We start from the raw sequence: 109,491 nt of genomic DNA, 5'->3' as shown, positions 1-109,491 counted from the left end.
CGATTAATTTTTGTTGTTGTCGTTTATGGGGTTTAACGTCCGAAAACTGTTCAGGCTATGAGGGATGTCGTAGTGGACGGCTGTGAAAATTTCGGTCACCTAGGGTTCTTTAATGTGCCCTGCCATCCCACAGCACACGGGCCTCTTGAATTTCGGCTCCATCGAATTTCGACCGAAGCAGCCGGGATCGAACCCGCGTCTTTTGGGTCAGCAGTGGAGCGCCATAACCACTGAGCCACCGCGGTGGACTCAGTTGATTTTGAGGAATTACGCACAATTGGCTTCCTTGCTGAGTGAGCAAAAACTCAATTGCTCTTTGAGGTACGTGGTGGTGGTGGTGCCCACTAACAAAAGAGAAACTGTTCTTTCGCACTATATTTCTTTCTTAGGTATGCGAAACGATCAGCCATTTTTAATGTCTGCACAAAAAGTTATCAGCAGGACGCCAGAAATATTCTAAAGGTGCTCTCGGCTTTTTAAGTAGCTCCTAAAACAGTTTTTAATCCTACTAAAATGAAATGCATGAGCGCTCCAGGTTCTTAAGGTAATCTTTGAGAAACTCTGCACTACAACGCTAGGCGAAACGCATTGGAACAGTGCAGTGGCTAGCGAGATTCTCTTGTGGAGCTCACGCGTAAAGGCCGCAAAAATTACAAACATGAAGAGTTGAGAAAGACGAGGTTAGGGCAGCTGTTTCCAATCCATCATCTTACCGTCATAATTTTCGAACTTCTGGGTGATATCGCTTACTAGCACTGCTTGTAAATTACAAGGTCAAAATCTTCCAAAATTGCAATTTCCGGAACGAAGTAACTTTTTATTACTACAGCAGCATAAATGTTCTAGTTGTGTATGAGTGACTTTGTTCGAAATTGTTTGCAATGAAGGTGTACGTATCAATATCACTCAATTTTTTAAACTATTTAGCTGCTCGTGATCTTCCTAGCTAATAGCAAAATTTCCATTCGTGCTTAGGTTTCTTGCAGGAGCCTTCAAGACCTTTTATATATAATGGCAAGTCACCAAGATCGATCAGAACAACTCTTGGAATTTTACAAGCCTCTTTGCCTTAGCCTATATTTTGACCGGTTGTTCGTGATATTACCATCGATAATAGTTGCTACTATCACTTGTTTGCCAATAAGAGTGCACTTGATAGTACAATGCGCTACTTGATGGTTGAGTACAAAAACTTTCTGGTTTTTGCTCTATCTGACGGAAGATGCTTCACACATAAACACTGCAAAAATTCTCATCGCAAAAGTGCAGTAATGAGATAACAAATACAAAAAGGCTGACAATACAGAGACCTTCACTAACTAACACACTAACCTTGATCGCATGGTATAATACAATATGCAACAGGCTGTCACATCGATAGGATTGCTTCAGCTGCACAAAAACTCCAACCTTGTGTTTGGCGCATCATAGCCTGAGTTGCTTTTCCGGCATTAAAGTTAATATAACTAACTAACTAACTAGCTTCAGCTGGCTTGTATGTACTCTTTTTTGCCTTCAAATATATTCCGCCTCCCAACAAACTATATTGCATTAAAGCAAAGTAATATCTAGCTTTAAAAATGTATGTTATACGCGTTCTCAAATATGCTATCAAGCTTTTCAACTGTAAACGTGGACCACCTGCATGGATTCTGTGATAACGCTGAATAATTTTCAACGCTTGAACAAAAGTAGCCGCAAGGATAAATATAGAAAATACTCTGTAATTAAATCTTTTAAGCATTTCGAAGTGTCTTGCTGTTGTGTGGTCACTTGTATTTTCGAACTCCCGTACGTTGCCTGAAGTTCTTGTTTTTTTTGCGAAATTGAGCACCCACAAAAGTGCAGTGACACACTAAGTAGAGTGCCCTTTTTGTGAGTTTTATCCGAAGCTGGAACCTGTTAAATGTTCGTCGCATTGTTTTTGAAAGAAAATGTCAAAATATGAATATTATTACGCCCATTTCTGGTGAAATATTCTGATGCTCTTGTTGAACTTAATAGGGCAAATGACACAATGCAGTTATATGACTTTTGAGTGGAGATTAAAGATCTGTACTTTGCCTTGCCGCACGGTGAACTAGTGCCAAGTGTGGAGGTGTGCATCGATCATTTTGGTGCCGTCGCCTTAAAGAAGGCTTCATGTGCAAGCTCCGGTGCTTTTTGAGGATGATTGAATGTGTACTTACATTCTGATATCTTCTGGCAGGGTTATTTAAATGCCAAAGCAGGGCACTTAAATTGACTCCTGTGTAGCTCCTGTGTTATGCGACTTGCTTTCAGCTCACAATAAAAGATCGGTATTACCACGTTTACATAGAACTGGGAGTTATAAAGGTCTCCCATTTTAGTGGTTTAAACGCACTGGTTTTCGGCGCACTGATACTGATACACTGATACAACAGCGTTAAGTTTTTGGATGTTAGAATTGTTTATAAGCCAAATTACTTTTGCTTGGTATATAAACCCCGAGGAAACAAGCCTCTGTGCCAGTTTCATCTGCGTCTGCCCCGCCACGGTGGCTCAGTGGTTATGGCACGCAGCTGCTGAGCTCAAAGACGCGAGTTCGATCCTGACCACGGCGGTCGAATTTCGATGGAGGGGATATTCTAGAGGCCTGTGTACTATGCGATATCAGTGCGCGTCAAAGAGCCCGAGGTGGTCGAATTTTCCAGGGGCCCTTCAATGCGGCGTCCCTTATAGCATAAGTCGCTTTGGTACTTTAAGCCCCCATAAACCCATAAGCCCATTTTCATCTGCGCATGCAATACTTGCAAAATAAGTATAGCGCTTTGTGTAGTTTATGTATTTCGTAATGCGTCCCCCCTCCCCCCCGCCTACTCTTAGGTTTTGGTGCTCTGGGTCTTTGATAAATAAATAACTAAATAATTCTGTTTCTTGGAAAATCCAAGCCAAAATTTATTCCATGGAAGCTTTCACATCTAGTTGTCGCGTTTATAAACTGCAGGCTTCCTAGAACAGGTTGTTGTAGCTGTCATTGAAAGCATATCTCGTAAAATAAGACTAAAGGCAAAAGATTAGTAATGAACAAGCTGCAGAAATTGGAAGAAGAGCCGAAGCCATAAAGAGGCAAAAAATGGCTTTCATAACATATGCCAGAATGTGTCCCATCAGCTCAAAAAGATAGAATCTTCCTCCAATTAATGGGTGCCATATTCTCAGAACCCACAAAACTGGCAAGTCTATGCAGGAAAAGGTGCTCATTGAAACATGATACTCCCAGATGCGCGGAAAGCATTACAAGAAGTTTGTGGACTCCAAAGAATGCGTACTGTATCTGTTGCCGTTATCATACTCGAAATCCTATACTGACCGAACCGACAGATGCGTAAATGAGCGCCTGAGTTAGCGCTATCTCAAGGTAGATCAAGGCAGTAATGGGCACACGTCAGAAAAATATATTGCAGGGACATCGTGCTGCGCCATATTTAATGCTTGCCAGATTCTGTACGACACCAGAATCATCTGGGCCGTGAGATTATCCAGGCGAAGGAAATTACTATGTATGGCCCCGGTTTTGTGAGTGCTGCTTGACTAGTTTACTGGATAAGGGAGTGAAATTCTAGGCTGATATGACAGGGTCGAATTTTGTTTTCAGCACGTGTGGTATTGAACCTTTATATTTGTCATGTATGAATGATTCCCTGAGTGTAAAATCATATATTTCTTGCAATTAGAATAAAATTCATCCCAGATTTCCGCCTGTCTGTGCTGCTTTTCATGCATGTCTTCTTTGTCCGCAATTATTTCGAAAACTATTAAAGGGCAATTCGCCCAAAATGCAACATTCATGTTTTCCGTTTCATGAACTTTGGTCCATTAGCGTTTTGTAACTTTTCGCACACACCTGAGAAAGCATAATGGAGAATTCTGTTTCTAAATGTTTAAATATTATCTCCGCACCACTCAGTCTTGTTTCAAATTTACTGTTGCTTTATATAGCATTTCAGAGCTGCTTGATGACTTCTACGTAAGTACGTTAGTTTTCATGCAGTTTTGTGCTCATTTTCTGCTAATATCTCGAAGCTGGCGGTAAAATTTTAAAAGTACAATAAACACGCTATTACAATGCCTGAACTAGCAGGCATCGGCAGCATTTACATTTTTTTGTTTGGTTTATGTGGGTTTCCTTGGAGTCTCTTGTCTGATCGAAACCCGTCTGGTCGGGATGGTACATGACGAAAAAAGACTGCGCCGACCAAAAGAAAAGATGGAATGATGTTTCGGCTCCCCCACGGGAGCCTCGTTCATAACGAGTTATAACGTAGCTGCGTCGTTCATATCATACACGGCGCATGGGCGAACCCAGGCACCTGGCGTAGATTGGGGGAAAGTTTCCGTCATTCCCATAAAGCGTATGGGCTGCTGTCTGAATAACCAGCGACTCCAGATAGAGCCGTGATTTCATGTCCCTTTCTTTTGCGGTCACACGTGCTTCTGCCCCGTTTATGTTGTGTGCGGCGAACACCGAGTGCTCGGCAAGCGCATTTTGATCTAAGCGCCGGATTCTGGTGTCACTCTGTTGATCACGTATTCTTCGCTCAAAGTCATCCGACTCGCCGATGTACACAGACGGCCAGTCCGCACGTGGCATCAAATACACAACACCTGGCAACTTTTAATCCTTCAGCTTGCCATTGATTTGCACAAGCTGACTCCTCAGCTTTCGAGCTGGCACATGCGCGATCTTTACATCGAATGACCGTAATATGCGCGCCAAACGTTCGCTGATGCGAGAAACATAGGGAATCGTGGCTTGTTTCTGGGCAGTTGGATTAGCTTGCAGCCTTGGACGCTCCATTTGGCGCTGTACAGAGTACATTACGCGAACAGGATAGCCACAGGTGGTCCAGTGACGCCGCACGCGCACATCTTCAGCAATGCGGCCTACCCCTCTGGAACGTATCTCTTTCCGTCGGAGGAGCGATGACACCACAGAACGTTTCTGGCAATCACGGTGGACGGACTTGAAATGAATTCAACGGCCGGTGCACGTGGACTTCCTGTAAACGGTGACATTTAGACGTGAGGACCGTCTGGAAAGAAAGTGTGTCTAAAAACGGGAGGCGGCCGTCGATTCTCTCTTAAACTGTGAGCTGTACGGTAAGATCCAAACTGTTAAAGTAAATAGTAAACTCATGTCAGAAAACGGCGCGCAGATCAAAATGCGCTTGCTGAGCAGTCGGTCTCCACCGCACACAACATAAACTGGGCAGAAGCACATCTGATCGCAAAAGAAAGGGACAATAAATCACGGCTCTATCTGGAATCGCTGATTATTCAGACTACAGCGCATACGCTTAATCGGAATGACGGAAACTTGCCCCATATCTACGCCAAGTGCCCGTGTTCGCTCGTGCGCCATGTGTAAATAAACGACGCAGCTACGTAATGTCTCATTGTGAACATTGCTCCCGTGGGGGATCCGAAATTTCATCCAGTCTTTTCTTTTGGTCGGTGCCTTTATTTTTCGTTATGCGGGCTCCTAAGGCGGCTCAGGCTATGAGCGACGCCGTTGAGAAGGGCTTCGAAAATATTGACTGCCTGCGGTTCTTTAAATGAATGTTCATTCTTTGCGGTGCAATACTGGAAATAGGCTTCGGACGGAAACCTAAGCTTGAGGGGTGCCGGAGGCCCAGTAGGGCGTTAAAAAAATGAAGTTAAAAGCACAGCAACAAAGCATGTGAAAACTCACAAGCAAACATATACGTGAGGCAGTTCTTGATATAGTATGGGACGGCGAAATTTAAGCTCATCAAAAAAAAAGAGCAAGAACAAGAAAAGTAGTAAGCCACCAAAGTCAGTCAAAATAAAGCCGTCAGATTAATACTGTCATCCTACTCACGTCATCAAAGCGTATCAGCAATGAAGCAAGCCATGAATCTAAAACCTCTTGCTACACGTAGAAAGTTTGCCCGGTTGTCATTATTTCACACCTTATACTATAGCGAAACGCCGTTCTCCCGAAGTCATATCTTTCCTGCACCTCATTGTTCAGCTCGCCTGGATCATGCGTATAAGGTACGTCCGATTTTCGCTCGCACACTAAAATATCAGAAGTCACCGCTGGTTTTGTCAATTAATGAATGGAACTCATTGCCATCCAGCATTGTCGGCCATACTGAATTATCATCGTTTCAAACAGCTTTACTAACATTTTTGAACACAGAAAATGCGTCATAGAGTGCTAGATGATTTACCGCGTCCGTGACTTTTTGGCGGTCCTTTTTTTGCTTTGCCATTTCTTGTGGGCTCAACAGCTCCGGAGCCTCTTTTGTGTGCCATTGTATTTTTAGTTACTTATTTTGCCCTAATTATTACTCACTTGTTTGAACGTGTTGAATTTTGCGGTTTCAATGTGTTATACTGCACTTAACCAAATGTTACCCAAACTCTGCCTTCTGTATATTTACCATCATTTGTTATGAGTTGATTTGTTATGTGTGCTTTCTTTTAATCATTCCCCCCCCCCCTATGTAATGCCCTCTTCTGGATCTTTAGGGTAAATAAATAAATAAATAAATAAATAAACAGTATGCAAGGCTTCGTAACCGAAACCTAATAAATAGAAGTTCTCAATGTAATATTCAAATAGCGAAGGAAAAGAAAGATAGACATGTGTGAAAGGAAGACAATTTCAAGTCATTCTATGCTGCTTTAAGAATTCCTCGGTCATTATTCAATGATTACGAGTATTTAGAGTGCCTGACAGTGTGATTCGAAGGTTCTTGGACACACAACACAGAGTAAATCGTTTGATAGCTTTGTCTTCCATGGAAAACACAAGTTGTAAATATCTTGGAACACGTTTAAAAAGAGCTCGTAAAAGTCATCAAGGACCGGTAGGAATGCGGCTCCACTCCGCAACACCTACCCAGTCACGAAAGCGGGTAACAGTCACGCTAATTATGCATTGGTAAGCAAACCATTATTTTATGTACAACGCTGAGTAATGCATAAATATGGTACGGGTACAAAAATGGCACAGTGGTCATTAGAGTCTCGGTTAATAGTACCAGCAGAAATTAATGCGGAAAAATAAACAATATTATAAAAGTGTCAAAGGCACTGCAAGTGAGTAGGCGTTATCTTTGTGAGTGTAGCAATAGCAGTGAAGTCATTGGAAGCAACTGTGTAATTTAAGTAACCATTGGTATTGGAACATTGAAGTATGTGTATGTTCAAGTCACCGCCAGTGACGGTAGAGAAGTGATTTTGCGAACTGACATCAAGAAATTAATCGAGAAATATTAAAAATTTTTCAGCATCACATGAAGGCGCCCTATAGCAATAGAAACAAGCCTGTCAGAAAAGCATTTCACACTCATAGGTCAGCGCTCATAGATCTTATAAACATAACTATTTATGGTGCCTATTGCGTAGATGGCAATGTCTCATCTCTGAGAATTGCTAAACAGAAAACAAAGATTATATGAAGGCAGATTCACAGAGCAGTATGGCATACATCAATGTTTAAGTCAACACAACTGCATCAAAATTTTACAAAAAATTATCCATAAAGTATGAAAAGGCGTCGAATATGTTGCGTGCAGATCGGACAGTGAGATGTAAGGCGGAAAAGCTATTTAGTACAGTCAGCGACCTACTTAGTGTGGAAGTACTAATCCCTGATGCCGCATCGTACTGCACAAATTACTATGCCAATGCAGCAAGGTCACTCTCGGGTTTAATGACAAAAGAAAGGTCCCCTTCCTTCTTTCTAAAGAATATTTTCGTTAAGGCGCTCGTTGTCGTTTTGAGTGAAAAATCTCTGTAAAATCAATATATTTGGTCTACATAACCAACGTCACCTTGTGGCGTCATCACATCCAGCACTTCGGATTGCGAGCAAACGGACCACAGTGGCAGCTCGTAATAATTGATTGGTGATAAGTGGTTGCTCAAGAAGAACGCCCTGGGTCCCACGAGCCCCACTGGGGGGGCACCTGCCATCGCAGAGCAGTAGCGTATCACTTAACTGCTGCACATCTGCACCAGAAGTATAATGCAGGCTCCCAGGGATATATAACTATAAAGGCGAGAAAGTCCGATTCTGCAGGTATGAGCATTGACTCGCTAACACTGTCCCATAATACATTTATGGTGGAGCTTAAGTTCCTCTTTAAACTTTGCTATTAACATGGCAAGCAAACTTGAATCCGGACCACCTTCCCTGGCCCTTCGCTGTCCTGGGCAGGCTCCGTGAATACTTGGTAATGATTTCTAGACAGAGACAGAGCTCTATTTATTATGCAGGGCGCTCTTTGCTGCGAGTCATTTGAACCTCAGGTCCTGACTAGAAAAACACATACAAAAGAACAACTGGAGTTATGTCCTGCTCCTTTGTTATTCAATGTATGGCCGTCACATACACCCGTGCTAATGATTCTTCGTTACCTACGTGGATAATCGTAGCCAGTAAGTCTCATGGCAGTTTGAATGATATTATGAAATTCCAAGTTCGAACGGAGACTACACTACGCCAAGTCATCGATACTAGTATTAACTGAGCTCAGTTCCGCTGTAGCAGAGTTTCTTTCCTGTTCCGCATCTGGAAATGTTAGCTGTTGTGTTTCCTTTTTTAGAGTCACCGAAGCACTAACTGAACACGTCAAACTGGCTAGAATGCATCTATATTTTCTTTTCGATGACGTCCACTTTTTCATTGAACGGAGGAGTAGAGTTTTCTGCTCATTTCCAGCAAAACTGCCGTAATATTGATTTCTGTCTGCTCAGTTGTCGCGGCAGTAGCATCCTTGCTTGTACTGGGTCTGCAGGACCCGTGCCTTCATGTATTCCTAAACTTTTCTCGCTTGCTGTACAAGGTTTCACCGTTGACACCTGAGCAGGCACCCGCCTGCAAGCAGGAATCGCACAGCAACATATCAATTGTAAGCGCTCTTCAGAAAGCACTCATCTAAACGCGCAGAAAAGGGGCAATGCCGTAAGCTAGAACGAAAAACCTAGAAATGCGTAACCAAGTCTGGCAGGAGCCGCAGTGCCAGGCTGTAGAGAAATTAAAGTGAACAACGTAGAGAAGTACAGAAGGTGTGCTTCGGACATGGTGCGTCACACGAGCTGCCGATGCTCCCAAATGCAAGCGAGAAACGCCCACAGCACATGCAGCCGATACGGCGCCGATGTGTCGGCCTTGTCCCCGGGATTGGCACGAATGGTAGCACACATTCAGCGCTGTGTGAAGCAGGTCTAGAAGTTTAAAGCCGCAGTCCCAGAATCGCAGCGAGGAGCGCGGCACTACAGACGTACAGCGGCCACAGAGCGCGCCATGAAGAAACAGCAGAGGACAAAACAGCAGATGTCAAAGCAGAGCACACAAAGCAACACAGCGACAAAACAGCACAGGGAAAAAACAGCACGACGACAAAAGAGCACAGAGGACTACAGAGCAGTGCTGCTGGAGGGGTGAGCTATTATAGCCATAATCAGAAACGGTAAATCAGTGTGCGTTCCACAGACTCATTAAGCAACAGGGTAGAGTAATACCCGCAAACTGAAGTATTAATATTTTTCTGGCAGGTAATGGAATGACTAAAGCAGAAGTTGTTCTCGAAACATCGATTCTTTTGGTTGACCATCATGGTGCTGAATTCTGAAAAATACGCCCGGCGTATACGGCTCTGGGTGTACCACTGGTTGTTATTCTTCAGAACTCTCGTTCTGGGCAATTGCCTCTTTAGCAGTTGGGTTTGGAGAGACCTACAAGGTATTCATACACTGAAGTTATCCAGTATGGGATGCTTACTTTTAACGATGTATGATTGCCCGAGCAAACATTATCAGTTTGTTTGATGCTTAACAAGCAGGCTGTACAGTGGTGGTCTAGGGCAGACCGGTGGTTACTTTTTGCGAAAGAGGCTACACAGATGACCTGAAAATTCATGCATCATCATTCATTTGTTCACTGCAACTTTATAATGAAGCTCTTTTTTCACTTCGGGGAGAATTACCTCGAAACATCAGTTTCCGCAACCTTTCATCAAGGCTACTTCTTTCTCTTAGAAGCCAATTTCATAACATAAATTTTCGACAAATTTGACCCTTTTGCTCAGGAACGAGAAACACCCAACAGGCACCCACATAACCTAACAAATATGGGTGGGAGCTACTGAACCAGAGTTTTACAGTGAATGCAGGGAACTTAGTTTCACGGGAAGTTTATTGCCAATTCGGTCATGAAGATTGAGAGGCTCCAGCAAAAAATCAAGAACAGTAACTAATCGGTAATATACCATGTTTTGCTTTTTGTGCGCTCTTTTGACGTATGCTGTTTCGACATGTGCTGTTCTTTCGTGTCGCCGCCACAGAGACGCATACGCCGAGCGCCCAAGAAACAGCGGCAACTGTAACTGAAAGAAAAGAATACTGTATCGCTTAAGACAGGGGGTATCACGCGTGCTGCCGCTGCTGCGGCCAAGTAAAAAAAGTCATGTACTTTGCAACGTTCAAAAATTTACGCGATACTGCTAATTTCTTTTTTTTTATATAGGAAGGCAGCACGTTCAACAAGCAAATGAACAGCTTTTTTTAGATTATCATAAGCAATCTATCCAGTTTACCGCTAAAGAACATGCGGCCTCCTGACCCCACATGTATCAAATCCAAATTCTAGGCCGCGCGAGCATGCGCCTTTGCCGCATCCTGAATGCGCCGTAGCTGCAGCAACCCACGGCAATGTCAGAAACAAGGCTTGAACTGTGGTCGTAAGGCTCTCCGCCTGTGGTCACGAAAGTCTGAACAGGGGCAGGGCACAAGGGAACTTTGCAGTGTTAAGCTGTGCCGTTTTCATCAGTACCTACCATGCATGCGGCCAGTTGTTCACTGTGCGTTGGTCAGAAATCTGAGGCCACGCACTCTGTGCTTCTTGTGAGGGATGAATAAAAGTGCCCGAATCTTATCATGCCCCTTGCTTACGATGTTCGTGCGAAAGCACTGCTTAACAGGGCCCGAACCAAGAATCTTGTGCGAAGCCACGGAGTATAGTGGGTAAGGTCATGCGAATTCTGAAGAGAGTCACCAAAACTGCAGCCAATGGGTGACCTTTGGGGCAATCTTTACCAGACCATGGATAGCAACAGCACGTGCATAAATAAAACAAATATTGCCGCGACTGGGTTTCAAACCCGCTTAGGGGCGAACAGTTCAGCTTCGCTGGCCATAATAGCATTATGCTGCGGTAATAGCATTATGCTATCACCGCAGCCGATCAGGCCTTGTATTAAACTGCAACACACACTCGCACTGTGCACTGCACATCGTTCTCTTCATCAACTTTCTTCTCTGGCGCGAACAGACCAGATCAGCTTAACCTCTATCGGAGCTTAAACTGAGTCTAATATCGTCGCCAGACATGGCGACGACCTAAGAAAGCGAAACCATGAGCCAACCAGGATAAACGCGTGCATTCGCCCCTCTACTCGGTTTGACTACGATAAAACCCTGCCGCGTTTTTGGCGCGGACCTGCTCACAACAACCGAATAAAGCGATTAAGCCTTGGGTCTCTGCAAAGCCGAATGAAGGAAGGCAGCAGTGCATTCTCTGAGAATGAGGGATTAAAAATGTGATGAAACGAACTTAAAAGCCCGGATAGCGGTGGGGAGGCAGCACCAAAAGACGACGATGATCACAAAAGATCAGACACGGCTAGCACTGAACTGCTAGTGCTGGCTTTTCCGCCCTGTCTTCCTCGGATGCTCTTCGAACCACAACGACGAAACGAAAATCTCAGTTAATGCATAGGCGTTTTCTCGTAATCTGCTTCTATGGTGTGGACAGAAGTACATCTATTTCAAAGACAAATTAATTATTGTGTGGGACGGGAACCTGAGACATGGAAAAACATCCTGACCATTTCGGCATCTCACCTCCAGCATCTGGTGGAGTCGCTGACTAACCCCCTCGAAGGAATGTTCGAAGGCAACGGCTGAAGGGTAAACGCCACAAGACATCATACATCTTAAAGTGGATAGCTTCCTTCTAGCATGCTGCCAGCTGGCGGATATCGCAAGGCGCTGCAGATTATAATTTCGCGTGGACTTCCTTAAAGATAATGCTATATCATAATATCTATCTCGATAACTTCCACTAGAGGTCAACTTATTAAACACATCCTATAAGACTACATCGGCTCGTACCTTCCGTTCCGTTCCCATTCCAACACGGGTTCGGAAGATGCTTATCAAGCACCACCAAGCTCGGAACAACTATCCATGAAATTTCTTCACCTCTAGATAAAGGCGGTCGGGTAGATGCACCTTTCGTCGATTTCAGTAAGGGCATCAGTCACGTTTTTAGGAGCAAACTCCTACCTAAGCTACAAACCATTGGTCTTCATGACACTGGATGCCAACTGGATACGTTCATATATTTCGAGAGAAACAAGAGTTTGTTAGGGATGCTCCTGTGGTGTTTTGTGGTCCTCGGTGGTGTGCCAACGTAGCGTCCTTGACACTGTTCTCATCCTCATCCACATCGCTGACATTGTCGCTGCCTTTGATGCTACCGCCAGAAATATTAGGTTATTTTTATTTATTTATTTAGTCAAACTGTAGGTCAGTACAGGCCCATGAGTGGTTTGACGAAGTGCAAGGACAAAAAGTGAGCAACCGAAAATACAAAATTTTAAGGGAATTAAAAAAACATTCACAGAGATTCAGAAGAAATAACAATCGGTGTACAATGCGAGAGAAAAGCAAGAAAGGCATCAGGAACGGTTTATATCTGAAATAACTGCTCAGTTCTGTTGGGGAATACAGCCACGGATATTGCATTTGCAATGTCACGGGGAAGTGAATTCCAATTTTCAAAGGATAGCGGAAAGAAAGAATATTTCAATGTATTCCCGTTTGCAGCAACGGGCCCAGTGCACAATGCGTGAGTTATTGTGCTGGAGCGCTGGAAGGGTGGTTTCAGGTATTCATTTCTATCTATGTTTACAAGGCTGTGGTAAAGTATAAACAAAAATTTCACTGATGCAATGCGTCGGCTGCTTTCTAGGGTAGTCATGCGTGCTTGGCTCCGCAGAGCAGTCGCTCTTGCACGACGTGAATAACGGGCGTACATGAATTGGAGAGATGAAACCTGAATTCATTCACGTTTCTCCCTAATATATATCTGGTAAGGATTCCACACTAAGTTGCTATACTTGAGTATTGACAAAAAAAGGATTTGTATGCTTACGCTTTTACATCAGGGGTGCCGCGGCCTTTTGTCTGCGTAGAAACCATAATTCTCTCCGTGCTTTCGTACGAGTGTTGTTTTTACGTATACATCCAATTTGAATGTGTCAGTAAGTGTTAATCCCGAATATTTCACTGCGCTGTCCTGTTTCCTTTTTCATACCGTTTATGGGGTACGAACATTTCAGAAAATTTTGTTTTTGGGTATAGCTGAAAAATGAAGTTTTGTTATAGCTATTTGTATCCCCCATTCAAGGCAGCAGCCAGCAATGCTGTCTAGGGGTGTGTTCGCTTTTGTTTCGTCATCCACCTTTCGCGCAGGAGAATAAAAGACGAAATTGTTGACATCTATATACATAAGGAAAAGTATTGGCTCTAAGACTGATTCCTGCGGTACTCTAGATGGGATATCAAGAGTATAAGATTGCTGTTTGTTAATCTAGCTGAAAAATGAAGTTTTGTTATAGCTATTTGTATCCCCCATTCAAGGCAGCAGCCAGCAATGCTGTCTAGGGGTGTGTTCGCTTTTGTTTCGTCATCCACCTTTCGCGCAGGAGAATAAAAGACGAAATTGTTGACATCTATATACATAAGGAAAAGTATTGGCTCTAAGACTGATTCCTGCGGTACTCTAGATGGGATATCAAGAGTATAAGATTGCTGTTTGTTAATCTAAACGAACTATGTGCGACTCAAAAAATATGCTGATACCAAGGCCACGGCCGCTTGATGCTGCGCTTTGTATCTAGCGGCCGTGCCAAGGCTATTGTTTTTTAAAGTTTAAGCTTCCAAATTGATTTGCATTGCGGGACGCGAGCGAAAGTTTTAGTAAAGTAAAAAAAGATTGCATCGGCCTGTGGTTGACCGATAATTATCTCTTCAAAGTTATGTGTGATTTCAATACGCTGGCATACTGTGCCAGCGGAATACATGCTGCATTCAGGAAAATAATTTGTTATTTATTTATTTATTTATTTATTTATTTATTTATTTATTTATTTATTTATTTATTTATTACAATACCCTCAGGGCCCGCAGGGCGTTATAGAGGGGGTGGATGAAAAAAGAAAATATACATAGTAAAAAGTACAGGCAAAAGGCAAATTCATGATGCAGACGCATGTTCGATGATATGCTTGGTGATGAGTGGCTTGAAAAATGACGCGGCTTAAATGCAGGCGACATGGGGTGGAAGGTGGTTCCACTCAGTGCTAGTCTTCGGTATGAAAGAATTAAAAAGTACATTGGTTTTACAAGCTGGGATGGAAACTTTATGCGGATGGTCAGCACGTGATGGCAGGTATGATGGCATAGAACAGAAAAATTCCTGTTTTAGTCTCTCGTTATGAAAGAAGATGATGTGAAAAAATCTGAGGCGTGAAATATTTCTGTAAACTGCAAGATTAGTCAGACCAAGTTTAGTGTTCATTAAAGAAGCACTAGCCGCGCGAGCATAATTGGAAAGGATGAAGCGGGCCGATTGGTTCTGAACAGATTCTACAGCATCGATTAAAGTGAGGTGTGCGGGGTCCCATATTGATGATGCGTATTCTAGCTTTGGCCGTATTAGTGTCTGATATAAAAGTAACTTCAAATGGGATGGAGTCTGAGAGAAGTTTCTGCGTATGTAACCAAGAGCACGGTTTGCATTGTTAATGGCATATTCTATGTGCATGCGCCAGGATAAGTTGTTAGTGATTTGAACACCTATATATTTATAAGATGAAACGTTCTCTAATGAAACTCCATTAATCTTGTAATCGAATGGTTTAGACGGGTTAAATTGGTTTGAGATGGACATAATTAAGCACTTTGATGGATTGAGAACCATAGACCATCTCTGACACCAAATTAAGACTTTATCAAGATCGGACTGAAGGAGGGAACTGTCGTTAATGTTATGTATTGCACGAAAAAGAACACAGTCATCAGCAAAAAGCTTAAGCAAAGAGTTAATACCAACCGGAAGGTCATTAATATATATAAAAAAGTAGAGGACCCAAAACAGAGCCTTGGGGAACACCAGATGTCACGGCACATGAGGATGATACAGAGTCGTTAGCTGATACAGACTGGGTGCGGTTAGTCGAGAAACATTCAATCCACTTAAGAAGATTACGGTCAATATTCATGAAGCTCATTTTAAGAAGGAGTAAGTGATGAGATACCTTATCAAAAGCCTTAGCGAAGTCAAGAAAGATGCAGTCGGTTAGGAAACCAGTATCTAAAGACGACGCTAAGATATTAGTGAAAGACAAGAGTTGAGTCACACAAGAAAAATTTTTTTCGGAACCCGTGCTGACAGGAGCTTAAGAAAGAGTTACTTTACAAAAAGGAAGCGACGTTAGAATATATAATGTGCTCTAGAAGTTTGCAAGGAATGCTTGTTAATGAGATTGGTCTGTAGTTAAGGGGAGAATTCGGATTACCTTGCTTGAAGAGTGGAACCACCCTCCCTACCTTCCAGTCAGCCGGAATTGTGGAGTGTTCGACAGACTGGGTAAAAAGGTGCGCTAAATATAAGCTGGAATAAACAGAAGTGTTCTTCAAAAACTTCGAATTGATCTTGCCGACACCGCAACTGGACGATAACTTGAGGCTCTGGATTAACGTCACAGTGCCATAAAAATCGATGACAATGAGGTCCATCGGAAAAAAATCGTACTTAAGCACTTCTGGAGCATCATCGAAGGAACAATCAGAAAACGATTTTGCAAAGGCAAGGTTTAAGGCAGTACAACATTCTTCAGTTGTCATTTCATTCCCAGCACTATCAGAAAGTTGAATGATTGTTCGTTCTTTCGGCCTCATAATGTTCCACAACTTAGATGGATTAGTAGAAAGGAGGGATGGCAGTGTGTTATTTAGGAACGCGCGCTTGGCTTCTTTGATAGCTAGTCGATAATTTTGGACAACATCATCGTGTGCTGACCAACGTTCCGCAGTGTTTGCACGTTTTGCAAGGCGAAAGAAGCGCTTCTTATTCAAAAGTAGTTTCATGGTGACGGTGAACCACGGTGATCGGGATTTTTTTTTTGAAATTTGGCGGATTGGGACGTACTTATCGACTAGTGACGAGACTGTATTCTTAAAGCCCAATTTTGGTCAATGGTTCTCTCGAAGATGGCAGGCATGCAGTTATTTATGAAGAGTGCTAGTTCGTTATTAATTGATGTGTAGTCACTTCTGGAATAGTCTCTAATTGTCTTGATGCTACTAACTTATTTAGTAGTAAGCGCCGTTATTTTGAAGTGAATAAGACAATGATCACTCAAACCGGGCATGTAGATTGCACAATGTCGAAGATCAGGAGCAGTGGTAAGAATTAAGTCTAACAGGTGAGATGTACCAGAGGCAAACCTTGTAGGCTCTGAAACAAGCTGTGTAAGGTTAAACTGCATGCATATGTTCAGAAAGGATTGGCTGACTGCGGAAGTACCTCTGACAGTTGGAAAGAGACCGGACCAATCTATTTGGGGATAATTAAAATCACCTAACAGATATAAAGGCAGTGAAGGGAATTCTGTAACCAAAATATTCAATACATTGTGTAAGTCATCACAAAAAGATGGTGCCGCGTTCGGCGGCCTGTAGCACACACAGAATAAAGCACTTTGGTAGTGAAGGTTAATGTGGACACAAAGCATTTCTAAGGCAGTAGGAACAATGACGATGTCTGATACGAGGTAATCGGCAATGGCAATGAGTACACCACCTCCGTGTTTTGCAGTCCTATCTTGGCGGTAGATGGGGTAGTTTTTGTTTCACAGTCAAGCAATTCTGTATCGCTTATCACGTTTGAAAGCCAAGCTTCCGTTAACACCACCACATCGGCAGCGCATGCATAAATTACAGACGACAGATCATGGCATTTGTTTACAATACTCCGGATGTTTGTGAAGAGAAACGATATATTTCTACAGAGGAGATTAGCGGCACGTTTTTGGGTTACAATAAGGATGTATCTGCGTCGGTGCGGGTAGTGCCAGACGAAGACCCGGATGGACTGCTGTCGCTAAAAGGCCGTATTTCGCACACGCATTCAGTGTCCGCTGAGTAAACATAACATTTATTGCCAATGTGGAGCTTGTAATACCGTACTGGAAACGTTTTGCCGCTTTGAATACCAAAATCGAAAAGCTTTTTTCTCCCATTTCTTGTCGCTTTGCAAAAATCTTCACTCACGGTTACTTTGGAAGCTTTTAACTTGTTTTTTGAGACAAGAATCGTTTCCTTAAGTTTACATGAGATAAAGTTAACAATTATGGGCCGACATTTGTCGGGGACAAAGCGGCCTAGTCTATGGGCTCGGGATATGCGTTCGTCGCTCTCATCCAAACCAAAGTTAAACGTGGTATTTAGGACCGAGGAAATTTTTTGTTCGGATTCGGCCCACGTCTCCTGACAGCTATCGTCGATAGCGCGGAATATCAAGTTCTCTTGGCGTGAACGATCTTCAAATTCGTTCAGTCTCCGATCAAGTGCTACGACATGAGCAACACTTTCAGCCTGAGGGGCCTCAGATTTGAGAATACTGTTTTCCACTGCAGTGAGACGACCATCAATATCTGCAATCTGCAGCTCCATTGAATTTTTGGCCACCTTAAGTTCATTAAATGTGGTCATAACTTCGCCGTGCCTAGAATCCTGTAAAGATTTTATTAGCGAGACTAATTCATTCAACTCAACGTCACCGGACATTATTAACAACTTCACGACGTAAACGCAATCCCAAGTCAAAGACAGCAACACTTATGGCCATGGAAGTACCAGCAAAAAAATATCGTCAGATTTTTTGCTAAAGAGTTCAGGAGCTGTACCTACCTGCACCAAGAAACGAAATGGCGTTTGATGCATGTTCGCTGTTGCCGTACTTCCATGACCACTAAGAGGATTCCAGGGGCGCCGACTTCTTAAGTAGTGTGCCGGAGATGATGCATCAGTCGATGCCGATGTCTTGTCAGAGGAGGGCTGCGGTAAGTAGTCTTGAAAGAAGGGGGCCGTTCCCTCGCAGCGAAGCGGTCCGGCTGGCGATGAATCGAGAAGCTGGAGGCTGTTATCCGGCGTCAGCAGCAATGGACGCAACTGCGCAGTCGTGGCGCCGAGACAACGATTCCACGGGGCGAGCACGATCATGATCTTCACCACAAAAAACGAAATGGCGTTTGATGCGTGTTCGCTGTTGCCGTACTTCCATGCCCACTTCCATATCCTGCAGGTAAGAAATGATTTACTTACTGATAATATGTTCCATCATTTCACAACTGGTTAATGACATAGGGTGGTTTGTGTCAACAAGTAGGCTGTTGACATACTTGTGAAAAGGAATAATGCTTGCGCCGATCCAGTCTCCAGGAAAGGGGGTAGTCCCATGTTTCATTAGGAATGGAGATCACTTTTCAGTGTCGGGTTTAAGAAACAGTTGGAAATATTGCTACGTGCCGGCCAGCCGAAGAATGAGGCGTGATGAGCGACGGACAAGAGATGATATAATGGCAACTGGCCTAGCGCGAGTGGTCCGTCTGGCGCCACTGCCGGCTTCGTATTTTTCGTTACAATATTATCAAGACCGGTGGACTTTTTCGTATCGATTTGCAGAAGATTATGTACAACAGGTTCCGTAATCACTATCTCTGGCATCAGCGATGTAGGCCGCAGTCTGCTTTTACTTAGCGGTGAGCTTATTGAAAAAAAAAAAAGATTGAAAATATAAGTTCAACGAATCAGCAATACTAGAAGCGTCCTTAGTAACGCAATCATCAAGTTCCATTCGGTCTGTTGGCTCTTCTGGTTTTTATAAAAACCCTCGAAATTTCTAGCGGTCATTTTTCCTGAGATCTCGAATGGTAACTGAAAAGGAATTGGGCCTCGCTTTTTTCATTTACTTCTTCAATTTTTTGAAGAGTTCGCTGACAGCCATTGATTTCTTTTTTATTCTTCTCATTCTCTGCAGTTTTCCTTCTAGATGGATAATAGAACGCGTTATCCGAGAAGTATTTCTCTGATTTATTTCACGCCTTCTTGGGATAAATTGAGCTTGACATTGTGCTATCGCATTTTTTCCTATTTTCGAAAGAAGTCATCGACGTTAACTGTACAAGTGGCAAAGCACATCTACCACTGTGTCCAACCAGTCATTTACTCCGACATCAAGTGCACGGCTGTAATCATTGATTGAAATGTGTGAAGGATTGCCGTTTCTGATACCATTCAATGATTAATGGGCAACTGTTATTAGAGCTTTTTTTTTGCTCTGACATTCCTTCCTCAACAAGAGCCACCATGTTCACAGGGCTAGAAAAAATTCGAGGTCAAGCACAGAACTATTGTCCTTGAACTCGGGTGGGTTTCTCGATTAGTTGGCAAGAGGAAAAGCTGAGCATAATGCCGAATAGCGTTTCCAAACTATTGATTTCCGCATGTTCAGAAGCCAAAGTAGTCTAATTTATGCCTCCCAAATTGAAGTCGGCTGTAATAATTGTTGTAGTTGGTTCATTTACTTTGTCATTAAAAAAATCATGGATATGCGTAGTATAATGGTCAGGTCAGTTTGGTCGTCTGTAGATTCCTCCCAGCAATACTGATGTGCCGAAAATATCGATATTGCTGCAAATGCTTCCGTGGTTTACCAAAAGCCTTGCCACTATATTTCTGAAACGGGACGCCTTGTTTGACGGCCACAGCTACATCTTCTTCACGACCATCGCGATCACAATGGTCCAGACTCTTCTTTTTCCAGACAAACTGGAAGCCCTCACTGATAAGTACTTCCCAATTCGTAGAATAACGTGCACTAAACGTTCACCATGGTTCAGTGTTTCCTTGAGGCGACTGCTAAAGAAAAAAAAAATGCATCTTTCGACGCTGCACACCATCTAACTCTACTGAGCGATGGAATGCTTATGGTACTGTGGCACCACAATACAAAACGGCTCTGTTCAGCGCGAAACGCAACGTTTTTCAAAATACCTTGTCTAGTCTACTGATTACTAACCCACGCAAGTTCTGGACCATCCTTAACGTGAAAGCAAAAAAAGATATGATACTGAAAGATAACCAAGGCGCCCTGGTCCCACTAAACGAATGTTGCACATTATTAAATCGTACTTTTTCTCTATGTTTCATAACAACTAGGCCCGTTACTCTTCCCAACATACCTACTTTTAACTCCCAATTGAAGGATGCCATCACCATTGACTGCGAGAGAATTCATAAACTTATTGATAGTGCTAGAATATCATCCTCTGCAGGTGCTGATGTTATCAGCAACAAGATGTAGAAAAGCACTATTACTTATTCTTCGCTTGTGTTGTCCGAAATTATGCTATTGCAGGCCGGCATGCTCCCTGACGATTGGAAGGTGGGCAAGGTGGTTCCAGTACGCAAGTCTGGTGATGTTCACAGCCGTATAAACTAAAGACCCATGTCATTAACTTCTATTCCATGCAAATTACTATTCTGTCTTCATGACTCACCTTGAGTCCAATTCTTATTTACACCCCATCCGCATGGTTTTCGAAGAAATCATTTATGTGAAACACAGTTAATCGCATTTACTAATGACCTTTTTGCAGCTTTCGATCGTTCTTCGATTGTCGATTGCATATTCATTGACTTTGCTAAAGCCTTCGATACCGTGTCTCATCCTCTTGTACTTCTCAATCTCAGCAAACTAAACATAGATTGTGATCTATTAAATGAATTGAATGTTTTTCGTCCGCTCGTACTCAGTATGTAACAGTTAATGACCATGATTCTAATCTTTCTTCAGTAACATGGGACGTTCCTCAGGGATCTGCTCCAGGACCTCTCCTTTTCCTAATCTATATTAATGATCTTCCTGATCTGATAACTTCATCTATCAGGCTGTTAGCTGACGAGTGTGTAATAGAAAAATTTCCAACCCATCCGATACCTTCGTTCTTCGGTCTGTCATTAATAACATCTCTGCTTGGTGCGACACTTGGCTAATGAAGCTGAATATATCTAAATATAAAGCAATGAAAGTGACACGAATACCTTACAAAGCTAACCCGCATCTATATATTCTAAATGTCTCCCCCTTAGCTTTTGTTTCCGCATACAAGAATCTTGGTGTATACATTACCAAAGACCTCGATTGGAAAACGCATATCGAACACATAACTAACAATGCTAATCGCATGCTTGATTTCCTTCGCCGTAACTTTTAACTTGCTCCGGTCAGTTTAAAACTACTTCTGTACAAAACGGTCGTCCAATTTATAATAGAATATGCCTCTTCCTTATGGGGCCTTAACATTAAGCCACTGATCAATACTTTCGAATCACTTCAGAATCGTTCAGCTCGTTTTGTTATGTCTAACTACTCGCGTTCGTCTAGCGTCACACTCATGAAGACAACTTTAGACCTTCCATATCTTTCACTGCGGCGTCATCTTTCTAGACTTTTCACTTTCCAAAAAATATATTACACAACTCAATCGCTAAAACAAAGTCTTTTCACTGTTCCAAGTTATGTATCATCTCGTATTGATCATCGACTCAAAGTGAGTGTTCCAAGTTGGAGAACTCACCAGTACTTTTATTCATTCCGGCCCAAGACCAGCTCAGACTTGAACTGCCCGCCAGCATCGTCTCCATCTCTGAACAGGAAGTTTTTAAATCTGCTCTTCATCATCATCGATGTTAACAACTCTCCTTATTGTATTTGATTTTGTAAAGTATATTTACCCCTCCTATCTGTAACGCCTCAGTGGCCCTGATAGTAACGAAATAAATAAATAAATTGGAAAAACTCTGGTTCTGCATGTCTGTAAAAAGCCAGATTTGGTTTGGTTTGGTTTATTGGGGTTTAACGTCCCAAAGCAACTCAGGCTATGAGAGACGCCGTAGTGAAGGGCTCCTGACATATCCACCACCTGGGGTTCTTTAAAGTGCACTGACATCGCACAGTACACGGGCCTCTACAATTTCGCCTTCATCGAAATTCAGCCGGCACGGCCGGGATTGAACCCGCGTCTTTCGGGACAGCAGCCGAGCGCCGTAACCACTTAGCCACCGCGGCGGGGCTCCAGATTTATATTTTGACCACAATTTCGGGTCAGTACAGCAGAAGCAAGTCTTCAAATTCTGCAGTTTTATCGACAATGCTTCTCGCGTTATAGGGCAATACGGTTAAGGGCGCTGTGTTATGTGGTCATGAAGTAAACTCACCGGAATCATACTGCACATAGCTTTTGCCTCCCCTGAGAAGCACCCTTTTGTCGTCGGCTTCATTCCACACCTAAAAATCATCATTTATTTTCAGTTTTAATTCAATCTTATTGATATGTTCTTAGCATTTTTTTCGATGCAGATGAATGCGTTTGCTTCAAGTATATAAATAGTAACCATGATCAAGAATGCATGCAGAGAATCCTTAATGCAGTTGCAGATTCGTCCGTGAATGTTTGATGGAAATCAATATAGATAAAACGTTTCTTTTACGGGCGCGAACAAGACAAAACGGCTACAGTTCTCGAATACACTTAACCGTGAGAAAATATTACAGGCAGGTAATTACAACTACCTAGACGTAGCCTTAAATTTCACTGAAACAATTTTCGCTGCCATGCGACTTAATGAAATTTGGCTTTCAGGGCACAAATTGAAGTATGCCCCCAAGCGCATAAATCTATTACCTTATAGCACATAAATCCGAAGTGTCTGCTTTCACAAGAAACCAGACATTTTTCAGTCTTCGTAGGTGAGGGATGCGCAGCGAGTAATCCAGGGTAAGGAGCCTTGGCTTGACCTTCTTGGCTTGCGCAACTTTAGCGGCGCGAACCCTTACTCAATCCAGCTGAAGACAGATTCGGTCTGATGAAATGGTCTGTGGTTGAACGCAGTGTAGCATACCTGACACTATCATGCGTGCTCATGCATGCGTGGTACACCTGAACAGTTTTATATAACTTTCTTGCAAGGCAATTTAATTTCCCACGTATTATGCCTTTGTCAACCAACCGCTGTACAGAAATTCGTAAAGATGGAAAAAATGAAGCTCTGATGGCAGACATTAGCTGATTAATTTTATGCTTAAATGAAGCTGCTCTGTCTTACGCGACAAAAAAACGTCATGTGAAGCCAATCAGCTGCGAGTAGTCCGAGCGGGTATTTTACATGGAAGCTGTTGCGTGGCGGAATGTTTTTGATATGTTTGGGACGTTTTCGCGTCGGCGGAACATTTATCGTGATAGTTTTGTTATACCGCTAGCTCGTGTAACGACACCTAAAAGTGACGAACTAAAGTAAGAGTGGCCACTGAGAAGCATCGGAAATATTGGTTGTGTTAGCGAGGTATAAAATCTAGCTCCGCGGAACAGACCATGCGTTCTACAGCTGCACCCTGACTAACTGCACAAAAACGGCGAACAGAAGAATGGTTTTAACGGGCCGGAGAAGATCCCAAACGCCAATATGCAAATATCCCACGCTAACGTAAACGTCCCAAACGCCCAGTGCCAAATGCTAACCATATTGTATAAGCTTTCTACAGTAGGGGTAGAATATATGATGCTCCCAACAGCGCAGGTGAGAGGAAGGCCACTGCTCTAGATCAACACATGCTTACAATTCGATCCATGAACGCTACGGCGAAGTAACGAAACTACAGCACATGACAAACCAGCTTTCGTCAAAACAGGACACAAAGAACACCACAGCGCCAAAACAGCGCAGAGAAAAAACGGCACAGTCATAGAACATCACAAGAAGAAAAGAGCACTGTGATAACATGTCACAGGGAAAAATTAGGCAGTGGCTTAGCTCTGGTTAATCCTGGATAAAAATGCGAAAAGCTGCAGTGATGATGATGATGATAAAAACTTTATTTTCCGCCAGATAAGGAAGCCCCTTACTCCCCGTCCCCGGCACGCTGGCCTTGGTGACGGGGGTCGGGACCTCCGCGATTGGAAGCAGGCGAAGAGGTTTAGCGCCCGGCGACGCTATAAAGCGCCGGCGCTGAGATCGGCGTTAGAGCGCGCGCTAGAAGAAAATAAAGATGGACAGCGCGTGCTCGGGGCGCACACTCGGCACGGGCAGTTCGGAACTAGAAGCCTGCCACGCTGGTCGTCTCTCTCTGGTGCTCCGTTGCGACCCCGCAAATCCTCAACAGTGGTGACCCGGCGAACCGTGCCTTCTACCCAGCGGCGTCCTAGCATGGCGTACTGGCAGCACCCAAGTTTCGACCCGCCGCTCCCGGCGTTCCGGCCTGCAGGCTTCGGCGGGTGGTTCGCCCAACTGGAGGCTACGATGTACAGGTGCGGCCAGAATAATACGGAGCACAGGAAGGGTCGCGGAGCAGCGGAAACGTGCTTATGCGCGCTGCCTAGCAGTGGCGACAGGAACTATCATAATTTGGACGCGGCGAGATGGCGCCGGTAGCACGGACCCACTTTTTCCGCAGGCCTATCAAGATCACAGCATATAGCATGCAATCCCTTGCTCTCTGATCGACTGATACTCTGCTGACAGCGCCGTGCGCTTCGTTGCCCCGTTTCTCGCATCGAGGAGCGGCGCGCGCTGTAAACGGGCGCAAGACGGCCGTTTTCGCAATCTCGGCCCTTCAGTCCGCGCAGCCACCGCTTTGCAGTTTAGTCGACGGCGCGCGACACCGAGGCTGAAGCCAGCACGCCTTGATGAAGGCAGCACCTGGCGGTGTTGCCCGAACCAGCTCAGCATCTTTCCAACAGTGATAACGGCAGGGTTGCAGCAAAGAGGGGGGCTCGGCGGCAGGCACTCTCGCTGCGCGCGGATAGCCAGGGGTGTCTTTGTTGTGCTGATATGTGGCGCTTAGATGCAGTTTCTGCTAGCTTGGCCGCCTTTCGCGTGCTCCGTATTATTCTGGCCGCACCTGTACCTGAACGGCATCACCATCCAGCCGTTTAAACACGCGGTCCTTTGCGACATCCTCCCGCCCGACCTCCTGCGTCGGCTCACCTACTCTGCCTTCGGCTGCCGGCCATACGATGAGCTGCGTGCGGCCGTCTTGGCGGACTTCGGCGCCTACTACGTTCCGCCGCCGCTCTACGACGCAGCGGACCTGTTTTCGCCGCCGCCAGCCTCTGGCCCTGCACCGGCCTCGCTCGCGCCCACGCAGCCTTCATCAGAACCCGGCCCGCCTCAGCTGCCCGTCGCCGCATCGCCACCACTCCCGTCCAGCGTCTCCAGCCCGGCTGTCTCTCTCGACGCCACACCAGGTGGGATCCGCACGAGCTCCGCCTCGCGTCCTGCTCCCACTACTATCCCACCCGCGTCTCTGGCTCTGCCTCCTTGCGCTTCAGTGGCGTTGTCGCCAGAGCCTCCTGCAGCCAAAGACGACTCTGCGGCAGCAGCCGTACCGAGGCTTCCGGCATCTCCATCTACCTCGTCACTACCGCGAACAGCTCTGCAGGCCTCTGCTGTGAGGTTGAAGCCACCACCGCAGCATATGCCACATACCAGCCCCACTACCCTGGCGACCACACCGCCTGCCCAAGAAGCCCCACCCCAAGCCCTCAGTACGGTCAACCGCTTCTCGGATTCTGACCCTGGCAGCTCGACACCGCCGCAGCAAGCGTCTGCTTTGGTGCCTGACTTGAGCCACCTTCGGCACCGAATGGTCGAGCTACCCACACCGAGTAGTGCGGCAGTTGTCCATCCAAAAGCTGTCTTTTGCTGCCAGCCAGCCATCTGATGTAGCAGTCTCAGCTGCACGGCCTGTCACTGCAACAACCTTTTTGCAGCCACCTACAGCCGCCCATGCTCACACGCGCATCATCCCTGGCCAACCGCTCCGGAATGTCGATCCTCCTTCACCCAAGCGCCTGACATTGAGCCCTGCAACTTCCTCCGCCATCGTCACGGCTCTCACCGATGTGTCGATGGTCACACCTGTGCCAAATCTGTTACAGCTGCTGCTGTCGCAGCATAGCTGCATTCAGTCCGCGGAGCTGTTTCGCCCGCTCCAGTGCTTGTGACGACGTACTCGGCGCCAGATTCCCACCGACACCGGCTCCAACGTTCCAACACCGACGACCCGTGTCCGCGGGCAGCACTACAGTCGGTGACGGCCCGACCATGGCCTTCCTTGCCCCCATGTCCTTTGTCAACTCGGCGCCCAGCATCATTCGCCCGTTGCGAAGCAGCCAGGCTCGTCCACCTGAGCCCGCGCACTACACCCGACGGCTCTTCCCGGCACCTGACATGAACTTACCGGACTCTCCATCTCTGGCTACTCCATCTTGGCCCCGCCGGCGCGCAAATTTCGCCGTTCCGTCTAGGCGGGGGGCCCTATAGCGCCCGGCGACGCTATAAAGCGCCGGCGCTAAGATCGGCGTTACAGCGCGCGCTAGAAGAAAATAAAGATGGACAGCGCGTGCTCGGGGCGCACACCCGGCACGGGCAGTTCGGAACTAGAAGCCTGCCACGCTGGTCGTCTCTCTCTGGTGCTCCGCTGCGACCCCGCAAATCCTCAACAAGGTCTTGATTCCTCGCGGCTTTTTCCGCCAGGCGGATGGCTTGTTGCTGTGAAGCAGGGGCCTCACTCCGCAGCAGGGCTTCCCAGGCTTCTCTACAATTTATGTTTTCGTTAGCACCTGGGGAGCTAGCGCATGCCCAGATTATGTGGTCGCGGGTCCCACTCACCCCACAGTGCTTGCACTTATCGTTTTCTTTATCTCTATGAACATGATAGGCACAGACCGGGTATAGGAAGTTCCCTGCTTGGAGCCGTCGCCATGCGAATGCCTCCCTATTATATAGACTTTTATCCGGTGGTGGAACCAGTCTCCTCTGTATCCTATAATTTTCAACAATTTCCGTACAATTTTGCAGACGCTCGTCCATGTTCTGGCAGTCGGGCGGCTCCACAGCTACCCGGAAGTAGAGAGCTCAGGCTAACTCGTGGGCCGCGTCGTTGCCAGGAATGGACGCGTGTGCAGGAGTCCAAATTAGGCTTCATATATTCACGGACGGTTCTTATATGTCCCACTCTGCAGGTGCTGCTTACGTCGCATTTTAGACTTCTGGCTCGCGGCGGAATGTGTGCCGATTTTGTCTTGAGACAGCGTATAGTGCCTTCTGTGCAGAGGCTGTTGCGTTTCACGAGGCTTGTTGTTACGTCCGGCGCATCCTCTCTCCTTTACTCTTGCATGTCTACTCCGAATGCCTTTCTCTCCTTCACTCTATTCACTCCGTTTCAACAAAGGACTTACGCGTCCCAGACATCAAGCTCACCCTTGCCGCCATTTCTCTCCACCGTCCTCTCTTCCTCTATCATGTCCCCGCCCATTGCGGTGTCTGGGGCAACGAGGTCGCTGACTGGGCCTCCTCACTGGCGTCGGCGCGCGGCCTCCTGCGGCCGTCGTGGCTGTAACCCTTATCAGTGCGCACCCGCATGTGTATCACCGTACTAATGCTTTGGTCGGACACCTGGGCCGCGGAACACTCTGGCATCCTCCTGGCTGTTTTTGTCCCCTCTATTAACCGTCTCCGCTCTCTTTCCCTCATCTCTGATCTCTGGTCCATGTCCTAACTGGCCACGGTCATTTTCCATCGTACTTCCACCGTTTTGCCCTCCTTCCTTCGCCTTCTTGTCCATACGGACCAGCTGTGCGGGATGTTGTTCATTACCTGTGTGCCTGCGCTCTCGCCATGGACATAGCAGCACAGCTTCCCGGCTATAAGTACTTTGTTTCCCCTCATGGCTTCCCCGCTTTGTCAGGTTCCCCTCGGTCTCGTGCTTTGCTTATTCGTGTTGGTGGCCGCGTTTCTTTCCTTCTTCCTCCTTTCTCTCGTGTTTATTCTCGCCAAGATGGCTCCTAGATCTCCCTGCCACTTCTGCGGCTCCCCATGTCTCATGTGGTGGCGGGCACCTAATGGCCTATTTTGTTGGGCCGTCGCCCTGCCCCTGCCTCACGAGCAGGTGGATGGCATATGGGATCTTGATATTTGCTGCCTTACGTGCACACGCAGTCTGCTTTGTTTTGTTTGATTTTTGTTTTTATGCCTCTTTAATTCTTTTTGTTTGTTTTCAATTAGTTTTCTTCTTTTCTTTATCTAGCTGTTATATTTGTCATGTTTTATTGTTCGGTTATTTTGAATTTCGCTCGTTCTTTTTCTTTCCTTCTTTACCTGCCTTTTTGCCATTTACTAGATTCTCTTGTCTATTTCCCCTTCAAAATAAGTCAGTATTTGAGACAGGAGCATGTAACGGCGCTGATGACCCCACGTCCAGAAGCTGAACTGGCATTGGGTGAAATAAAATAGACCGCTTGTGGAAAATTCAGAGTCCAGATGTACTTTGACTAGGCTTTGTAAAGAACAGAGATGGGAATGGGTGTGGAAGATATTTACTCAAATGTTTAGTGGCATCTCTAGTGCTCTCAAGATGAGGATGTTGCTAAAGCCTCTAATCAAGTGTTCAAATTGTATTTTCAATGCCACTTTATTCAGAGAAAAGAATCTCGGCTCCCTTGCAGTGAGGTTCTCGAATGCACTTCCCACGGCAGCACCATCCGAGTCGATGTGGTTCAGCCGGATCGAGGAGCTGTGGGACCAACGCCAAATAAAAGTTACGTAATGTTCTCATGTTTCCCGAAATAGTAAAAGTCATTATTTATTTCTGGTGTTACTCGATTGCTGAACGAGAGCAGTGATTATAATCTGCTAGTTGTCAGCAGGAAATGTACGTATTTTGTAAAAGCAGGCATTTTTTATTGACATGGATACAAAAGTAGATGGTGTGATTGCTGTTCCGGCTACTCCTTTTCGCAGAATGATAGTAACGAACTTGAACTGGTGACACAACGTTCAACACAGTAAAGCTGCAACACACACATTTCCTAATGCAAATAATACAAACGATACGCCAGATATGCAACATAAAATATAAAAACTAACTATACGTACTGATAATCCCTTATAATATAAAATGCGGATATACCGTAAGCAATGACAACTTCTAAACGGAGTAAACGATATAAAAGCGTGGTTTATGGTTTGGTGTTTGGTTTATGAGGCTTGACGTCCCAAAGAGACCCAGGCCATGAGGGACGCCGTGGTGAAGGGCTCCGAACATTTCGACCACCTGGGGTTTTTTAGCGTGTACTGACATCGCACACAGTACACGGGCCTCTAGAATTTCGCCTCCATCGATATAAAAGCCTCAAATCCAAGAAACGAAATAGAAACAATGAGCAGTAACAATAACGATATCACATTTATCACAGATACGATAGAAGCACACAAAATCACTGCCAGGACACTGGCGAGCATGAGCCGAGACGCACAGTCACAGAATTTACAAAAACAATACCTAGTACCTCACCATGATGCCACTGTCCTCGACAGGATTTCAGCGCTATGACCACCCGTTTCTTTCGCACATGTGCCGGCTATGAATCACGCTTGTTGAGATAAAATTATTCCTGCGGGATTGCAACGACAGCATCGCCAGAAGGAAGAAAATATGTCAATGAAGTTTGTTACTGGGGTAATACTACTACTACCTACTATCTGCTATGTTACTACTATCTCACTATCATCTGTTAATAACACATACATATCAGCCATAATGAGCGGACACTCGGCGAAATGTGGCCCCAGGAAATATGTAACCGTTTAGCTTATGTCCCCTCTGTTTAATGGCGCCGCCAGCGTTAGCTCACGTAGGCATGCGCGCGCGGGTGGCGCGGGTGCGTGGCCGCGGACTCGGTTAGCGACGGAGCAGACGGATTACTGGTAGGCGAGGCAGAACGAAACCAGGAAACGGTCCGCTGCGCCTGTGAGTGCGCAACGTCTTTGTCAGCTCGCAGGCTCCATTTTTTTGCGTCTGTCTTGGTCTGCCACGCGGAACTCTAGCGGTTTCTGGCGACGGCAAGGTGAGAATTTTTTTTTTTGCCCAACAACTATGAATTTCAAGCAGTTCACGCTGAGCATGCTGGCTGGTGCTTTGAATTACGCAGTTATTGAAGAGGCGCGCACGATTCATGGCCTGCCGACTGTTCTGGCGCGGTTCGCTGCACTCCTGCTCTTTCCGACAGTAGCATTATGAGGAACTTTACGTTTTGCCAAACTACGCTGCATTTCGAGCAATTTCGCTGGGCACGCCGGCCGGCGCAGTACGGCGAAGATGTAAAAGACACGCCTACCTGCTCGCTCCTTGGCACGAACCATGGCACTGGTCCGTGCGGAGTTAGCGAAGAATGCGCATAAGGCTTGTGCGCTTTGCCTTGCGGTTAATTTCGCATTGTTGCGCGCATGGGGACACGAAGTTTTCATGCCACCAACAATGCACAACTTCTTTCGAGTGATATTTGTTGGCGGTCGTGTAAAATATGAGGTTAACTTAAAAAGAAATGGGCAAACATGTCGAAAACTAGTTTTCTCACGTTGTTACTACGGGCGCGCAATTTTCAAGACTGCTGTGAAAAAAAGGTAAGGCATGAAAATCTCAGAAACTAGAAACTTATGCATGGAAGAGACTCCGTCGTGTGCTGTAGTGAAAATGCGCATTGAGCCCGCGTAGAGACAATGGAGTGTGCTTTTCAAAACGACCAAGAAAAAAAGTGAACTGGTAGGATGTTCTAAAAGCTCGAATATCTGGAGATCTGCAGAAAAGATCGAATATCTCGGCTGTGAAGACTTGCGAATTGCACCCTCGCATATTCGTTCTCAGTGCTCCTACACAATGTGAGCGAAGGGTTGCGAGCCCGTGTTGTAGCCGGCAGGGTACCAAACATTTTTCGAACAGTTAGCCATGGAATGGGGCTTGTAGATTTTAGGGCGCAGAGAAGAATGCCGGGCAATCGAAGAATGCTCGTAAATCATTGGGAGGTGTCCTCTTGTATGTGATGCATCAATATTCCACATGCGAGGTTCATAAAAACATGTTTCCTTGTTCGTAATTTCACCGCTTTCGCGCATTTCGACCCTTGGTACAGTTTTTGTGTTAGCTTTATGCGAATGACACCTTCTCGTAGTTTATTTTTCAGCTTAGGGTGTCCGGTGGTAGGTACAACCACTGCTGTGCGCCCTGTTGCAGTAGGAATTGACAACAAGAAGCGCGGAACAAGACTAGCGATGTGCTAAATGGTGACGGCTACTATATCCGTTTCGGGGTTATATACATCAAAGTAAATGTTAATGTCATAATGCATCTGGTGTCTTTTCTGGACTGATAAAGTTTGACGAAGGCTGTGGCGCATCTGCGTTTATATCCTGTCAAGAGCGCCCGGAATGTAATGTTCATCTTTCAGGACCAAAAGTAAATAGAGCCTGAGTTGCTTCGGGACGTTAAACCCCGATAAACCAAAGCAAAAGTAAATAGATATCAATAGGAGACCATACAGAAAAGGAATAATGCGCCACGTAGGCGCGGCAGGCTGTAGCGCATGCTAGCATTCAAACAGCGCGCGCCTGAAACCGAAATCAAGTCTCTCGCCCACCCGCTTGGTACCCTTAAGTGAATTGGTCCGCTGGGACCAATGGGAGCGTCCGCTGTACATGAATCCCTTTCTCTATGCTTCAGCTGCCAGGCACTTCCTGGCAAACGAATTTTAGCAGTCCCACGCGGTAGCCAAAAACGATTATTAGATGAACAAAACTTTAATGCCCTTGGCGGTACCAGGCCAGGAATTTCGGGCAGCATAGACGCATCGAAATTGCATGCGTGTGCTGTGGTGCTCTCATATTCACGCCCAAGAGGTTATGCTGCTCGGAGCGAACGCCTCACGCACCTTTTGCTCTCTCCCCCTGGCTCGAGCTGCCGGATGTGGCACCCGTCCTAGCAGGCGGGGTAGGCTTGAGAGTGGTTACGCTTGCTTTTCGGCTAGCGCGCGTCCCTTCGATGGGTCTAGGCAGCCTAAATTCTGCGCTCCCTAGCACGCAGGGCAATATGTTTCTGCTCCTCTAATGCTTAATATGTAATGCACTGACTGCCAGCCAGAATTGTACAATTGTAACCAAGCGCCTGAGTAGAAAGCTTTTAAGGGTATTAGCGAAATTTGCTTATTTGAAAAATTTACTTATTTGAAAAATGATCACGTTACTTAACAAATTGCATGATAACTGCGAACACCGCCGCTATGAGCAGGAAAGAATCATTTAATCTCAAAAGGCATATTTTTGAGATGTACTTGAAGTCGTCGCACGAACACGATGTGTACCTGCAATATCATTCAGTTGAACTTGTCATTATGTGCCCGAAGAGCGATATGTAATTCAATTATCCATTTGCTCGCCTTCTGCGCTCGCTTCTGTACAAAGAGGCTCATATATCCTAAATCTCATATATCTCATATATATGAGTAAATCTCATATATCTATTTCTCCTTCGCAGCGGTGGCTCAGCGGTTATGGCACTCGGCTGGTGACTCGGCTGGTGGCGTTGGAATTTCGATGGAGGCGAACTTCTAGAGGCCCGTGTACTGTGCGATGTCAGTGCACATTAAAGAACCCCAGGTAGTCGAAATTTCCGGAGCCCTTCTCTACGGCACGCCTTATAGCCTGAGTCGCTGTGGGACGTTAAACCCCAATAAATAAAAGCTGGAGCATTTCTCCACCCTAAATTACATTACGTGAACTGAGTTTGCGAGACTCCTTCTCACCCGTAATGGCGGGGAAATTTTGATGCGAAATTGGTTTAGGAAGTTGTGGTCAGCCGCATTCTACATTGTTAGATCGTAAGCTATCAATCGCGGTTTGCTTGAAGTATTTGAACAGAACGTTGATCCAATGGGGACCTGAAAGAAAGAAGCGGCGCGCCTGAAAAAGACCGTTCTTCTTGCAACAAGCGAGGCAGCGCAACGGCATGAGGCCAAGAGGAGAGAAAGGGGAAACCACGGCGCTTTGCCCCATTTTGGCCTCGTGCCGTTGCGCTGTATCACTTGTTACTATGTCTGACCGACTCGGCCACGAGTTCCCGTCCTACAGCTTGATTTCTACTTGCTTCGTTCTGGCCGATGAGATGTTTTTGCGTCAAATATTGGCGCATTTAAAGTGGACATTACGTGTGGCGCAAGCATATCAAGTGTCGCGTATTCCACGGTGCATAAGTGCATAAGTGCCCATAGCTGGTCAGCACCTCGAGAATAGTGTGAAAGCTATACTGGGCAGAATTGCAGCTTCACACTGGCCAGGAACCGAACATATGTCAGATGAATTTTTCAGAATTCGCTTCAAGGTTATTTCGGGGCCATCCGTTCAATGACGTAATTCGATACATTCGGTTGGCGACCTTTTCAATGACCCCTTTTTATGCTTGTTTACGTGACCACAGGGTCGAAAATACCGAAGAAATTTCAGAGGGAACGAAGAGCCAGAGGAGAAGACGCCGAGGCTCAAATCCATAGGGACGCATTTCATTTCAGGTCTATAGCGACAGATGGAAAGTTGATGCAAATCTTGCTGTTTTGAAGCGGAGAAGAAATGTGCGTTCCAAATTCTTAGCTAAACTAATTTATTATCAATAAATAGTTTGGAGGTGTACGGAAACTAAGAGTTTTAAACTTTGTCTTTGAAGTCACACGCAGGTGGCCCTCTGGACACAAGGGATTGTCGCTGGCGTCTGGCAGTGCGTTGAAGATTGAGACGACTTTAACGTTTTTCAGAATTAAATGACGTGAACTCGCACGTTGATATTCAGATGGACTGCTGTGCATGGCTGCAGATTAAATGGCTGCAGATTAATTTCCACCAGACCTGAGTTCCTTTGCGCCCCTATTGTCATACAGAAAACTGCATTTCGTAATGTCTGCCTATGTTGACATGCGACTTCGGCATGCTGGTGTCAGTCCCACGATCTTGGGTTCACTTGCCGAACGCCGAATTCATTTTTGATACCGCAGTGGGTAGAAGCAGGGGGGAGGGGGGGTTACTATCGCGCTGAAGCTCGCTGTACAGCTGTACTCTGCGTTTGAGATAGGATATCAAAAGCGCTCAAAGCACAACGGCTGAGAGAGAAGGACACACGGTGTACAGTGCGAGTCCGAACAGCATTTATCGCTTCATCTCGGAACGCAGCACATAAGTAAGAGCACATTCCGTTCTAAAAGTTCCGCGCTTTCTCACTCCTCCTCCTATATAAAAAATGAGGCAATCACACCGTCGGCAATACAGGAAGATTAATGAGGCATGAGGCAATACAGGAAGATTAAGCCACAAAATCCTAAAACAGCGAAAATACTTACAAAGCAGGAGTTGTCGGCGCCGCTGCCGTAGTGACCGAAGAACAACCCTCCATCTTTTTTGCAGTAGTAACGACAATCGGAAAGCACAATTTTCTGCGGAAATAAAAACAAAAATATTTATCATTGTCATATATCTTTTCCTGCTAGGGCTTTTGGAGTCTGGTGACGTGCTCAGCTTTCCTTTTGTTGAATCTTTCCGCGTTAAATTTTAATTCTGACAATGGGGATTTTGCATGCTTCAGATTTACTTCAAGTACGCTTTGTCACGAAAAATATTTTGCGGTAGTCAGAGTAATATTATAGCTTCAGCTGATATTATCTGCCTCTACGACTAAATGCAATTTCGACAGCTCTACAGCGCATGGTGTGCTGCGTGAAGTTTGTGAGGAGGCACGGGTGGCCAATTTTTGCAGACTCGACATGCGCGTTTTAAGTGCATGTGTGCGGAATAATGACAATTTTAGAAGTTGAGAGTAGGCGTTCGTCGCTTAAGCCATTCGTTTATCTATGTCTTGGTGTTTTGTTACCCATCAGGCATACTTTCCACCACTCTAAACACTCCTGGAAGTATCTTTTTCTAGTATTATTTAAATAGAGTTGACTTTTAAACTTATAAATTCTCCTATGCGTAAAGAATTGGGGTGCTTAATTTATCAATTTTTCTTATATCCATAACAAAACGGGTTTCTGAAATTCTTTAATTCCGCAATATCTGAAATTTTAAAGTGATTTTAACTTAGTATAATATGGCTTCTACTGAATACGAGCCGCTGTTATGCTCAGTGTTAATCCAAACTATCCGCAATTACACTAATATCTCTGTTCTCAAGACAAATATGTGACATCATATGCAGTGTAAAATCCTAATGATATCAGCTGAATCTCAGAAGTCATGACAAAATTAATCATGCAAGTGTTCTAAGAAAATGAAGTTACATATCACTTACTGCGGAGTTTTCCTTGTCTTTACATCTGTGGTACTTTCCAGAAAATATGCGCCGCGCAACTGTCGCACGTTCTGGTTCCCCTGCGAAATCAAAGGGTTGTTAAAACGCTGATCCCTTCTGATTGTAAATAGTAGAATGAACGAAACTCACACTCGAGCTCTAAAGTAAAACTGAGGGAGGGGAAGAGAGAGGTTAAGTATTATTCATTCGCAATAGTATATTGCCACTTCACCGCAGTATTTATTATCGTTTGCTGTCCTGGCAAATAGTGTCATATTACTTGAAATTTATTAATATATTGTCTCGTATGTCAGACTTTAAATTGTTTTGTATGTCTCCAAATAGTTCAGAACCCACCATTCTCAGAGCCTAGAACTCTGTAGTACACGAGAATGCGTAAATGCGAAGCTCGAAGCAGAAAAGAGAGGGAGTAACTTTCTACAGCACCACTCAAGCTCTGATCATAATGTGTTTGCCCTGGGGAAGCAGTCACAAATACTCGTCCACCCAAGATGAGAAACATCAGAGACGACTATTAAGCTCCAACTTAAGGGCATGAAAAGAGAGGGTTAATGGCCCACTTGCAGAACTGGTCATTCTAGACTTTACGTTCATAGATCGCTGGGAGTCCACATAAGACTCCAGGAGCAGTGATGCAGCAGCTAAGCGATGTGTCACTGCGCTGCGATGGCTCATGCAACGACTAGTGAGACCCAAGTTGCTGTTTTCGAGCAACCACTGATCACTAATCATTAAGTTGACTGCCATCTTCCACGGTGGTCACTTTGCTGCCGCTACAAGGTCACGTGACCAAAGTGACCCACCTGTGTTGTCTCTCCGGAAATGTTTTGCTAACAACACCGATGAGAATGACGACGACACCGCCGGATCTTTTAACGAACGGCAGCCTTAACGCCGTCGCATTAATAGACCGCAGGCGGCACATATAATTGGAGCCGAATGCAAAACCCTTTTGGCATCGCAGAATGACCCTAATAAACTGCTCGGATGCCTACGACGTAGTTTGTTTTCCGCCCCCATATCAAAATATTGCTTGTATGCAAATCATTAGTCCTGACTAATTTTCAGCCAAGCCTGCCTAAGTATCCTGCTCGAGTTTATTGGGAATAATTCCACACCTATAACCATAATTCTTTAACCCTTCACTACGGCGTCCCTGATAGCCTTAGTCGCTTTGGGATGTTAAACCCCATTAACCTAGCCTAACCTAACCTAACCTTTCTTTCGGTATATTTTGGTTCGCACTGCGTGGATGTAAAGCACACCAGAAGTAGTTGGTACAAGTGGCAGAAAATAAATTGCAGCTCAGTGCGAAAAGTCAACGTGTCCATAAAAGTGGCTACAAGCACTCCGATGTTTCAGAAAATAGACAGCTAATAATGCATGAATGAAATGGACCTTGAATGCTGTAAGCGCAGAACATAGTCTGGTCAGTGTTTTATTTTGTGGTATGGTTCGTAGGTACTTTTAATTTTGCATCATCAATGTATAGTTGATTTAGCTCTTACATCGTTTCGTCTCCTTTGTCATCAATTATCTTTCAGCGATAAAATTTTTGCATACAATTTACCAGTTATCAACATCACAATTAAAACATTTTTTTTAAATTCTTTCTTATCTTTGGTTTCAGCGATGGCTTTTCTTAAAGAATATTTCAAGCGAGTAGTTTCGAAGAAAAGGCTCGGATTTTTACAAACCTAAGTCGTCGTGTCTGATGCATTTGCCAGCTTTGCAGATTCCCGGGCTTCCAAAGGGCCTTCCGTTTTCATTTGTTAGCTAAAAAAAGCAGAAGACAAACGGTAAACAATGACGTCTCCAGTATACTCGATGTGTAGTCCGTGTAAAGGCGAGGCCTTCTTAAAGGGATTCATTCTGCCCCAGAAAAAGGGGAATCTGTTCATAGCACGTTTGTCGTGCATTCTGGTTGGTAATGTGTAGTGAAGTGTGAACAAAATGTGCTTAGCTACCATGAGAAACGCGTCCGAAGCTGTCCTTGGGATGTGCCGCAGATTTTGCCCTGTGTGCGCAATGTTCTAGCACTGACCGATGTAGAGTAATGAAAGCTACGCATAAACTAAACCGGTGGCGTCACATGCATTTAAAACTGTCCCTTCCGCTCGGTTATATTCAAGAGTCTCAACAAAGGATGCATAAAAAAAACGGTATATTAGACAAAAAAACATGAAAGCACGTCATCACCCCTCAGAAACGCCCTTCATTCCGCTAATATTTGAGGGCGATGAAGTCCCTACCGTACCTGATACAGGAAAATTAGACACGGACGTTCAACAAGACAGAGGCTGTGCGAGAGTCATACAAAGCCTCAAAATACAGTTCCGAAAATTCGGCGCATTTTCAGTCCCATTACGACACAGTACTATTACACAAAGCAGTAAGACTCCATCAGCTTAGATCAAACCATGGCTGGTCGACAATGCACCATACTTCCTGATAAATCCCAGAGAAGTAAAAAATCTTGAGTTACCAGTCACGCTGCGCGCAGCATACAAACGAGCTCTATGCCTACTACCAAACTAATAGAATGGTTGGACTATTAAAAAGAAATAACAGAAAAAGTTTCCCGGTCCATACAGTTAGACGCGCTCACTGGACGCACTGTTAGTGCAACACGGCCGGAGAGAGATTTAAACCAATTCAACCAGACAGCTCAAGAATTAAACTCAAAGCACCATAGGAGGTCATGGTCTGCGCAGGCGGGTTATTCAGGGTACAACGGCGAACGCTGTCAAACAGTCACAGTGGAGTCCGTCCTCAGTACAAGAATCAGTGTCAAGCCGATCGCACGTAACGTCCACGCCGAGCGCCATACAAAGATACGGATCGCAGCAGCAGAATTTCTTGAGGCAAAATACGGAAGCCTCACCACTGACAAATACACAGACGCGGTGCAATGTGATTCCCAATCTGCAATGGTCGCCTGTGTCGACGACCACACACTGGAGATGGTCTCAGCCGCCACCATACGAACCTACAGAAGCGCAGAAGTAGACGAGATGGCCATAGCTCTTGCAATAGTCTCTATTTGTGTGGAAGACAAAACGCTAGTCATATTTCATTATACTTGTAAAGCATCATATCAAAATTGCGCAGTTAGCTACATATCAATAAATGAACACCGTGTCTTGACATCGAGAGAACGTCTTCTGAAACGGTACTGACCTGGGCACCAGTCCACAAATCTAAGCGTTAGTGGTCGGTACACGCCGTATCCCGAGGTCTTACTAACCAGGCCCTGACAGAAGGCTCTGCGGACCCGAAGCCGGTTCCTCGACTGTACTGTGAGATCCTTACTTACCACAAACTAAATCAGGTAATTCACCCACAGGACATCAGCAACTAACACGGGAAACAGCTATAGACAAAGTCATACCCACACCTAAGCCTCTTGCACCACATACACCCTACATAATGCCTAAAAAAAACTGTCACTTAGCGGGAAGCACACACCACTCTGTCACACTTCCTGGGCTTGCCAAAGCATGCAGGCGGCCCAGAAATCCCAAACCCAATTCCTGGGCAGTGAGAGGCCTTCTTCTCCAGCTGAATCAAGATGAGCAAAGAGAGCTCGTTAAAAGGGCGCGGCAAACAGCTAAGGCAGCAGGAGCCCTGGAGTAAGGGTCCCTCCCACTTTGGGGAGCGCAATGGCGCATTTCCATTTCCGTCAACGATACAGCGCACCAACTGGTAGTCTTGTCACCTGTCTGGTGTGACATCTTTTTAAATGGCAATTTTTTCTCTAAAGCCCCTCATAATGAAACCTGTATATAATGTAGCGCGGATTGCGACGGGAAATAGTAAATTATTTGCTGGCTGCGGCAAGTGCTTCTTCAAATAAAAAACAAAGACGAGAAAAATTGCTTTTTATTGAGTGGCTAAAACAGTGATTTTCGAGCGGATCTCAGAATGCCATCTGAAAGGCAACACAGCTTCAGGGGTCAATAAGAAACGGTTTCCGTACTGTGAATACTAAAAAAACAAAACGTCAAAGTTGTTAAAGTAAAATAGGACTCCAACTACAATATTCCGCGTTCTAAAGATGTGCCATATAATCCCTTGCGCCACAGCTTTTTTGTTTTCTTAGTTGCATGGAAAAAAATGCCGACGTTGAAAATCTGAATGCGCTCATGCCCCAAAACACTAGGCAGCATAATACGAGCCCGTCATACTACCACAAAGTCCCCACCTTCCCAAGCATCGCATTAACACTGCAGATCACCTTTGTTTCTTTGGCGCAATTTTATGTTAATTAATTGTGCACTTACCTGCTCTCAAAAATATTCTATATTCCACTAGTTGGTGCAGCTGAGCGGTGTGCTGTACCGTTGACGGTTCAAAAACGCGCAACGCAATGCGTTATTACTGCGTTATCATTAGAGGGATGTGCGCTAGCGCGTTTGTTTACGCCGTCACACGTTGCGGCGGCCACGCGTGACTCGCGGCGCGAAGCCAACTTGGTGACGTCATTAGAACCTGCCCACCGGATTGTCAGCAAACTGACCACCGAGGTGGGCGGCAGTTAAATCGATCACCGGCCGCGAGAGGATGCTCTGAGAGAGCAAACTAGGTCTAGCAAGCCCCACCGGCTGCCGTGTTTGAAACAGCCACCTGCCGTGGCAGTGGAGCATCGTTTAATCGCTGAATCAGTGGGACACTGCCGCAAGAGTGGTAAGAGTGCTTTGAGCGAATATAGCAATGTGAAGTAGAAAAGATCAATTCCGCATAAGTGGGTTACGTGCAGCATAGACAGCAGCCGAGCAAAATGCAAACACTCTCAGTTGATACAACGAAGATCGCCGACGCTCGAAGCATTCTTAGAAAGTTGCAATGATTGTGCTGTGCGGCCGATTTGTTTAGCCGGGTTGTTTAATGCGATTTAATAGGGAAATGGGACTCGTAGGAAAATAAATTGAAGCTTCCATGAATGCTCGGAGCGTGTAGATCGCGTTCCAGCGGTAAAAATACGAGCTCAGCATCCTCAGAAACGCAGAAAGAAACGTTCGCAGATTCGAATCTGCGGCAGCTTCGACAGACCACCTCTGATTTCCTGTGCTATAGACAACTGTGCGAATTCCTAGTTTTTTTTCTCCATTGCCAAATCGGGCACAGGTTATTTCTCCTTGTATTTATTACATACGTTTATGTTCATGAAAGGGCTATTATGTAAACAATGCATAACGCGGTGAGCTAGTAGATGCGCTTCAGTAACTTTACAGTACAAAATGCTTGCGCAAATAGAAAGGTAGGGAGGAAAGGCAAGTTATCAACAATGGAAACTACTCGGTTGTTAACTAACATCAATCTCAAATGCCATCCAGGTAGAGCACCATTTGAGGAAAATTGGTTATAAAAGAAGCGACAGTTTTTGCGTCACGGTCCTGTATGGGAGTTTTCATAGGGTGACGAGTTTAATTGGAAACATCGTACCATAGCGATTGCAGTTATGTCGAGTAAGTAGCGATAAGCCGCCGCGGTGGCTCAGCGGTTATGGTGCTCGGCTGCTGACCCGAAAGACGCGGGTTCGATCCCGGCCACGGCGGCTGGAATTTCTTTGGAGGAGAAATTCTAGAGGCCCGTGTACTGTGCGATGTCAGTGCACGTTAAAGAACCTCAGGTGGTCGAAATTTCCGGAGCCCTCCACTACGGCGTCTCTCATAGCCTCAGTCGCTTTGGGACGTTAAACCCCGTAAACCAAACCAAACCAACCCTAAGTAGCGATAAGGAATCGCACAATGCTGAAATTTGTTGCAAATATTTACATTCGTATCTTTTTCAGGACGTTCCAAAACAGGCTTGGATCTTTAAGGTTAATAAAACAATCTTGCATGCTCTCCCTTACGGAGGTCAGAGTTACCACGAGAAAATTGCTGGCGCTTTAGGTTTCCTAATCAAAACATATCGTGCGAAATCATGTTTGCGCAAGTGAGGACCAAAGCCAGGGTCCAGAAAGTGCGATTGAAAGCGCGTTTCCTTCCCTTTCAAGTGTTGTTGCACAGATAAAGAAGACGACAGCGCGAGAGCTTGTTATAGGTTAACACGAAGTGTGATCGGCCGGCGATACTATAGTGGTCTCGAGCAGTGTCAAGCGAAGCTGATCTTTTCGCGCAGATGCGGTTTCGAAACCCAGTCATCATCATCATCATCATTTATTTGACCCTTAAAAGCCCCTGGGGGGGTATTACATAAGGGGGAGGGGGAGTAGTACATTCAACATAACTCACATTGGTGGGGGGAAAAAAAGTTTTTTTTTTATTTCGACAGGTTGGCCAAGGTCAGCGTCAATAAAAGAACCGAATATTTCCGGTCATTTCCCGCATCACGTAGCTAACAAGAGAGGCTTTACGACACACCCGCATTTTACAGGTCATGAGGCCACTAGTGCTTCCGAACTATAAAACAAAATACTTTTTTTCCGGATCTACGTTTTACCAAGTAGAGCCATGTTAGGTAAATTAAAGTTAATCCTTTTGGCGCGAACATAAATCATTTGTTACGTTCTCGCATCGACGTATTTAGGCACAGGCGTCAATACACCATGTCCATAATGCTAAATCTGGTACAGCGATAAAGCATAAAAACTTATTATAAAACCAGTCAAAAAAACACGCCTACTATAAACTTCCTGCATAAATAATAGCAAATGTGGGTGGTTGCTAAAATCAAAACAGACACTAAGTTGAGAAGTACATGGAATATACCTGTAAACTGATAAAATAATGGGATGCGACCAATAAAGTAACAAGAAGAAACAAGCCACCAACTGCTCAGATTTCTACTATATGCCCAGGGTTAGAAGTACTTCTTACAGGTCGAGTTTGCTCAAGGTTTTCAGTGTGTGTTTGTGACTGTGTGTTTTTGTGTGCCGCCTGTGCATGCGCGCGCGTGTGTACGTGCGTCCGTGCGTGTGTGTGTGTGTGTGTGTGTGTGTGTGTGCGTGTGCGTGTGTGCGTGCGTGCGTGTGTGTGCCTGCGTGTGCGTGCGTGTGTGTGCGTGCGCGCGCGCGTGTGTGTGTGTGTGTGCGTGTGTGCGTGTCCGTGTGCGTGTATGTTGTTTTTGGCGCCTTTATATTACAATGAACTACCGACTAGCCCAGCAAGAAGTTCTCTTAAAACCAGCGGTTATGTCCTTCGTATGGCATCCCCTGCCCAAGCCCACTTCTTCCTCTCAATTTTGACTATAATGCTATTAAGCCGCATTTGTTTGCTCACACACTCTGCCCACATCTCGTTTCTTAACGGTACACCTAACATTTTTCTTTCTCCATGCATTGTTCTTAACTTAATCGGAACCCTTTTCGTTAGCGTCCACTTTTCTGCGCCATAGGTGAAGAACGGTAATTTTCAGCTGCTGTATACTTTTTCTTGACGGATATTGGTAAACTGCCATTCATGATCTGAGATAACCTGCCATATGCGCTCCACCCTATTCTTATTCTTCTAGTTTCTTCCCTCGCATGATCCGGATCAGCTGTCACTACCCGCCCTGAGTAGAAGTATTCCCTCACTACTTCCGCCACCTCGCTGCCAATTGTGAACTGCTCCTTCCTTGCGGGACTGTTGAGCATTACTTTTGTTTTCTGCAGGTTGATTTTTAGACCCATCGTCCTGCTCTGCCTATCTCATTGATTATACTTTGCAGTTCATCTACAGAGTGGCTTAGCAAGGCAATGTAATCAGCGAATTGCAGATTACTAAGGTATTCTGCATTGATTCGTACCTCGAACTGTTCCCAATGTAGCCCTCAGACAATTCCTCTAAATAGGCGGTGAATAGCATTGATGAGATTGTGTCTTCCTGCCTGACACCCTTTCGTATTCGAATTTTACTGCTGACTTTATACAGGGCTTTATGAAGTGGTTATAGATGTCTTCTAGTATTTTCGAATAAGGCGCATCTACCCTTATTCCGCACTGGCTTCACGACTGCTGAGGTTTCCACTCAGTGAAATGCGTTCTCGTAATCAATGAACTCTAGATATAAGAGTTGGCTGTATTCTGTGCATTTCTCTATCACCTGATTGATAGTGTTAATATGGACTATTGTCGAATATAGCGAAGCCAAATAAAACCCTTATATTTATCGTATTCTAGCACCTCTTCATTGTGGATGATGGGCAGCGCCGGCAGATTTCTGTCCATGTAATGCTAAATAAGTGCAGGGAGCCTATTAACTGACGAGGTCGAAAGGCTCGGCTAAGTCTCCAAGAGAATATTCATGTAGCTGAATACGTAGCAGAGAAGTGGGCAATGCGGAGAAAGGCTTCGATACGAGAAATGTGGAGGGGTCCAGCACTAAGTGAAACAGCTCAAGCAGCGGAAGCTCATCGCTTTGGGCGGAAGCGGCTTAACGCGGCGGCTCGTGAAGCACCAAATGCTGAAATGCGGCTGACAGTGGAAGGTACTCAAGGTGCGAAAGCAGCCCGTTAGACGATGCGCGTTTCCAGCTTGGAGAATTGATGCGAGCGAAAACAAGGACACTTTCTGTCGCCAGTGGTTACGGCGTACACCATTGCGCGGCTACCGCCATCTAAGAGCGGTCGTGTAATAGGGTGAGCATATTACTTGCTTCGCATTGTATGCTCACTTCTCTCACTCAAAAACGAGATAGGGTGCAAATCTCTTTATGCAGCTTCTCTTCCTTGGGTGGAAGTTTCACATGCCAGGGAAGCAGAAGCACAGTAAGATATTAGAGATCGTGACAATTTGTCATGGCTTACGTTCATACGCTCTTGTGCAAGGTTTCTCAATCATAATTATTCAAAGATTAAGATTACGCCGAAGTTACGTAGGTAGAGACACCTTCAACCACGTTATTTATCACTCTACATATTTTCTCAGGCATTCTGGGAATGGGCTAATATATTAAAAATAATTTCAGCCATTTAGTTTTTCTCAACATTTCGGTGTAAAATTAGAGAGGGCGAAAAAAACCGTCTAATTCATCACATTTTATTTTTAATTATGACGGAGCGAAAAGAATGATTTGGCGCTGACGGAAAAATTTAAAAGCAACGCCTGCGACCGGGGCGCGTATTCGCCAACTGCAGCCTGTACAGCCACATGGCTTGAAACCACGGTGAATTGATCACGGTGACTGAAGATTGTCACTACGGCTTACCTAAAAGGGATAATAAATACTATTAAACGGCGTTATATGGCACTAAGCATCACGATTTGCGACCTAAAAGGGAAAAAATGGAAAAAAAATGAAAATAAAAAAACAATAAAATTACAATACAGAGAGCGGAGTCGAACGGCCGACCTTCCATACGCAACACGTGGCTCTAATCCCCTGCGCCATAGCGGCTTTTTTTTTTTTTCTTTCATGGTATTTATTTACATGGTTTTGTATACAAAGCATATATATACATATGTGTGTGTGCATATACACACACAAAAACAACTATTTACAGAGCACCTAGGTAGGCGCTAGGTGGCAGAAACATAATAGTAACATATTATAACTAAAAGGCCGGTAAAGATATACAGCGCATCAGGAGAGGAAACCAATTCGGTACAAAGTCCGATTTTTTGTAAATGTCCGTTACCTGCAGCAACATTCGGCTAAAGTGAATTCTGGGCGAAACAACAGGTTCAACGTTGCGATCTTGCATGCGTGTTTTCCAAAGACTATGAAGTCCAATCAGAAGAATGGCGCGATGTCAAGCCGTCGTTCTGAATGAATATTTATAACCAGCCTTAATGCGGCTGCTACCTGCCGGTGGGCGGCGCTGTCATCGCTGGTTGCACCGGCTGCATTTGGCGAACACGCGACCGGGGCGCGTTCGGTGTAGAAAACAACGCGCGTGCCCCTTCCCGATAGCTATTCAGAGTCAAACAGTACCCCGAAGGGCTACGAAGAGCTCACCATGTTTTGGAGGTTAGGACGCCGTAAATACCCGCTTCCCCAATGGCACTAAGAAGACATCAGGCAACTAGATGGGGACGGCTACAAACAAACTCATACCCAAGTCGCTACATATACAGTAAGATTTGGCCACGCAAAACACTCCCTCTACCACTCCACATGGGGCTGTCGGGCGAGCCCGATAGAGCCCAAAATTACAAACCCGTCAGTCGAGGAGTGGGAGGAGCTTCTGTCCAGCTCGGACCCGTAAGATCAGCTTGCCCTGGTTGAGCAGGACCCTTGGAGCGGGATCCCAATGGGATCCTGTACCTAGGAACACCACCTGCAGCTCAAGACCTCAACCCCTAAACCCAGTCCCATTTTGGGGAATAAAGTTTTATACAACTACTACTACTACATAAAACACATAAAAACAAAATGTTAAGAATTATACGATGTTTGGCAGTCTCTAGAGCTTGGCTCCGAAAGTTTTATCAGAAATGCAATAGCTAAAATGTAACTTTTTCAAATGTGTTTGTTTAATAAGTTCAAAAATTACAACAACGCTTTGAGAAGATACATTGGATTCTCAACCGCATATTAAGAAAAACTGTACCTATTTTGCAAAGTAGAGTTTATTCTGCAGCTTCAAAAAACTTCAACGCATGATAAGCTCCTGGCAGTATTTCCATAAATATGCAAAACATACTATGTTAATTTTCACGCAGAAAGAAGTTTATCATTTCCTAGAAGATAGAATCAATAAAGCTAGCTTTGTTGCACAGCGCATCCGAAGTTAGCTCTGGTGCCGGTGTGTACGAGATATATTCCGTAGACCTGCCGGAGGGTTAAGTCATCTGTTGCTGTGAAAGCCATTCGACTGTCTTGTGTGGACAATTATACTGCGAAGCGCGTGTTTTGTTTCTTCGGACGTCTCCATACTCCTCCCATACCTCCCATACTCCGCCTGAAGTGGACATTTTTCGTGCCATTGGCCTACATTTTTTCGAAAAGCTTCAATCTGTCTATGCATTTTTGTTTATTATAGGAAAGGATAATAGCGGTCTGAGACTGTGTAACTCAGAGGAAATTCTGTTGATAGAAAAACGTTACTTCATGGTGCTGTGCCTGCTGTTTGCGGCATATTTTACACTGAAATCACTTTTGTTATTAATATGTAAGGCGCGTGGCTCAATGATACTAGCGTTTGTCGCTGCTGTATTTTGATATGTGTCAGATTAAGCACATGGTGCAATGCATACGAACGAAGAATTCAACAGAACAACAATTTGTTTGGACATAGTGTTTATGGGCGCAGCGAAAACTGACATCGCGCCCAAAAAAAGTGTTATGAGTCATTTCCGAGCCAGCCAGAACCAGCTGACGCTGAACATTTGGGACATTGATGCGCAACTATGCCGTCAGATGTTTTCTAGAAGATTTCACAGTTCCAAACTTTTCTTTTTGCGCTGTGACAATGTGTCATTCTGGGGACGTATAAAACAAACAAAGATGCAAACTCAAGCCTTACTATGCACGCCGTTCCTGAAACATAATGAACAAGGCGAGTTCCCAAGGGGCCTTGATTGCAGGTGTAGCTGCAGTTTGATGCGTATCCTTCCTGAAATATTGCAGTTTCATATGAATAATATTAGAGCTTGTAAGCAAAACATTTCATTGCAGCGAATTGTCTTCCCTTACTGAGTGGCGCCCGACTGCCATTATTCCATGTCGTTTTTTATGGTTAGGCGTTGATAAGGAGAAAACCGCTAAAATTTGTTTCGAAAATGCATTCACAATCCTTGATTTAGGTTTCAAGATGATAAAAGCGCGGTGAATACGCCTTAAGAATTCGGCATCAACATGCAAGGTTTGGTGGCTGATGTATCGACGTAGAAATAGCTGTGATAGAATGAAATTCGTTTTTCTACAGATAGCTTGCCTCGAAAGCGTTTTCCGTAAACATTCAGATGTGTTGCTTTGTTATGAATTATTTGAGCGACAGACTCATTTTTCACGATATTTACGGATCAATGAAATCATAAACGCAAACTTTCAAAACAATTTTAAGTAGTTTATGCTCATAGAGCAATGTATAACAAAAATGCCGGGCGACTATTCCGTGTTAGGGCACAAATTTGCCGCAGCAGGAACTCGACCGTTTGATCTTCGCTGGTGCTTTCTGTTTTCTACGCATTGCTACTGATACCGCTGGCGCTTTGGCTGTTCGCGTCTTTCGTGCTTCGCTGCCGCTTCCGACGCTCACAGCGCTGAGCCCTAGCGGCTTCTTCTTCCCTCTGTGGCCTTAGCCGCCAGAATTCGAGATTTTGGTCATGCCTGGTTGTCGCAACCTTTGCGCACGTCTAGCGTTCAACAGATTCCATCGCAAAACCCAAAGTCGAACACGACAGAGTGCAACGCGGGGCGGGAGACACTGAGCCAGCGCGTAACGTCGCTGACGTCTTGCGAGGGATCAAATCGGTTCGCTTTGGCCTACGCGCCTGCTGTTACCACTGCGCCGACGGAATTCCGGCGCGCAACCGCTAGGGGCCATGAGGTGGTTTAGGGACAAGGCACAACGTTGACTTATGAGAAGAAGGGCCATAATGCTCAGGCATTTAAAGTGATAAGCAGGGGAGTTTTCATGTCACTGTACTTACGTCTCTGTACATGTTGTCACAAGGCTTAGGGCGAGGACCTGAAAAGGACAAGCACATGAAACCATGAGCCCATAGATGATACTGTAGCAAAACGGTGCAACGGTGTATTGAAAAGTCATGCCGTGAACCATTCGCTACAAAAGAACAATTGGGAAATTCGAACTCGAAAACCGAATACGGAGACCATCATAGACTCCAGCTTAGATGCTTCACATATAACTCGAATTCAAAAAACAAAAAACTGAAGAAAATAGTGTTGTTTTTTTTTTGTGGCGGTGGGCGGCATTTAACATCGCAAAGCGTCTCAGGTCATGATGGATGCCTGTGAAGATAAGTCATCTTCGCTGAGCTAAGGCATCTGATGTAAAGTTAGTTCCTTCTAGATACGAAACTTAAAATTTTGTCACGCGGTATTTATTGAAATAAAAAAAACGCATGCCGTTCTTCAACTTTCTTTTTTCAAAATTGCAAGTGTGATAAGGGGGCTTCATTATTAGGGCCATGAGTAAAAACACAATGTGAGCAGAAAGGAAGAATTTTAAATGTTTTCGAGCAAGCATGAATGGAAGCTGCCGCTACCACTTCTGTGACGCCGAGTGTTCTATGGAAACGCTAAAAGACGTCCCATTGATTTCACACATAGATTAGTTTTTCTGGAGGGAAAAAGAGCCCAGGAACAGGGACACAAGAAAAGAAGACGACGGGACAGGCGCTGTCCCGTTTTCTCAAGATGTACAGAGGGCAAAACACATGCCTAGAACAACCAAACTCTGCGTTCCGGAGCTCCCAAAGCCGCTGCAACCAAGAAAGCAAAAAATTACGATGAAATTCTATGAGTTTAATAGCCCATGTTAACATCCAGACCATTTTTAACCAAATCTAGTCGCTAGTTATCGCGTGTTACGCCAGAAACACGCTCAGAGAGTGTTCTAGACATGCGTTTTGCCCTCTGTACCAACTCGCTCAACTCGCCGTTTTACTGTAGTTTTTCTGGGATGAGGTGGTTGTTATTAGGACACTCATATTAGAAAACATGAGAAGAAAAGCATTAATAAAAGCTTAAAACATCCTCTTTTACGTTAATGGCTCTCGTTACCACCCACGTTTGAGAAAAAGGTAAAAATGAACTATACAAAAAGACACATTTTTTTTGTCCGGCCGTACAATAGGTTTCAGCCCTACAACATGCCATACTAAAGGACAAACAAAAGTTTAAGTGGCGTTTCAAGCAAAGCTGCCGCATACGTGCAGATGCAGGGGTCAGCAGGTATCAAGGTAACTTAGTTGGCAGAGTAACAGACGTCTTGGCGGACTTCAAAGAACCGGTGCATCAGGCTACCGTAATCTGGTTAACTAGTTTCCTAGAAGTAATAATGAAAACAGAGTAACGAATGAGCATAACAGTAGAACACAAATGACAGGACCAGCGCTCTCTAGAGGTTTTCGCTTCGACGTAGGCGCTGGCCCTGTTTTCCTTTTCGTGTGTTTTTCCGTGTGTTTTTTTTTTTGTTCATTGATCTCATCATCAGTAAGCTCTTTGTATGACTGACTATCTCTTAAGCGTTTGATTGGTTTTGTCTGTTCCTTGGTTTGTTATGCAGCGTAGATATGGACTTTGTTTTGTTATGAATTTGTTGCTCCCTGTTGGCTTGGTAAATAATTAACTCCATGAATTGCTTTGTATGCTTCGTGTGTGATATATTGACTGATGATTTGATATACTACGGCAGCAATGATTCCTTGGGTTGGCGGTATGTTGCTGTATTTTACTTCGTATCCATTTGCGAATCAGCTTGATTGTCGTACTAAACTCACTGGTCCTTTCGTATGTGTTCTACTTCTGTCCTCGTTCGTTACGCCGTTTTCATTACATCTTCAAGTATGAACCAACTAGCCCAAGCAATAATTTTGCTTAATTGCTCAGAGTTACCTTTGTAACGATCACAAGTACCGGATTGCAATTGGTCATCCGTAGCTATCGTTCGCAATAGCCAGATCAGTATTCAGAATTTCGGAAACAACTTTGGCCCTGAGGATCACCTAACTTACCCGTCTAGCGTGCCAAACAAAACACTTGGTCTTGAAAAGAGAGCAGTAATAGGGCGCGCTAGGCAATGCTCGTAGGTCCACGGGAGTTAGTGGCGCACGTGTGGCGTGACCTCAGTTCCGTCCGCACTGTGGTAGTTGCCGCTGCTCTTAGCTACAATCGCTGGTCCAGCCCACGCTTAGGGGCGGTGACGTGACGCATGCGTCGTGGAGTCATGTGCGCCGAGGCGCGTTTCTTGGCGCACGCCAAAGACCCATGCTTTATTCATAAGCACATCTTTTCGCGCAAGGGAGCCGAAATTTTAGAGACTTAGCGCAGTGACAAATTACTTTTCTGAAATTATAAGTGGTATGTGGCTGTTCTTGACGGCGGCCACAAATCACAGACGCAGCGAAGCGTTTAACTTTAATAGGTAAACAGTTGCCTCTCAGGTTAACCAGCTGAGTAGGTATTATGATTCACCTCATTTTTCATCGCTTCTAAGTATTACATTAATACTGCGCACTAGCCGCCTTGGGACCTGAGAAGGCTAGTTTTCTAAAAACTAGCGGAGAGGTTATCTCACACACGGTAGAGTAAAGAGAAAAATAAAATTGAAACAATATTTACAAAACGGCTACCAAAAAAAAATTCTGTGAAAATTGCACGAAGATATACCTCCAAATATTTCATGTTTCTGGCAAGGACACCTGCCATGTTGTAAAGTACTCAAAATAGCGTAGATGAGAAGAAGTAGACTTTGCTTAAGAAAATGCTATTTCCCTGCCTTTTGTAACACCCACTGCGGTAGGCAATGATAAGGAAACGCACTGATGTTTTCTAATACTGGTACTGGCACTGATACTGGCTCATCAGATTGGCACAGAGCGGTTAAAACTGATCGCAGGCGATATAACGAGCTTCGTCTTTGTATTTTAAAACCTGTCAGAGTTTTTTTAACCTTCATCTCTACAACATTAGCGTAGGAGAAGAGAGCATCTGTATGATATATTGCCAACACAGACTGCCAGCGAAACTGCTTCAACAATGGTTAGAATTCACCGGAAACATTACGCAGTGAAACTATGCGTGCTATGCTCTGCAAAAGACGTCTCGTCACTTTGAGTGGAGGGCTGAAGGCAGCCATTCAGCACAGGTGACGACACAGAAATCATGATAAAAATATGGCCATCGACCACTGCCGCCTGACTTATTGCCGTAGTTTTTCTTTCAATTGCGTCGTCCGTGGATTATAGTCTCCCTTGGTTATATTAACAGTGCCACTTTAGCCTCATCATAACGAACATTTAAGGGGACAGGACAGAGGAAAACATTGTCATACCAAAAGCGGATGAAACAGCTTCGCATGCGTTGTCGTATTGCGCAAGACTATAAATAAATATTTGTGGACGTTCTTACGATTTATTTATGCAGGGAGCAATGAAACGATCTTTGATTTGGTTTCGCAGTTTTACCGGCTGAAATTTTCTGGAATCGCTTAAAATTTCAGCGTGCAGTTTAAATTTAAACTAACTACTTAATAATCTCATTCATTCGTTCTCCAAAAACATCGAAATCTAGCTAAACCGAACGGAGTAATCAAAAAGCAATGCTTAAAACACATATTGGTACATATAAATGCGTATTGAACTCTGTTGTTATGCCGAAGTTGTATTCAAGAGAACTGAAAAAAGCATATTGTTGAGATACCGAGGTTCAGCCTTTATTTTGGTTCAGGAAAGGCCTAATCAACCACTAAGCTTAGCTCGTTTAAGGCTACCAGCCAAACCTCTATAGTGCACCATCGTCACTTCCAGTAACATACTTACGAGGCAGGGCAGTGCAGACGCCTTTGGAGCATTGGCCTATATTCCACCATCCCCAATTATTGAACTGGAACCAGATGCGAAGTACATTTTAATGCCCGGGCGTTGAGAGGCCCCTTCAGGACACAAGCTGAAGTTTTAGCTGTTGGCTTTGGCTTTGCGTCAAGAAAATGTTGATTGGTCAGGAGGGTCCTGACGTCATAACCACACAGCCATGTGAGGGTAATTTAACACTTCACAATGAGCACAAAAAAAAATAATGATAACATGATTACGCAATTCTCCATCGGTGTACAAGGCCGAGACGTAATGCCACCACAAACGCTGTGCCTCTGAAAAATTGTATTACTTTCTAAAATTAAAGCCGTCGACCCGGTACTCCAGCCAACGCTCCTTGGGTCCTGAGCGCGGCGCGCTACCCCTCGGCCACTGAAGACCGTTCGATGGATTTTTCTGAAAGGAGGCCTGGTGTGTTTTGTGCTAAAAGGGGAAGAAAAATTTGAATAACAAAATGCACAGAGGTGTCTGTGCTAGCGAAGTTATGTTCAAAGTGGACACCAGAACGCTTAGCAGACCCATAAAGGCTATCCCGTCATAATATTAAGGCGGAGCTTGAGAGACCCATGAACTTAAGTTCAAAGGTTCCCACTTCAGCGGCTAATGCACAGCTGGCAGTTAGTTTTCAGCGGAAATACTTTGTGCTGTGCCTAAAAACTATACACTGTTAGTTTTCTGAAATCTACACCCTGCTGTACTTGCTTAGTGGCGAGCGCGTTAGCGGCAAGTTCCTGTTTTAATATGTGTCCCCGCATTTGCCAGAATTCACGTGATGTATAATTACTAATTTAATAACGAGTTCATCAGTTTGAACAGACTAACTACACAGGTGGTCATTGCAGCACTCAACAGGAACTCTGTGTAAAATCCTTGCAGCTTCAAAAGAATCCTAATTACCACGCACATTACTAGCTCAAAAACCTGAAAGAGAATCGCATATATATTTGAATTCTTATGAACATCCTAAATGTACCGTTTTTGTTTGTTTCAGCTGGGTGAAATGCGCTTTTGCAGCTATTACAAAGTAGCTAAACAATGCAAATAGCGATGATGAGATTCCATTTCATTTCAAAGTTTATGGTAGCATAAGATACGTAGTTTGAATGTATTTTTTTTAATGACAAGCGCATGAAATTTCTCCCGTTCGCTGAAGGATCATTGTTAACATAAGTTAGAACAGGCAGCCATGAAAGACGTTCTTATAGCAATAAATTAATCAACTGTTACCAAACTTCCGTCCTTTAGGGTATTGCCGCGAATCTTTGTAGCGTTTGTATGTTGTATTTTTTTTGTTCATGCTTATGCTTCAAGGCTGCCGGCACGCCGCTTTATTGCTTCGTTTGTGGCGCAAGACGCACCTAGAATTATCTCGATTGATCATATCCAGGCGGAGCGGATTCTACCTTGTGCCAGAAGGTTCTAGTAACTTCCCAAGCTTTATCTCGAATGTTCGCTGTCAGCTTTAAAAAGAACGGCCGACAGCGGCGGGAATTGTTCGACGACCGCCGAGCACGCTTGTTGCTACGCCGCCGCCGAGTGATTCAGTTGTTTGCGGGCGCAAGTCAGCCCAAATAAAGAGTTTCGTTACGAAGACATTCTCGCTGTGTTCCTGTTCGCCGGACTGCAGTCACCACTACGTGACATCTGGTGGAGGTGCTAACGGATGTCCCTGTCGCCCTCACCCCCTGGGAGCCGTCAGAGCAGCCCGAGCCGTCTCGAAGAAGATCGCGCGAAAGCCGCAAAAGCCGTCCCCCCCCCCCCCCCCCCCGCAGGCGAAGGGCGAAACAGCCGTCGTCTCCAGAGGTGTCCACCAGAATTCGGGTTGCTACCGGGCCCCACGCGAGCAAAGAAGGACCACCCAATTTCGACTTCAGCCATGGCTACGACACCAGCATTCATTATTTTACATCAGCCTCGACTGCCGCCCACGTTCAACGCTTCACCGGGCGAGGATGCCGAGGAATGGCTGGAACAGTTTGAGCGTGTCGCCATGTTCAACAGTTGGGACGACCAGACTAAAATGAGCCACGTTTTCTCTGCCTTCGAAGGACCAGCGAGAATTTGGTTCGAGAACAACGAAGATTCTCTAGCGACGTGGGAATTATTCAAACGGGAGTTCCTGAAGGTCTTCACGATCATCATCAGGAAAGAAAGAGCCCAACTGCATCGACACTCACGCATCGAACACCCAAAAGAGTCAGTAACCGCATATGTGGAAGATATGAGGCGCATTTTTCGACGAGTCGATCCTGACATGACGGAGGAAAAGAAGGTGGAGCTATTGATGCTTGGCGCAAAAGAGGCACTTTTCGGAGGTCTGACTCGCAACCCACCGAAGACGGTCGCGGAATTCACCAGTGAAGCAGCCGCCATAGAGAGAACCTTGGAAGCGCGAGCCCGTCATTTTCCTCGACAGCCCCAAGTGACCTCGACTGCCCTCTCGGATGGCACAGCATTCGGAGGCAGCCTGCGGGATATTATCCGCGAAATTGTACGGGAAGAGCTGCGTCGCCTGCTGCTATCTTCCAACCAGCCTCAAGTAGCGACCCTTGAGGAAATCGTACGCGAAATCGTACGCTTGGCTCCCCGTCATCTGCGCCTCCAGTTGAAGCTCCAACCTCAACCTACGCTGCTGCACTACGCAGTCCTCAGCCCAAACGCGAGAGCCGAAGTCCGCCTGTTCGGCGTGAACCAGCTGTTCCCGAACGCCGTCCCGCGGCCCCTCCGAAAACACACACGTTGGTAACCGTAACGCAAGGGAACTGTAGAGGCTTCAAGGTTCGCCAGAAACGCGCGAACCTGCGCCTCTACCTAGAAACTTTCGAGGCTTTACCCGCCGTGGTCGCCCTCCAGGAGCCAGGAGCGGCGGCCAAATTCACTAACTACGTGACGTTCCAGCGAGACCCCTCGTCGTGTCTCCTCGTACACAAGTCGTACACAGCCACCGAAATCGACCTCGATCTCAACATACCGTACTCGTACGCCATAGTAAGGATCCTTCCTCTTCGCCGATCGGATCCTCCCTTGCACGTACTTAATGTATACTGCTCCCCGAAACTGAAGCGAGTGATCTTCGCGGACCTCTTTAGCTGTGCACTTCAAGAGGCGGGTCGCGACCCCCTGCTGATTGTGGGCGAATTCAACGCCCCTAGCCAGCTATGGGGCTATCGTAAGGAGGAAGAGCGCGGGCGCATGCTGGCGGAGTTAGCGTCCACACTGGGCCTCACCCTCCTCACCGACCCGGCATTTCCTACTCGCGTAGGCAACTCGGTGACCCGAGACACATGCCCGGACCTCACCTTCACTCGCAACATAAGACACGCAGACTGGATCAACACCGAGGATACTCTCGGCAGCGACCACTGCATCATCAACACCACTGCTTATACACGCCCCCTAAGCGCCCTACCACACTAGCACGCATCCCCAATTGGACCACCTTTCGCCAAAATTTCCCGTCCGACACCAACAACACGAACATCAAAGAGCAGGGATACGCAAACTGGTCCCGGTCAGTAATATCGCACATTCGCTCCCATGCGAAGCAGATACAGCTCACCGAGGTGGTCACGGACGTGGACAACCACCTCCTCCACCTCTGGGAAGCGCGCCGCGGCCTCACGCGCCGCTGGAAGCGCCAGAAACACAACAAGAAGCTCAAAGCGCGCATTGCGGACCTCACCCGGCAGGCAGCAGAGTACGCGGCCCAACTCGCTGACTCAAACTGGGTAGACCGCTGCAACACGGTGGCGAGGCAGATGTCGAGCCGCAACACGTGGCGGCTCTTCCGAGCCCTCATCAACCCAACACATACCCGCACAGAAACGCAGAAGCAACTACACAAAGCCATGCACTCATTCCAAGGAAATACAACGCAGTTGGCACAGGCGCTCCGGGATCTCTACCTGTGCACAAGTCAGGACGCCCGCAGATCGGCCTACTCCTACGGTGGCAGAGAAAACTCGGAGTTGGATAAGCCTTTCCAGCTTCACGATCTGCGGGCGGGTCTGGCCAAAATGAAGAGGGGCACCACGCCGGGCCGGGACAAGGTCACCGTCAAACTTTTGGCGAACCTTCCTGATTCAGCGTACCAGTGCCTTTTAGAATACATCAATGCGATATGGACGGGGGAAACCAGCCCCTTTGACTGGAAAACGGCCCTTGTCACCTTCATCCCGAAGGCCGGAAAACCGATCGACACGGACAACCTCCGCCCCATCTCTCTCACCTCGTGTGTGGGCAAATTGATGGAGACGATGGTGCGGGATCGGCTGTCCAAGTACCTCGAATAGCATAACTACTTCGCGGACACAATGTTCGGATTTCGCCCACATAGATCCGCACAGGATGTCCTGCTCCAACTCGACCGCGAAATCTTGAACCCCATTACACACCCCCAAAACGACAAAATAGTCCTTGCGCTCGACCTGAAAGGAGCGTTCGATAACGTAACTCACGAGATTATACTCACACATTTGAGTCAAACTCACTGCGGCACCAATACCTTCAATTACGTTAAACAATTTCTCACGGACAGACTATCCTACATCAGAATACAGGACGAAGAGCACGGACCTTTCCTGCTCGGCACGAGGGGGACTCCAGAAGGCGCGGTGCTGTCCCCTCTGCTATTCAACATTGCCATGATGCGCCTACGCGCCCCACTGGGTGCGGTCGAAGGGGTCCAGCACGCGCTGTAGGCCGACGACATCACCATCTGGGCTATGCAAGGGCGCCTGGGGGATATGGAGACCAGCCTGCAAACGGCCGCCAGCATAGTGGACCGCTATGCTCGAGACTGTGGTCTGAAATGCTCAACGCAGAAATCGGAATTCGTGCATTTGCTTCCCTCGCGCACATGCTCGACCCAAATCAATCTCTCGTTGCAAAGCGGTCCCATTCGCGAATCCAAGGAAATCAGAGTCCTCGGACTTTTCATACACAACCAGCGACGCTGCGACACAACACTCGCGAAGCTCCGGCAGGTGGGGGACCAGGTGGGCCGCCTGGTCCGCCGGGTTTCCAACAAGCGCGGTGGGTTACGATGCAAAGACGCCTTGCGGCTGGCGAACGCATTCGTGACCAGTCGAATCTTGCATTCGACTCCCTATCTCCACATGCGGAAACAGGAGGAAGATGCCCTCGAGGTCATCCTCCGCAAAATTATGAAACGAGCGCTGGACCTCCCGGTCTCTACCTCTACTAGCCGCCTTTTGGCACTGGGGATGGTTAACACTTTTAGGGAGCTTCGGGAGGCCCACCTCAACAACCAATACACTCGTCTCACAAAGACAGGGTCGGGTCGCCGCCTTTTAGCCCGACTTCACATCCAGCACACTCAATTCACAGAGGAGAGATGCCGCCTTCCCGTACACTGGAGACGCGCCCTTCACGTGCAGCCTCTCCCCACCAATATGTCCAAAGAAGACCATAATGGCAGGCGCCTGGCGCGGGCGGAAGCCGTGGACCGCCATTTTCGGAGCAAACCAGGAGTCTTCTACGTGGACGCGTCCTGCCCGGACCCCAGGGGATGGTACACGGCCGCGGTCGTCCACGAGGGTAAAACAGTAGACGCCCTTACTTTCAAGGCCCAGTCAGCAATTCACGCAGAAGAGGTTGCCATCGCTTTGGCAGCCTCTCACACCTCCTCCAAATACATAATCACCGACTCGCGAGGGGCTTGCCGTAACGGCGCGCAAGGGTGGGTTACTCCCCTAGCTTATAGAATTCACGAAAATTGTAGCCGAGACTCGCATCCCGCGCACCGATCTCTCGTTTGGGCTCCAGGTCACCAAGGCGTCCACGGAAATGAGGCAGCCGACGCCGCCGCCCGCGCGCTCTCTCTCCGGGCATTTCCCACGGGACCCGACGCCGACCAGGACACTGATTTCAATCCGATTTATACATGATTTTAGTTTCGATACCTGGGCGCCACCATGTTTGTTTTACTCGAGCGCCGCCTACCGCCGACGCCATCTTGGGCTGATAATTTGCAGCCGGTGGGCTGCAGACGAAGCAGCGTGCGATCTCTGAAAGTGTCATTCGCCCGTTTCATTCCTGCCAAGCCTAGAAATTTTGGGTTGGGGTTCGCCTCGTGTCCATCCTCGTGTGTGCTATGCCATTAGCTCCTGCAATAACCATTTGGGAGCAAGCGACCATTCCTCGACGCAGCGTACGATCAGCATCGGTGAGTGCCATACTCGCAGTTCACGCGTGCTTTTTTGTCGCCGGTTGCCTGTAGGGCAAATGCGGCACGGTGTTGCATGTTAGAAAAACGAAAGAAAAATGTGTTGAAACACAAGATCGCGGAGAGCAATGAATATCTAGTTTTTCGTGGAGCGCAGTTTTTCTTGAACGTTTTCGCTGCCTGCTTGGACATGGAGAGTGGGACAGTTTAGGTGCTGAGCTTGCGACAGAATACCCCGTTTACAAACTAAACATTTGGAAACAGCGGGTACATGACCGAAATGAATCCACTTCTGATGATTAGAATGTTTGTTTGCGGAGATACGCGCGATGAAATTGAAATTCGGCCCCTCCTGCCGCTTGCGTAGGGCTGTTCGTACTACGAGCGATACAAGCCAGTTGACTGAAAGTAATTCGCGTTCTAGCCTTCTCCGCTCCCGTCAGTATTCACTGGTGCACAAATACCAGAAAATGTGCAATTACACGATGTAATAGGTTGGTACGCCAATGGAACCCTATTACCACTTACTGACAGGCAGAATCGCCGCACCTGTGTTGAGAATTCTAATCTTAATCGGGTCAAGGCACTGCTCAAGGCGCTGCGTTTGTTGTGTCTCCAGCACGGTTGTGCATAGTGTGGATTTTTTTAGTGCATTCGATGCGATTGCAGTAGAATAATTTATTACAATGCATGGCAGAGTTTACCGTCCTGTGCATGCCGTGTATTTTTTCATCTTACGTTGCCATGGCGGCATTTTTCCTCACTTTGCAGTTGGGTAAAAGTTCATGTCGCCGCTTCTATTCATGCCATGCTGTGCTAATTAAATTAGTATTTTTGCACTAACAACATGTTTATTTTTTTTCAGATGGCGGTCCCCACACCCTCCCGATATTGACGATCATGTGGGGCAGCGAAACGAAGTTGTGGCCAAATTTGTGAAGTCCTCACATAGTGTACTGCTGAATTAAAAGGGCTGTGCCAAGGCCGTCCAAATTCTGATCTCTTAAAATTATGCACAGATTATAGCTTGGTAATCCAGGCGCTGCGCTTCGTTCCGCGCCCGATATTAGGCACAGGCAGTGGGTTTGTTTCTGTCTGCATTTCGTTCACTAAGTGCGCTAGCGTTTAAGCTTTTTGTTGGCGCAAGTATTTTTTGTTCTACAACTACGCCCACTGCCAATGCAACTCGGGACCGGCGGAAAAGCGGTGAAGAAATGGACACCGCAGACGTGCTGAGACCTTCGCATAACATGGTGCGCGTACATACTGGCGGCGTTTGTTTTTTTCTACTTTCGTCAACTATTTCCGCAACCGACAATAAAAGTGTGATGTCTAGAAGACGTTGGTGTTCCGTACAACATTGCTGCTTTTGTTGTACAGACGCAAACACGCGCTTGACCGGTAGCTAAGCAGCCGCGGACGTTGCTCGGCGCGCCGGATTATCAGCCCAGGGGAGGACGGCAACAGTGGGGTGTCGCGCAGCGCACGTGTTCGAGAGTATTTCTCCCTCTCCTGCCCGCTCCTCGTAAAATGGTGTATACTTTCAAAGAAATATGCGAGTATTACAAATCCACGCACCAAACTCTTCCCACCCCGTGCAAAGGGCTGGGGAAGGTCAACAAAAGGGTACTCCTGCGCCTGCTCACCAACACGATGTTGTGCCCGGCAACTCTGCAACATTTCGATCCTCAATTCGACGGGCGGTGCTCACACTGTGGGGAGGTGTCTGACACTTACCACATAGTGTGGGCCTGCCAGCAGAACCCATCCCTACCCCCTATCCCAAACCCCACCCGAGAGGATTGGGAGGCGACCCTGTCCGGTTGCTGCACCCTCGAGGCCCAAAGGGCCTTAACGCAGCGCGCCCGGGCTGCGGCAAACGCCAATGGGGTACCTGACTAGGCATCCCACCTAGTGGTTGTAAGGGCGTGACCCTTCAAATCTCGAACCCCAACACCTCTCCCTATGATTTAATAAATGTTTTCACCAGCACCCGCTGCCCCCGCCCGCCCAGCCTACGAACGACGCCCAAACCCCAGGAAGTGCGACGCTGCAGGACTTCCAACAACCGCCCTCTGTGCTTCCATTGCGGCGAAGCCGGTCATGTACTTCGCCACTACAAGTACAGACGCATCGGTCGGCGTGGTTTCGCCATCGACGCCCCACGACCATTCCCTGGCCAGCGACCACGGGAAATCGACGACTACCTGCACAGAGGGGAGTACGTGTCGTCAAGCCGTCTTTCCCGCTCCCCGTCACCGTCCACCGCACGCTTTGCATCACCGGGCCGCAGCTACGCCGCGGCTGTCAGAGGAAGGTCCCCTAGCCCCCGTAAGGGAAACTAAACAAAGCAACCTGTGGAGGTCAGGTCGCTTGCCGTGGAAACGACGAAGATCCTCAAGCGACCACGCCGTATGAAGACGCCGTACCTACTACGCCAACGACGCAAACAACAACCTCGACCACCACGCGAACCGTCTTCAAAACTACGCCGCCATCAAGAAAAGCTTCGACCACAAGCCCCACCGACGATTTACATATCGGGCGAAGCCGTGACCCGACGCCGAAGACGACGTGCAACGCCAGATCCAGGACATCCGACTTAGAAGTCGTTATCGACTTCCGGAAAGTTACCACTCTAGTCGACACAGGAGCGGATTATTCGATGATGAATGGACAATTCGCTGCGCAGCTGAGGAAAGTAACGACCGCTTGGGACGGCCCACAAATTCGCAAAGCAGGGGGCCATCTCATTACGCCATCAGGACGATGCACAGCACGAGTGACTCTCAAGGGACATACCTATCCCGCGACCTTTGTAGTGCTACAGCAATGTTCCCTCGAAGTGATCTTGGGCATGGATTTCCTTAATGAGCATCAGGCGGTCATCGACCTGCGATGCCAGATGATCACGCTTTCCACGGACGAGGCCATCCCATCGAAGAGGAATCCGGAACATCACGTTTCACTTAGTGTCCTGGAGGAAGAAGTGAGTGTCCCACCCCGCTCAAGCGTCATCATCATTGTAGGCGCCACGGAAGCGAGTTACACTGAAGCCATTATCGAGGGAAACATGCAGTTGCTTCTCGACCGAGGAATCGTCATCGCAAGAGGCATCGCATATTTCCGCAAAGGACAAGCCAAAGTACTGCTGACTAACTTCAGCGAAGAATACCGGCACATTAACAAAGGAACGAAGAATGCTTTCCTCGATGAAATATCCGACGTACGAGACTTCTTAGCCCTCTCCGACCCATCCGCAGAAGATTCGCCTGACCAAGAGAACTCGCCCACTTTCGACATAAACTCAGCCCTGCCCCGGAACCGACAAGACCAGATCCGCAATCTCCTTCGAAGCTACAGCGAGTGCTTTTCGTCGTCGCTGAATGTGCGAGAAACGCCGATTGCCAAGCATCGCATTATAACCCACCAGCACGCCCGACCACTCCGCCAAAGCCCCTACCGAGTGTCGCCGCGAGAACAAGCCATCCGGGACCAAGTGGAAGAAATGGTTCGCGACGACGTCATCCAAGCGTCAAAGAGCCCCTGGGCCGCACCGGTTGTTCTAGTGAGAAAGAAAGGCGGCACACTTCGATTCTGCGTTGATTACCGCCGCTTGTACAACATCACAAAGAAGGACGTCTAACCACTCCCCCGCATCGACGACACATTGGACCGGCTCTTCGCTGCTAAGTATTTCTCATCGATGGACCTCAAGAGCGGCTACTGGCAAATTCAGGTCGATGAAAGAGATCGCGAGAAGACCGCATTCATCACTCCAGATGGCCTCTTCGAGTTCAAGGTGATGCCATTTGGTCTCTGTTCCGCACCAGCCACATTTCAGCGAGTAATAGACACAGTGCTGGCAGGCCTTAAGTGGCAGATTTGTCTGGTATATTTAGATGACGTCGTTGTCTTCGCCTCGAACTTTGAGGAACACCTAGAAAGGCTTCAAACAGTACTAGACGCAATCATCGTCCGGCCTAACTTTGAAAGCAGAGAAGTGCCCCTTTGCCTATGAACAGCTGGTGTTTCTAGGCCACATCGTTAGCAAGGAGGGAGTACGGCCAGACCCGCAGAAAACAGCTGCTATCGCAATGTTTCCACCACCGGCCCATAAGAAAGCTGTGCGCAGATTCCTCGGACTGTGCGCGTGCTACCGACGATTTGTGAAGAACTTTTCCGACATCTCCGAGCCACTGACCCACCTGACAAAGGCAGACGTGCCATTGAAATGGGAAGCGCCGCAAGTGGAAGCCTTCAAGGAACTTCAGCGTCGTTTATAATTCCCACCGATCCTCGCGCACTTCGATGAAAACGCCGAGACTGATATTCATACCGAAGCAAGTAGTGTGGGACTAGGCGCTGTCCGCGTTCAGAAAATTGACCGAGTGGAGAAGGTCATAACGTACGCTAGCCGTTCCCTGTCCAAAAGCCGAAGTTAATTATTCGACAACCGAGAAGGAGTGCCTTGCCATCATCTGGGCTAGGTCGAAATTCCGCCCCTACCTGTACGGACGACCGTTCAAGGTGGTCAGCGATCACCACGCACTGTGCTGGCTCGCCAGGTTGAAGGACCCCTCCGGCCGCCTCGCTCGATGGAGCCTGCGGCTCCAGGAGTTCGATGTAACCGTCGTTTACAAGTCCAGACGCAAGCACTCTGACGCCGACTGCCTGTCATGAGCCCCTGTAGATGCGCCGCCGCCGGACGACGATGAGGACGTCTGCGTAGGACCCATCAGCTCCAGGTCTCCTGCACAGCAGCAACTCTCGGACGCCGACATAAAATGCCTGACCGAATACTTGGAAGGCAAGATTTATTCACCCCCCGCCTCTTTCAAGCGAGGATTGTCTTCGTTCTGTTTACAGAACGATGTCCTCGTGAAGAAAAACTTTGCAGCGAACAAGACAGCCTACCTCCTTGTTGTACCTGTCAGTCTGCGCGGAGAAGTCTTTCAGGCCCCACACGGCGAGCCGACAGCTGGACACCTCCGGTTTTCTCGCACCCTCCGCTGCATTCAAGACAAGTATTACTGGCCCCGACTGTCTGCCGATGTCGCAGATTATGTGAAAACCTGCCGAGATTGTCAGCGACGAAAGACCCCTCCAACCCGACCAGCAGGATTTCTGAACCGCAATGAACCCCCCTCAAGGCCCTCTCAGCAGATCGGCATGTACTTGCTTGGCCCTTTCCCGAAATCAACATCTGGAAATAAGTGGATCATCATAGCTACCGACTACCTAACCCGCTACGCCGAGACAAAAGCTCTACCGAACAGAACAGCAGCAGAAGTCGCCAAATTTTTTGGGGAGAACATTCTTCTGCGACACAGCGCCCCCGATGTGCTCATCACTGACAGAGGAACAGCATTCACGGTGGAACTGACGCAAGCCATCCTCCATTACAGCCAAACCAGCCACCGGAGAACAACTGCATACCACCCGCAGACCAACGGACCGACCGAGCGCCTCAACAAAACCATTGCCGATATGCTCGCCATGTATGTCGATGCCAAACACAAGACCTGGGACGTCATCTTGCCTTACGTAGTCTTCGCCTATAACACCGCAGTGCAGGAGACCACCCAGATGACGCCTTTTAGGCTCGTCCACGGCAGAGAGGCCACTATGCTGCCGAACGATACCGAGGAAGATAACGTCGACGTCGCCGCCTACCTACAACGCGCAGAAGAAGCCCGAAGACTTGCCCGATTAAGGATCAAAGACCAGCAGCGGACCGACGCCACACGCTACAACCTACGAAGACGCAACGCGCAATACAAGCCAGGAGACCAAGTCTGGGTTTGGACGCCCAGTCGCCGCCAAGGATTGAGTGAAAAGCTTTTGCGCCGCTATTTCTGCCCGTACAAGGTTCTTCGTCGGCTAGGTGCATTGGACTATGAAGTCGTCCCTGACCAAATGACTGCATCCCAGCGACGCCGCGTACGACCAGTAGTCCATGTCGTACGCCTAAAGCCCTATTATGCACGCTAAAGGACGCCGTGTTTCCACATTCGGTGTTTTTCTTTTTGCACAATCCGTTTTTGATTGTTTATAGCCGCATTATGTTCTAAAGCATCGAGTCGATTCTTCTTTGAGAGGGGAGTAATGCCGCGAATCTTTGTAGCGTTTTTTTGTTGTGTTTATTTGTTCATGCTTCAATGCTGCCGGCACGCCTCTTTATCGCTTCGTTTGTGACGCAAGACGCGGCTATAATTATCTATATTGATCGCATCCAGGCGGAGCCGATTCTACTTTGTGCCAGAAGATTTTAGTAACTTCCCAAGCTTTATCTCGAATGTTCGCTGCGAGCTTTAAAAAGAGAACGGCCGACAGCGGCGGGCGTTCTGTTGGACGACCGCCGAGCACGCTTGTTGCTACGCCGCCGCCGAGTGATTCAGTTCTTTGCGGGCTCAAGTCAGCCCGAATAAAGAGTTTCGTTTCGAAGACATTCTCGCTGTGTTCCTGTTCGCCCGACTGCAGTCACCACTACGTGACAATATTTTAAGAAATTAGCTTCAAACACTTGTCAGACAGCGAAGTAAGGCTTTATAAGAAGCGTACCGAAGTGTTTCCGTTATCAAATGAAGTTTCTGAAGTCAGCACAGCAGTCTCTGCTGTACTCGCATTCTGTCCAGTTTCGAGGCTGGCTGCAAAACGAGAGGGCAGCCGAGAATTTGCCTCGAATTTGAGATTCACTTTGCGCAACTACGCGCAGGCAACAGATTTGAAGCGTGGCAAGAGCCTACATCTCCCTCGGACAAAGAAATAAATCTCATTGCGTATGCTAACACCTTAAAATTTTTATATCGAATTGGAAGAACCGATTGGCAAACTGGAAATATTGTGAAGGGCTGCGACTAATTACCAGTAGGAGTGCTGCACTTTACTAAAAACCAGGTTATGCTTCCTAAGCACTGCGGACAGGTTAGGACGGATGCTAGGAACTTCATTTTGAAACTTATATTCAAGTTCGGTCTCATTTTCACAAATTCACCGCTTAAACAGATTCGTTCTTTCTAGATTCTTAAACTAGTGCAATTCAGAGCAACTCACTTTAGCACTTCTCCCACTGCAAGTTTCCCTCATTCTCCTCCGATATTCAAGGTTTGCTTACGACATAAAATCGTTGTAATTTATAAGCATCTCAAAGGTGTTTTTTTTCCGGATTAGTGGCACCTGAATTACACAAAAGTTTTCTTAAAACTCATGCAATTTTAGTGATGTTAGCTGTAGGCACACGCAAAGCGTTATCAAGCCGTTGCATATTATACAGATGAATGAGATTCCTAGACAAGGTGCTGCTTTTGTACTTACAAAGCAAGGAAGTCCATCGTGATGTACCCAAGTCCAGCCGTTAGTCGTGTAGCAAGGAGAGACACATGAGAGTAACGGAAGACGCTGCAATAATCAAAGCAATACCGTGATGCAGTGCTCAAACAAAACCCACTGAGAAACGCTATAGATAGTTCCAAATTATTATTTATATTTTATCACCACCATCATCATATCCACCATTCTGTGCTGCGTACAGTGCTTTACAAAGGTCTCTCTTATTCGCCTCTAATAAGCACTGCTGTGCAGCAGCTGGTGCTAATACATCGGCTTTCATCTTCATTATGGGATTTGTCCACATATATCTATGCTATAGCCATGAGTAGCCTCCTGGCGTTTGGGTTCACTGGACTACAGAACAAAGCTGTCAGTGATTTTTCCTGCACAACAAACGCCCCACCAAAGTGTGTTCCGCTCTTTTGCTTAGATAATAGTGTTAAGAACAGAGAACTAAGCTTTTCTGACGCCCACGCATAATTCGAAGCTCTCATTGTAGTTTCGTTTGAGCATTCTTGATTTTAGCATCAATTTACACTACCTCGAGCTGTTGCCTTGTGGGCTCCATTGCATGTCGGAAGCCAGAAGGTGAAAACCCCTCGATATTTGCTCAGCGATTAGAGAAAGACAAAATTAGATACTTCATTTAAGTCATTTCAAACAAATATTCATCGAGACTGTTGCTTACAGACAGTATTTTAGTCGTCCAATGCACACACCAGAAGATTCGCTGCAGATGCGTGACCTCATTTGTTGTGTATTGTAGCATACTAGTTCGGCGCAAATGTAGCTTCAACTAGCTGTTTTCTCCTTTAAGCGAATATGTTTTCAGGCCCCTCTGCTCTCCTGGAGTTCATATTGCATAGATAGGACACACCGCATCTGCTAGCTACAAGCTAATGTTCCTGTTTTTTTATATATATTCTGCATAATGCGCGTACCATGTGCACAGGCACCTGACACAATATGCGCAAGCCCTTTTACAGCGTCCAGTCATGGAATAAAGTTCGTGGATTGTCTAATCAAGGAAAAGAATTTACACCTGCGTTCCTTCCAAATTCCACTCGTATGGTAACCTTTCGATGTAATGGAGCGCGAATATTCTTCCACATTTGTAATAATTTCAAGTTACTGATTTGGCTGACCGTGCATAAATATTTTTTGATCGCTAACCAACATCCTGTAATTTTTTTTCATGAAGGTACTTATGTGCATTCGCAGACAGTTACTGCTCACATGTAATGAGAAACATCATCCAAATATTAATTTTTTTTCCTGTTAATTTGGTCTTTTACATAGTTTTATATATTCTACCTCCCTCGCTTCTCCCTAACCCTCCTACCTTTTCTATCGTTCCTCCCTGTCTTCTACCCTCTCCCTTCTATATCGCCTAAGTGTTGCTTAGTGCCCTGGCCGACAACCAATTTCCTTCTGTTTTGCTTTATATTTTTGAACAAATGATGTCCAGTTCCCGCACACAAAAACAGAATCAAGAAGGGTCGAGGTGAAGCACTACTCCGCTAGGTAACGTGTCGGCAAGCCGACTACTGGAAAAGAAGTCAAGACAAGTTGAAATTTTGTGCAGTTAAGAATCTTCAACTAAATCCTTCAGTGTGCTGTACCACAACAGGTTGATATTTCGGAATTGTATTTTTTTATTAATTTCTACTAAGAATCCTAAATAAGGCCGGGAGGTTACCGGAATTATGTGACGGTGAAATAATATTGGTCAAAAATCCTTCCTGCTTTTCTTAGGCTCATAACAATGATTTCGTTTGTAAACCATACTACTACTTTCTCTCTTTCCATCGTTCTCCAAGTAATTTTGTTTGCTGTAACCCGCTGCACCAATCGCAAAATTTCAAAGCATACTTACTTTTCATATTGAAACAACAGGCAACTGCTGGCCGCATACATTTTCCAATGCAACAATGTAAAGGTTTGTCAAAAAGACCCTCTGATCAACAAGACCACCCCTGAAAATGCGGAGCACCTAATGTCATGCCGCTTTGTTTCTTTAGGGTTCGGTACCTGCACTTGCTAATAATTGTTATTAGTTTCCCGCATTATGTGTATAAATTGGTTACTAGTATTAAATTGTTTTTATGGCTCACGTGGTGCCGATGACAGTTTCTCTTTTTATACAAACGTTTGAAGGCTGACAGTCTACTTTGTTTACTTTTTAAGTTGTGTCGTGCAATTACTTCCCCTGAATACGTTTCGAGTGCGATGTCTTGAGAAAAATGCAAGCCTAGGAATAGGGTTTCCAGTAAACCTTATACCCAACTCATCTCGGCGAAAGACTCTTAATAGGTCTCGTAAACAGGTACTCCATAAAACACTAGGGGTTTCTTCGTACGCCTGCCATATTTTCTGACTATTTTTCAATCACATGTCTGGGATGCCTCATTCAATAAAATTTCAGCTCCTGCTGCGTTCTCAACGAGCAACAAAAAAAAGGAGCAAGTGGCGAAGTCAATTTTATTATTGCAGTCGATGATTCGTAAGAGGAATCAAAATGCTCATTTACGAACGATAGCAAATGACGCTAACAATGCCAAACTCCTCAGATAAAAAAAAGCCGCCATAAGGAAGCGTTGAAATGCAGCGCGTAATTTTGTATAAAGCATGTAAATGAGAGTAAAACTAAAAAGCGAGTGAACAGGTGGGAAGAGAATATCAGTCCTGCCAACAAAATTTCGCCAAAAGCAACTCACACACCTGGGTACATGGAATAAAACTATCCTTAGTCACGTTACTCCTCTTTTTATTCACAAATTCATATTCTGAGCCATTAATAGGTCATTTTGAATTAAAGAAAAAATAAAGCACGGCCTAAAGTGTTGTTGAGAAAATTTATTGATTTACTAGTTTCAGTACCCTCAGGGCCTCAAAGTCGTAAATAGGGGTAGGCAAAAAGAGAAAAGAAAAAAAAACACAAACGTACAACACGCAGATTTGTTAACCTGTAATAACGTTGCTATTGCAAAAGGAAGTCAGTAAGCCCTGACTTGAGAGATGGTGCATCCACGATCTAGGCAATGGATGGGGAAACGCTATTTTACTCTGTCCGCGATTTTCCCCGTATGAGTTGAAGAGAACATTGGTGCGGTTACAAGAAATGGCGGTCATAAAGAGGTTGTCTGTGACAAATGATATGCATAAAAGCCAGATTTGAGGTTCGCTTCTTAACGATGGCGAAAAAAAAGAAAACTTCATGAATGAGGGACAGGTCACACATTTTCACTCGGAGAAGTGAATGGGGCAGCCTAAAATTTGATTTGATTAGGACGCGATAGCTGGAAGACGACAGTTGATGGTAATCAAATAGCGGATCGGGGTTTTGCAGATTGAGGGCTAATTAGGTTACGTTAGGCTGGACTCAATAATGCCGATGCGTAAGGCACCAGAGCAAACTAGAACGCTGTAAACCAAATTTCACTGAAAAAACAGTGCCACAAACACCAATGGTCTATCAATTAACACTGTTTAAGAAAAAAGAAACACGCGAATATTACAGATATGAAAAAATACTTATGTTAACAGGGCCATGTGTGTCAGCCTGCAGGCGTAAGTGTGTAATATACGTGGTTGAGTACCACAATTCGAGGTACAAAAGGTGTTGGATATTCGTTTGCTCGAAACTGGCGTATCTTTCGCTCATTGGTGGAGAATCGAGGTGCTGCTGTATCCTCTGTGCATTGCCAGAGTAGGCAGCAGCGTGCAGTTTGCGTTAACTCCAAATATTAGGGTGCGCGCAAAGCAAAACACGCGGTGAAGCTACACCACTAATAAACAGCAATACTACATAGAGTAAGTTATTGAAATGCACAAAGATCTTTCTAATACATTTTTGAAAAGTTAACATAATGAGAGCACCTAATGAGGGCTCTTTATATATCCGGTACCCAGAACTACAAAAGAAGACTGCGCTACACACCTAGAAAACAAAGGCACACAAAACGGCAGGACCACCGCTGGTCTTATCGTTTAGCGTGCCTCTTTTCTCTTCTTCTGTCGCGCCGTCTTCTTTTATAATTATCACGTACCAACTAACCCCACACAAGAGTTCTACCCGATAGCCAGTGACGTGGGCCATTCTACCTTCTGGTGGGGCTCGGTTTCAATAGGGAAGCTGTACAGGCTGCACATTTCATGAATTCCAATGCTCTACGAGCATGCCTTTTGCAGGATGAGTGGGGAACGTTTCTTGGCATAATGAAAGATAATCAAAAATAAAATTCTTTCTTGCCCTTTATGTTCTTTAGGTCACGTTACTGATCAAAAACCACCAATAACGTTTCCAGGTGCTATCAGAGATAGCTGCAACTTTTAATGCAATCAATGCGCTTGTATCGATATCTCTTGGCATTATTTTGATAGCCCTAAAAAACGGCCAACTATCTGCTAATTGTCATTGTGTTCTTTCTATTAGGCCTTGAACAAAAATGTAGGTACAGTGCCATACAATAAAGCGGGCAGTTATAACTGGGCGCCACCAGCATTCAAATACATCATTAGTGTATGTTGCTTCATGCAACATGCAACTTTAAGCTACGCATATGACGTCCCCCCTGAGCTATAGAGATAGACGTCTTCATCAAAAAACTCGGCGGTATCAAATCGTCATGTCAGCCATTACGAGATGGTATTTCGCTCTAGCCAGCACACTACGACAATTTGAAATTCAAGTGCTAAATGTTACACGCTTACGCAACTCTCATGTTCAAGTGCTAAATGTTACACGCTTACGCAACACTCTAACAGGATTTATTCACTGCTGGAAGTTTGGTGATGAGAAGCACTTTGTGTCTGTTCCCACCACTCCCGCTTTGCTAAACCACCCTGTATACAAACACCTCAAACAACTGACTCGAAAGTTTGAAAGGAGAGCTTTCATAGAATATATCAAAACAGTATGTAATGCTTAAAATAACCGAAAGAAATAACCGCCAGTTTAACGCGCACTTTGCAGCTATCCCATCTGTCAGCAAGAACTTCACTAAAGCGCACATCGCTGCTAGAACCACCACTATTACAACCAAATAGCGACTGAACTGGCTGCCACGATAAGCGCATGAAAGGTTTTTAGCGCGGAAACACTAACTGATGAGGACAAACTGGCTTACCAAGTTTGTGTCAACCTTGATGTTGAAGGTGAAATTGGCAAAACTAGTATAGGAAGAGGTCACGCATAAATAAAAGAAATATTGCCGTGACTGGGTTTCGAATAAGCGGTTGCGCGAACAGATAAGCTTCGCTGACCACTGCACGACACCGCTATGCCATCACCGCAGCCGATCACGCTTCGAGTTGAACTGCAACACACACTCGCGTTGTGCACTGCACATTGTCGTCTACGTCAACTTCCATCTGCCGACAGAACAGATCAGATCAGTTTGACCTCGATGAGAGCTTAACCTTAGTCTCATATTGTAGCGGGCTGACGAGGATAATGAAGAGATGCACTGTGCCACGAGTCGACGACAGATGAAGACGACAAAGGGCTCGGTCCGCTACGCGCTGCTCGCCGCTATCAGGGCTGCTGATATATGTCTTCCTTTGAATATGTGTAAATATATTTCCCCCCTTACATATTTGGGGGAGGCACGGATTTCACCAACGCCTACATCAAGCGACGGACGGCACCTCGGCAGCTTAGCCATGCCCAAGACGACTCGCCGCTAACAGCGCCACCGGCAACACCGTCGGACATTCTGGCTCACCATCGTGATCCTGGGACGTTTTCCGGCACAGATGCCGTAGACTTTCACGACTGGCTCAATACGTACGAATGCGTGAGAGTGTACAACCAATGGGACCCTACACTCACGCTTGCCAATGGAATATTCTATCTGAAAGGCACCGTTCACGTCTGATACGAGACCCATGAAGATGATGTCAGAAGATGGGACACATGCAAGCTAAAACTTCGCGAACTGTTTGCAAAGCCACTCGGCCGACAACGAGCGCCTAAGACCGACCTTGCTTCCCACTCCCAAACTTCGACTGATTCTTTTGTTTCGTATATGCAGGACGTGTTGGCCTTTGCCACAAACATGACGATGAAATGTCTGAATCGGACAGATTGGTCCACGATCAAAAAGGGATTGCGGATGACGCATTGCACCAGATAATTTATTAAAATTGCTCAGCGGCTGACGGCATCATAAAGGAATGCCGACGCTTCAAGGCAGCCAAAAGCCGGTGGCATTAGCCGTGAGTTTGCCCGCCTCCCCAACACGACTGCGATATCATCATATCAAGATCTGTTGCCCCGACAACCTCCAGCGCCTCCTGAAACTCTCACGCGCATCATCTCGCGAGAACTGGAAGCCATGTCCTCTGTCCCCCAGAAGCCAATCTGATGCCGACTATCAGTTGCCCGCAATGTCTGTTATCGAAGCTGTAGTCCGCCAAGAATTTGCTAATGTGGGTCTTCAGCCTGCCGGCCCGATGTCTCCTTCCCAGTCCCGGATATTGCTGCGACCAATCGCGGACGCCCTCAGTACTTCGACCCGCGCCGACGCAACCCTTCCGACTGGCGGGCACCCGATGATTGGCTCATTTTTTTTCACTGTTCGCGTGTTGGCTACATCGCCTGCCACTGTCGCAACCGCTGGTTCCGTCCTTGCACATCCCATTACATGCCCAGCGTTCACCGTCCCGAAGAACAACCTGGTCTTTTTTCGCCGAGCGTGGACCCGCAAAAGCACTGCTGCTGACGTCCGTACTCCCCGCTTGAGCTGCTCACCGTCCCCTCTGCACCGTCAGTCCCGTTTACCCGATCGCCATCGCTTAATCCCTCCTGACCCCAAAGGACGCTGCCAGACGGAAAACCAGTCACTGCAGCGTCTGGAGGCAATGCTGCAGTAGGGACCCGGCTCGATGACCCTCGCTTAGCCCTTCTTGCACAACGTAACTTACTCAGCATTCATGTTGAAGGAGTCCCTGTCATAGCCCTGATTGATTTCGGCGCGCAAGTATCCGTCATGAGTTTCCGTTGACGCCGGCGCCAAAGTAAAGTACTGAAGTGAGCTCCTACAGCTGTTGTCCGTGTTGGCAATGGTGCAATGCCTCCGGTGGTCAGACTACTCACAGCTCGTGTGACAATCTCTGGCCGCCACATTTCTGTTCTGCTCGCCGTTTGGACCAGTGGCCTCAGGTACTCATCGACTGCGGCATTAGTATCGTTGAGCTTGACCTTCCTCCTTCTGCAGAGTTGCCGCCCTAAGTTGTACCCAGTCTTTCTACAGCAGAGTTCGTCCGTCGGCCCTCGACGTCACCACTCACGTGTCTTTCTCTTGTGCCCCACCTGTCCCCGATGGTGACCACATCCTCTTTCCGGCACTTGAGGTGTCCCTCAGACGCAACACTGCGCTTACCCTTACCGTCGTCACAATCTCTGCAAATCAAGCTTACCTGACGGTAATTAACATTGCTTGGCGCGTCCAGCCGCTCCCGCAATGTATAACGATCGCAAAGCTCAGACCTGCTGGCGAAAGGTCATATCGGCTGTGGCCAATTGCGTGTAGCTCTTTACTCTCCGCCCTTTGCCTATCGTGGCACCAACCGACGATTGCGACAAAGTGACCGCTTCTGAACTCTCCCCAACGCAAGCCCAAGACCTGCTCTGGGTACTGCCCTATTTTTGCGAGGTGTTTGACTTTGATGACTACCCGTTGTATCGAACCTCTAATGTGAAGCATCGCACGAACACCGATAATGCCGCTCCTCTTCACAGACGTCCGTATAAAGTGTCCAGGGGAGACCGCCGTATAACAACGCAGGAGATGGAGAAGATGCTAGATAAAGACGTCATCGAACCATCGTCGAGCCTTTGGGCCACATCAGTCGTCCTGGTTAAAAAGAAGGACGGGAGGTGGCGATGCTGCATCGATTATTATCACCTCACCCGCATCAATAAGAAGGATATCTATCATCTGCCTAGAATCGATGACGCACTGATTGCCTTCACGAAGTCAAGGACTTTTCTTCAACCGACCATAGTTCTTTTTACTGGCAAGTAGCTGTCGATGACATGGACCGCTAAAAGACCACTTTCATGACACCTGACGGCTTATGTCTTTTTAAAGTCTTTCCGATTGGCTTATGCAACGCGCTCTTTACCTTCGAACGCATGGTGGACTCCCTTCTTCGCGGCTTTAAGTGGTCGACCTGTCTTTGTTATTTAGAAGACGTTGCCGTGTCTCTATGCCCTGTGGACATCCCTTATCTTCGCGAAACTGATAGCGTGCCTTGTCTCTGCTATTTCTGATCTCCTCAACGTCGCCGACAAACAGCGCCAAGATTCCACCTTACAATCAATCATTGATGGCCTGTGTTCAGAACGCCCGAATCCGTCCCTGAAACTATGTTCTTCAGCATAACATGCTCCACCACCACAGCCTGTCCCCTGATGCCCCTCCGCTATTGCTTGTTATTCCTGAACAGCTACGCTCCTCTCTCCTTGAAGAACTCCACGATCTACCGACAGCCGGACACATTGCTGTCTCCCGCACCGCACTTATGCTCTGGACCAGCGCCGCTTCTCTTTTCCCTGTTTATATCGTCCCATTAAGAGTTACATCACCGCTTGTGACCTGTGTCAACGCAGAAAGAGGCCCCCACACTGCCTGCCGGTGTTCTCAAGCCCATTGATGTCCCGCTCGAACCTTTCACCATGTTGGCCTCGACCTTCTCGGCCCTTATCCCACATCACTTTCCGGCATGAATTGGATAGCGGTCGCAACGGCCTATACGACTCGGTACGTCATCACACGTGCCTTACCGAAGAGCTGTGCAACAGAAGCCGCGGATTTCCTCATGCAAAATATCCTTTTTCAGTGTGTCGCTCCTCGCCAACTACTCACCGATCGCCGCCGCACAGATCTGACCAGAGTCGTTCAGGACCTCCTATGTTCGTGTTCCCCGCAGCACAAGCTCTCCACAACGTATCACTTACAAACCAAAGGCCTTACTGAGCGGCTCAACCGAGCTTTGACCGACATATCAGCTATGTATGTCTCCTCCGAACACCACGACTGAGAGAGCGCCTTGCCTTATGTGACCTTCGCAAATAATTCTTCACGGCATGGCTCGACAGGCTATTCCCCTGTCTAACTTTTGTTTGGTAGGCAACCCACCTCCCCTCGACACTCCATGCCACCTTCTCCAGTCCCCTCCAACACATAGCCAGTTACGACATTGATCAAGCCACCCACGCGCGCCAATAGCCTGCCATCGGATCCAAGCCTCTCAAGCGTCCCAGCAGTCTGCCTACGACCACCGACACGGTGAAGTAAACTACGAATCTGGGTGCGTCGTCCTTCTGTGGTCGCCTTCGCGTCACGATGGTCTCCCCGAGAAACTTCTTTCCCACTACAGTGGCCCTTTCCGTGTGGTGCGCAGAATGACTGATGTCAAGTATGAAATCGCTGCCCATGCATCCTCACCATCGTCCTCTCGCCCCGCCACCGACATCATCCACGTCCGCCTCCCTAAACCCTACCACGTGGCTGACACTTGGGCCCCCTATTGTCAGGACGGCGCTTCTACCCCTCCGGCTTATGTAGCGGGCTGACGACGAAGATGGAGAGATGCACTATGCCACGAGTCGATTACGGACGCAGACGACAAAGATCTCTCGCTCGTACCTCTTGGCGCTGCTCGCAGCTATCCCTGCCGCTTGTAAGTGCCTTCCTGAAAATACTTGTACTTGTATTCTTCCCAGTTAAAATGTCATCGCCAGACGTGTCGATGACGCAGCAAAGCCAAACTATCGGGCAACCAGGCTAAGGACATGCTTTCGCCATCTATTAGGGTTAGCTACTTGAAACCCTATCATGTTCTTGCCTATATTAACACTGTTTAGAATGCCGTGAACCTCCGCCACATTTGGATGTAAACATAACAGCAGGTTATCAGCACTATTTTTTTTTAATATTTCAGTTTTTGTAATATTATCATTCAGTATAATGGCGCAAGAAAAGTTTCAGGCTTACCCTGGGGTCTGGGTAGCAGAAAGCAGCGCCAGGTCGGTAACCGTCCGCACTGTAACCGTTTCCTGCATTAAAAAAAATGTGGATTTTATTATATTTCAAACAGCATAATACCACATTCAGACCCCTGAATAAAAAGCGATTAACTGAAAGTGGACCATTTAGTTTTAAAAACTAGCATTTTAAGCTATAGAGATGGCTTCATCGGCGATTGCAGCGTATGTTGACATAAAAAGGTTGAATTATGTAAACTCTCCGCTGGTTAACGATTTTTCGTTTCCATGCTGAACACGCAATCAGCTGCCTGTTTTTGCTCTAAAATTTTAAGCAGAAGGGAAAGGAGTGAATACAAGGGGGGGGGGGGGGTGTACTGCGCACAAAAAGACAAGGACAAGAAGATAACACAACAAGCGCAGACTCGCGACTAACTTTATTTGAAAACACGACACTCCTTTTATAGTTTCAAAACTGTCACATCACACACATGATGAAACCAAAAACCTGTCTTCATTGTGATACAGTTTGATACAAGGGTCACTTACGCAATCTTTATCCTTCTGTTTGATGCAAAACGCCTCCGCCAAAGGGAAAGGACTTTTGGCATAATACGAGAGAATTAAGAAGTATATGTTACGGCACTTCGCATAGTAGCCTTATAGAACTGGCCTTTGTAGTCAAAAGCATCAACATGCCAGGGGTACATATTCTTTTCTGCAGGTGGCAATTCTGATCAAAGTGCTTCTTTGAGTCTTATATCAAGGCGGCACTAGCACAATAGAAGGAAATATGTGTCGACTCCCTTCTGAAAGCTGATCGTCAACTATTCCTAAATGCTCGAGAACAGTAATTTGCGCAAGGCCCACTTTAACTGTTTCATTCTCTAGTTGTATCCCAAAGTACAGTAAAATCATACTCGAGAATTCATTTTATTTAGTTAATATTTACAGGTACACTGCCGGTCCACAACAGCAAACATCATTTCACAACAGAATGCTCTGCAAAAACAAGTAAAACAATGCACTGCAGAAAAAGGAAAAATAGGTGTATTTGTGCTTTATCGCTATCAGCACAGACTGGCAGTAAACAAAGAAAGGGAAGGTTGAGTCACTCTGTAATATTGGGGTTATTCCAATCAGTTATGTTCCTCGAAAAAAAAAAGCTTCAAAAACAATTATTTTTTTGCACGGAATGGCTTCATAGTTAGTTAATGCCTCTGCTTAGTGGCATATCCAGAAGAAAATACCATTATGCCAGAGATGCCAACGTTGTGTAATGTCTATTTACAACCTGATACATTAATTTTAGTTGGGAAACTCAGTTACGATGGCATAGTTGCGGAAAGTTGGCTCTTATTAAAAGTTCTGCGACTGACGTGCGGGAAAAATCATTGCAGATAAAGCGAAGTACCTTTTTCTGCACCCGTCCAAGATTTTGATGTTAGTTTGTGTAAGAGCGTTTAAGATAATTGCTGCGTAATCGAGTTCTGGAAGTATAATTGTGTTATAATCAAGTAAGTGGACATTGGTTGCGGACTGTTTTAAGGCTCTTCTGAGAAAAATAACAATTTGCGGCAGGCGTTATCTTTTACTTTACCAAAGTGCTATTCCATTTAAGGTTGTTAGGTATCGATAAGTTAAGCATCTTCTTTTTGTGAGTATTACACATATAACCACTTTTCGTAAAATTTATCGACATCTAGCTGCCAATCTTCACGCCTGGCGACAAGTTTCTCAGGTGCGTTGTTTAAGAATACTTGATCCGAGGGGCTCTGTATTCCTTAATGCAGGGCACAGCCGTCTTTATATAGTATCGTTTTTACAGGAACATCTTTTATAACGTCATTTACAGAGAGGACGAAAAGAACGGGTCCAAGAAACGAGCCCTGGGGAACGGCAGACTCAGCCGAGAGTTTTTCTGAGTCTTGCTGATTCAGCTGAACAATACGATATTTAGTATTGCACATGTCCTATCATATTGCTGCGTAATGTGCACACCTGTCCTGCCAGTGTGGGGGTACAGTGTACCCAGCTCGTCTGTGCTTGCATCCCATCACTTCAGCGTCGTATTGGAGAAGCTGGCAACGAATTTCTGCTGATTAGGCACCTTACCCTGCTGAAAAAATCTATGGCTACGATCTATGATCTTGGCAGTATTTCTATGACAAATCATAAAATTGTACGACAACTCATTCAAGATGAATGATATATCATACTGAATATATGACTTATGACGGAACTTCTATGATGTACGACTCAAATGTATGATATGTCATAGAGTAAGACACGATATCATTGCAGAATCTACGACTTATGACGAAGCTTCTATGATTTACGACTCAGATCGCATCATATATCATACAGTCAGAAACGATATCGTTGCAGAATGTATGACTTATGATGAAGCTTGTATGATGTACGACTCAGATTGCTACCAGTCATAAAATCAGACACGATACTTGTGAGCGACATCATAGAGTTTAATGATGTATGATGTGAAGCTGGTGCGACAAGTAAATATGAAGCAGTGTGGGGTGGGTGACATGAATATTGTTGCAAAGGTTATGACACATCGCAAAGGTCAGTTAATTAAGACAAGAATCATGCAAGTAAACTAGTAACTGTCTCTGAACCAAACTGTTTATACCATCATGATGCCTTTTTAACCAACATGAAACTTGGCCGGGTTTCAGCAGACCAGCGATTGGTGTGCTGAATGAAAAACAACATGCACAAGGTGCGGCTTTCATTTTATATGTGCAATGCCAGGCCATGACAACTGTGAATGTGGTGCTTAATTAAGCACCACATATGGTTACATCATGCCTCTGTTATTGTAGCCACATCGTCTGTCATTAATGTTAAGTGAGTGCAGAACCAAATACTTCAGAAACACAAATAATAAGTGAACCTTTCAGATTTAATCATTTAAAAGCAGTCGCAATAACGGCAGTTGGAGAAAACAAATATATACAGCAAGCACTCAGCCAGATATCAACAGACAGAATAGAAGGTACCGTACAATATTCTTCCATTTCAGCATCTCAAAAAAGTTTCAAATCAGTCACACCAAATCAAACAGGGCAGATAGCATGTTGTCACAGCTGCAGATGCAAAAGGCACAAAACAGAAGCTTCTTCAGTATTGTATATGTACAATGTATGCCTCCGTTTCAGGGTCACACAATATGAACACGAATTCTTTCAAGCATGCAATGCTGTCTTATTCAAGTTGGTCAATGTGCACATGTCACAGGAGTTATCTAGTAGTTAGAGCATCCACCTCATAAGCAGGAGGTACATGGTTCAGTCCTCAAAGCCGCCAGGTGCCCATTCACAAGAATGTATAAGCCCAATTACGGCACTCTTTGGCAGACATTTTTGCGTCATGAAAATAATCATCATCAAAGTGTAAGTGGCCAAAGTTGCAAAGTTATACTGAAGAGCCACTGCATAACAACCACATTGATACATAGCGTCTTTCCAAAATTAACTAAGCAGCCACGCTGGCAGCCAGAACAGGCTCGCAGCTGAGGGCAGTGCTGTAGTCTGCAACGCTAGCCCCTGCTCCTCTGCTGAGAGTGCAAAGTGGCTGATGTAAGCTGCATATGCACACCCTCACTCTTGTTCCTTAGATGATAAGTAGTTGAGTTAAATGAGTTGAGTTGTTTGGTGCTACAGGTGGAATTAGCCTTGCTTATTCTGCCAGCATTTGCTCCACCATAGTGTCACTTATATGTTAATAATGTCCTAAGACTGGTCAAATCTGCCCCACTATATACACAGACACTTATAACAGAACATGGGCCACTCCCACTGCCACCATCTATGCACACATTCAGTAACAACACAACAGTATCCAATCCAGATGTCACAGTAGAGCATAGTCCAATGCAGAGTCACCATCCATGCACACATTCACTCACAGAATAACATACACCACTCCAGAAGGCACTATCTACACACACATTAAATCACAGAAGGCAATAGACCGTCCCTGCTGTCACCATTTAGAGTGAAGATCAGTGTCCTGCAGGAATGTTAAAAGAAGGCGTCAACCCCTCTTCTGCATGTCTGGTTTCCACTAGGGTGGAGAATGTCCTGAACTGTACTGTGAAGGGCTCCTGTGCTCTTGAAGGAAGCCAACATCACAGACCTTTCCGCGTTGTACTCTGGGCAGTACATAATATAATGTTATATATCCCTGCACACACCACATATTGAACATAGCAGAGACGATGCCATGCCCGTCTTAAGCATCCAAGCAGGAATATGAGCAGAGCCCGTTCGAATTCAATGTAGTAGAGTGGCCTGGGATATTCTCAGACCCTTGGTCACACATGGCTTGTGAGGCGACTCCACAGGGTACTGAAAAAATCTAGCACCTTTTTTTTGAAGAAGGGTTTTGCATCTGGAGGGTCTTTTTTTGATGAATTTCTTGACAGAGCTTTATGGGCGACACTGTCTGCCACCTCACTGCCTCTGACTCCTATGTGAGAGGGCACCCATTGGAAATATAGAGTAAAGCCTCTGTTGTGCAGATTCTCTACCAAGCGTAGAGAGCTTATAGACAAGGTGTCAGTAGGGAACCTACGCTCTAACCTCTGAAGGGCAGACTTTGAATCAGTTAGGATGGCAACAGGTTGAGCCGGATAGGACCCTAACTTCCGTAAAGCCGCCTCAATAGCAACAGTTTCGGACGTTGTGGAGGATACGACTGAAGAAATGAGCACAGACCACTTACAGGCCAAAGAAGGATTGTAAAAAGCCGCTGCGCTAGCTTGTTTGACCTTGTCCACAGAACCATCCGTGAAAATTTGAAGATGGCAGACATACTTTTTTTCTAAATGTTCAAGTACGGGCAAACGCGTTGCTGCCAAAGGAGAGCTGCACTTTGCGCTCACATGGGGAATTGTGACCTTAAAGTCGAGGCACGGAAAAGACCACGGTGGTTTCAACAGTTTCCTTTGCCTTGGAACATTAAGGCCTAAAGAACTAAGAGTATTAAGTGCCAAGTAGGCCTTCGACTCATATCTGTTGCAGAGCGGCTGGAGAAGGGATTGCCAAGCTACCATCTCTCCTAGGCGGCTAAGATGCAGTAGTAGTCTCTGTGAAGCGACAAGGTTAAGTGGTTTCGATAGTGACTCATGAAGGACTGCCTTGTTCGAAGCCACCTGAGGAACTCCAATGGCTCTTCTTAGGCCCCTTCTACGAGACGTTCAAGCTGTGAGGCCGAGGGGGAAATTAAAGGTAATTGATACATTATGCGACTGACCACCAGCGCTTCATGAAGTTTGACCACTGAAGAAGGATGGTTTCCCCATTGCTCACTAGCAATTCTACGGAGCACATTGAGAAGCGAAGTTAGAGATGAGACAATCGCATCGACAGCTTTTTGCCACTGTAGATGGCAGTCAATAATGACGCCCAAAAAACGCGTGTTATTTAATTGACGGATGCAAGAGTGACCAAGGTCTATCCGCAACCGCGCTTGACGTCTTCCTACACCCGGAAACAGAATAAAGCCGGATTCTTCCACTGGAAGAGACAATCCCACACCTTGAAGGCAAGCTTGCACCGAAAGTGGAGCCTGTCGAGCTATCAGGGCTAATCGTTTGTGTTGGTAGCCAGTGTAGTGTTTGTAATCGGTATCTAGCCGAATGTTAGCACTCTGTTGGCCACTATGGGAGAATAAAACATGGCGGCTTAAGTAGCAGGCGCGCATTATCAATCTCGCCCAATCTCATCAATCGGACCTCATCACAGTCTCCTGGAACACTAAGATGGTGTCAGAAGTGCTCTTTTATCTCATGTGAGTACCACTACAGCAAGAGTCAGTCCGTCCAATCACCCATCAGCAGCAAGCGGCTACCGCAATCGTAGCCATGGCACATGTGCTCCCTGCTTTCCCGAGTTTTCACCTTCGCGCTACCGACGACAACAATATTGGTCCAGAATGGACGAAGTGGATAGAAAGGTTCGAAAACTTTCTTTTAGCTTGCGATATCTCGGCAGATGCACGCAAGAAGGCGCTCCTCCTGCACTACGTCGGTGAAGAAGTCTACGACATATATCGCTCGTTCCCCGACAGTGCTGCGCAAGGTGCAACGGCTACAAGCATGACCCAAACTATGCAGAGTACATCGACACCGAAATACGATGCCGCTCAAGCGAAACTGAATGCATTTTTTGCGCCGCGAGTGAACTCAACATTTGCTGTCTACGCGCGCCTCCGGCAGCTTTCTCGCCACTGTAACTTCGAAAACGTCGACTCTGAAGTCAAGAACCAAATCATTCTCGCCACAACGTCGTCTCGCCTTCGAAAGTATGCCATGCTGCATTCCCTCACGTTACCGGACTTACTTAAGCAAGGAAGAATGCTCGAGGATGTCGAACGGGATGTGTCCGAAATCAAAAAGCACGTTGATAACAACGCGGCGGTGTTCACAGTGCACAAGGAAGGACACCACCGTGGCCAACACCAAAGAAATGAACGACAGATGCCACGGCAGGCCTACACACCGCAGCGACCTCGTGTCTCGTCAGCAGATTGTCGCAACTGTGGCGGCAAGTGGCCTCACCAAGGCGGTCGATCCAGTTGTGCTGCATGGGGCAAGACTTGCAAGGCATGTAACAAGGTTGGTCATTTTGCACGGTTCTGTCGCTCAACCAGGAGAACAGTACATGCAGTGGACTATGACAATGACTCAAACACACAGCCTGCAGTAAGAAGAGTTCAAGTACTAGACAGCCTGCAGCCACCTGTGACACCAGTCCAAGCAGTGACGAGTACGTTTTTGTTGCCATGACTTGCCCTCAAGCAAGTTCATCTCCAAAGGCATCATCAGTTGGAACTGTCAACAATGTGCCAGTCACTTTCATAATCGACACAGGTGCTACAGTGTCAATTGTTGGTGAAAATGACTTCAAGAGCTGTCGCCTAAATGTGAATCTCCAAGAAACATCCATCAGAGTGTTCCCATACAAATCAAAGTCTCTACTTCAACTTTTGGGCAAAGTCTCTGTTACAATGCGATACAAAGATAAGTGCATTGAAGACGACATTTTTGTCATTCCAGGAAACTGTGCATCACTCTTAAGCTTCACAGCAGCAACCAACCTGGGGCTTGTCCAGATCACGTACCAAGTTTCTGACAATCCAGGTGATAAGTCAATCGTGGAAGCATTCCCCAAATTGTTCAGTGGAGTTATAAAACTCAAAAATCAGCACATCCACCTTTTTGTGAATGACACAGTCCCACCTGTTGCACAACCACACAGGCGTATTCCGTTTGCCTTACGTGATGCCACACAAAAAGAACTTAAACGCCTCCTGTGTCAGAAGACATCATAGAGCCAGCCATCGGACCTACACCATGGGTGTCCCCTGTGGTTATTGTGCCGAAACCACATCAGCCTGACGAAATTCGAATCTGCATTGACATGCGTGTTGTGAACAGTGCCATTCAACGTGAACGACATTTGTGTCCGACAGTGGATGACATCATTGTTGCCTTGAATGGAGCAACAGTATTCTCCAACCTTGACCTGAAGAATGGATATCATCAGTTGGAACTTGACACTTCTTCAAGGCAGCTCACAACTTTCTCAACACATGTTGGCTTGTTTCGCTACAAACGTCTCAACTTTGGCATCAGCAGTGCGGCTGAAATCTTTCAAAACACCATCCGCCAAGTGCTCAATGGCATCCCCAATGTCCTGAATGTTAGTGACGACATCCTTGTTTTTGGACAAACAAAACCAGAGCATGACGCCTCATTGAAAGCAGTTCTGCAGCGACTCCAAGAAGCTGGACTGACACTCAACGAGAAAAAGTGTCACTTTCATCAACGAGAACTGAACTTCTTTGGACTTATTTTCTCAGCTGACGGCGTTCGTCCTGATCCCAAGAAGATAGCAGCCTTCCTACAAATCAAAACACCAGAGTCACCGCAAGAAGTGAAGAGCCTGCTAGGCATGATCAACTATTCAGGCAGATTCCTGAGAAATCTAGCCGATCTCACACAGCCATTACGTGAACTGACATTGAAGAATGTTGCATGGGAGTGGACAGAACGACAGCAGAATGCTTTTGAGAGCTTAAAACAAGCCATGTCAGATGCATCCACCCTTGCTTACTTTGACCCATCCAAGCCGACAGAACTGGTAGTAGATGCAAGTCCACATGGACTGGGTGCACAACGTGTCGGTGAACACATTGCAGTGATAGCCTATGCAAGTAGAGCGCTCACACCTGTTGAAAGCCGCTACTCCCAAATAGAACGTGAAATGCTTGCAGCTGTATGGGCAATGGAACACTTTCGCCTTTATCTTTGTGGAATTCACTTTCTTTTGCTGACTGATCACAAGCCTTTAGTGAGCATACTGGGAAACCCAAGATGATCACCATCTGCCCGCATTGAGCGCCTCGCTCTATGCATTCAACAGTACAAGTTTGATGTACAGCACACCGCGGGAAGTAGCAACCCTTCCGATTACCTTTCCAGGCATCCGCTTCCTGAGATGAAAATACATGCCCGCATCGACAAAGTACCCAACGAGTATGTTAACTTCATCCAGTGCCACAGCATCCCAAATGCCTTCTCAGTTCAAGAAGTGGCTGAAGCAACTAAAGCAGACCGGCAGCTACAATTACTTGTCAGTGCTATCCAGCACCTGACACCTAGCAGCTGGGTCTCAGTTGAGCTGAAGCCATTTGCTTCCATAAAGAATGAACTAACAACAACACCTGAGGGCATCATCCTTCGAGGAACGCGCCTAATTCTTCCCACTAGCCTGCAGAAGCAAGCAGTGCTGCTCGCCCACAAGGGTCATCAAGGGATCGTCAAAACAAAACAGATGCTGAGAGGAAAAGTTTGGTTTCCAGGCATGGATAAACTAGTGCACACTTTGATCAAAAGCTGCCTACCATGTCAAGCAGTCGTTCCCCAAGCAAAGCAAGAACCACTTGCCATCACTGAACCACCCAATGGTCCCTGGGAGGAAGTTTCGGTTGACTTTTGTGGTCCGTTCCCAGATGGAAAGTACGCTATGGTGGTAATAGATGACTTCTCGCGATACCCAGTAGTACAAGTCACACATTCCACAAGTGCGAACAATGTGCTCCCCTTGCTGCGACGAGTGTTTTGCCAGTTTGGAATCCCTGCGCAAGTAAAAACTGACAATGGACCACCATTACAAGGCAGAGAGTTTGCTGCACTCTCGAAAGAGTTAGGATTTCGACATCATCGGATCACACCTGTGTGGCCTCAAGCTAATGGTGAAGCAGAACGGTTCATGAGAACATTGAAAAAGCATGTTCACACAAGTCAGCTTGAGAACACAGATTGGAAAGTAGAGCTTAACACTTTCCTGATGTCATATAAATCTTCCAAACACCTTACAACAGGAAGATCACCATATGAACTGCTGTTTGGCAGACCAATGAGGAATCTTCTGCCGTGTTACACTGAAGCTCCTTCGCACAATGAAGATTTAACAAGGTTGAAAGCAACCGTGCTCGAGAAAAAGGCATACAACAAACATCATGCTGACGCACGAAGACATACTCAACCACATCGCTTTTGTATCAGCCAACGAGTCTTGTGCAAGCAAGAGAGACGCGACAAGTTCACTCCATACTATGATCCAGACCCTTATACCATTGTAAGCATTCATGGATCACAAATCAAGGCATCGAGAGGAAACAGAGTACTAATAACGCGCAACTCAAGTTTTTTCAAAGATATCTCCGGCCTCAAACAAGCATCAGCCACAACACCGCTCCACTGCGATGACATCATGTATCCACCACCTGTAGTGAACCAGCCTGCACCTCCTATATTGCACCCGCCTACATCACCTGCATTGCACCAGAGTTCTCCAACACGGCACTATCCACAGAGAAACAGAAGACCTCCACGTCACTTTGAGACTTGACTTTGTGACTGTTTGCCAGTGAGAGACCTCTCTACAGTGAACTGTGACAGTGTGTGCACATCTATTTAACTTTCCCCAAGGAGGGTAGTGTAGTGTTTGTAATCGGTATCTAGCCGAATGTTAGCACTCTGTTGGCCACTATGGGAGAATAAAACATGGCGGCTTAAGTAACAGGCGCGCTTTATCAATCGCGCCCAATCTCATCAATCGGACCCCATCACAGTCTCTGGGAACACTAAGGCCAGTAACCCAAATACAAATGTCGTCAGCATATATTGACATACACACATGCGTGCAATTGTTTTTCAACGAATCGGAAGGCCAGCCATTATGACGTTAAAGAGCGTGGGGTAAAAAACATTTCCTTGAGGCACACCTCGTGATAGAACCCTTTCGGTGCTTATGGTACTCCCTAACCGTACACGAACCACACGATCACTGATAAACGAGTAAATGAACCTTAACATATGGCCCTGTATGCCCATGCCTTGCAAACTGTTCAGAATTGAGCTATGACAGACCTTGCCTCGTATCGCCCCGTGTCATTGACCTCCTGTGTAGCTAAGTTGATGGAGAAGCTGGCAAATAAATGCTTATTGTGGTGGCTTGAGGACAGCATAGCACTGCCATCATCTATGACAGGATTCCGCCGAGGTCTTGGTGCCCAAGACAGCGTCTTAGACTTACTGACTCACATTGAACACCAGAGAGCTTTCGGCCTTTCCACCTTAGCCATGTTTCTTGACGTTGCAAAAGCTTACGACAACATAGATGATAAGTAAGCGGGTAGCATATGTTCAGCGCTATTGTGCACTTGGGAGCAGTTGCCAGCTGCAAGCCTGCTCTGGCTGACGGTATGGCTGCTCAGTTGCCTTTGTGCGAAAACTGCACATAAGACCCTTTTCCAGTGCCACAAAAACGAACGTGACTATCTGAAGTCAGTCACGCTCAATTAAGTTGGGCAAAGTACACACATAGGATGTGGACTCGGCAGCGAAGTCTATGAAAAGGCATGGCATTGCCACATCCGCGGGAGTGAGTACGGCACAGGTGGTAAATGGGGACCTAAAACATGCTGTAATGTGGGGAGGCAGGCCTTCAACACTATCGAGTCCCAATTTTTGACAAAGTAGAACCACAATACCCGAAAGATTGTCAGATGGCTGGACTTGCAGTATCCGCCGGACAAAAAAAAAGTCATTATCATGCGTTACAATTACACAGCTGTTGCTTTTCTGTGCCTTTTTGTATAGTTGGCTATGGATTATGGTACCCTGAAAACTCATTCTAAAAAATTCATTCACACTGGTGCATTGCTTGTTTAAAAATCCATTCAGTGCCTGCTCCTCTTGCAATGTGAGGCATGGCTTGAGTGGTGCCCCAAACAAGCAAATGTCTCCAATGTGAAGGGCCTTTTGAGTACCACCATTGCCCAAAACCCGAGTGCAGAATAATTTCACTTCACTGGGCAAAGAAATTGAATGGAGGGCTACATCCAGTGCCTGCTCGACAACAACTCTTTCCAAGATTTGCATGGGGGCCCCCTTTGCTGCCTTCACCATCTTCACCACTTTTCCATTTCCAGTTTCAAATGGAAAGGCAGAATTCGCCCACAGTGGTCCCAGGTTTTCCACATTCTTGGCAAGGTGCAGGAGCTGATGGACATTGAACGTCATGAAGCGCTGTCCATAATATCCTGTTGCCTTGGACACGAAGTCGTGAAGTCTGCTTCCTGAAAAATGTAGGCAGGCTTTGCTATAACACTCGATGTTTGAATTCAGTTAGGCTGTGATACAAGGCAACCTTCAATGCAAAGGAATGTCTCCCAGCTACTATTGCACTGCTCATTTTTTACCAAGCTGGAGACACGTCCATTTGATGGCCCATTAACTATGTCAGAGCTCCATATTTCGTGAACTTTGTTTAACTCACTGCTTAGAAATGTCTCGCAACGAAGACGTGGAACCACACCAAGTTCTCCCCTCTTCCCAGATGCCTGCAAGTTATCTCGAACAGCGAATGCTGTATGGCTCATGCTACATGGTGCTTCGTTCTTGCAGTGCCCTGCTTAGCAGCAATTCATCAGTCAGCAATCTCAAAAAACACTTAAGTTGTTCCTTCGTGAAGAGGGTATCTTTGGATGTACTAATTCCAAATTCTGCCATTTCTGCAGCCTAATTCAGGACCTATATGTTTATTTATAGATTCCACTGCATGCATGAGGCAACTACACTGTTTTTCTCACACAATCTGTGAAATGCTCTACCTGCTATTGGCCTTGTCACTTAATTCCCAATATTTCACAGAGAGGAAAGGGGGGCTGAAAACAAAACCAGAAAATAAAAGGGAGATACAAAGGAATAGACACTCAGGTGACCGATTAGAAAAGATTACGTTTCAAACACTTCCGTTTCATCACACAGCTGTGAGAAGCGAAAAAAGCTTCTTCCAGAAATACTGTATTCCCTTTGGGAAGAAACTCATTACAAATAAGCTGCCACTGCACTTTGCACTTTAGTTTGCACATGGAAGCAACCTTTTGATCTCAGAGTGAATTTTTTGCTGGAATATGAATCAAAGTAGTGTGAAATCATCCATGGCACCTGTTTCTGGCGACGTAGCTTCATGCATTGTGATGCTATTGATTTAGGCTCCCGCCCTACAAATACTTTCCAAAACAAGCTCAAGTTACCTGCTTGCTGAAGGTCTCTTGGCGAGATATTGTCGAGAAGCAGGGCAAAGACACCCTCAACCAATAATACAGTGTGCTTCCAAAAACGCGGCTGCAGCACACCATACAATGTTGGAAGGCAGTAAAATAACAGCCAATTTCCCCACTCGCTGGCTTTCCAGAAGCACCGGTCATTCAGGGTCCTTGGCAGCCGTGTGAAAGAGTGAGGTGGGCATATGCTCAGTAAACACCTGTCCAGGATGGCTATGGTAGATGGAGTGCCTGAAAAATTCAGAGGAGGATTTTGGTTCAGTTCTCAGTTTAAAACTACTCTGACAGACATGCTCAGTCTGCCATGATTCACTGCCTTTGAAATACTTGACTATCTGTTTTGAACTGTATTACTTGCACTTTAGTTGTCAGAGTGAAAGTGATTCATCATCACCATCAGCCTGACTGCGCCCACTGCAGGCCATTGCAGGGCACAGGACTCTCCCATGTCTCTCCAATTAACCCTGTCCTTTGCCAGCTGTGGCCACCCTGTATCCCCACAAACTTCTTAATCTCATCCTCCCACCTAACTTTCTGCCGCCCCCTGCTACGCTTGACTTCTCTTGGAATCCACTCCGTTACCCTTAAGGACCAGCGGTTATGTTGCCTTCGCAGTACATGACCTGCCCAAGCCCACTTCTTCCTCTTGATTTCGACAAGGATGTCATCAACCTGCGTTTTTTCCCTCACTCACTCTGTACACTTCCGGTCTCTTAATGTTACACCTATCAGCTTGTTAGTTTTTTTTTTCTTTTTCACATCATTTCATTTTATTTCTACTCTTGCCATACCAATTACCAAAACACTGACTGAACCCATAGCCATAGGCTAGTGTGGGGTTTAGAAACAATATACATGATGGCAGTGACACAGCACTTGTGTAAAATGAAGAGCACAAAATCACGGCGAAAGACCAAAATACAGCATACAATGAGGAGAAAACAATGTGTATTTTACAGCAGAATGAATAAAAATCTGTCATGAACAACACGTTCCAACAAACACAAACCAAGAACGACTCTCACATAGGTCAAATAAGGCTCATAATGTATGTTCTTAATGTTTTAATTGTTTCATGGGACTCTTTTATTTCTGGGGGTTAAGCCTTCCAAACCCTGGCTCCTGACAACTGCACCAATTTTTCACTGTAGATGTTATTATTCGGTGGCAAATTAAAATTACTATACGTGAGGTGAGCTGGCTGCGTTGTCCATAACTTAAGCTGAACCCTCTTTGTTAGCCTCCACATTTCTGCCCCATAGGTGAGTACCGGTAAGATACAGCTGCTGTATGCCTTTCTCTTGATGGATATTGGCAAACTGCCATTCAAGATCTGAGAGAACCTGCCATATGTGCTCCACCCCATTCTTATTCTTCTAGTTACTTCCCTCTCGCGATCCAAATTAGCGGCCACTATGTGCCCGAAGTTGACCAGCAACTCGCTACCAACTGTGAACTGCTTTTCTCTTGAGAGATTGTTAAACATTACTTTGGTTTTCTATGTGTTAATTTTTATACCCACCGTTCTGCTCTGCCTCTCTAACTCACTGACTGTGCATTGCATCTCCTGAGTGACTTAGGAAGACAATGTCATCAGTGAATGACAGATTTCTTAACCAATCTCAATTAACTGTTATCCCCAACTGTTCCCAATCTAGGCCTTGGAACACCCCCAGTAAACAGGCTCACCTCCTGTTCGTGTCTCCCTATCTGACACCCTTCTTTATTGGAATTTTATTGCTGACTTTGTGAAGGGCTATGGTAGCTGTGCAATCATTATAGATATTTTCCAGTATTTTCACATAACAGTCTTCTACAACCTTATTTGACAATGCCTGCATGACTGCTGAGATTTGCACTGAGTCAAATGCTTTCTCATAATCAACGAAGGTTATATATGTAGGGGTTGGTTACATTCTGCGCAACTCTCTATCTTCTGTTTGATAGTGTGAATATGGTCAATTGTCGAGCACTTAACTAGAAGGCAACCTGCATAGCAATTGCAGTGAACTGGAATATGTTACAAAAATTCAGAACCCATTCCCTGTTTTGCCATCATAGACATGCAAAAGCCTACTACAGATTTGAATGATATCAAGAACAGCATCAGACTACACATACTGACATATGGCTAACAAAGTCAGCAAATGCAGCTTATTAAACCTAATGGGTTGTAGTGGCTGGAGACTGGGTTTGTCGATTTGCAAAACTCTGAAAACCGCATGTCTAGGGAAAAGTTTCACAGTACGACAAACCCCATTCTGCAGCCACTCACAAGGGTGCAGAAACATCAGTGACAGTTTGTTCAGTGCACAGAAAGGCTGGTGTACCATATTCCATTGACATGTAGTAAAGTATACATTGGTCAAACCGGAAAATGCACCGGTGAAGGCTAGGTGAACACAAATGTAACGTGGCACAACAGTGAAATGGTTGTTTGCCTGTGCATTGCCATGACTGTCTCAGCGAATTGTACAAGGTGTTGTTCAGAGAATGCATAGTCGAAGAAGCAGGGATCATGTGGTGAGCAACATTATAGAGGCACGTCTGATGCACAATGAACGAGTGGGGTCCAAGGGTGCGCAATAAGTTAACCTTTTGACAAAAGAAACAATGCTCCTTCATCGCTTCAGTACGTGCAAGCACTCAGTTTCTTCTTTTTCTTTAGTGGCCCCGCCTCTGTGTATATGCTGCGGAGCTGTAAATAAAATTCAGTTGAAAGCACTTTGTGCAGTGCCTGTTCTTATCAATCTGCCCCCTTTGTCAATAATGTGTATACTTTTTTTTCATAAGTTCTTTTACCCTAACTCATCTTGGCATTCCACCCACACAAATGATTTCCCAGTCAGAGTTAGTCTTGCAGTTTCTTTAAAACTTTCATTGTATGAAGCAGGAATTGACACATACCGATGTAGAAAGGCTCGTGCGAGTTTGATGAGTCCAACCAGAGGTCCGTGAGCTGCCTTGCAACTCCAAGCAGGACGCAATGCATATAATCTACTGCTTGGCTGCACACCAGATCAAAATGCGGAAGGTTCACCAAAGGAGATGGACCCTTGAGGCCATTCACAGTCACGTTCCATTCGAGGGCGCGGTCCATATCTTTAACCATGCCCGCTGATGTTCTTGGAACTGCTGCTGTCTCAAGATAGCGGCGAGCACCTGCAATCATCAATAAGGTTTCACACGCTCACTACAAGGTTTAAATAAAAGTTGAAAAACCATTATAGTGCGGGAAATCCAGAACAGTGCAGTGAGGGGCTAATTGGTACGACATTATGAGAACAAAAAATAACTGCGCAAAAAGGACGAGACAAGAGAGAAGAAGAACCACACTGCGTCCAACTGCGTTTGTTCCGTGTGGTTCTTCTTCTCTCTTGTCCCATCCTTTCTGCGCAGTTATTCTTTGTGGGAAATTCCTTGTGTTCATTTTGAATGGCTAAATGAGTTACCTCAAATCACAATGAAGCTGACAAAACATGTTAAGAACAGTAGTAGGCATCGCATGCATGTCAAGCCCAGGGAAAAAATATGCCTTTCCTTTTTCTGTGACAAAGCTTTGCTTCGTATGGTCTGAGCACCACTTTTTGTTGACTGCTGTGTTTTATGCAGTGAATTTAATTATAGGAACTCAGAGGAGTGCCAGCCACAAAGCAGCTCGCTAGCATGTCTCAAAGCTCGACCTTTTCAATGGGTTGCACAATGCTCATTCCCTCAATTCTCCCTTGTGGACGTCCCTTAAGCGAAACCCGCACCACTTTATTTGATATGAACCAACCTGCCTAACAACACGTTGTGTGGACCGACATTTTGAGTTTGGCTGCTCATATGCAAGCAGAATCACTTGCAGAATTAAGTAAAAACAATCATACCTGCAACTTGCGTTCCTGATGTAAGGCACCACGGACAGCCAAACCTTCCATTGAACTGGATGTGGTTTCCCACAGCAGCCCGAGCTGGAGCATCTACTGTGCAGCATACAGCATGAACACTGGATTGGACAGTTTCGGAGCAAAAGTTCCAGGTAATTGTTCCAACTCCATTTAGTTCCTCAACAAACTTGTCCATGAACACTGTCATGTTGGGGTGGGTATGGCCAAACCAGAGTCCACCTAACACAGGATGCTGCTGCCGAAGCTTAGGTGGCAACTCATTCACAACAAACTGAATTGGCCACACAGAAGTTCTCGAAGATTTGTACACTGGGCTGCCGTCCGTGTTGATAGTGATTGTCAAGTCTTGATCAGTGAGGCCACCAGTGCTCCTTAGCCTCCTGTAGAGGCTACCACTGGTGATGTCACTGATCTGATCAGTGCCTTGGAGGACCTCGCCAATTTTTTTCAGTTCATTGAACAACGCCTCTTTACATGTAGAAATAAGCTGTATAAGCTGCTCCTTCACATTCATAATGCTGAAGAAGCATCCTTTCTCCTTCAGCACTGAAACTTGTGAGCTTTCAGTGCAGAGTGAACAGTGGACCTGGTCCGTGCCATGCACTGGGTCCAGCACGCTGCCACAGACTGCACAGTAGTAGTGGTGCTTTACGTGAGAACCCAACTGCGGGCTCCACAGTTTCCTGAGCAGATACTTGCTCCTCGGCAGCACGTTGCCATTGAAGCCGAACAATGCGTCAATGAGGCGCAAAAGGCCATCAGCGGTGTCCCATGGGAGACCGTGGGCGACGATGAACGCCACAATCATGACGATCGCCGCCGCTTTTGTAGTAGTGGAGCCAGGAAGGGTCGCGGTGCCATACTCGTGCAGAGCTTCACTGAGCGCCTGGTGCACATTTAACGTTTGGCCACAGGGCTGATCTTCATTTTCGCCGGCACACGGCGGCATGTCGGGAATAGCTTCCGCTGAAGGGTCGCCACTACTGTAGTCTGCGCTGCTCGCCGCGAATGCAGGGGGCTCTTCGTTCCCTGCATTATCGGCGGAACACGGCGGCATGTCGTGAACACCTTCCGCTGAAGTGTTTACAGTACTGTCGTCCCCAGCTTCTGCGTTCGTGGCATTGGGCGCAGAAGTTGGGTTCGCGGCGACGGAAGACAGTACTGTCGACCCTTCAGCGGAAGGTGTCCACGACATGCCGCCGTGTTCCGCCGATAATGCTGGCGCGAACGCAGAAGTTCCTGCAGCTGTGTCCGGGGTGCCAGGAAACGCTATATGGCCGTCATAGTCTGCAGTTTCCAGATGTTCGCGCAACTGACGCCGACGGTAGTGGCGAGTTGACAGTGGCACATCGAATGGTTGGCTCTCGTGAAGATACGTCTTTCGTTTCCTCGGTGCGGAGGGGCCTTCCATAGCTCAAAGGCAGGACATGTCCACTTACGAAGTGCTTGAGTGAAACTCGGAGCGCACTTCGTAGAGATGCACTCAGGTAGAAAGGAGGCTGTAGAAAGGAAAGTAGCTATATATAGGCAGGCGGTGGGGAGGGGGTAGGGAGGGAGAGGATGGCGGTGCTCTTGGAACCAGTAAACCAGTAATTCTTGAGTATGTTTCGTTGGAAAAAGTGGTATTAAGCATGGTTTTCGTAAATAAATTTATCACTTTGGGCGAAAATCCCCCCCCCCTCCCTCTTAAATCTATCTCCGCTTCAGCCAGGCAGAGAAATACGATTTTTTGCTTCTTCTGCTGCTGATGAAGCGATATACATAACTCGTTTATTCGATAAATGCATCATTCGACGGCGCATTTTTTAGCTTCAGGGATATATCTCAAGGCAACGGCGCGTGTAACAGGTGCTTGCTTGAGGTACAGGTGGCTTCACTTCACGCAGGAATTCCACGGGGACCGCGCTGGATTTGAACGGCACTGGGAAGTCTGGGAGGCGCGGGCGTGAGGATTTTAGCGCTGAACCTTAGGTCTATCTTCAATTTTGTAACAATTCGCGTTAATTATTTCCCGTGACAGGCATAACGCTAAAGGCCTTGCGCCTGCGTCTCGCGCACTTCCCAACACCGTTCAAATCTAGCGCGCAGGCTGTCAGGTCACGTGGCAGTACGAAGCTCCGCGTGAAGCCAAAGCCATCCGTTTCCTCTTCTACCGCACTCTTCGCAACGGTCTTCGGCTCTTAAGCGTAGCTCAGCCGCTCGCCGCTGTGTTTCTTTGTTCGGATTAACTATGCCTCCTACCGCTCCGACCTACGCGTACGTTGAGTATAAGGATGGCGGCAAGGCGATTGTCGCAACCAGCCTGATCAAGGACTACGCGCCCAGCGATACAAATGATGTAGAAAAAAACAAAAAAGTTTATTGGCGCTCCGAAGCCGCAGGCCGCGAAGCTGAGGAGGGCTACTACGACGGAGACGTCGTCGTCTTGGGACGTAAGTAAATTAATGCAGCATGCCCTTTTTCGAAAATGTAATTTCTCCCTGCTTTGCTGCATGCACTGACTACCTGCACAAATCGGCCAGTGTTATGCTGCGTTTATAATTGCCTTTTGAGAGTGGCAAAGCAACCGTGCGTTTTGACCCTTTCCCTATCACGCAAAATGCAGTATACTGTGCCAAATATACCAGAATTTTTTTAGCTCATTTAATAGAGCTTTTTTTTCTGAATAAGACGACATCATTCTTCCAATGCAGCACAAATTTTTCATTACTCAAATTGCGTGAAAAAAAAATTGAATAAAGAAGGCTTCACTGCATTGAATGGATGCTCTGCGGAAGAGCCTCTTGCAGCATTCCATAGACTATGCAAAAAGAGTATAAAGAAAAAACATTGTGAAAGGCACGAAAACCAAGCGCATGAATAGCGGCTACTTTGGCTTTCCGCGTGAAGTCTTTCTTGCTTGCTTGTGTGTAGTATTTATTGCAGTGCACTCTTCCTTTACCATGGAAGCAAAAAGAAACGACTACACTTTGCTGTTTCACAGTGACCAAAGCTGACCTGGTTTCAAGGATGGCTAAGCGCCATAAGGCTGTTCCAGATGCTGTGTTTGACGGAAACAGCACTCACGGGCACACAGCGCCCTCCAAGGTGGGGAAGTCATTCTATTATGAAGTGTGCAGCATGCTATAGGTGTGGTATTTATATACTGCATACATTTTTTCCTTCATCTTTTTTTCCCAACTCATTAGGTTGGCCCCAAAGAAAAAAAAACAAAAATTAGCAGCTGCAAAAAAGGCTGCGATGGCCAGAATAATGAAAAAAAAGCGCAAAGCCCAGTATTCTGAGTCCGACACGGATAGTGATGATGACTGCGAGCTTGTGCCTAAGAGGCTGCTGCATGATGCCGAGCAAAGGGTCAAGGCCCTTGAGAAAGAGCTAGAGTCAGTTGAAAGACTCTGGCAGGAGGAGCGGCAACGCAACAGCAGGTTACAGGACCTCCTGGACAGCCGAATGAGTGAGTGAGATAATGTGCAATGGTATTGCATGGAACAGTTTACAGAAGGAGGCACTCTTTGAGACTAAAGAAATGTCCCTCGCTGACTCAGCCACTCCGTCATCCTTCAGCGGCTGAATACATTTGCAATCCAGTTGTTCCTCCAAGGTGAACACAGCGTGATGATAGTGCTGAATGGTTATGGCGCAAGGGCAGCTCTGGCCTAAGAGTGCCTTGGCACAAGGTAATTTATAGTGTGAAAGCACTATAAATTACCTGCCTGCTTATAGTGCGAAAGCGCTATCAGCAGGCCAGGGGAAAGCTCGTGCCCATTGTGTCACTGGTGGTGCGCGGGGCCCTAAAGATTGAACCCTGCACCTCTTGCATGCAAAGCGGGTTCCAAACCGCTAGGCCACTAAAACTCTAGAAGATGCTTAAGCAGACTGAGATCATCACGTGCAAATGGGCTTTCCAGGATGGCAGTCTGCTGACGGTATCTGGAAGGCAGGACTGGGGGCTTTTTGCAGTACTGACAAAGCTTGCAGTTGTCCACATAGCTCCGGACAGAGAAGTAGGCACCTGGCCAGAAGCGCTGGGGCACGCAGTCATATATCAGGGATATGCTAGCATGACCTGCCGTTGGAGCATCATGGAGCTGTTAGAGGACAGTCGAGCATAGGTGTGGAGCAATGAGCAAGACCTCACTGCTGCCAGGCCACATATTGCATGTGTAAAACGTTGTTCAGGAGCACGAACATGGCAAGGGATGAATTACCACGTTACCAAGGGAGTAGGAATGAATTACCACGTTGAGGGTGGTAATTAATGGAGGGTAGTGGCAGGTCTCCGCGGTATTCAGTTGCCGTGTGGGAGAAGTATGATATAGAAAAGATGCAAACGTCAGCCTCACACTTGCTGTGGGTAGGCAGATCAATGGGCTGACGTCATATACAGCCTGCGTCCTGGTGTAACTTCAAGTGTAGTTGTATTGTACACATCTTAAATCAGGGGGAAGGTTCCTGTCTTCTGCATAGCAGTTAGTCTTATTTCCATTTGCTAAGGTGTTTATTTTTAATCAGAGCACTGGCGCCATGACTGTACCAAAGTTTGCCACCAGCATTTTTATTTCCTTTAAATTTGATTCCAAATACTGCATGCTTCATATGCGTATACGCAAATTCTATTGCTTGTCACATTTCTATTGAAATTGGTGCGTCCTTGACATGTGCCCATCATTTCTGCAGAAGCGTTGGAGGCGACCGTCGAGAAGGCCTTGGTGTATGTCAAGGAGCCAGGAAGTCCGAGGCGGCCTGTCAAAGTATGTAGTGTCCTGTGCGGAATGTTTAGGTGGCTTTTTGCTGTTAGTTATTGTGTTGAAAAATAAGATCAAGATGCTGCTTGCCAACACCTTGTACTAATGTTAAAGTGCTGAAGACACAAAGCACAGGAATACAGTGTTTGCAGCTTATAGGTATGCTTCATTTTTTTCTTTGCATAGGTTTTCTTGTCATAAGCATTTATGTGCGTTTATTGGCACTACAATGTAATGGGAGAAGGTAAACTAATTATTGTACTGTAGTATCTGGTTGTCATTTGCAGTGGTGGTTAGGTGTCTTGAACTGCATAGATTGCCAGGGACGTGTGTTAGGAAGGAATTCCCTGAAATGTATACAGCCTTGGTCAAAAGTTTGTAGCTGTAGGTGTAACCATGCAGTGGGGCATCCTTGGAAGTGCTGCCTTTGGGGGAGTAAGGACGAGATTTCCTCTTACCTCACGAAATTTGCAACACTGGCGATGCATAACAAGCCACATGGCATGGCCGAGAAGCAACCAACTTGGGCTTTGACCTTTTGGCATGAACTACCTGGTTGCTTCCACCTTGAAAGTCAGTGGTTTACAAAGTGCAGCCATGCGCATGCACAGTTGGCAGGTGACAGGCAGGTTGGTATGTATTAACTATTACATAGTGGAAACAAGACGACATAGTCTTTTTTGCAATCTCTAATGAATATGTAAGTAACCTGAGTAGCAGAATTACAGTCGGGGTCGGAGACTTTGGACCCTGAATGTAGTCTTATTCGTGCTCTGTTACAATTAACACCAGCGAACTTGCCACATTACATTTTAGGCGCAAAACTTCCATGACAAGCTAGGCAATCTAAATTAATAAATTTGCTTGTTAGTTTTTAAGTGCTTGCCTGTGTTGTTTTTCACCCGTGGCAGATGTGCTGACTTTACTGCACTTATGTATGGAAGGAATCCTCACGCTAGCTGTGTTGTTTCAGTATAGTACATGCATGTGATACTTGGTTACTGAAATGGAGAAAACCTATGTAGTTCAAGGAGACGAATCCTGATGCCCGTATTGCTTCTCCTTGCCTGCAGTACAAAATATAAAGATTGTGCATGCAGGCAACATGCAACAAAAGGCTGTGTAGAATATGTGGTCAGCTGAGGCCCAGGAACAGAATGCTAAGACTGATACTGCTTGTCAGTGTTCTCGTGATACTGCAGCTGACTGAAGGAATCGATGCTTTCATGAACTATGCTCCACCATCGAGAAAGATGGGAATAAATAAGCACACATAAGCTGAGCTACGTTAATGCCTCCGATTATATTCTACCAGCTCAGAAAGCCCGAAAATGAAGAAAAAAAATGTTGGGCTGATCCCTCCATGTAGCAGTACTAGAGACTTCAAACTGTTCTGCTAGCAAGCCCCCACACACTTGTGAAATGAATGCAGTTATGTACACCTTAATTTTAGGGTCACCAAGTTTGCTGGAAATGTTCAGAAACCGGCCAACACCAGCGCTGGTGGGTTCACCAGCACATCATGAGCAGTTGATGCTGTTTGCACTGCTGTACCTTTTCCTCGCAATAAACATGTGCTCATCCAGTAAGCAGCATGTTGAAGCACTCTTGTAAAGGCTCTGTACTCGGAGGTGGAGGAGCTCATATGCGAAATGAGCTGGTCGTAGTACTGGGTGCGACATTTGAGGCATGCCACAAAGTGCATGTGGCAGCCAAATGATTCGTAAAATGGCTGTCGTAGCACTGAGCCTGCTGACGTGTTAGCCACATGTTAGCCATGTGTTGAAAGTAGTCACAGTTCCAATAACACAGTAGTCTCATATTTTGCAGAATGATGGCGGTCGACATGGTGGCATGGACCGGAGTCCATCACCGTTGCTGTATGAGGATGAGGTATGTGTATATTGAGCTGCTTAACCATTTTTCTACCACAGCCGATTTAGGCTTGTGTGTTTGGTATTGATGACCATTGCAGTTCATTATTGTTAAGTGTCACATTGCTTCAGGGTTGTGACTAAATTGGCATGTGGTTTGAATTAAACTGGCACCATGCGACCAATATGGGTGAGGACTGTTCTGCATTGCATTACTTGAGAAATGCAAGAGCTGTACTGCTGTCATTGTTTAATAGGTACATATTGTACAATGTAGAAAATGCAGTGATGGCATACAGCTAGAGCATCTGCCTCGCGTGCAAGCGGAGTGGAGTTTGAACCCCACTGATGTGCAGTTCTCCACTGGGTAAAAAAAAGACAGCATAAGAACCAATGAAGTGGTCAGTGCAGCCTTTAGCCTTTGAGGAGCCCGTGGTGAAACACGCCATGATCGGCGACTGGTGGACTACGTCTGGGCAAAGTTTTGTGTCTCGTGTCGCCTATTTGCATTAGAAAATGAAAAACAAGACTCAAACCTAAGAAATGGTAATACAGAAGCAAACTCGATGCCGCAGCTTGTCCAAGAGCGCCTACTTGAATTCTTGGGCGCAGGTTCAAAACATCAGTCATATATTACCGGTGGCATGTGGCATGGTAAGGAAAGAGTTAACTGCATGGCTCATTCATACCTTATGTTGAAGCAGTGTGTCTGCTGTGGGTGCACCTGGAGCACACTTTAGTTTGGTTATGTCAGTTTGTTCTTGCTGTGTGTAATAAACATTTTGTTGGGGCATTCTGTACAGGACATTTTTGTCCCACCAAGTCCAGAGGCCACTCCCAGCAAGCTTGTCTTAGCTGTTTCGCCATCAAGCGTGTTGCAGCCTGGCTGGGTGGTTTCCTCTATTCCGGCCCAGCATCCAGGCAGCATCAAACAGCCTCAGGTATCACAGACCTTATTTACGCACTTGTAGAATTTCTTCAGTTCCTTTACATTATCATCTCTTTTAAGCATACCTCAGCACCCACATTTCCGATCAGAAAAACATCAGTAGTGTATCCATGGAATAATTATCAGTCTTGCTAATTAGCTTGATGTTTCCGGTTGGTTGGTTTGGTTTATTGGGGTTTAACGTCCCAAAGCGACTCAGGCTATGAGAGACGCCGTAGTGGAGGGCTCCGTTTAGTGTCCCTTTAGTGCTGTGCATAACCATCATCTTGTGCACTGCTGGTCTGCAAGCATTTTCAGTCATTTGCCAAGCATTGGCACGTGCACTAATTGTTCAGTTTGTTGCCATGAGAGATGGAAGTCAAAAGTATTTTGACAGCAGGTGACATGCTTCCTTTCCTGTTAACTGCATGACTCATTCATAAATATGCCAGCAGCATTGTTTACTGTGGGTGCACCTGTAGCATGCTTTGTTGCGGTTCTGTCATTTTGTTTCGGAGTGCACCTCTTGAAGGCACCCGTTTCTGGTTTGTGTGTCAGCATTGCAGCTGGCATCATTGCAACTCACTGAGTGAATTAGGAGCACAGCTTGGGATGAAAGTGTGGTGATGGCAAAGAGATTGTGAGAAGGACAGAGAAAGAGGAGGCTAGTGCGAGAGCATAAATTTTGAGGAGGAGGTTACAGTGAGAATAGGTAAAAGCCTACCCTCTGTAGCATCTGCAGCGGCAGCTTCTGAGAAATGCACTGTCCAACGAGAGGCTCAGCGGCAGTGGACCACTGTGCACACTACCCACCCCTGTTTGGCATTGCATGTTCTGCGATCGCTGATGGTTCAAATAGTGGAGCAGCTGCGCTAAAAAATTGCATTACCAAGAATCCTAATTGCCGGCTCATTGTTTTGCATGTGTAGCAATCAGTTTGCTGGGTTATTTTCAGGGCTTAATTTTGGCACAGAGCCCTCAAGCCGCTGTGAACGAAGCGGCCACAGCTGGGCCGTCCGGGGTGCCACACCCTTCAGCATGTGTCCAGCGTCCAGGCGGCATTGTGCAGCCCCAGGTACTACAAACTTGATTTGTGCAGTTTTAGAATTGCTCCAGTTCCTTTTCTTATAGTGTTGTGGGCATGCTCAAAATGCCAAGCTTATTTTTTTTTTTTTTTTGCTGAATGATGGGTACTGCAGCATAGACTGCAGAGGATGAGACTGAAAAAATGCTTCACTTTTGTTTACTGTAGCATCGCACGCATTCAAGTGGAATGTGAGGGTTAATGTTTCTTGAATCTTGGGTAGGGCAGACGCACAGCAGACGGCCATTTTTCATCTCCTTGCACGCAAGGATGTTTTCATTTTTCTTCATTGAAGTGCTGTCAGTAGGCTGTGGGTGTCAGTTCATTGTTATTGGATACTCTTCACAAGGGACAACACAATGAGTATTCCTGCTGTGGTGTCTCTCTATGCATCATATGCCTTGTGTGTAAGCGTTGTAGAACATAATGCAACGCACACCTTGTGGCTAGGCCAAATCTCAACCGTGTGCTCGGCAGCAAAGTGTTTTAACCAGTGCGGTGCTGCTGTTAGTCATAACGTTTTTTAATACAGTTCTCATTGGGAAGCTCTTAGTTTCCCCAAGTCATCAACATCATGTTGATAGCTAGCTGTAGGGATCAAGAAACTGTTAGTGAGGGTGGCTAATTGGAGTGAATTTTGGGAAACATTTTAATGGAGTAAGGGGAACCATGAGAAGGTGCACAGACCGCTACTCTAAAATTTTGCTGGCGTGTCACCAGAGTTCTCTTGTTTTTCATCCTTTAGTGCTGAAATATGACTGAGAAGTCGGATTGCACAAAATATGTCACACTGAGGTTGAATCTGAGTCGCAACTCTTCATGTTTTCAGCCGCATGCATGCTGCATGGTGAACATGTTTTTCTGACTGGACCTTTAACGAGCATTTGGTTATAGGTGCAGCAAGCATTTACATTTTGCACAGATGAATAAAATTTAAAACAAGAAAATGAGTTTACAGCACTTGTGCTACTCATCAAGCCACAGTACTTGAGTAGCTGTGGTGGCTATTAAAGTTCCTTTGTTTCGGTCCCTGCAAACAGATTTTTATTTTTTACCTTAGTGCACTTATCTGTACATAAGTGTTTGCTTGTGCTCATCAGCTTAGCCAAACAATTTGCAGCTTTCTCAGCTGCTGAAGTTTATATCAGCCTCTTTGGCCTAGTATGCAGTGCATTTACTTTTACAATTTGCTTCCAAGACTGCATTCTCTTTTTTCAAAAGTTTAGCTTTAGAGTTGTATGCACATAGTCAGCATGCTAATACACTGTTTCCACTTGGAGGCTTGTTGATTTAAAATGCAGTTAGTGTTAAATGAGCTTTTGCAATCAATTTCAGAAGCCTGCTCCAGCTGTAATGCCCGTTTTAGCTGCGAGCTCAAGTGTGGAGCTGTTTGGTGCCGTTGATGGAAAGGTAGGCTGCATTCGTGGAGTTTTACTTGTACTGCTTGATTATAGCATTATTGTGACCACTGCGAGGCGAAATTCTGGAGGCCCGTGTACTGTGCGATGTCAATGCGCGTTAAAGAACCCCAGGTGGTGGAAATTTCCGGAGCCCTCCACTACCTGATAGCCTGAGTCGCTTTGGGGCAGTACACACCCATAATCCAAACCTAAACCAAACAAGAAGAGAAGACTTCAGTGCTGATTTGCACAGTAGGTAATTATAGAAGTAGTGGTAATACTGGAGGCACCAGGGAAAGGAAATGCCAGCTACTACCAACGAGAATAAGGGTAAGCAGTGCTGAAGGAAAGCAAGCCGGAGAGGATAAAGTAACTAGATTTCTGAACATCAGCCAATGTATTTTGTGCTAGGAACGCCTGCAGCTTTGGTCATAATATACCTCATAACTGACCATAGACTGGTGAACTCATGAGTTTACTCACTAGGGCTCACTAGGTGCACATTCAGATTATAATCTGAGTCGTGAATGTGTCTGGGCTGATGTTCAGATAATGGTCTGTGTTTTCGCGATGACGGCATGCACTTAGTTTTTTATTTTTTCCTTGTTTGCTGGCTGTGGAGTGGAGGAGTGATTTACTGCCGCAACCAAGCATGTTTGAGGGTGAGGCAGCTTGGTGATGTCGGCGAGGGACCGCAGAGGATTCTGTGGAAGCAAGGAGGACGGCGTTTTGTTCTTACCTCGTTGCTAGTTTAAGCGGGTGCAGGTGTAGTAACGAGCCGCATGGGGATGTATCGAAAGCTTTGTCAGAGTTTCAGCATGCAGCTGCACGGGGGGTAGTGGCCCTTTTTTGTGAGTCTCAGTCGGATCAGGGGTGCGCCACTTAGGCACCACACAGAGCCTACTGTGTCTTGAATTGAAACAGGCGAGCGAGCCCAAATGAGTCGTGAGGCAAATGAGCGAGTGAATTCATGAGTCGTGACTCAAAATGAGAGGCTGAGCCCAATTGAGTTGGGACCCCGGATGAGTCATCAGTTAAGTCAGTCCACATGAGTTGTGCTGCTTAGATGAGTTGAGTTCATGAGTGAGTGAGCCCATAAGTTGACTAAACTTTTGTGAGTGAGCATTCATCATTTTACTGAAGTATGTGACTGACAGTGGCTGAGTAGTATCTTTCAAAATTTTGTTTAACAGCTGTCTTCTGCCTGGTGAGCAGGAGAGATAATTTTCTGGTGTATGGTGGCAGGCAGAGGTGACACATGGTAGGGATGTTTGTAGGCCAGTAGGAGAGCCCTTTGTCCAGTAGTGGATGCAAACGGGGCTGATAATCATAGTGAATGGTTTAATTCACATTGATTATATGCATGCTTTTATCTTTTTTTAGGTCTACCTTGGCGGTAGATGTTTCATTGATGAAGAACGCTGGGCCTGGCTGCAGCAGTCCAAATCTGACAGCATGTTTACTCGGCAGCTGATGAGAACACTGTGGGAAGAAAAAGAACTAAAAAACCGGAGTGTGACAGGGAGGGCGTGCCCGAGGAAAGTCCACGCCGGAGCTGAAGCGAAGCCTGCTCTGACTCCAGAGAAGTTGGGTGCAGTCCGGGGTGAGTAGTCTATACAGTTTTTTAAAATCATTTCGTGCAGTGCGTCAGAGGCACGGGAGCTCACCTGCCAAGCCCATGGTCACTGGAGTTAATACCATGATGCGACAGAGGTCGCATTTTCTGGTGACAGAAAGCAAAAATGCTTGTGCACTATCAACAGATGTTAGCGGATTCCAGATTGTTCAGCTTAATTGGGAATTGAATATGCTATCTGTTATAGCTCGTGTGCAGCTGTGGGATTTATTAGATTTCACATATCATTTAGTATACCTTTCATGTAATGTAGCTGGATCACAGGTGAGGTCTTTGATGTCTAGTGGACTGAGAGAAGTTTTTTCCTCTGTAATGGCTGCAATACTGCTTACTGCAGTCGTTAGGAAAACCTAATTTATCCTCCCTCAGCTGTGACTAGTGTCTCAGTTCAGAGAGAAACATTACAGCTCCAGGATTTTTTTTTTTTAGCCAGTAGCAGCCAGTGTCACAAGTGAATGAAAAATAAAACTGCATATCAGTGTATGGTGGCCCATGTTGGCAGTGGTAGCATATTAAAGAACCCTAACAGCTGAATGCAGTTGTAGCAGAAAAACTTGGCTACTCTTCTGCTGTGAAGATGCAAGCAGAAGAATTCTTGCCATAGTGAATGCTGCTGGCTGCTCTAGTGTGACGTAATCAGATGTGTGGGTTGTCTTAATCGGTTTTTTTTTCTGCTGAAAATTTGCGCTTTTGTCTTATTATTGTGAAATGTAGCAAATATACTTGTTTTCTTACTCTCAATGCATTTGAGTCTCTACTTTGACACTGACAAATAGTATCAGTGAAGCTTTTCTTTGGCCAATTTATTTGAGCAGCTACATTTCTCTCTCCCTCTTTATTTTCCTCTCCACCTGTGCTCGAATCACTACAGCACGTCCCCTTCGATGAAGCCAGACTTAAGCACCGACTGGATGCACTGTGGCAAAAGGGTTTTCGCTATGCGGGAAAGCTAGGGTCTGTATTTCAGACAGTGTTCTTATTCTCATTAGTTGATGAGTGCTTATTTGTGAAATCTTCAGTACTGCTGCAGGTACATACTGCAAATGGTTATACTCGTCTAAGAACCATGAATATTCAGTTCGATTCATGGAAAACAAACAGGCTATTCATGTCATTTGAATGTTGTTTTCTTTTAAACTTTGCAGATGGTCTGGGCGAATATATCCGGCTGCACCCAACTGCAAACCTGGCAGCTGCTGACAGGCTGCGAAACATAAATAAGTATGTTGCGTGCTTGTTGCGTGATGTCAGCTAATCTAATAAAGTGCTGCAGTTGCAAATTCTATGTTCATTTGGAAGCTGATTGTGCATGTACAGTCGTGGACCAAACTTTGCAGGATGTGGATTCACTGAAAAAAAATTTGTGTTGCTTCCTCACTGGTCAGTTGGCTGCTATTTTTCTGGAAGATGGAATTTGCATGTGCACCCTCATGCTCAGTTCTTTTCCTTGCCTTTCTCTGCCTGCACTGAAATAATTTTTTTTCGCAATCTTGCATCTAGCAATATTTTGTCCATGACTGTACATTATTAGCTGACATGCACACAATACATCACATCATGGTATATTAATGTATAGTTGCACAGTTATGTACGCTATACTTCAGTTGAGTGAGCATGCTAACGATGATTTGTCATAGGCCATCTATGTCATCGTAGCTTAACGATCTATGACATCATAGCCTAATGATGTATGACATCATAGCCTAACGATGTACGATATCATAGCTTAATGATGTACGACATCGTAGCTTAATGATGTATGATATCATAGAGTAACGATGTATGATATCATAGCTTAATGATGTATGATAAATCGTAGCTCTACGATGCAATAACCTCGTACAAGAAAAGTCGTAGAACATCATAACATTTTTTCAGTAGGGTAGAGACACAAAGACTTGACAACTCTGCGCCCATCCTTCTAAGAATGCAGCCATTTTGTATGTATCTGGTACTTTAAGAGCCTCGCGCAAAATACGAACTATCTGACAGTTGTATCTTAAGTTTGCGCCCTCTCCCGTGGTCCCGAAAGAAGATTACAACCAGACGGGGAACGTACTACCACGAGATTCTTGCATTTTTTATTGTCCCTCTTACGATTTGGAGATAAAAAAGGAAGAACCAACATCATCTTCGCAATATTTGGCATCCTTAAATTGCCGTTAAGAGGTCCTCAGCAGTGAGTAATGAAAACTTACCAATTATGACGAGTGTTATGCAAAGGAGAAAACATTCAACTTTCATTTCTTGCTGCAGGGTTGTTTGATATTCCTTCAAAAGTTTTAAGGAACTCGCACGCGTGGAAGCTTCGTGCAACAGCGAAGGATACGCAAACTAGGGATTGAAATACACTCGTGTTGAGTTTAAAATATGCTGCCGGATTTCCAGCTTTTCTAAGAAACTAATAGCTTGGTGTCAACAACTTTGCCCCTTTAGAAATATTGTTCCCGTCCTTCGACACCAAGACAATGGCCTATTTTTCGGAAGAAGACAGGGCAAGCGCGAACAATAAGGAGGTGGTGTTCGTTGACGTTCAATAAGGTTTCAAAGGTTTATGCTCTGAAGCCGCCACCTGCATGCATGGCATCATCAGTTTTCTCCTTCGAAAAGAGGGACAATGCAGTGCGTAGACACTTGCGATACCTGGAGCCGTGTTTTAACGCTGCCTGCCGCCTGCGCGGCCCTAAAACACGCAAACAATAATTTCGCTGGAAAGATAGCGGTCTGGGAAGCTTATATAATACGTCGCATGAACCCATATTTCTAAACGTAAGCAACATTAAAATAACATCAGAACGCTTATACTTCGGGCAACGGAATATAGAAATAAAAATTAGAGAATCTTGATGGTCATGATTTTTTTTTATTTTTTTCCCGCGCAGAGTCAAGTTTTGGAACGAAATTATTAGTTTTTTTTATTGTGAGAGCTACAGCCTGGACCGTTTGAAAAGCGAGTACCTAGTTATGTATTATGATTTCTTGTCTTCACTCTAAGCAACCACTATTGAAAAGTCTCAGACGTGACGTAGCGGTGATACTAACTGACTCAATACAAAACTAACAAATAAAATGCCAGGGTTTAGAATTTCACCACCGGTTAATATTTGCGCTACTCACTCCATAAATCATAGTGACGTGTGCTGGCCATCTGCGTAAAGTAAACACACAAAACATGGTTCGCTTGATTTATTTTATTTACGTGACAGAACCCCTCAAGGGCTTTTAAATAAATGATGGGTTAAGTAGTTATCAATAGCTGTATACGTCATTGCTTTGAGATAAAAGCTACTGGAGCATCTGAAAAGAGAATTTCGGTTCTCAACATTCAGAGAAAACGAAAACAGAAAAGTAGGAGGGAAGTGGCCGGGAAAATCTAAGGTGTAAGGTGTTTGATTTATAAACCTATGAAAAACTTGTGGAGGAAGCAGAGGAGGTTGGCGCTGCTGCGGCGAGCAGCGAGGCTTTAAAAAACAGAATGTCCTTTCAGAAATGACATTCTGATTGTATACAAATACGCAGAATGAACTAAGTGAGTATTACAATTTTGAATCGATTCGAGTACATCTCTTAGCTTTATTTCGTGCTAGTCCCAGATACAACTAGTCTGCTCATGTTTAGGTCTGGTACTGGTTCTGTAAACCACAAGCTTCACTTTTTGCGGCCCATGAAAAAGATGCCATTACAAAAATTCTACAGATATTTTGGTGGATGATATGGGTGTCGTTATATGTGCTCGCCAAAGAATATTTCTGTACAGGATATTATAGCCGGAGAAACCTCAAGTACGAATTGGCGAAGTCACCTTAAAGGACCCTTTTGGCCGCCGCGGTGGCTCAACTGTTACGGTGCTCGGCTGCTGGCCCGAAAGACGCGGGTTCGATCACGGCCGCGGCGGCTAAAATTTCTTTGGAGGAGAAATTCTAGAGGCCCGTGTACTGTGCGATGTCGGTGCACGTTAAGGAACCCCAGGTGGTCGAAATTTCCGGAGCCCTTCACTACGGCGTCTCTCATAGCCTTAGTCGCATTGGGACGTTAAACCCCATAAACCAAACCTAAAGGACCCCTTTCCAACCAGTCCTGTAGGCCTATTGTTTGACGTTTCGGCCGATCACTTTTTATCTGCGAGAAGCACTTGGAGGACGCCCTCTCCGAGTAGTTCCACTGGATAAAATAGTCCGTAAAGAAGCTAAATAAATGGACATGGGCAGGGCATGCCTTGTGGAGGCACGATAATCGATGGTTCTTAACAGTAAAGTAGTGGTTTCCAAGGGAAGGCAAGTGCAGCACGGGGCGGCAGAAAGGTAGGTGGGTGGATGAGATTAAGAAGTTTGCGTGGATAGGATGATCCCAGCTTGCACTGGACAGGATTAATTGGAGAGATATTGGGTCTTCGGTTTGCAGTGGCCGTAGTGGGGCTGAAGATGCGAATGATGAACTGCGTTATGTGCCTCAAAGAGTTCAATACGAAGAGGAATTACTTATTTTCGAACAAAATTAGCGTGCCAGCAAAAGAAAATCAATGGAAGTGTGAATAAATATTCATGGTTGCGGCAATCGAGCAGAACTAGAACAAACAAAGGATATCGTACAGCGTTTGTATATACTATATATAAAGACGTTTTCTTGCTTCAAAACAAAGTGTCGCGAATTTATTGCGCAGAATTATTGAAACCTGGTGGCAGGCACAAGAACCGAGGAGAGCGATCGAGACAGTGCTCCGCGCTAGTGCACCTTTGCGACATCGTCCTTCGCCATGTCCGAGAGCTTCGCAGCAGCGTGCCAGTTTCGGGGAAGGTCTGCGCTGAGAGGAGTGTTGTAAGCATTTATAGACGAGGCCGGCCACTTGCACTGTGCTCAAAGTGATGACTTCATATAGTGAGAGTTTCGCTGAATCCGGCGTCTTCACTTGCATCTCTCCACCACTCGCTGGGGCCGCAGTTAACGACCCAAAGTGAAGCATTTCCTAGCAGGTCGCCGAGGAGAGCTGCATATTCCGACGGCAAATCGTCTTTGCTTGAAGTAGGTATCGCTTTGTGTGCCCAGGTTGTGATATCTACGCTTCTGTATTAAGATTGTAAGTCAACACAAATTAAAATGCGTGTACTCTGGGTAGACACTTGAAGTTTCTGATATTGCATTACTGGACGTCAGAAGTCGACACAGCTCTTTTGCGCCACCGGTAATGACAGGCCAAGAACTTGTTTTGCGCACAAAAAGCTAACGACCACCCAGGTGCGCTCTCTGAACGATGTTACCACTTGAAATATGCGTGCACACACTTCTGCGTTTATCCCGAGAAGCACACCTTCAGCTTCGTGTGACAAGTTTTCCAACATGCAGACTTTTTCTTCGCGGCACAATTCTAAGCGGCACCCTAAGAAGTTTATATAAAGCCAACCTCCTGCATAACTTCTTCGATGTTTGGTGCATGCTTCAAATAGAATCTAAGAGCACAGTCCGTACATGCAAGCTGTATAGCTATTTCTCAGCCTTGTGCGAAAAGGAAGGCCTCAAGATACGACTGCTGATAATAAGATTGATGGCTTCGTCCCTGAGAATTTGTCATACGCTCGGCACACTACTAATCAGCCTTCTTTTTTTGTGAAAGCTTCAATTTTCCTTTCAATGGCCTCCAGAGTCTATCATACCAACACTATGCGAAATCATCTTCTTTTATGAATCACATTGGTCGCTGAAGTTCTGTAAAGGTAATAACAATCTGAATGCAGTCTGAACGCAGCCAGTGAACCCATAGAGAAAGAAGCGGCAATCCCAGCAGTACGTCAATAAATAATGGAAACAGATAGCGAGAGCTATGTCGAGCAAAAATATCTCAGATAGCGTAATACTAATCCTGAATGCTCATCACTTGCTCACTGTGCATACTGTAGTAAAAACTAGATACATGCGCCCCCAGACATAACTTTAGGGGAGAGGTTTGCATAT

General features: G+C 46.0%; 3 protein-coding genes across 4 annotated transcripts; 1 reads left to right on the top strand and 2 right to left on the bottom strand.

Annotated features, from left to right (window-relative positions):
• Positions 1–28,653: 28,653 nt before the first annotated feature.
• On the bottom strand, positions 28,654–105,928 carry LOC149326471 (uncharacterized). 2 transcript variants are annotated; one of them, XM_089562343.1, is made up of 10 exons: positions 105,744–105,928; positions 75,333–75,394; positions 65,314–65,397; positions 51,756–51,819; positions 47,901–47,938; positions 46,772–46,861; positions 37,075–37,153; positions 35,357–35,436; positions 34,410–34,502; positions 28,654–28,768 (listed from the first exon to the last, which is right to left on the bottom strand). In XM_089562343.1, exons 1-10 carry the CDS (start codon positions 105,787–105,789, stop codon positions 28,667–28,669), a joined length of 738 nt encoding a protein of 245 aa, XP_089418469.1. In that variant the 5' UTR covers positions 105,790–105,928; the 3' UTR covers positions 28,654–28,666. The 2 variants fall into 2 exon arrangements, with proteins under 2 accessions (XP_089418469.1, XP_089418470.1); XM_089562344.1 differs by lacking the exon at positions 46,772–46,861.
• LOC149326473 (uncharacterized) lies at positions 81,210–82,133 on the top strand. Its single transcript, XM_089563401.1, has one exon. The coding sequence runs from the start codon at positions 81,210–81,212 to the stop codon at positions 82,131–82,133; it is 924 nt and encodes a 307-aa protein (XP_089419527.1).
• Positions 86,172–93,289, bottom strand: LOC149326472 (uncharacterized). Its single transcript, XM_089563399.1, has 4 exons — positions 91,858–93,289; positions 90,893–91,147; positions 87,956–88,216; positions 86,172–86,995 (listed from the first exon to the last, which is right to left on the bottom strand). The coding sequence occupies exons 1-4, from the start codon at positions 93,287–93,289 to the stop codon at positions 86,202–86,204; spliced, it is 2,742 nt and encodes a 913-aa protein (XP_089419525.1). The 3' UTR covers positions 86,172–86,201.
• Positions 105,929–109,491: the final 3,563 nt, after the last annotated feature.

The sequence above is a fragment of the Amblyomma mixtum genome, chromosome 10 (genome assembly GCF_055824585.1).
Source record: "Amblyomma mixtum isolate Tamu chromosome 10, ASM5582458v1, whole genome shotgun sequence".
Lineage (NCBI taxonomy): Eukaryota > Metazoa > Arthropoda > Arachnida > Ixodida > Ixodidae > Amblyomma > Amblyomma mixtum.
This window is presented reverse-complemented; position numbering and strand designations above follow the sequence as displayed.

Excerpts from the sequence above, each read along its gene's own strand:
- LOC149326473 (XM_089563401.1), top strand. The coding sequence starts at position 81,210 with ATGGCACATGTGCTCCCTGCTTTCCCGAGTTTTCACCTTCGCGCTACC.
- LOC149326472 (XM_089563399.1), bottom strand. The coding sequence starts at position 93,289 with ATGGAAGGCCCCTCCGCACCGAGGAAACGAAAGACGTATCTTCACGAG. Across the intron at positions 91,148-91,857 it reads ATCAGGAACGCAAGTTGCAG|GTGCTCGCCGCTATCTTGAG; the intron begins GTATGATTGTTT and ends TGATGATTGCAG. Across the intron at positions 86,996-87,955 it reads AAGAGACCTTCAGCAAGCAG|GAAGCAGACTTCACGACTTC; the intron begins GTAACTTGAGCT and ends TACATTTTTCAG.
- LOC149326471 (XM_089562343.1), bottom strand. The coding sequence starts at position 105,789 with ATGAAAGTTGAATGTTTTCTCCTTTGCATAACACTCGTCATAATTG. Across the intron at positions 65,398-75,332 it reads TCTGCTACCCAGACCCCAGG|CGTCTTCCGTTACTCTCATG; the intron begins GTAAGCCTGAAA and ends TGATTATTGCAG. Across the intron at positions 35,437-37,074 it reads CATCAGACACGACGACTTAG|GGGAACCAGAACGTGCGACA; the intron begins GTTTGTAAAAAT and ends TTGATTTCGCAG.